At 38.9% G+C, this 144,179-nt stretch overlaps 1 protein-coding gene across 2 annotated transcripts; it reads left to right on the forward strand.

Moving 5' to 3' along the window:
- The first annotated feature begins 42,384 nt into the window (after window positions 1-42,384).
- Window positions 42,385-97,182, forward strand: SNCAIP (synuclein alpha interacting protein). 2 transcript variants are annotated; one of them, XM_008923289.1, is made up of 11 exons: window positions 42,385-42,491; window positions 51,283-51,355; window positions 62,340-63,202; window positions 64,813-64,992; window positions 69,440-69,553; window positions 74,841-74,966; window positions 80,218-80,387; window positions 86,466-86,558; window positions 89,001-90,063; window positions 91,759-91,829; window positions 96,617-97,182. In XM_008923289.1, the coding sequence occupies exons 1-11, from the start codon at window positions 42,435-42,437 to the stop codon at window positions 96,699-96,701; spliced, it is 2,895 nt and encodes a 964-aa protein (XP_008921537.1). In that variant the 5' UTR covers window positions 42,385-42,434; the 3' UTR covers window positions 96,702-97,182. The 2 variants fall into 2 exon arrangements, with proteins under 2 accessions (XP_008921537.1, XP_017941680.1); XM_018086191.1 differs by lacking the exon at window positions 91,759-91,829.
- The last annotated feature ends 46,997 nt before the right edge of the window (window positions 97,183-144,179 follow it).

The following is a 144,179-nucleotide window of genomic DNA, read 5'->3' on the forward strand; positions in this document are numbered from 1 at the left end:
CTTACCTTGCGGCAACTTGCTTATGTTGCCATAGTCATACACCACCTGTTCAAAGGTGGTATTTGTACATAAAGCAGAGGAACAACAGATATGAAAAAAAGCCCAAACCATCTATTACCCTCTGTGATTTGTTTTGAGGGTCACACTTAGAAGCTTTCCAATTTGCCAACATTAATTTTCAGAATGAAGATCTGTGATGTCAAATATTCACAAATTCGAAGTTGTGGGCATGTATTGTAGTCAAAATCCCAGGGAATTCAAAGAAATCTTTTATAATCTATCCAAAAAACTTTTGAAAGGAGGCTTGAAAATACACTGGAAATACATGGATGGTAAGAAAATCTATAAGCATGGACAGCGTCTTATTTACAGCAAGCAAAGCAAAACTAAAGCTAGGGTCAGAATTTCAAACTTCAAATAGCTGAATGAGAAGATGGACCAAGCACGGGTAATTTAATAGTGAAGCTAATTATCTACTACATCAGTGTTGTTTGGAGGGTAGTGATCGGGATTAGATCACTTTCTGAAAAACATTCCCTAGTTCAACCAGGAATTGTGGGTCTTTATGCCAGAAGTCAGAATAGCCGATTATGGTAATTGTCCCTGACCTTTTGACACAGTAATGCCATGTACTAGTTTTCCAACGGTACATACTATGTTCTGTCCTTCTGCACAGCTGTGCTGAACGTGTGAGCAGGACCTTGGATGTCACATTGTGAAATTCTCTATGTGATTTATCCAGCAGAGTAGGTCAAATAAATAAACATTTAATAAAACCCAGGCTTGAGTTTCCTCTCCCCCCATGATGTTGCCAAGTAAATGACCTCTTAAGATTGCAGAAAATACCATTCTGCCCAATCCCAGAAACAAAGCTATATGTACTGAAAGATGATTTTGAATAATTATTCAGATTTTTGTAACTGCCTCTCTTTTTGTGGATGAGGACCTGATCTGCATTCTTTTCAAGGGAACCTCTTGCTTTCTGAGTTATATTGATGGCAGATTGGCCTACTGTGGGCTAACATTACAAACACTGAAAAGAATGCAAAAACAGAGCAGAAAAACAATTGTTTTACTGCAGTCCCAGGTATGTACTCTAAAGACTCTTTCAGATGTAGTAGTTCCATGAATTTAAGATAGACTTACTCATCAGAATGTCTGTGGCACCGTTTGTTGTAACCAAGGCAAAACAGTAAGTCATTACTTCTAACAATCTCTGCAATGCTGTCATCATTCTCTTAGCCTAATAGAATTATACCCATGACAGTATTTGTTATATTTATACATGCTTTTAAGAGTTAAAATGTTTTTCCAACTTGAGCAAAATATTTGATATATTGAAGGGCAAACTGAAGGTGGGAAAAATTAGGAACAATGGTTTTTGAAAGTTAGATGCCAGACTGACTTGATCTGTGTCCTGTTTATCTCAGAATCTGAAGGTGAAGATAGGAACAGGTTTGTCTTGGTTTGGACTCCCTCTTTTGAAATGAGTACATAAATTATGTCATGCTCAAAAAATGGTAGTTGTTCTTACTGATCCTCAAAGCTAAATGTTTTCAATCTTTTTAATTTACTCTTTTTAAAAGAGAACATCTAAGTGCCCTGATGACTGCCTTGAATGACTATGAGTCATCATGGTTCATCATTTGACCGAGCTAAAGCTTGTTCTCTGTTATTTCAGGAGATGCACTTACACTGCAATTGCTAGGTTTTACTTAATATGATACTGTTGGTGATGTCCCTCGGTGGAGATATATGTCAGCAGTCCTAGGTCACCATCAGGAAGTTCACAGGCTTCTTTTATATATTAATTACTTCAAGTCCCTACAGTGTTGCCAACTGTTTGAGTTACCTGAACAATACTGATTCCCAACCTTGATGCTCTGAAAAAAACGGTGACACACTGTATATCGCTGGACTCATGTCTTCTAGGCTTCTGCTGCTTCCTTTCTGTTCCTGTCTACCTTTTCCATCACAAGACTGCTGCACATTTCCAGGAACAAGTGTAAGGGCACCAGAGTTGCTCCTCCATAGGAAGAGAAAATCTCCTGCTGGACATGTCTCCATGGGCTTTGAGCAGTAAGTAAAATGTGGTCATGTCTTCAAGAGCAGTACTAGCAAGCACCACACTTTTAAATCTGTCTCAAGTTCATTTCTCAGAGGAATTTCAAAAGTAATGGAGGGTTTTCTCTCGTGTCCATTAAAATCAATAGATGTGATCGCTGATGAATGCCATGATTGCCGCTGACTGCCATGGGTCCTTGATGTGGGCCATGGAATTCAGTTTTCCAAGGGCTGCTAGGCCACAGATCAGTCTTGTCTCATGTGCATCCAACCATACACTGTGCAGTTCTGACACGAATACCAGCCTCAGCTTCATCAAGTAGGAATACTGAGGTTCAACAAGCCACTAAATGATCCTGGAGAGATGTGCTAGGAAAAGCAGTGGGCAACACATTTTTGAATTACTTTATTCCATTGGGAATAGGATTATCAATGAGATGTTTTTTCATACTTCAGCAAACGTTCATATCTGCACACTCAGCAAGAAGAGAGCTAATTCTGTGATTTTGTTTTAGACAAAAAATAATGACGGGCCATATAGCTGGCAGTAAAAATCCATACTGGAATTCTTGCAAGAACTGAAGTTGTATATCATAATTTAGGAGTTTTTTACAGTCATGTAACATAATCAGCACTTCTTATTTAAACAATACTTCCAGCAATAAGTTCAGAAGTAGATACGTAAACAGGGTTATCAGTTCTAATTGAGATACTATCATATATAACACATACAAAGACACTTGGCAAGCTTTTATCTTACAAACTATATTTGCATATGAATGGTATTTATAGACTCTAAATTAAAATAAGATTTTTTTGGTTTTGGTTTTTCATCAACGCTATTTGTCAAGTAGGCCATACTCCTATATGACATTGTGTTCTGGAGCTGACCTGCATTCCTTTCAAACCATTTAATCACACACAGCTGACCAACATTCCTGTATAAAACCACCTAATCAAATGCATTACAAATACCCCAAATGGTTACTTAATCTCCGTATATGTAGAAGTGTGAAACATGCAGTGTCTAAATATGCTCTTTCATAAAACCAAATGACATAAAAGTAGAAGACCCGTCCGAAGTATACCTTCCCCCCCCCTTCAATACCCACAGACATTTTTAAGGTGGTTAAGGTAGTATTGCTTCACATAGTTGGTGTTGCACATATACGTTAGAATCCATTACTGTAATTCATATTCAAGCTTCTTTTTTACATGTCTTAAAAGTGTAATTTAATAAGAAAGGAATATAACAGCTTTCCACTTCTGGGCAAGAGTGTTAAATAAGCTGCAAATTATTTGAAAATGCATGACGCTGCAGCACTGAGATAGCTCAAGTAACATATTATGGAGGACTGTGTTTCCTTTCATCTCCAAGTCACAGGGTTCAGATGACAAGTGTCTCAAGGTTGGTAGTGTCTGATGACTCTGTGTCAGGATTAAGCAGAATAAGTTATTTCTTTTTATGCCCATTAGCCACACTTTGATTAGCACTTTAACTAGAAATCTCTGTAGGAAGAACAGAGACCCACTGAGTTGGAGCCTAAACTGTTTTCCCCATTTCCAGAGATCCTTATCCAGAGCAGTGCTACGTGCTGTCTAATGTGGTACTTGTGGTACTGCTGAGTATGCTCTATGTTTTCTGCAGGCAATAATTTTCCAAAATGCCAAACTAGCATAAATTCACTTATTTTTCCTATATGCATCTCTCGGGCTTTTTTCAGTGCTTTCTCATCAGAGAAAATGAAATATAAGATGTACTGTTTGAAAGGTAAAAGTGCATATAAGTGAGGGGAAGTGGAAAGGCGTGTAAAGGGATACACTTGAGAGACAGGATGGAAAATACGCCTATGAAAAGTAAGGGGGGAAAAAACCCTCAACAAAACAGACTAAATCATAAAGAGGAAAACCAGCCAAAGGTTCACTTTTATGCTCTTCTCCTGCTGCCATCAGGTGCCCATGTGGCAGGGTGTTACTCTGTTTGGAGGCCTTCTTTCTTCGTGCAGTCCCTGCAGCGCCTGAGGGACACCCGGTGCGTTCCTGCCCGGCTCAGCGGGCACCTGCAGCGGCTGGGTGCAGGAGCACCCTCGGCAGCTCCTCGTGCTCTCAGCACTGTGGGAGAAAACGCAGGTTCCTCGCCAAGGAAGGTGGGATTAGCTCGATGGAAAGGTGTTCGAGCGTGCCACCGCCTCCATCCTCACGAGCCAGAGGGAAGCAGAGAGACTTTCCAGGTTTTACAGCAGATCAAAATAAAACAAACAAACAACAAAACTGCCCCCCCCCCCCAAAACCCGTTAAATTTTATTTCAAACAGATGTGAGCGGAATGAACTCGGCATGTTCAGGTTCGAGCTCTGCATTTTCGTGTTTTTTTAGCGCAGCGCGGTGCCACGCGCGGACGATTTGTCACGACGGCGCAGCGATTTCGGATACCGCGGGCATCGCTTCACACGCGCGAAGGACCCGCGGGGCGGGCGGGGGGCGGCTCCGCGGGACGGGAACCCTGTTCCCACTTCCAGCACTCCGCCGGGTCCGCCCCCGGAGGCCGCGGGTCCCGCACAGCCCCGCCCCCCGGTCACGTGGCAGCGCCCCCGCATTGTGACGAGCGGGGCCGGGCGGGGCCGCCCCCCTTCCGCTCCTTCTTCTTCTTCTCCTTCCTTCCTCTCCTCCTTCTCCCGGCCGCTGGCCGGTGGCAGGACAGAGGCGGAGGGCGGGGCGGGGGAGCCGGGCCGCTGCGGGGCGCTGCCTGCACCGGCGTAGAGTGGCGGGGGGGCGGCAGCCGAGAGGCGTCACCTGGGTCCTTCCTGTCTCCATCACCCCGCGGCTGCCGTGGTAGCGCCGCGGCCGAGCGCGGGGCGCAGGGCTGAGGTGAGGCGAGGGCAGCGGAGCCGTTCGGACGAGGGGCTTTGTTGGCCGCGACAGCGCTGTCCCTCGGGGCGGGGGAGGGGGGCGCGGAGCCGAGCCCGGGGTGTCCCGCGGGGGTGCGGGTATTGCCGTCCCCGGGGACGCGGGAGCGGCGCTGCCCGGGCGGCGGGGGACGCGGCCGGGGGGCGGGAAGCGGCGAGCGGGGGCCGAGCCCCGGCCCCTGCCAGCCCGCCCCGGGGGAAGTGCTTTCCGCATGAAATCAGGGCTGAACGCGGGGGGTTTTGCTGGGGCTGAGCGCATACGTGATGTCAGCCCCGCGATGTGCCGCCGCGAAGCCCTTGTAGCGCTGTGTAAGGCGCTGACACTCGGAGCCGACCCAGATCCACTGCTGCTCTGCTCGGAGCCGGGCGCCCGGGCGGGGACGGGGCTGTCAGCACCCTCCTGTCCCGCCGGGCAAGCCGAAATCTGGAAGAAAATCAAGTAGGAGTTGCATGTTTGTAACTGGGGGGAAATAAATGCCAAGTTGTCGGGTAGAAAAGCTGTGCCAAGGCTTATACTTGGGTGAGCCCAAGATCGTGGTTTTGCAGCACCAGAGATCAAACCTTTTTCATGCTCGTATCAGTGAGCAGTTTTGCGTGAGCAAATGCAGTTTATATGAAGAAGAGCTCGAGGATCAGGTCTGATGGTACTGGATAAAAACCAGCTCCCAAACAGTGTGTCTTCATTGTCAGTGTCATCACCTGACGGCACTTTCAATGATTGGCTTAAAGCCACAACTCTTACAGAGATATTAATCAGTCACAACTGCTTTTAAAAAGTCCCCCCAACTGAAAACCCACCAAAGAACTGCTAGTGCCTGTGCTTCCATGGCAAATCTTGGAAGCATAGCCTCGTTTTACACCTCAGCAATCCAACAGCAAAAGGTAACTGAAAAGAAGTTTTAAAAAAATTATGCTTAAGCAAATCACTTGACTGTTGGACCCTTTTGTGTTATTTAAATGGCTGAAGAAAGTTATACAATCATAGCATTGGAAAATCAAAATCACTTTCTGTCTTGTGCAAATATCACTGGTCCCGCAGCAAGAAGTTATGTAGAATGATGTGCGTGTATTTTAGCCTTGTGCAGCATGCTGTAGCAGACTTTCATGGTGTCCTGCCCTTACTGAATTTAGGAGTTATATGTACTGCATGTACTTCCAATGAGCCATAAAAAGCATAACCTTTTGCCTAACTACCACCCATAAACATGAGCTTCTTCAGCCTAAAATCCTCTGCAACTAGCTCATGGGTGAGCTCATGCCTGTTGAACTTGGTAAGCCACTTCTCTCTTTGTACTGCTAAGCCTGCAAGTATGCCTGGTGTGATACTGGAGCCATAGTTCGAAGATTTTGCAGGTAAGCTGGAAACCTGTTTTCGAGAGCAGGCTTGGGGAGTTGCTCAAGACACAGTGAGATGTTAAACAGTAAGAAGCACTTTTCATGTATATAAAACAGTTAGAATTTGACCTGCGCAGTTGTCAAGAAGACATTTGCCTCATCACTATAGTTACAATCGGAAAATTGTAACTTTTCCTTTTGGTGTTCCATTAGTTAGCACAGAGACATACTGCCCATGCCTGGTGTGAAAAGGCTCTCTTTGTAAGGTGTGGTATGTCTAATTTCTGCACGTTTTCGTGTGTCGAGACCAGCTTACGCAAACTGACTGTTCCGCTTATCACAGGCACTGACACTGTCTTAAATTGGCAATTCAGTGATTTTTCAGGTCTTTGTGGTTTCTGGTCTGTGTCATTGATTCAGCATGCTGCAGAAAGCTTATGTGGCTTGTAGCTTGTTGAAAAAATGGGTAAAATAGAATTACATCGGAGGACTGGCCCAGTGAAGAGTTACTCCATATCCGAGGAACCTATTAAAAAAACCCTCCTTTTTCTGAAGTGAGCAGTCCAGTGTGGGCTACTCAAAATGCTTTAAGTGGCATTTTGACATAAGGAGATGGACTGTGTTTCAGGTTCTATAGAAGTTCTATAGAAGGTAGTAAAAGTTGTATAGAAGATAGTAAATCATATTAGATAGAAACTGCTCCTCTTCTTAATGTTTTTTTCTCTAATGACAGCAACATGGCAAGTAAATATTACATGAGTTCTTTGGGACCAGCTTCTGGGTTTACAACGTGCTGCATGTAAAAAAAAGTAGACTTCTTGGACAAAGGTGACTATGCAATACTTTGGGAGATTCTGTCCCTTGATGAAGTACTGTGAATAAGTGATAGGTAATTTTTTGTTCATGAATGAGAAACTGTGATCCCAAATATTATGTATTTTGTAACCACTTTTTGTCTAGACATCAGCAGAACTTAAAAAACTAGGAAGTGCCCTTCTGCTTCCCAATTGTGTGATCTTCCTGGGAGCCAATACTTGTTCCCATGCAGACTCCATAGGTGCAAGAAGTCTTCATCCCACACACGTATGAGAAGGGATACCACCCACACTGGTGCAGCTCTCTTCCTCACACAGTCTCCTTCCAGGATGTCCCAGACTCCTGTTGTATCTACACCCACAGCAGCTCTGTTCTTCTTGGACACTTGTCTGATTAGAAACAGGAAGGGGCAAGTGGGACGACCCTGCTGTGACCACTATAGTTTTGTGCTCTGAAGTGGAGATGTGCATGTAGCGTTGCCTCCACGTGTGACAAGATGCCAGCAAGAAAGGAGGAGCACACAGCCAGAGGCAGGCTGATGGGGGTTATTCAGCTGTCATGGCCAGCAGCACAAAATTTACATTGGCAGTAGTTGTGACATCGTTCGGTGTCATGTATGCATGGAGTGGTGATGCCGCATCTCATGAGCACAAAGACCAGTAGTTCCAGCAGCCTTTGTGGAATGCAGCAAGTTATTTCCCTCATCTGGCTTTTAAATGTTTCAGCGGACTAGATGAGATGTGCAGCACAGCTTTATTTCTGGCCTTGCCTGTCTCTGATTACCTGCATGAAGCTCCAGAAGCAACCCATGAATCATGAGCAAAGAGGGGAAGAGAAGGGAGCAATTACCCTTTTTGTTCCAGTTTTATTAGGATAAACCTACATCTCTTTCAGGCTACAGTTGAAAGTAAAATGTCAGGAGAAGAATATGCTTATCCTTCCTTATGCAGCCATGATAATTGTAGTTAATGCCAAGTAAAATAAACAAAAGTTTGTATTTTTCAGGTGAAAGTCTTTGTAAGGAATCCACTTGCCAAAGCTTTACTGTGCATTGCTTAGAAAATACAGTAATTTTGTAGAGTTGAAATATATATGTTCCTTGTCAAGATTAAAAATATGGTAGAAAAAGTTGAGAAGTGTTGGATTTTGGAGGGGCAAATAGTTCTTCTCGACTGTTGTCAGAATAGGACCATAACTAAACTAAACTAAATAGTGCTTAGATTATTGGCAAGAGGACTTGGAGTAGCATTGTGTCTGTGCTCCCTCTTTTTCTGGCAGATCTCTTTTTCTTGAAGGAGGTAGAGAAGATAGGCTTACATGGAGCAGGTGCAGAGAAAACACAAGAGAATTTCTCTTTAAATGCAAATATGGTTCTACAATAGATTTATATACACCATGGAACCATTGGAAACAAGAAAATAGAACATATGCATCAGATACTTTATTGATTTAAGATCCTAAGAGAGCTTTAAAGTGAGTGGGGAAAATCATTAATTATTTTGGTAGAAATGTCATCTGCCACTTCCCTGTCTAAGGTGGAACTAAGATAAAACTCTAAGTGATTCAGGGCTCTGAAGATCTTAGAGTTATCAAAGAGAAGTACAATTGAGCCACCATAGTTTGGCAGTCAGGGCAATCCTCCATTATGTATATTTTGTTGTCTGTTAAGGGGTGTTTGCAAAAGCGTACTTTGAACATGAATGGGGTTGATTTGCACTTTTTAAAGAATTATTGAGCGATGCTCGAGAATGCGTTTTTCCTCATTAAAGCATAGCATTAGGTTTGTAAGGTTTGCTGTAAGCATTTCCTTTTCAGTTCTGTTTCTTCCTCAGTTCTTGTTTGCAGTCAAACTGCTGGCATTATTTTTGTTTATACCAGAGAAAAAAGCATTGTTTTACTTATCTTTTAAACTCAATACAGTGTATTATATGACCTCTCCTTATATATAAATCCTCCCTCCCTTTCCCCTTCTGCTTTATTGTTACAGTATCAGTCTGGAACATTCCATTTAAAATGTAATTCTAATCAGGAACTTAGCACTTCCCTTCAACCCCCCCCATTTTAGCCAACTTGTTTACATCTTTGAGTAAAAAGCAAGCTGTGCTACATAGCTTTCTTGGAACAGGCTGCCCAAAGAGGTTGTGAAGTCTCCTTCCTGGGAATATTCAAAACCAACCTGGACATGATCCTGTGCAGTCTGCTCTTTATTAGGAGATTGGATTTGATGATCTCCAAAGGTCCCTTTCAACCCCAGCTATTCTGTGATTCTGTGATGCGCATAACAGGGGCATGCACATGATTGTGATTTGAAGCTACACTGCTCTGCTGGTTATCCATCCATTTAGTTCTTTTGCAGGATCTGGCCACACTGACTGGCTTTTTTTTTTTTTTTTTTAAAGAATTAGGAAATGCTTTTAACTGTCCAGACCAACAACATATAACTGTTGCCATGCTTATATGTGCATGTACCTACCTCATGTTCTCGTTTACTAAAATACAGCTCTAAATATCCTGCCTTTTATATGCTATACTGTCAGTTCCAGTTGAGTCCCAGCAGTAAATATATGAAGAGCCCAAGTGGCTCAAGATTCTAAATATTGAAGACACTTATTGAATATTTGTAAAAGCTATCTCCAAGATGTTTTTAAAAGCAAACAAAAAGCACCAAACAAAATGAAGCAGAATATATTTGGGAAATAGTGTACACAGAAGCAGAAGAGTGCTAGTAGGGTAAATGAGCTGTGTCACGTTCCCTGACCCACACTTCTGTTGTTCTAAGTCTACGTGTACTCGTTTTTTCTCTTTGTACATGCAAAGAGTCTTAGGGTATATGTTTGAATTATGTTAATTTCTGAGATATTATCATTTTGCAAACTCATATGTTGAATACTGGATAAAGCACAATATTTATGCTTGTTGCTAGGACATGGGCAAAAACTTACCTTGAGTTGCAGAATGGAATTACCAGGAAATGGAGTTATACTTACGTCATTAATTACTTGCTTTTCATTAACGTTGAAATTCTGACAGGCTTGGTGCTGTGACCACTTCCTGGGTGAAGAACCTTCACCCTCTGGTTGAAGAACCTTTTTCTGATATCCAGACTAAAGAAAGCTTCCCTTACACAGCTCTGTGCAGTTCTCTTGGGTCCTGTCACTGGTCACCACAGAGAAGAGATCAGTGCCTGTCCCTCCTCTTTCCCTTGTGAGAAAGTTGTAGACTGCAATGAGATCTCCACTCAGTCTCCTTTTCTGCAGGCTGAACAGACCAAGTGACCTCAGCTGCTCCTCCTACGGCTTCCCCTCTAGGCCCTTCACCAGCTTTCTAGCCCTTCTTTGGACACCCTTTAATAGCTTTAGATCCTTCTTATATTGTGGTGCCCAAAACTGCACAGTACTCAAGGTGAGGCTTCACCAGCACAGAGCAGAGCGGGAAAATCACCACCCTTGGCTGGCTGGCAATGCTGCAGCTGAGGTACCTCAGGACACTGGGTATTGTTCTTTCAATGGTAAGAACTGAGAGTAGTGCTCATGTAGGTATTAAATTGACATTTGTAAGGTAGAGGAATGCTTCCCTGTGCTTGTCGCACCCCAGGATATAATTGATCCTTTTTTGACTGCCAGGACACATTGCTGACTCATAGTGAAGTTGCCATCAAGCAGAACCCTCAGGTCCTGTTCCACAGTGCCTCTCATTCCTTCTCCAGCCACTTGTTCCCCAGTCTGTCCCTACATCTGGGGTTGCCCTGTCTCAGGTGCAGAATCGGACACTTGCCCATGTTAAATTTCATCTGGTTGGTGATTGCCCAGCCTTCTAATTTGTCAGGGTGTCCTTTCAAAGGAGTCAGCAGCTTCTCCCAGTTTGGTGGAAATTGCCAGGACAGCACTGCTTGGTGACGGGAAATTTCGCTATGATTAAGTGCTGAGGTGCCCAAGTCCAGACAGCTAACTTTGCATGTGCTTACAGTTTCCAGAGAGACAGGCAGCAACAAAGGATTTTTATCCCTGCACCTAGAACTTTCTGTATTTTGCTAACTTGCTTCTTCCCATGGTAAATTAACCCATGAGTAATCCCTGCTGCTGCGATCCGATTCCTACCAGAGCTTTAATTATCTGAGTCAACACTAGCTTATGTGTCTTTATACTCTCCTGGTAAGGCAGCTAAGTGTGCTGAATGACTGCATTCCTTCCTAGCTTGTCTTCTGGTTGTCATTTAGCAAAATGCACACAAAATCTCCCCAGAGTGAATAATTTATTACACAGTCAGTTTAAGAACATATGTAGATCCCTTTGGTCACTTGCTGGACAAATGGTAGTAAGCCATTCTTGAGAGAATGCAGTGTCTGTAGTAGTCTGTAGCTGGTAGAGGATGTAGTGGTGCAGCTGTGCAACAAACCAGTGTTTGGGGAAAGGAGGTCCTGAATTCATAGGACTTTATCAGCTCCTGGCTTTTTGCCTCACAGTAAGTTCTGCCCCTGGTAAAGGTGTTGTTGGTATCTTGATGTTCTTCTGAAATCACTGGCCTTGAACCAGTAGATAACTGAGGGGAGACCTCATTGCAGTGTACAACTTCCTTGTGAGAGGAAGAAGCATGCAGGCAGGGATCTCTTCTCTGTGGTGACCAGTGACAGAACCTGATGGAATGGCCTGAAGTTGTGTTAAGGGAGGTTTAGGATGGATTTTAGGAAAAGGTTCTTCACCCAGAGGGTAGTTGGATGCTGGAACAGGCTCCCCAGGGAAGTGGTCACAGTTTCAAGAAACATTTGGACAATACTCTCAGGCACATGTGACTCTTGGGAATGGTCCTGTGCAGGGCCGGAAGTTGGACTTGATGATCCTTGTGGGTCCCTTCCAACTAGGCATATTCTGTGATTGTGTAACTAATATGCCTGCTTCAGTTAGGACTTCAGAATCCAGCGTTAGTAATATATGAATAGGAATGAGTGCTGTTTACAGGTAACACGATTGTCTCCATCTGCCTGTAGAGTGTAACAGTGTCTCTTCCTCAGAGGTAAAGCTCAGTGAGTTGCTGAACGTGAAGGTTCAGGTTAACCTGGCCTGACTTTGCAAATCCCCACAGGAAAGGCCAACCAACATGTGTTACAGTGTACTCCAGGAGTACAAGGGAAGGAGGTTCTGCAGAGGACAGAATTAGCACAGCTAATAGAATTTAACAAAATGGACACTCTCTCTAGCATGTGTTCCTCATCAGGTCTCATACACTTTACAGTAGACTTCCAGACTTTTCGTTTTGCAAATGCAGTTTTTAGATGAACATATCTACAGTAGCTCTATTTTTGGATGTGTCTACACTGCAATCAAGTAGTGTGATTGCAGGACATGCAGACAGCTCTGTAGTAGCTTTGATCTATATGTGATATGAAGACATGCCAGCCTAGACTTAAGAGAGGGCTTTGCAAACCTTCTGGACAGATTGTTAAACCATGCTGAAGTCTACTTTCATCTGTCTCCACTGCTATTTTTAACTGTGCTCTCTCAATTTGCACTATCGTGGATACTCCTACACATGGTGACATAATTGACAACTGCATGCCCACAACCTTGTTGGTGGATGCTCTGCATCTGGAGTTGTGTTTCTTTTTCTTTGTACTGACACAGTCTTCATTTCTTTTCCGCTGAGTTTAATTGGCTATTTCACTATATAATTCCTCTCTGTAAGGAATTATAGAATGGGCAGTGGAGTGTAGGAGAGACTTCTGGCAATTTTGCACTCCAAAAATTAATTTTAGAGTCCCTATTCTAAATTTGATTGTTAAGCTCAACCTTAAAGAACCTTCAGATCCAGGCCACACATTTTTGCAAGAGTTAAAATCCAGATGAGAGACCAGGTTGAAGAAGTGGTGTTAGAAAGTGAGCATTTTAAAATGTCCTTTATCAAAGCACTGAATCTAGACCACAGGGAAAAAAAGAAGTGAAATTATATGAAAAATGTCAGCAATAACAGTAAGATCACTAAAATATATTTAAACCGCAATCCAACTCTGTTAAAAAGGCTTTGAATGTGCTTTTAAGAGAAGTAATGTGTATGAGTTTTGAACATTTCAAAGAAAATCCCAGCAATACCAAGAGTTTCTTGTTGTTTTGGTTTGTGGGGTTCTTTTATTGGTTTGTTTGTTTCATTGGTGGGGCATTTTCAGTTTTTGCTTTTTTAATTTATGTAGTAAACATTATTTTTGGTTTGACAGTCAGATTAGTTGTTAAATTACGCCACATGCTTGTCAATGAAGTGTGCTTCCAATTAAGGTAGCACGTTGTATGAGTAAAGTTTGACGACAAGTATACTTGCGTATCAGATTTTAGTATTTTTTAATTCAGAAATAGACTCTCCTTTCCTTCTTAAGAACCAACCAACCAAAAAAACCCTGCAGAGAACTGCAAAATCGATCTATATCTAAGGATATATTCTGAAAATACCCATTGAGTATCCAGTCCTTTTACTGGACAATTTTCATGCTATTTAGCAAAGACAAGGGAGAAAACATGGTTTGAAAAGTGAAGTTAGGATATAAAAGGATTAATTCATGCAAATTTTTTTCATGGCACAAAAATATTTCACATAAGAGTGAATACTGTCAAACAGAGTGGAATACAAAATAGACTCTAATAAAGCATGTGTTATGTGACATGAGGCATGCTTTAGAGGAGTAGCATGAAGCTGAGCTTTTTAGCCTGGTGGAATGCTGCAACTTACTTGTCTGCCAAGAAAATAGTTGTTTCTAGATAAATGCTTAAACTGAAATAAATAAAATCTTCTCTTATCTTTTATTAAACACTTCTTTAAAAGAAGTACTTCTTAGGCCTGTCCTTGACACCTTTCTGAGGAAAAAGAATGGTGTTAGTTCACTGGATGCTGTGCAAGAATGCAAGCTAAGCCTGGTTCTAGCACCACATGGTCTTGAATAAATGGCTCAAGTCTTTTCACCTATACATTTGGAAGAAAATATAATAGGGAACCACAAATTGTCAATAGCAACATCTTTTTGTACTATGGAGATCTAACAGTTTTTTGTTTTGAGAAAGATTCATTGTTCATGTTGAACAGCTCCAGCATCTTCAAACTATGAAGCTCAGTGTATTTCCCATGGTGTACTCAGTCTTTCTCAGACCCCTCCATAATCCTGCATAATGCTGGGGGCATTATGTAGTCCCACAGGACTGTTCTCTACACACATTGTGTGCTGGAAGCAAAGAACTGTGTCTTCTGGTTAAACCTCCTTGAAAAAAACCCCAAAACCAAACCATAATTGGAAATTACATGAATAGTTAGCAGATTTGCAATGGTTACAGAGTCAGGTGCTTCTAAGGTAAAAAATGTGAGAACTGCTTCATGATGTCCTTGCTCTTCCCCTTTTTGGCAAGTTGCATGGTGGTCAAGAATGTTTAATAGACATCCCTGGCTCATTTACTAACAGAGCTGGAATACACATAGACAACAGGGTAAAGAAACAATCATCACAAAGTGGTGGGTGTTGGAAGGAACCTTAAATACCATCTAGTTCCACTCCCTCTGCTATGGACAGGGACACCTTCCACTAGACCAGGTTGCTTAAAGCCCCATCCAACCTGGCCTTGAACGTTTCCAGGGATGGGACATCCACTAATGCACTAGGCAACCTGTTTCAGTGCCTCACCACCCTCACAGGGAAGAATTCTTCCTAGTATCCAATCTAAACCTGCTGTCCTTTAGTTTAAAACTCTTGTTCCTTGTTTTATCTCTATAAGCCCTTCTTTAAAATCCCTCTCCAGCTTTCTTGTAGGCCTTCAGTGAGGTCTCCCTGGAGCCTTCTCCTCTGCAAACTGAACAATCCCAATTCTTTTACAAGACATGCTCCATCCCTCCAGTCATCTTTGTAGCCTTCTTATGGATTTGATCCTACAGGTCCATGTCTTCTTTTCTGTTTTGAGGACCCCAGAGCTGGATGCAGCAGCTCAGGTGGGGTCTCACAAGGCTGGAATAGAGGGGCAGAATCACGTCCCTCAACCTTCTGCCCACTCTTCTTTTGATGCAGCCCAGGATGCAATTGGCTTTCTGGGCTGTCGGGTGCACACTGCAGGGTCACATCCAGTGTCTCATCCACCAGCAATCCCAAGTCCTTCTTCTTGGTGCTGCTCACAATCCCTCCATCCCTCAGCCTGTGTTGGTACCAGGGGTTGCCCCAGCTCAGGTGCAGCATCTTGCACTTGGCCTCTTTGAACCTCATGAAGGTCCCATGGACCCACTTGAGCTTGTCCAGGTCCCTCTGGATGGCATCCTGACTTTCAGGTATGTCAAAAGCACCGGTCAGCTTGGTGTCATCTGCAGCCTTGCTGAGGGTGTACTAGAACCCTTTATGTATGTCATTAATGAAGATATTAAATAACATTGGTCCCAATACAGACCACTGAGGGCACCACTTGTCACTGGCATCCATCTGGATGCTAAGCCATTGACCACCACTCTCTGGATTTGATTATCTGACCAATTCACCAGACAGTCCATCCCTATCTCTCCAGTTTAGAGAAAAGGATGTTGTGGGGGACCATGAGGTCCAGATAAATTACATCCTCAGTTCTTTCGTTGTCCACCGATGGAATCACTCCATTGTAAAAGCCACTGGGTTGGTCAGGCAGGACTTGCCCTTGGTGAAGCTGTGCTGGCCATCTAGAATCACCTCCCCATGTCTTCCACATGCCATAGTAAAGCTTCTAGGGGGATCTGTTCCATGATCTTCCCAGGCACAGAGGTGACGCTGACAGGTCAGTAGCTCCCAGGGTCCTCCTTTCTACCAATTTTAAAGATGGGTACAATGTTTCCCCTTTTCCACTCACCTGGGACTTCAACTGACTGCCATGACTTTCAAATATCATGGAGGGTGGCTTGGCAACTACAATACAGAGGACCTGGTTACACAGAACATGGATATGGTGGAAGTACTGAATGCATTTTTTGCCTCAGTCTTTACTAGCAAACCTGGCCTTCAGGGTGGAAAGGTTGGAGCAAGGAAGATATACCCTTGATAGAAGAGGATCACGACAAGGAATACTTCAGTAAACTGGTCATAAGTAAATCCACAGACCCTGATGGGTCTGTGAGTTCTGAGGGAGCTGTCAGATGTCATTGTGAGGCCACTTTCAATAGCCCTTGATAAATTATGGTAACTGGGAGAAGTACTTGAAGGCTGGAGGAAAGCAAATATATTCCTGTCTTCAAGAAACACAGGAAGGAGGACCCAGTGAACTACAGGCCAGGCAGCCTCACCTCAATCCCTGAGGAGAGGCTGGAGAAGCTAATCCTGGAAACCATTTCCAGGCACATGAAAAACAAGAAAATCATCAGCCATAGTCAGCATGGTGAGGAAGTTATGCTTGATCAACTCAATAAACTTTTATGATGAAATGTCTAGCATGGTAGATGAGGGAAGAGCGGTGAATGGTGTCTACCCAGACTTTAGTGAGGCTGTGACACTGTCTTCCAGAAGATCCTCACAGAGAAGCTGTCTGTATACAGACTGGAAAAGCAGGCAGTGAGGTGGCTTGAAAATGGGCTGTATGACCTAATCCAGAGGCTTGTTAGCAATGAAACAAAATCTAGTTGGAGACCAGTGACTAGCAGTGTATCCCAGGGGTCAAATCTTGTTTAACATCACCATTAATGATCTGGATGGTGGGGCACAGTGCACCCTCAGCACATCAGCAGTGGCACATAGGCCAGAGTGTTGTGCTGCCAGTCAGAGGGACCTGTAGGGGCTGGAGAAGCAGACAGACAGTAACCTCATGTTACTGCACTGAAGAGCAAAGCCCTGCATCAGCCCCATGCACCAATATATGTTGGAGGCCACCCAGCTGATAAGCAGCTTAGCAGAAAAGACCCTGGTGCTAATTTTCAGTAAAGTTAATGTTTGCAGTAAAATTGCTAAAAGTTTTTTTAACAATATTTGTTGAACAGGTTGAACATGAGTGACAGTGTGCCCTTTGGGCAAAGGCGGTGAATGGTATTCTGGTCAGCACTGGACAGGGTATGTCCAGCAGGTCAAGGAAGCTGAGCCATCCCCACTATTCAGTAGAGTGAAGAGAGGCAACAGGTGCAGTGCTGTGTCCAGTGCTGGACTTCCTGGTATGAGTGACATGGGACTGGAGAGAGTCCAATAAAGGGCCATAAAGATAAATAAGCGATTGAAGCATTTCATGTGAGGAAAAGGTGAGCGGTCTGGGACTGTTCAGCTTGGAGAAGGAAACCCAAGGCAGAAATCTTGTCAATATATAAAAATACCCCCTGGTAGGGTACAAGGAGGTCCCTTCTGAATATCAGGAAACATTTTTTCACTGTCAGAGTGACCGAGCACTGGCACAGGTTGCACAGAGCGGTTGTAGAGTCTCCGTCCTTGGGGATACTTGAAAGCCATCTAGATGCAGTCCTGGGCAACTGGCTCTAGCTGATGGTGTTTGAGCAGGGGTTTGGACCGGATGACCTCCAGAGCTCCTTTCCAATCTCAACTGTTTTGTGATTCTATGAAACACTGTGAAAAGAAGAGACAAGGCAACAGTGAATAGCCTGTGTCTCTGCCTCTGTGGTGGTAGCCTTGTGTGTTGCTAAGCGTGAAACCCAAATCATTATATGGCTGATAGCTGTGAAAGCCATATGCTTTCATATTTAGGTTGTCTACACTGAGCCTTGTGGTGTTGGACACATACATGAATTGAACTGCAGTGAGAGCTGTCTCCCACTCCTGACAGTGATCAGTACAGTCTGGAGATGTGGACAAATACACAGGAAATCCCATGTGCTCCCATGTTTCTCATCCTGGCCTCTTTGCTGTTATTCTGTGGCTTCCTGTAAGCACCTTTGTCTGTGTTTCAAATTTCTAGGTAGGGATAATAATACTTTCTCATCCTGTAATGGAGATTGTGAATGAATTAAGGAATGTTTGTGAAACACTTGGACAGTACTGATGAGCATCCTTGAAAAAGCTGATCTTCCACTCACTGTGGAGCTTACAGAGTCTAAAATTAGTAAGATGTATTCTAGTTAAATGCTAGATGAGAAATACAAGAAATGAAAATATCCACCTGATTTTTCTGAGTAGTTTGGCTGTGCTTTGCATAAAGTAGGTATCCTTTTGCAAAACATAAAAGTATAACCCTTCAGTTAATCTCTGTATCAAAATCAGTACATGTAAATGAATGTGCCAATGCATAAATTTTGTGACATGGTAGTTTTTGATGTAGCGAGGCTCATTTCCTTAACATAGTTTCAAAAATGTATTTTTTTTTCCCTTGGTAAAGTGTTTTAGGAATCTCTGAAAGAAGACACTACAAAATTACAGCTTAAAATAATATTACTACTTCTAAAGTTGGAACTTCTGCCACCTCATCTCACACTGCTGTTGAAGCACTAACAGCTGTGCAACTGAGCACTGGTGTTGGTCTTATCTTCATAATATTTTAATATTTAAATATTTTAAGCAACTAATGTTGGATAGCAATACTCTATGTATAATAGCATTGTATAGCTGCAGCAGTACAGTTGCAGTCTATTTCTCATTACTCAAATGAAAAAATAATGACAGTTTCTGAAGGACAGCATTCTGATCTCTGAAGAATAATTTAGCTGTTTTTCACTGAATTTTCCAGTTTCCACCAAACTTTAACTGAAAGAAAAGGTTCTTTTTTGACAGTGCTTAAATTTACAGTAGTTTACACTGCTAACTTTTAAGAATTTTTGCGAACTACTTCACAGGCTGTGTCTGGGAATAAAGTATGAAAAATAGTGAAACTTCTCTCCTGTGCTCATTTAATTTTATCAAACTGAAGATATTTTCATAGATGCTAGTGGTCATTGCTGATTTTGAGGGAAGTTCATGTTTGCAGTAAAAGTTAAAAGTTTGCTAAAAGTTTTTTTAACAATATTTCTTTACTTGAAAAATAAATACCTGTAATATATTCATACAGTATTTATCAAATTGATGTGATTCATCAAGTAATCTTGAAAGTGGGTTGGTCAGAGTGACAAGGAGAGTGAGTTCTTGTGAGTGAGTTTTTGAGTTCAACGTTTCTTTTTTTTTGGCCCATGGCCACCATATGCACAGATACATTCATCTGTGATGTACTGTATATAAGGCTGACTCACATATCAAACTGAAGTGTATTGCTGGTCACACACTGGTGCCTCAGATCCAGACTGTGAGTAGAATGTCCTTTGAATAAACGGGAAGTTTGAAATTTGAAGTATCACATTTTGTTAGAGTTTAGCCTTTGGATATACTCGTGAATTTCAGTGCACAAAGGATGGGACAGTGGAATTGATCGCCCATATATATTAAAAGAGAGAGAATAAAAAAGGATGCAGTTGGAAGACAGAATAGGAAGGTGGTTTGATCCTTGTTGCAGAGAAACAGGCCTTGGACCAGAGAGCAAGATGGTGCATAGACTTCACACAGATGGTGGATACACTTGATATAGTGTGACCCTTGCAGGAAGTGTTACTTATATAGAAGTTTTCCCTTGAATCTATAATTAAAGCTCACATGAAGCAAGAAATCATCGTGGGACTGAATGCAGGATATATATTTTGGCAGAGAAATGTAAATGAGGCAAGTTCTAAATTTCTGACTTCAAATACAGCATTTGGATGTTGCAAACTTGAGAGTACTGTTTGGCATTAGTTCTTTTCCAGGATATTTCTAGAAATACTTGAACTGTCCACAATGGGACTACAAGGTGTTGAAATTCTACTTGGCAATTATTGAATTTGGGTTAGGTAATCTAAATGAGAAAAGGAAAGATACAGGAAAGTGTTTGAAAAATGCCTTTTTCTCATTCTAAAAATAATAATTAAAAAGGCCCATCAAACCCCGACATGACCTAACAGATGCTTTCAGCATTAAAAATTTGTTAAGTAAAGATATTTTAGATTACTTGGTTTATTGAAACAACACATATAAATGAAATGTGTTCTTCAATTAATAAAAAAGTACTTTTGAAAGATTTATTGGGATGATATACTGATTAAATTAATTCCATATTGTTCTATGATCAGTACCACTGCGGAAGTAGGGTGAATAAGAGTGTTGCAAGGTGTTAAGGAGAAACCAAAGCCAGGTTTTGTGTCACAAAACTGCTGTATCAAATAATATGATTTTATTTAAGTGACTGTACTGAGAGCAGAAAGTTAGGAAGGATCACTGCCCCAGTGGTACTACCCCCAGTGCTGCTGCCGTTGATTCAGCAGGAAAAAGAGAAGCCTCAGTTAATGATTTTAAATGAGAGTGCAATGAGTCACATCTGCTTTATTAAAGACATTGACATAGAATTCCACCTCTCCCCCCAAACCAATGCATGGTTTGGAAAGGCTGAGCTTGCTATGCTTGATTTCATCCTAACATAAGCATTGGAGCCTACATTAGCAGTGGTAGTTGCCATAAGCCCTGTGCTGCTCTGTCTTACTTTGAGGCCAAGTATCTGATTCCTTGTGGATGCTGTTACTAGAGTGTATTATTTTTGGATTTTTACATAAGAACTAGGCTACCAAAAGAAGGCAGTTTTTTATTTCTGTAGTTCATGAACTCACAACAGCCCTGCAGATGTTCAATATTCATTACCCCTGCCAAAAGACGAGAAGTTGTGAATGCTTTTATGGCACAGTACTTTTCAAATTATACCTGGAGTAAACTGTTGTTAAATCAAACTATCATGAATATTTTTATGTATCACTTTCTTCTCAAGTTGATTATGAATTGTGTGCAATCCCTGGTTTCCTGCACATTCTACTTAATTCTCCTAAAAAAGCACATCTCCAAGTCTTGCTTAAGTAAGTACAAGAGCAGCGCGTACACTTACACGCTCTTTGTCCTGTAGTGTTTCTTTATGTTGGTAAAGTTTTATGTTACTTTGGAGTGTTGTTCAGACGACGCATGGGCTTAACACTTTTAGGCTCCATTTAGGATATAGCGGTTGAATTTTCTTTTTTCTGTGCATTTTCTGTACAGGATGGGTAGTGGTTGTTGTCTTGACAAATGGCTTATGGTATGTTACAAGAGGGATGTAGAAATCCAAAGCAAGGTATTCTTGGTATTCAAATAGTTAATTCTTTCCTCTAACAATGTTACCGAATAGCTACACAAAGCTCTATTTTCTTTCCTTTCATTAGCAATGTACTGGTTGTGAAAAATACCTCAGAAGTCTGGTCAGCTGATCTTGCAATCATCATTTAGTAATTGCCTCCTGAATTAGAGGGAATAAGCACTGGTTTTGTTGTAGAATGCACTGTATTTCAGTCGCTGATATTCTTAGAAATAATGAAGTGAGCTGCAAATAATCTTGACATGAAATAATACAGCATTTTATGTCTCTCAGTGTTCCAAGTGACCATGACTTGATCCATGTAAGTCTTTGGTTCAGTCTCAACTCTAGGTTTAATGGAGGATTTATAGGCATGTTGAATGGCACTTGTACTTCTATATGATTGATGCAGTGTTCTATATATATATTACAGTTCTGCATTGTAGATTATTTGATGTTTTAGTATTAAAAACAGATGAAAACTTGTAGCTTTAGTATTATATATGCAGAGAAGATGGATATATTCATACATACTCTCTGTATTTATGATTGTTGAATCTCTATACTATATTAAAATGTATTATTCATTTCTGCCAACAATCATGAGTCAGTGGAAAATAATGGGTGCAATCATTTGAAAAATGCACATTTGCAATCTACTTGTATTCATCTCAAAGTTCAGACTGCAGATGTGTAACCATTCATTTTACTGTTCTCAGTGATGTGTGTAAGCCTCCTGAGGATTCACATTTATGGACTTCCTGCATTGCCATTGGTATTAAAAGTAGAACAGATAGGTAACATGAAATAAAATCTATTTCTGCCATAGAATTTGCTGATATAAAAGGTAGTTATTAAAAAAATCAACACTCAACCTGATTTTGTTAGTTCAGCTGCTGTATTTTCACTAGTAAAGTAATAAATTCAATTTGCAGTGGACTTTTCCTAGTAATTGCAAACATTGTATGTACATATTCTCCAGGGAGTCACACTTGGGAGTAGCAGCAGCTTTTTTTCCTAAAATTTTGCAGGAACTAGAGAAAAAAGTTGAGTATCTTTTAAGCATAGTTAGGAAAGCTTTTCTGGTCAGATTTCACACTTCTAAAATGATTGAAAAACAGAATTGTTAATTCCTGATGTTTCTGCTCAACCATAACTTTCCATGGAAAATTATGTCATATGCAATCTCCTGATCTATATGTGAATGTATTATTTTAACCTGCGTTTGGTGTTAGCATTGAATTACCAGTACTCAAAACAAATGTATTTGAAGACATCTTTGGCTAGTTCTGCTTAAGAAAATATTTTTAAAGCTCAGAGGAAGTAGAGCGAGCTGGTTACTAGCTGCACAATTTAAAGTTGAGCCTTTGTACATTCAGTGTTACAGAGTGTATCAATGGCAGGTTTCCCACTGTTGTGCATGTTTTGTTTTGTTACAGATTGTTCCAGTTTGTGCTTCTGGTCTAATTAAATGTTATTCATATCTTGGTAGGATATGTATTGTTTTCCCCTTTGGTTCAGTTGGTTTTATTTTTGTTTAGTCCATTCATTGATATTATATCCTTTATGTTTTTTCACCATTCAGTAAGCAAGGGAAAAAGCCCTTCCGTAGACCTTCTTAACAGAACCACTTTTTACATGTTGCTGAAATGTTGCAGTTTCAGAGATTGTGTTGATTATAGGGATAGTGCAGCATGATTAATTATAAATTCAGTCTTACTAGAATCTCCATAAGAAAATATTACAGTATCAATCCAGTGCTGTAATTTTGGTTCTTGAAACAGTTTGGAATCCAAATTAAAAAAAAAAAAGACTTTTTTTTTCTTTCTTTATTAATTTTTTAAAACATGCTAAGACTGATGGCTGTGATGGGGGAGAAAGCGAAAACCATGTTTTAACTACAGATATAGTGTAGCAGTGTTCCATAAGTGTATTTTAGATTTCCAACTGCAACACGAAAAATACGAGTTTCACCAGGACCAACAGAAACGAATATTCTTTTCCCATAAATGGAGTGGTTTAAACCAATCAGGATGCTTGAAAAATTGTAGCACTTGGAAAATCTTTTTAAAATATTTGCAGATTACAATTTTTCTAGACTTGAGCCCTCAGGATGACAATGTAATAAATAACCTGCTTTGAAGGAAATTGCTTCCATAAAATTAAGAAAGTGAAAAAGTCACTAATGCTGGTATTTACATAATTCTGCAGAGTGAAAGAAGTCATTCGCTTTCTTGCTTTGGAAACTAAATTTAGTGTACATTAAAAAAGAGATAGTAATAATTTTTTGCATCCCTTAGTTAAACCCTGTGAAGTACTATTACATTCATGGGTGAAAGTGGGACGATAAACAATACTTGCTCTTTTCTAGACTTAAAGGGAGCTTTTCAGATATCTGAATTGAAAGGTACACGTATGTCACAACTTCTCGGGGTTAAATTAGCTTCACCTGAGTTCACTTTGGGAGACTAGCTGAAGTAGCAACCCTGGATTTCAGAAGGGTAGGTGAATCTCAGTTACATTAGCAATAAATCTTGTGTGGTTGTTCAGTGTAAATCTGAATTTAAGGTTTTGTTGTAGATTGGGTGGAGTGGGATGTTCTATAGAATTGCTTATTATGTTCAGTCCTTGTTTCTGTATACATACAAGCATGCAACAGTATTTTCTGTCCTATTGAGACTTCCAGCTGATTCTGACCTGACTTTCCTTAAGGAAAGATCCACTTTCCTTGGCATTAAAGGATTAAGCATTCCATACTTAAAAGGTCCTGCTAGATCTTTATAGAATTTGTAAAAGCATTAGCTAACTTGCAGGCAAATGGGAAGCTGAGTCACCTTGCAGGGAAGAATGTGGCTTCGTAAGTATTTTGGTGATGGGCTCTTTGAATCTGTGAGTTGAAGGAGAGATTAGTGTCTTTGCCACTTACAGTTCTACAGATATGCTTAATCTCTTGTCAGAACCTCTTCCATAAGCTGCTTAGCTTCTCTGTGTGACTCTCCAGCACTTTATGGCTCTGCATGTATTTCTACAAATCCTCAAAGAACAGTACTGCTACAAAATTCAGTAGCTCATCAGCACTTGTGCCGGTGCTGCATCTGTGAGTGTTTGAAAAGCCAAAGTGGGTGAAATTCTTCATTACTGGTCAGATCTTTGAAAACTTGGCTACGAGGGCTGGAGACTGTTGGATCCAGGATTTCAGACAAATTCAGGATTCACTTGCCCTAGTTATTCTGCCTTCTCTAAACTCAGTACCGGGTTTAAGTTGCAAAATTTGTGTGTCTGAATAAATGCCTATTCAGGACAGTATCTGTACTATAGTTTATGTAAGGTTTTAGTATGATATCCCAACTGTTCACAAAAAAGAACTGATGGTGATGACATAAGGGACATTCGTATTTTACATGAGCCTCAATCACCAGCTCACAGAGAACTCTGACAGCTGCAGACAGTACACTCTTTTCTTTGCCCAGACAGGGTTCTCCTTGGAATTGTAAGACATATGTCATCTCCTAAGAGCATTTTTGAGAGTTACAACTGATTTTTGAGTAGCTAGAACATACTTTTTGAAAGACAGATTTGCTGGATAACAAGCAACTTAAAGTTGTATGCAGCAGCAGCTGAGTGGTGAACTGACATAGCAGTCGAGAGTTTTTTTTCAGGCTATATGGCTGTGATAAATATCAGGGAATCATCTATAATTGAAATACCACATGAGCATCCTGAGCCACATAAGGTTCACAATTTTGACAGTATTCCAAAATTCAGTTTCTGGGATTGACAACGCTTTTTACTGTGTAGTGGGATATACAAACCAGGAAATCCTTGTTCCTCCTTGCTCAGCAGATGTATTGCCCATTTACCTTGTAACAAGTGAATGGAAAAGGTTGGATCTGGTTTAAAAGGAATAATCTCTTAAACAGTTGCAACTGGTGCTGATTTGTTCTGAGTAGGATTAAAGCTATCTTTTTTTCCTAAAACTGGGACAGACCCTAACTGGAGTGTTGTTGTGTGTTTCAGTGTATGTGAAAAAGAGGCAGTAAAAGAAATACTCCTTTGTTGGAAAAGTGGAATAACAGTCTTACTACACTGCCTAGCCAACTGCATTTATTCCCAGTGAAGTGACTACCCTTGTACCTTGGTCACATGCCAAGACTGATGATTTGCTTTATAGATACAGAAAATTATGTTAATAAAACTACAAATTATAGTGCTACTATCCATAAGCACAAGCTTTCCTATGACAATATTGTTTACTTAAAAACTAAACATTATAGCATTGATACTAAATTGCTTGTGTAGATTTTAAACCAAATCTAGCCAATCACTGTTTCTGCTTACTTGTCAGTTGTGGACAACTACATACTTGCTTGTGATGCTAAGCTGCTGTCTGCCAAATGTTCTCAGTTTCAGTTGTTGTTGATTTTTTTTCCCCTTCAGTAAATAGATCTATTCTGAGTTTCTAATTTTATTCTTTTATACCCTTCCAGAACTAGAAGTAGAAATGTTGGTTGGTATAATTTTTAGTGAAAAAATAAGGGACTGTGGTCATACATTTGGCCATACATTCTTTCAAATCCCTGTCAACATGTTGTACTAAATGTAACAGCTGTTCCTGATGGGCCCAAGAGTCATCACTAGAGAAGAGTTTGTGTGTGGAGTTCAGACTATCTCAACAGAGGTAGAGGAGTTAGGGAGTCTGGAAATGATGATGATAACTCAGTGGAGAGAGTTAGGTTCTTCTCTTTGTACGATAAGAGGCTCAGGCGTGCAGTTCATGTATCTTAAATTACAGTCCTTCTCAGTGGTCATCCTAAGTGATATGATTGTATCATTTCACTTGTGAAGGCTAGCTTCTAGAAATCAGAATTAGGTGTTAGTTAATAGTTACCAGAGATTGGAATTATCTGGTTTTGGCATGCTTTTCTGTCATCACAAACAGAAAAGTAGTTGGTGTAGCAAAAACGAAGCTACGACAGAGTAAAAAGCTTAATTTGAAATTAGTCAATAAGTAAATGTATCTCTGTTGTTACCTACTGATTTATCACCGGGGTTCTCTCTGTCATGCTAACTACATAATCTAGATAGAGTTATGAATGACTATGTTTAGTGAAGTTTGAGTAGAATATATAAAAAGAAAATAAAATATGTCTTAACTGTAGGGATAGGCTCATCCTTGTTATCATTTCTGTGTTTTTTTTAGTTACATTTGAAGTTTTGAGGTCATTGCCCCAGTTTTTCCTTCATTTGAGGCTGATTTTTTCTTCATTCAGCTTCTTCATATGCTTGAAAAAGAGGCACTAACTAAACTGTTTCTGTCAGCTGCAAACATTTCCTGTTATCCAGCTCTGATTTTTACTACTGTTGTCACCCATGTCCATGTATTCTGGTGTTTTTCCAGACAACAAGGCTGCTTTTTGGCTCCTTCATTTCCTTTCCATGTGTCCTTAATTAACAATGACACCCACAGAAGTAGCTTGAATCCTCTAGGCAGAACATTGAAAATATTGGGCTTTAAGAGACTCACATGTAACAGAGTAGGGAAGTCTGAATAGTTGTCTGGAGAGTAGACTCCTGGATAGAAAGTAACAGAAATTCAAATGAAAAGTTTTTCTGTTTGTTTTAGTAATTTATAGCATGGAGTCAAAACCAAGAGATAGATTTAAACTTTAGTGGTAGAACATTTGTGGTCTGGGTTCCAACTGTAGTAGCAAGTCATTGTGGCCAACTGACATCCAAAAAGTTAAAAATACTACTGCAATATTTTTGCATGTGGCAAAGAAGGAACACTCATTTAAAAATTAATCTTACCATCTGTGATATTTCAACATGGAGGGCATCAGTTATAAATTTCTGTATATTCACTAAAGGTCTGATTTTTTTCTTTTTCTCTCCTGTATTTTCTGCAGCTATTTCTACAAATGCAGCATATGTGTGAGCAAAATGCTGGTAAATCAGAATAGAGGAGTTCTAAATCCACTTTTTAAAAATTTAGTAAATTACACAGGGCAGAAGTGTTGTCTTTTCTAATCTATGCTGTCTTTTAAATACATAATTTCAAGTTGCACAAATCGTAAAGGTCAGGATTGTTCCAATGAGTAGAAGACAACGAGGCATTGCTGTTCATCTGTCTGGAAAACAATTCTGGAAAAAATAACAATTGAGAAAGAAGATGATGCATGAGACAACATGCACAGTAGTCCTGGCAGAGTTCTGATTGCTACTGATTTTGGTTTTGGTAAAAATAGATAATTACAGTAGGTGATATTGGATCACAGAGCTCTTCAGAAAGACTAATTGCTAGGTTTCTGATTTGGAATATCAATAAACTATATTTGGAATAAAAAATTCAAGATATTTCTTGCATTTTTTTCTGCATTCAGAATGTTTTCATGTCTAATATGGTCTGGTTTCCTTTAACTGAATTGCCTTGTTTGATGCAAGAAGGCAAAAACTCAGTTAAGAAGAAGTGAAGAAAACATAGCTGAGGAAACCATGCTGTCCATTTTAGAATCTAAAGAGTAATCTATGTTTTCCAAGTGGTGAAGTTTTTTAAAATTTTCATCAATGTTAGTGTTCCCCATCCAGAAATTTGTGACTTTTATATGTCCCTAATGGCTTATAGATATTCAGCTGAATGACAATGAGTAAGGGAGCTGTGTTGATCTATTTGTGTTCTTTCTGGCATATCAGTCGATAGTAATAAAAAAAAAAAAAAAGTGAGATCAGTTTCAAATCCTCTTAGCAACCACATAAAAAATAACAACTGTATTGATTTCTCTGATAATTGCCCTGGCAGAATGGTAGGAGCATAGTGGTACAAACATAATGAAATGCATTTATCAATAGATTGTGTTGGGTGTACTTTAGAAACCTGCAGTAAGATGCTGTCAGTAGGGGGTCTGGATGTAAACTTCCATAGTCTCTTTTGCAGATTCATGAAACTGCAGAAATCATGAAAATAGGAGGGAAAACAAATACTGCAGAATACCTGTAGCAAAAGGTAGACATTTGAAAGGAAAAGCAAGAGTAAAGTCCTCTTCATTAATCTAGCAAGTTCCTTAAAAGGATGTGAAGCATCGTCTGTCATACATATGTTCTAGATTTTATATAAGAGAGTTTGTGAGAAATATTTTCAAAGCCTACTGGGATATAGTCAGGATTATGGCAATTTCCCATAAGAACATATGTTTACCAGCTCCAGCTTCCTTTTGAAACACTGTTAAAGAATTGCTTTCATGAAGAGGGTTGTTTTTTTTTCTGTTTGAACAGGCAGAACAAACAGGATATCTTGGTCATAATGAGCAGCATAATAAAATGATAAGTACAGCCTAATTGCGGCTTGTTTATGTCATGATTATGCAAACAATTATTTTGATAGGTATTTCTGTTTCTACATACCCTAGGAAGCCTTTAAACAGGATTTTCTCTTTTTTGTTCTTATCTCTGTTAAATTCTTCAATATATAAAAAGGACACTAAAATGAAAAAATAATTGAAACCATGCCAACTTTTGAAAAAATTCATATAAAATGCAAAATTAGTCTTCATCTCTACCTTGGTTTTAGTTTTCAAAATTGGGTATCTTACATTATATGTTTGAAATTTTCTCTTATCACACACATTTACAAACTAGCAAAATAATAGATAATAAATGCTTAAAGGGAGAATTCATTGTTAATGTGATAGCCACCATAAATAATAGTCAATAAATCTTTTCAGAGATCTGCTTGAAAGACTCCCATGTGTTACAGCCCTGGAAAAAAGAGTCTGCAAACACTTATTGATCATAGGATCATATAATAGCTTGGGTTGGAAGGGACCTTAAGGATCATGGGTCCTGATGGAATCCACCCCACAGTAATGAGGGAACTGGCAAAAACACTTGCCAAACCACTCTCAATTATCTACCAGCAGTCCTGGTTTACTGGGAATTAATAAATGTAATGCCCATGTACAAGAAGAGTCGGAAGGATGATCCAAGGAACTACAGGCCTGTCAGTCTGGCCTTGGTTCTGGGCAAGGTTATGGAAGAGATCATCCTGAGTGACATTACATGGTACATGCAGGACAACCAGGGGATCAAGCCCAACCAACATGGATCAAGCCCAACCAACGTGGATTTACAAAAGGAAAGTCCTGCTTAACCAACCTGATCTCCTTCTATGACAAAGTAACACACTTAGTAGATGAGGGAAGAGTTGTGGATATAATCTTATCTAGACCTCAGTAAAGCATTTGACACCGTCTCCCACAGCATCCTAGAAAAACTGGCTGCTCATGGCTTGGATGGGTGGACTCTTTGATGGGTAAAAAACTGACTGAATGACTGGGCCCAGAGAGTTGTGGAGAATGGAGCTAAATCCAGTTGGTGGCTGGTCACTGGCAGCGTTCCCCAGGGCTCAGTTTTGGGGATGGTCCTTCTTAACATCTTTATTGATGATCTGGATGTGGGGATTGAGTGCACCCTCAGTAAATTTGCAGATGACACTAATTGGGTGGGAGTGTTGATCTGCTTGAAGGCAGGAAGGTTCTACAGAGAGAACCGGATCAATGGGCTAAGCACAACTGCATGAGGTTCAAGGAGGTGAAGTGCTGGGTCCTGCACTTGGGTCGCAGCAAGCCCATGCAGCACTACAGGCTTGGGGAGGAGTGGCTGGAGAGCTGCTCATCAGAAAGGGCCTTGGGGGTGCTGGTTGACAGCCAGCTGGATATGAGTCAGCAGTGTGCCCAGGTGGCCAAGAAGGGCACTGGCCTCTTGGCCTGTATCAAGAGTAGTGTAGCCAGCAGGACCAGGGCAGTGATCATCCACCCTGTACTCGGCACTGGTGAGGCCACACCTGGAGTTTGCATTCAGTTCTGGGCCCCTCACTTTAGAAAGAACATTGAGGAGCTGGAGTGTGTCCAGCAAAGGGCAACAAGGCTCACGAGAGGTGTAGAAAACTTGTCTTGTGAGGAGCAGCTGAGAGAGCTGGATTTGTTTAGCCTGGAGAAGAGGAGGCTCAGGGAAGACCTCACCGCTCTCTACAAGGACCTGAAAGGAGGTTGTGGTGAGGTGGGGGCCGGTGTCTTCTACTGTGCCTGCAGTGAGAGGACTAAGGGAAATGGCCCTAAGCTGAGGCAGAGGAGATTCAGGTCAGATATTAGAAAAATTTTTGTGCTGCTCGAGTGGTCAGGCTTTGGAATAGTTGCTGAGGGAGGTGGTGGAGTCACCATCCTTGGAGGTGTTTAAGAGGTGTCTGGATCTGGTGCTGGGTGATGTGGTTTAGTGTTTCAGGTGTGACAGTGGCAGTGCTGGGTTGATGGTTGGACTTGATGATCTTAAAGGTCTCTTCCAACCTTGATGATTCTATGATCTAGGTATAGCAGGGATACCTTTCACTAGACCAGATTCCTCAGAGTCCCATCCAAACTGACTTTGAACATTCAAGGGTTGGGTCATCTACCATTTCTTAGTGTAACCCGTTCCAGTGCTTCACCAACCTCACAGTAAAGAATTTCTTCCTAATATCTAATCTAAATGTACTTTTTTGCAGTTGGAACTCTTGCTTCTTGTCTGGTCTCTAAATTGTAAATAGTCCCTCTCCATCTTTCTTGTAGGCTCCCTTTGGGAACTGGAAGGCTGCAATAAGGTCATCCCTAAGCCCTTTCTTTTCCCACACCAACAGCCTTCTGGAGTGTTGCCAGCAAATCAAGAGGGGTGGTCCTGATGACTCCACACTTGGAGCACTGGGTCCAGTTCTGGGCTCCTCAGTACAAGACAGATATGGACCTACTGGAGCCAGTCCAGCACATATACACAAAGATGATTAAGGCAGAGGAGTCTCTTTAATATAAACAGAGGCTGAAAGAGCTAGGGCTGTTGAGCCAGGAGAATAGAAGGTTCAGGAGATTCTTATCAATGTGTATAAATACCTGGTGAGATAGAATGGAGAGGGACTGAGGCTCTTCTCTGTGGTGTCCACTGACAGAACAAGAGGCAATGCACACAAAGTGAAACACATGAAATTCTGTCTGAACACAAGAAAACACTTTTGCTGTGAGGCTGGTCAAACGCTGGCACAGTTGCCCAGAGACATTTTGGACATATGTAGAAACCAGCTGGAAGCAGTCCTGAATTTAACCTGCACTATCTGACCCTGTGTGAGCAGAGGGTTTGAACTAAATGATCTGAGGTGGACCCTTCCAGCCTATGACATTCTGGGCTTTAACCTCAGCAACTCTCTGCTGTTTTGGGGGATAATGTTGATCAATTGATGAGTTATTTCTAAGTATATAGAAAGCTGTTAAAAATATCTTTGCTCACTTTCTCACTTTTTCCATTGAGGAAATGGATTTTACTTTTCTGAAAATTTATTTTTATTGATGGAAAATAATTTTTTTAATTCAGTCTTTGCTGTTAAAATTTCTGCTTGTTTGCCTGAAGTATCCTTTTTGAAACCATTGGAACATTTCATTTGGGAAAATAAATTATATTTCATGGGGATGATGCTGATCTTTTTTGTGAGAAATGACCATTTCATACATGAATGATAAGAACTTCACACTTTAAGTAGCTTGCTTTATTTTGTGACTGTTTCTTATGCCTCTAGGTGGCTGGTTTTTAAATTCACAAAAGGTAATTTCAAATGGACATTACTATTTTTCTTCTAACAGAGATGTGAGAACTCTTATTCACTACATTGAGAAGAAACACTTTGTTATTTTAGAGTCATGGTGTCACAAATGTATTTAGTGGGAAGACTGAAAAAATTGATTTTGGGACAAATGGTAACCAAGCTTAATCATGATATTAGACACATACTCATAGAGCAGTTTAAAGGAAGAAGCAGAAGTTCATTACCATTTAAAGACCCTTTTTAAACAAGTGGAAGGAGCAGGCCTCATGCCCAAATAGGGTCAGTGGCTGGAAGGAAGTAGTACACCACAGTTTAGGTAAGTGGCATGAAAGCAGCAGTGGAAATAAGTAGAACTACAGAATATTTTCTATGCTTGACTAGTTTAATGGCCTTTAACAAAAAATAGCTAAGAATGAAGAGTGCATTGTTTCATTTAATCTCCCCTCACAGGTAGAATCTCTTTTTTTTTATACATAAAATTACTAAATAAGGAATGAGCTTATAGACATTAATGGTTATAGTTACTCTGTGGAGCCTGTGTGCGCATACAGCAGCATGTTCAAGTGAAGAGGAGAGGAGTGCTGCAGTGCACTCAGGAGAAGCTGCACCTCTGTGCGTGGTTAAAGCACTGCTTTTCCTACTAGCATGAGTTGACAACTGGGTAAGTGGCAAAGCCAGACAAGATTCCACTTCCGTGCAAAAGCTAAGATGTTAGTAAATCCCACCACCTGCTTTTCTTACAGCTTGTCTGTGGATTGCATCCAAGGCAGCAGCTCTATGTTTGCTCCAAATGCAGACTGAGTGTCCAGTAAGGCTGCTGTCCTAGTCTGGCCTCTGTTGACAACAGATCACTACAGACAGTGGCATTATAGAAATAAGTTATGACAATGGAGCAGTGTGTATTCTTACTCTGTGTTCTAGCGAAGTTTCTGCCTGGTTTTCCCCTCCTTTTATACGTATATGTACATATGTCATTTACAAAGGGAGGTTGTTTGATCTGGTTTTGATCTGCATGTTGAGGAGTCCTAAAGCATACAGAAAGATTTAGCTGTAATTAAAGAACTGGAACAGTTGCCATATAAGTTAGATTGCTCTGAAGTAAGCATATTAATTTTGCATGAGTGTGGATATTTCATATTAAGAACAAATAACCTTGTAGTAGTTCAAAGGGAATAAAATTATAGATTAATCAAAGCCAGAGAAATTTTTTCAGCACATCAGTTGACCTCTTATTTGTTTTGATCCTGTCATTAAAGTTAAGCAGGCAGTGTATAAGCTTTTGTACAGTGCTTGAATCATGTGTGCTGTTTCAGTTTTGAAATAACAGCTATTAATTTCCAACTCCAAAGGTTTCTCCTTCAAGGCTAATTGAAACAAACAACTTTATTTTTCTAGGCCTTATTCCAAAATGCTCAGGTCTGTATTTCTGGCTGAATGCTTGGAGTCCAGTTTTTTTAAATGTGTGAATGTTGAATGTTGAAGGAAATATAAAACTAGAGGGTGGAAATGATGGTTTTACTATAAGAAACCTGAGGTAGTTTGCAGTGAGGAGATGTCTTTCAGGTTGTGTTACAGTAAAAACAGTAAAAACAGTAAAAACGACTCTTCAGTTAGTCAGACTACTCAGTAGCCTGAATATTAGTTTTGTTTTGTTATGTTGCTGTGTTCTTTTGAAAATGAAGGAGTAGAATTACTGTCTTTTAATATTAAATGTAATGGTTATTCATGTGACAACTAAATGGACTAGTATTTAGAAAAGCAAGAAGGAGATGCTTCCTAATTGCCAGATAGACACTCCTTGCCTTAAGGTGGCTAACATCTTAGTCACACAGATATTAATGGCAAAGTTGCTTGTATGTTAGTTACAGATGTCATCCTCAGGGTAATACTTGCCATAAGATATGTGTGCTAAAAAAACCCAACAAACCTAACAACTGCAAGGAACTGCCTTAATAAGCACACTCTATCTTCACACTGTGCCTGCTGACATACATTTTACTTGCATAGTATCAGTCTTTGTTGTGATGAATTTTCCATTAAATTCGTGGAAGTAGAAGATAGAGTAGGTGAACCTACTTCCATATGACTTGTTGGAAATCATAGAATCATAGAGTGGTTTGTGTTTGAAGGCATCTTTAAAGGTCAGCTAGTTCAACTGCCATGCAATGAACAGGGACAACAACTAGATCAGATTGCTCAGAGTGCAGTCCAACCTGATCTTGAATGTTTCGAGGGATAGGGCATCTACCACCTCTTCATCAACTTGTTCCAGTGTTTTACCACCCACACTGTAAAAAATTTATTCTTGTATCTAGCCTAAACTATCCTCTTTTAAATTTATAACTATTAACCCTTGTTCTACCACTACAGGACCTACTAGAAAGTCTGTCCCATCTTTCTTGTAAGCCCCCTCTGACCTATTGAAAAGCTGCAATAAGGTCTCCTTGGACCCTTTTCTTCTGCAGTCTGAACATCTCTGACTCACTCAACCTTTCCTTACAAGAGAGGTGTTCCATCCGTCTGATTGTTTTTGTGACCCTCCCGCAGACCCACTCCAACAGGTCCTGTCCTTCCTCTGAGGACTCCAGAGCTGGACACAGTAGTACAGGTGGGGTCTCATCAGAGGGGAGCAGAGGGGCAGAATCGTTTCCCTCACCCTGCTGGCCACACTGCTTTTGATGCAGCCCAGGATATGACTGGCTTTCTGGGCTGTGAGCACACATTATCTGTGCATCTCCCCTAAGACTCTGTAGGAATCACAGAATCATAGAATATCCTGAGTTGGAAGGGAAACACAAGAATCACTGAAGTCCAGCTCGGGGCCTTGCACAGGACAGCCCCAAGAATCACACCACGTGTCTGAGAGTGTTGCCCAAGCGCTTCTTTAGCTCTGCCAGGCTTGGTGCCATGACCACTTCCCTGGGGAGCCTGTTCCAATTCCCAACCACCAAAAGAATCTTTTTCTAGTATCCAACCTAAACCTATCCTGGCACAGCTTTATGCAGTTCCCTTGGGACCTGTCACTGGTCACTACAGAGAAGAGATCAGTGCCTGCTCCTCCTCTTCCCCTCACAAGAAAATTGTAGACTGCAATGAGATCTCCCCTCAGTCTCCTCTTCTGCAGACTGAACAGACCAAGTGACCTCAGCTATTCTCATACGGCTTCCCCTCAAGGTCCTTCATCATCTTCGTTGCCCTTCTTTGGACACCCTTTAATAGCTTTAGATCCTTCTTATACTGTGACACCCAAAACTGTACAGAGGACTTGAGGCGAGTCAGTGCAGAGTAGAGTGGGACAATCACCTCCTTTATATGCAAGTGATATGGATGAATATGTGTTCTTGAAGTCCAGGTATAGGACTAGGAGAAGGTCGACTGTGCTTGGCCAGGAACAAATACATTTGTTCTTATCTTGTGCTTTGCTGAATTCTGTCTTTTTGTCCTGTCAAGTGTAGCTTGTGCATTGATGGTTCTTGAGTGGTGAATAAAAGCAGTGCTTTTATTTTTACTTGCTTTAGAGGTATCATACTATTATAAATTGCTGTTGTGAACTTTTAAACTTGGGAATATTGCTGAATAAGTGCGATAAGGGATTAGGTAATCTTGGTCACAGAATTCATTCCTTCACTGAAATAAATCACTTAATTTTTCAGCCTCACTGTAACTTTTTTTTAACAATAAATTATTATTTAAAATTCATCTTAACTCTTTAATATCTCCTACTGCTCCTATTGAGCCTTCCTTTTTTATTTTTATATTTGAAATTTGACTGGATAGGTAATTTTAAGGATAAGTAAAGAAAAAAATTATATCATGTAACCAGAAAAAAACACTTTGGGAGCCCTAGAAGTAACAAAAGGTGGTTGCACAATATACTTCAGAGTGCATTATCTTATCACAAACCCATATATGACTTAAAAATGTAAACATAGTCTAACTGTGTTATGTTGCCATTTTATTTGAACATGTGAAGTTAAAGTACTAGGCTTGAAAAGCAAATAAACCTCCATTTGAGCTTCAGTGTTTCTCTTTGTAGTCTCAAAGTCATGTGCTTGAAAATTTATGGATTATATCCCCTTTAGAAATAATAAAAATAATACAAATATTAACGAGAAGCTGGGATCTTCTAAGACTGTGTGTGTGTATAGTGTTAAATTTAATGTATTACTCATAACAGGATGACCACTGTAGGTGTCTTTCAACAGAACTGTTCTATTCTATTCTAATGGAACTGCATGCGTTCTATGTTTTTGATGCTTTCTCTTTGACTTCTGCATTTATCACCTGCAAAGGCACCATTTGTATTTAGCAAATAAAGATTTTCAGTTGTCCTGGGGATCTGCTACAAAGCTTCAAATGTGACCTCTTCCAGAGCCCACTGCAGCGTGTTTGTATCATGTTTGTTGTTTAATTGAATCACTCTTGCACCACAAAGCTCTGTTAATAAACAAGGTCACCAGCTATATGAAAAGCCAGACAAATGTAGAGTGACCACACAATACCTGTCTAAAAGAACACGTAGTCTTTAGGACGAGACAACGCACAGCTAGGCACCAGGAAGCATAAGAAGCAGTAAGAGATATGATAGCTACAGAGATGGTAGTGCTAGCCCGGACTAACTCTGTTAGGAACCTGCTTGCTTTCGTTCAACAGTCCCATTCTCACATCCCCAAATTATGGCAGACCTCCTGAACATACTGTAGTGCTTTCCTCAGACTGTGTATTAAATAAGGTTGAAAGACTAAATTAACTTTTGGTGGAACTTCACTGTTACAGCAGAATTTGAGGATGGAGGAACTGAATTCAGTTTTAGATATTTCCTAGTACTGACAAGATGATTTGCCTTCCTGAGCTGTAGATTTTAGTTGGGTGCTGGGCTTTCCATGGCATGCTAGATAGATTTAACATAATGTAACATTACACTCTTCTATTTGTTTGAAAGTGAAGAAATTTGGGCTTATGATCTTGGTATTTCCTAATGTTAGGGAATAAAATTCAAATGCTTACCAGATTTCAAGCATTAGTTGAAACACATACTGTGTGCTTAAATTAAGGATGTAGAGTCTTTCCTTTCTGCCCACAGTCTTGTTCATCTTGAGCTACTATAACTCCTGATGCTTAGGAAAGAGCCGTATGTTTATTTTGTTGTCTTGGACCTATAATTGAAAATTGTAACTTTATCCCCTCATTAAAAAGCAACTGTCTTGGCATGCTGGCATTTAAAGCCTAAATCTTTAATATTAACTGTTTGTAAGAAAACAGCCTTTTTCTGCAAATACTTAGAAGTATTTTACATCTGATTCACTTTATATTTGATTGAAACTTTAAGTAAATCCCCAAATATATTGTTATAGTAGTTCTGATATGTGGCAAATAAAATCCCATGTGACGTTTAGCAGGATTTCTTTGAGTTACAACTGAAATAAACATTTAATTGACAGCAGATCTTTTATTGTTGCTTGTTCTTGTTATTTATGTATCCGTAAATAATTAAAGTTATGCTTTCTCAATTACTTGTTTTGTTTTGGCTCAATAAAGGACATTTTCCCTGTGCTCCCTCTTTGATTTAGTCTTTCACATGCTGCACTGAGACTGCTTTTGTCTGAGGTCCTGGATCAATTTCCTTTTGAAACTACTGAATTCACTACAGCCTTTTTACGAAGGAGTCACTGAAGATCAGTTATGCTTTTTTGTTTCACAGTTTTGCATTTAGCAATCAGAACAAGAAACTGAACATGATATTTGCTTATATCCTGCCCGTCACATCAGTGTCTTCATTCACTCAGTTAATTGCCAGACAGCAAATGCTCACCTGTAATGGCCTTGTTCTTGCCTGATGTGCACTAGTATGGGTTAGCTCATGGCAGTTGAACTGACTTTTAAAACATTCCTGCTGTTCCCACATTCTTCATCCTCAAATCCCCCTAGGGATTGCTGATGGTGTGACTGTTTGTTTGAGACACAGTGGATAGAAAAATCCAAGGTTTGATCCACCTTAAAAATTAAATCTGTGAACAATTTTAAGTGTTTCATATGCAGGTAATCAATCCAGAGTGAAGTGTTAGTGTTTGCAGAGCTTGATGATTTGGTTCCCTGCATCTAATACTTCACTGCTACTATTAGTAATATTAGTAATATACTGGAAATGTATAATATTAGTATTATACTGGAAATGTTTTTTTGGTCCCTTTTTTCCTCATTCACCTGATTTTGTTGCATGTTTGTTAGCAACAGGATTTGAACTCAGATGTCTGGTTCTAGCTGAGAAGGACAGCAGCAGAGGAAATCTGCTTTGCTTGTGTTGGAAAAGGAGAAGGATGAATTTGGTTTTGGATTCTGTTTATTATCTGTTGCAATGCAACATATGCAATGTGTTACTCTACTGATACTATTATTACTATGTTTCTGTGTGGTAATTGTTAGCTTGATGATTTCTCCCAGTGAACTGCTTCACAAAACTATAAAAAGCCAATTTTTCTTGAGTACATATGAGTGATGTTTGTGTGACTTTCTTCTTATAGATGTGAATTCTGAAAGGAGACCAGATTTCTTTTACATGTAAAAAACATACATGTGTATGCATGTGTCTGTCTGCAAGTCAAATTGCCAGAAAAGGAAATGCCCTTTTTTGGGTTAAAATTTTGTGGAATATTAAATTACTAGCTTCCAAAACACAGTTAGGAAAATTTTTAGGTTAAATGTCAAACATTTCCGCTGACAGGCTAGAGACAGTCATCTGTGTTGCTTTGATGTTGGTACTGGAAAGACATTATTCATCTCATGTCCTCCATTACGGGCAGTTGCAATTTTGGTGGCAATTATTTTTACCTTGAATTTGACCAGTTGTGCTTAAGATCTTGTGAATGCTATTCAGATTGTTTATGCTTCTGGTAATGTGCTGGATTCAGCCATTGCAAAGCTTTCAAAATAGTCACAACTCTGTGACTATCCTTACCATATGGTTTGCATTATACATATTGTAGTTCTACTGCGTTAAATTGTATCAAAAAAGTACATCTTTTGACTAAAACTCCGAGTATAGTCATGGGAAATATTATTAGTTGTAGTATGTGACTTAGTTGCTGTCCTGTTGTACCTTATCACAAAAAAAATTTAAATCGTGTAGCAAACAGAATACATTAATCTCTTGCCCTTTCTTTTCGTATAACTGAACACTATCTTCAGAAGGTTTTCTGTAGAGAAAATGTGTTTGTTTTGGTAACCAACTTTCTCTTCGGCCTTTGTGTGTTTCATAGTCTTTATCTCTTTAAAAAGACAGAACATAACATTTTGGAGAAGTAATTATACAAGACTGTGGATTGACTTCATGGGTCGTGTACATCACTAGGTAAAATGCAGTCCTTTTGTCAGCTGTACAGGGATACAGCAATTTTTTTTGCCTCAATAGCTTCTTGAAGGGTTAAGAATTTTTTGTTGTAAAATCTTGAGATATGTGGTAATTGGGAACAGTAATCCTTTTACTAAAGCTATGAAGTTTTTTTTACTGGAGTTTTTATTAACTGAATAAATCAGTTTTAATTGAAAAACAAAAGTACTGTGTCACTTCTTGATTATTGCTTGCATGGCATGTTTAGAGCAGCTTTATTTATCTCTTCCATTGATTTTTATATATAGTGGATGGACGTTTTTGTAATCCATTTAATTCCAGTGAAAAACTGAAACTTATTGAAGGGTTAATTTGTTTTCAGACTATGTGTATGTTATGTGGTCCATAGATGTTTTTAACCTTTAAACTTTTATATTTTAATGTTCATTCTTACTTCATGCATTTATCACTTTATGTAATGATAGAATCTTTTAATTTGTGTAGGAGAGTACATATAGAGTCATAGAATCATGGAATATTCTAATTCGGAAAGGTCCTACAAGGATCATCGAATCCAAGTCCTGCCCCTGCACAGTGGCTAATAACGCTAAGGTTGTGAGTTTGATCCCTGTATGTGCCATTCACTTAAGAGTTGGACTTGATGATCCTTGTGGGCCCCTTCCGACTCAGAGTATTCTCTGAAATCTGTGAAATCACACCATGTGCCTGAGGGCATTGTCCAAATACTTTTTGAGCTCTGTTGGGCTCCCTGGGGAGTCTGTTCCAGTGCCCAGCCACACTCTGGTTGTTGGCATATATAGTCAGTGTTGTCAAATACATTTGACATATACAGTCAGCATTTGTCTTGCTGAAACTGACTTAATAATTTGGTTTGAGCTGGCATCAGTAGTCACAGTGATAAACTGACAGCTAGTCTCTACCTCTCTGGAGAGAGGGGTCACAAGCCCTGCCTGCAAACTGCTCCTACATAGGCTCCATTCTCCACAAGTTCACAGGTGCTGCCGGGAGCCTGCTCCAGCATGAACTTTCCACACAGCCATAGCCTCCTATGGGCATCCAACTGCTCTGACTTAGGGTCTTCCATGGGGTGCAGATGGATCTCTGCTCCACCATGGACCTCCATGGTCTGCCTCACCATGGTCTTCACCACAGGCTGCAAGGGAATCTCTGCTCCAGCAGCTGTAGCATCTCCTCCCACTCCTTCACTGACCTTGGTTTCTGCAGAGCTGTTGCTCTTCCTATATTCTCACTCCTCTCTCCAGGCTGCTATTGCAGTCACTTTTTCCCCTTCCTAAATCTGTTTTTTTTTCTTTTAATTCTTTTTCATAGTTGTGGTTTGACTCCAACCAGCAACTAAGCACCACACAGCCACTTGCTCACTCACCCTTGGAAGAGTAAAAGTGAGAAAACTCATGGATTGGATCAAGACAATTTAGTAGGGAAAGCAAAAGCTGTGCATGCAACCAAAGCAAAACAAGGAATTAATTCACAATTCCCATCAGCAGGCAGGTGTATGGCCATCTCCAGGAGAGCTGGGCCTCATCATGCTTAATGCTGACTTGGGAAGACAAACACCATCACTCCAAACATCTCCCCCTTCCTCCTTCTTTCCTCCAGCTTTATGTGGTGAGCATGATGCCATGTGGTCTGGAATATCCCACTGGGTCAGTTGGAGTCACCTGTCTCAGCTGTCCCAACTCCTTGTACACATCCAGCCTGCTCACAGGTGGGGTTGGGTGAGGAGCAGAAAAGGCCTTGTTTCTGCATAAGCCCTGCTCAGTAGTAATGAAAGCACCTCTGAATTATCAATAACGTTTTCAGCACAAATCCAGAACCCAGCCCCATACTAGCTACTGTGAAGAAGATTAACTCCATCCTGACCAGAACAGTAAATTCATTTAATGAGAAAATGATGCTGATAGTGCTTTATCTTCAGTAACTTAGTGAGAAACAAAAATTTGCTTTTCCATCTATTTCAGCTTAAAGCTGTAGATGCCTCTTGGTTCGCTTTCTGATAACTTCTCAAGAACAGGTGTCTTAAGGCCAGCTTTGTGCTTGGATAGTCTGTTATTAGGGAGATTAATGACTGAGGTTTGTTTGCCAATGACACCTGCAAAAAAGCATTTTTTTCAGACCCTTGATCCTAGGAGATTCTTAAATGCATATGAATGTTTCACACAGTGATTTTCTTTAGACCTACACAGCTGACTTCATTATTCATTGACATATTTCTTGGCAGTTGTCATATGAATAAACTGGGCTTGTGTTATATTTTTCCTTCAGGCGTTTCCTTTTGTTGTCTACAAGTATTAGAAGGGTTTTATTTTCTTTCCTAATAATACTTAATGCTCATAATATTTAAAAATGCATTACATTTTCCTTGTTCAGCTTCCTTTAAAATATCTTCCTTTTCTACTTTTACTTCTGTTGCAATTGTGTGTAGTGATAACACACACCTTCATTCTAGTTAGAATTAAGAATGAGGGGTTATTGTTTTTGATCTTCTGATTGTTTGAGCTACAATTTATTCAAATCTACATAATGACTTTTGCAGCCAAATTTCTTACTTTGCAAGAGAATTTTCTCTTCTTTTTCTCTTGCTGTGAGAAGCTGGTTAAGGCCCCTGATAATATGTGCACACTGATATAATTCTGGTTTTGCCTTCGTTACTGTTTTGTGATATATGCACTCGCAGGCTGAGTGGTGGTACACCATTCATCTGTAAAGCACTGGCTGGGCTAGGTGTTACTCTGCTTGTAAGCAGAGAAAAAGCATGATAGGATTTTGTTTTCTGTGCGCAACACAATTCTCTCTTCTTTTCTGCCATCTTGGGGAGAGGAAAATTGTAGTAACAGAAGTTGCATCTTTAAGAGAAGATACATCTTTAACACAGGTACAATTGCAAGGTTACGAGGGTGTTCAACAGCTTAAATCTTTACACCTGTATTGAGCTTCTGGAGGGACTGAATGATGCTGAATCAAACATTTTTGACTTCCATTTTAAGTACTGCTTAGCTATTCATACTAAAGATTGAAATATCTGCTTCATGATATGTGGAATAGATGTGGCAAATCATGTTTAGCTTTTAGGATTAAGTTATGATAGAGTTTAGTATTCAAGTTAAATGTTTTCAGTAATCTGCTGATAGCAAGTATAGCATACTGCTATGTATACCAACTGTGTGAACCATTTCTATGTGGTTTTGACTCTTTATTTAAAGACAATCCATTTCTTTTGTCTTAATTAGGTCTTTACTTATGTGCTGACTCACCCAAAATGTCCATAGAAGAATAATGGAAGCTCCTGAATACCTTGATTTGGATGAAATAGATTTTAGTGATGATATATCGGTAAGTACAAATTCTATTTTATTTGTTCATGTTGAGTCAGTCTTAGATGTCTTAGTCCTGGTATAACAAACAAGACTTGTTATAAACCACACTTTTTACTGCATATATAGGAATGTTTAAATAGGTTGAATCTAGAATAAAATAAGATGTTTTGTAAAGGAAATCTCTGATAAACTGGGAAGGAAAACTTGATTCTTCTCCTTCAGGCAGTAAAAACTACTTGCAAATCATATTCATAAATTAGTTTTATTTCTGGGTTGTTTGTCTCCGTTTTTGTCCTGAATGATTTGTGTGCTGTAGTGCTAGCCTTAGACATGAAAATTGTAAGTTTACCTTTTTTAGTTAAATGTATTTCAGTTGTCAGAAAACTTCTGCTTCTCTCACTTCTGCCCTTTCCACCAGTAGCTGTCTCCAAATACATCAGGATTTTATCAGTTGGTGTGTTGTAGTTACCTGGGAGTTGGTAGAGTACAGGAAGAGATAGAAAGACTTCCAGGGATTTGTAGGCAGCACTCATCCTTAGAGTCACAACTAAAACAACTGCAGGCGTAGTGGCAAGCAAAAGTATTGTTCATGTACATTGGTAGTGTTCTTACAGGAAGCACTGATACAGTATAGTTGTCTATTACTCATAACACTACTCCTACTGCCAGTGTTTCTGCTTTTTGTGCAATAGAATTGTTCTATGTTTAATGTCTGATAAAGAATGGACTTGAGTACATAAATCAAGTCTCCTATAAGAAAATTTATTAATACAATTTTCAGAGGAAAGTGTGCCACTGTCTCCTTCCACGTTTCATAGTTTTATTGTTTAATTTTTTTTTTTTTTTTTACAAAGGGCCTGGTTTTCCCTTTAGCATTTGGGACTCTTGATTCATTTTAAAACATTCCAGATGCTTTATTCACAGATAGATTCCTTTTGAAGAGGATTTTTTTTTGTACCTATTGTACTATTAAATTTTTATTAAAGCAGAATATGGCAAATGCCCAAAATATTACAAGACAATGAACCAATCTTGAGTGAATACCTTATTTTGGGCAACATTCTTTTTATTGCTGTTATGTGCTAGATTATGTCCTGGTATCTGTTTCTATACTCAGTTCTGTAAAACTGTAAAACATAATAGATGTAACCTCTCCATGCCTCTCCCATTGTGGCTGTTGCTGCATACTGGTGGGTTAGGTTACTCACTTTTCTGCTGAACAGCTCAGGCTGCCTGCTTTAATAGCCTGTTCTTTCATTGGATGCTGAACATTAAATAAAAAACCAGCACAAATTATTGAGGTAGCAGTTTTACTCCCTGCTTTAGCAATTAAGAGGACAAAGGATTTGTTTTCAGAATCCAGATTAAGAAGAGCATTCATAGTTATTGCAGTGCTCTACTCATGTCTTACCATATACTACTTAGAGATGCCTAACCCTCACATTTTGTCATTAGCCTGTTCTGGTGAGAGCAGCTGAACAGCATCAGTGTTAGCCAATTATATGGTTCCTGTTAGCCCTCTGGTTCTAATCCAGTGCAGAGGAGTGACTAAAAATAATGGCAGCAAAAAGACTGTTAAAATGGTGCTCTTACAAATGTACCTGAGTTAGAAAGCTACTGTGTATAGTCCAGACCTTTGTAGTCCATTTCATCAAAAATGATCAAAATTAAATAGACAAAAAAAAATAGATAGGAAGACAGGAATTTGTTTTAAAAGGCAAATAGATATATAAGCTGATTTGGAGTTTGGTTGGTTGGTTGATTGGTTTGGTTTGGTTTGGTTTACTTTGTTTTGGGTTTTTTATGTTGCTTTTGTACATGAAAAAAAAGGAAACTACTTTTTTTCCAAGATCACAGAATCATAAAATGGTTTTGGTTAGAAGGGACCTTCAAAGGTCATTCATTTCCACTCCCTCCGTAATAGGAAGGGGCACCTTCCTCTAAGTCAGGTTGCTCAAAGCCTCATTTTGATAGGTTGACCTTGACTGGTCACCAGGGGCCCACCAAGCCACTCTATCACCCCCCCCTTCATTAACAAGATGGGGACAAAAATATGACAAAAAACCTGTGCTTCAAGGAGAGGGACATCACTCACCAATTACTGTTGTGGGCAAAAAAGGCTCATCTTGGGGATATTAATTTAATTCGTTGCTAATCAAATAGCATAGGATAATGAGAAACAACTGTAAATCTAAAAACACCTTTTCCCCACCTCTCCCTTCTTCTCAGTCTCAGCTTCACTCCTGAGTGCTCTACGTTGCCACCTCAACAGGTGCAGGGGGATAAGGGGGGATGAGGTTTGCATTTGATTCATCACACAGTGTCTCTGCCGTTCCTTCCTTCTCATGCCCTTTGCCTGCAGCAGCATGGAGTCCTACCCACTGAAGACAGTCCTCTATGAACTTCTCCAGTGTGAGTCCTTCCCAGAGGCCACAGTTCTTTACGAACTGCACCAATGTGCATCCTTTCTATGAGGTACAGGCCTTCAGGAACAGATTGCTCCAGTATGGGTCTCACAGAGAGTCACAGTTCCTGCCAGAAAACCTGCTCCTCTATGGTCTCCTCTCTATGGGCCTTAGTTCCTACCAGGAGCCTGTTCCAGCACTGTCTCCCCACAGGATGCAGGTTTCTTCAGGGCACATCCACCTGCTTCAGTGTGAAGTCCTCTACGTACTGCAGACTAAGTATCTGCTCCACCATAATATTCTCTCTGGACTGTAGGAGAATCTCTGCTCCAGCACCCGGAGCACTTCTTCTCACTGACCTTGGTGTCTGCAGAGCTGTTTCTCAGATTTTCTTACTCCTCTCTCCCAGCTGCTATTTTGCAGTGTTTTTCACCCTTTCATAAGTCTGTTATCCCAGAACAGCTACCAACATCTGTGATGGGATCAGCCTTTGCCAGCAGCCAGTCCATAATGGAGCCAGTTACTTCTGACCTACATGGGGGCAGGTCCTCCTGTTAGTTTGCCACAGAAACCAAACACAATCATGAATAATGGGCATCTACAACTTCTCTGGGCAACCTGTTGCAGTGTCTCACTACCCTAATTGTAAAAAATGTCTTTTGATATATCCAATCTAAATTGATGTTCTTTCATTTGCCCCTTGTCCTCTCACTACAGGCCCTGGCAAACAGTCTTTTTCTATTTTTCTTATAAGGCTCCTTTATATATTGAAAGGCCATAAGAAGGTCTCCCTGCAGCCTTCCGTTCTCCAGGATGAAGAACCCCAACTCTCTCAGCTTTGCTTCACAACAGAGGTGTCCCAGGCCTCTGGCTCTTTTCATGGTCACCTTCTTGACCCACCAAAGAGGTCCATGTCTTTTTTGTCCCAGGGGCCCCTGAACCTGAGGCAGTACTCCAGGTGGACTCTGCCAAGAATGAAGTCAAGGGGAAAGATTACCTCCCTCACTGCACTGGCCGTACTTTTTGTGCAGCCCAGGATATGATTGGCTTTCTGGTCTGCAAGTGAACACTGCCAGTTTAAGTCAAATTTTTCATCCATCAGTATATCCAGGTCCTTCTCTTTAGGACTGCTGTCAATACCCAAGTCTGTATGGACACTGGGTGTTGCCTTGACACACATGCAGGATCTTGACCTTGTTGAACCTCATGAGGTCCACATGGACCCACACCTCAAGCCTTCCCAAGGTCCCTCTGTATGGTTTCCTTCCCTCCAGCAAATCAAACACACCACTCAGCTTGGTGTCCTGTGAAGAATTCCTAAGCGTGCACTCCATCCCTTCATCTATGTCATTGATAAAGATATTAACTGGTATTGGTTGCAGTGTGCATCCTTGGGGGACACCACTCATTATTGATTTTCACTTGGATATTGAGCCGTTGATTGTAACTTGTTGGATGTGGCCCATTTTTTGTCCAAAGTAGCAGCAAGGATGTTGTCTTTGGAGGTAGTGTGCCAAAGGCCTTACAGTTCAGGTTTGGGTAGATGACATCTGTAGCTCTTGTCACTCCATTTTAGAAGGCCGCTATATTAGTCAGACAGAGTTTGCCCTTTTTGAAACTATACTGGCTGTCTCTGATTGCCTCTGTCATCCACACATTTCAGCACAGCTTCCAGGAGGATCTGTTTCATGGTCTTACTGGGTGCTGAGGTATGACTGACCTGTTTGTAGTTCCCAGGGCCCTTCTTTTTATCCCTGTTAAAAATTAATGTGCTATTCACTTTTATCCAGTCACTGGAGACTGACTGCTATGACTTTTAAAATAGGATTGAGAGTGGCTTAACAGCTACATCTACCAAGTCTGTGAGAGCTCTGGAGTCCATATATGATGCTTATTTTACAAACTAAGATGGTTCCATTCCAGATCCAAATAGTATAGTATATTTTACTGTAGTTTAGACAGCAGAATAGGTTTCTGGGGCTCTTGTTTACAATAAACAAAAATAATATTCTGTCTGCAGTGACATTAAGCAACCTAGCCGAATATTTTCATTTGTTCCATCATTAATAACTATTCCCAGAAAGTAAGAAAAAAAAGGATCTCTAGGTTGCATTAAATCACAGATACATTATGAAATGTATGTTTTAAGCTTCTACTTTTTTCCCATTTCTCCTGATTTATTCCTGCTTGTAAGTTTTATGCTACTGGTATGTCTACCTGGAGGTTTCCTAATCCTTTGATTGAAATGCGGGATTTCTATTGCACTGGGAAATTGTGCAAATAGAAACTATTTTATTTCTTTGTTTACAGAAATGATACGGGATAACCTCATCATAACCAGAGCTCCTGATGCTGAGATATTTGTAAACACTTAAGGATTGACTGTCTAGATTATTGATCTGATCACTCAAATAGCTCTGAATTAATAAACCCATGGCTCAGTGGTGCCAGTGTGAGACTGGGCCTGATTTAAAGGTTTGTGAAATGCAATTGCAGTAATCGAATTCAAATATAATTAAACAGCTGTTGAATTGTCAGGGATTTTGAAACAACTTGAAAAACTTCATGTGAATCCTCACCTGGCAGTGAAGACATAGAATATGTACAGTCAGTAGTGTGCCCAATCTACTCGCCTCCCATTTATTCAACACAAGGCACCTCCTGAGCCTGCTGTCACCCTTCCTTTGCCATAGGAAGAGCTGGATCACCCAGCACTGTGCCAGACTAATCTCTTTCCTCCCCTTTTTTGTTGTTCTGAAGCTGCTTAAATTGACACTACTGTTGAGAAAAATCTTCCTGCAACATCAGGCCAAGTATTGTTGATTTACTTTTTCTCAGTGTAGCTTGCTACTCCCAAATAAATGACTAGGGAAAAGGGTGGTGTTGCACAGTTATAAATGATTAAGAAAATATATTATAAAGTTATTCATTTTAATGGAATTTTAATATTAATGAGACAGTTTTCCACTGTAGCAAATAAACTGAAAGTAGACTGTTAAATAGTTTACAGTAATAATAACACCTGAAAGAAATAGCTGTAATGAAGGAAGGTTCCTGTTTTCAGTATCTAAATGGAAACAAAGAGCTGTGCATTTAAGAGCAGGACAGAGTCACTGGTGTCTTGATTGAGTGGAGGTAAATTATTTGAGTTTTGTTACTGCAAACAGTTGGAGTTGGACATGGTCCTTCATGTTTTGAGGGTGTAATGGTTATGATAACATGGTCTGAAAGTCACACTGCATCCAACTTTGCACTTTAATTCCAGTTTAGGAAATACTGAAAGTATTCTCCACAACAGAATTTACAAAGTAACTTTTGCTTCTTAATTTGCATTTTCTTTACTATTTTTTATATATACATTTCTCTACTTTACACAAGATCAGTTATTTCTTTTTTCTAACACTTCTTGGATGCAAGTGAGTCTGCAAGTGGTAGACAAATGGCAAAACACAGAATAGCCATATTAAAGATTTTTTTTTTCATGTGTTGGGTTTAAAATTCATTGCATTAAAATGTGAGAACCATATGAAATTTAAAAGGTTAACATTTGCATTAATTTAGATTCTCTAGTGCAGAATGAATAAATGTTTTGCATTATAAGGGAGGTTCCATTTTCCCCTGAATTAGCAGTGTCTGTTGGAGAAAGTTGGGAATATGGAATACTTGCTGCTTCTTATCTCTTGTTTGCTCTTGATACTGTTCTTCCATCTTATAGAGTTCTTAAGGGTTTGACTAAATGCAGAAAAAGAACTCAGACTTCAAACAGTAATCAAAAATTCCATTATGTGCATTATATTGGGAATAAGCCCTTAGTTTTGTTACTGAATTTCACCCTCACAACAACAGACTTTAGTTAAATACCAAAGATCAGACTAAGCAGTGATTTACAAAGTGACATGATGTGCTTAGCTCTTATATTGTCAGTTATGCATTTGGGCATGACCCTCAAATCTGTCTCACTCTAATGGTGAAATGTGATAAGTGGTGTTTAATTTTGTATGCAAAAAAATTGAAATTATCGAAGAGTTGGAAATAATTAATTTCAAATGATGTTGAATAAGCATTAAGTCTAAAATTCTGTTCTAAGGAAGGGTTGCAATCTCAACGTCTTTTGCTGTCCCTCTGTGCAACCTGGAAATTTACAGTTGAAGAAAAGCTAAAAAACATTACTGATGATTAAAACTGTAGCCAGAGTATGAGGAAAAAGTAGTTCTAGTGGGAAGAGCTGGGAATGGATTGTTTTTATGACTGGGAAAAGTCCACTTTAGAGTGTAACTTTAGTTGCTTCCTGGATCAAAAGCTGGTTCTTCACATTTTACCCACAAAATACAGAAGGCAGAAATGTAAATGTGCAGAAATTTTTTTGAGGACAGAGGTGAGTGGGAGGAAATCTGTTAATGAAATCAAACCAATATGATTAAAATGTATAATGAAATTTATAACATTGAATAGATTTTTGGTGGTAGGATGAGGTTACTGAATACATTCCAGTGCAATGTAGAAACAGAAAAATATCTGTTCTTCCAGGAAACAACAGGAAAAAGACAAAAAAAAAGGTGGCTTTCTGTTTTTGAGGTTGCCTGAAAAAACACATAGCAATGGAATACCAAAGGCCTCTTTCTAATTCAATTACAAACTGTGTAATAGTTTAAACTGCACCAGCTGGTCTTGTGAAGCTACCATGTTCCTTGGAGACATGTTTCTTGGATTCTCTTAATAATCTTACTGGGCCGGTTCAGCATCGCATTTTGAGTCTTTGTGCTGAAATAGCAAGATGTATAAGGCTTTATTAAACAGCTCAGGCTTTATTAAACAGCAACTAAAGTGAAGCACAGCACAAAGTGTTTGTCCATGTCAGTGTTTAACTTGTTTTAATTTGTATTTAGTAGCATCTTTTTCCCTGTCTCTCTTCTGTTCTTTGTTGCTTTAGGCTGTCACATCCTGGAGCACTCACAGCCTTATAGAAAACCCCTTGTTTGATGGGGGTTGGAATCACTGGGTAGTTCTGTGGAGCACTGCTACACACTTTAGTTGATAATTTCAGTCTTGATCCTGGAAATACTTGTAAGAACTTCTTCTTGTGTTTGAGGTTTCTCAGTACGTCCGTGAATCAGGTCAGCAAGAGAAAAAGTAAAGCATGTGAGATTTTCAAGACTTAATAAAGTAACTACAGTTGTTTGAGTAACAATCTTAAACTTGCACCAGAAAAGCAAATTACTCTTGCATTTGGTCTCATGAGTTTGACTTTAGACTATTTTGAAGTAGATTGCCAGTTGTGCATTAGAAACATGTCAAACATTGAATGACAAACTGTCAGCAAAAACCAAGACAATGTATGACTGTTTCTTTTTTGTGTGGAAAGTTCATGTGGTTTTATGTGGAGTTGTTTTGCTTCATTGGTCAACAGCACACCAGCTAAAATATCTGTTTCTTTGAAAACATATGGTGTTTATGTATTCTTTAAAAAATTTCAGTTGTGCTAATCCTAAATGTTTTTTTCTGTTTTAGTTTCCAAAATACTGGTTTTTATAGTTTGGGTTTTTGTGTATAAGCAAAGTCATTGATCTTTCTCTCACAGACATAATGATTTTCATTTGTTTAAGTGAAGATTCCTGTGACATTTAGGCATTTGATTAAGGAAGACTTGCTATTAAGTATGTCAGAATGTATGGATTTATAATACTGGATCATCTGTCTTTCCAAGGGTATTCCACAAGTTTATAAGGAAAAAAATTGTATTTAGTAAAATAAGTACGTCATCCCTGTTATATTTCCTTTTCTAATGCTGAATTCAGAAAATAACTTATTGATTAATATCAGATGTATTTGTCACATCAAAATAATAACGCAAGTTTACTTTAATAAAGCCTAGGTTAGAGAAATGAGCCTGTCATCTCATATGTGTATGTTACACATGTCCATCTCTGAAATCAGATCTGTACAGTGCAAACATTCACTTTTACATACTGGTTTGTGAGAGTTTGAATTGTAATTTTTAAGCATGACATATGTTGCAGTGCAGTCACCATAACAGATGCACAGGTGGGCAAAGTGAGACCCTTGATGTTTACTGTGAAGCCCAGGTGTATTCTGTCCTTTGATGTATCTTGCATTTTGTTGCATTCTGGTTTTGACTTAAATAATGGTGATATGCAGGAAGGAGAAATCTGAGGTAGGGAGATGCTTTGCTGTTGCTTTGAATGTCTTTTTCATATGCCTCAAGGTGGGACACAAAAGCAAGCAGGTGCTATCTACTTTTCTCATGAGAAGACCATCAGACTGCCAGAAGTACCCTTGGCTGGTAGATTTAGTTAGTGTCCATGAAATTTGGACCTCTTGAAAGTCCTACTCTTTATCTTTTTAAATTATTACTTCCATACATTTTTTTTTCCTTTTTTACAGTATTCTGTAACTTCTCTCAAGACCATCCCAGAATTATGTAGAAGGTGTGATTCACAAAATGAAGACAGATCAGGTATGATGCCCACTTCTGTCCACCCATCATTTTCTAGGCTTTTTTTTTTTTTACTCATGTACAACTTGGCAATAATAGCTTCTTGGCAGTGTCCTGTTGTTTTATTTTCTCTCATTTCTGTACGGCTTTCTGGAAACATGACTTTCTTTGTTTTTTTTTCAACAGATGTTAGTTCATTAGAAGGGAAAAAAGTTCCAAAAAAGGATTGGCTGTATACAGATAAATGTAGGGCTTCATCTCAGCAGCTCCAAACCGCAGTATATGCAACAATTTACTTGAAAACCCGAGAAACCATTGGTGACAAGACGTAATAATGTAGGCGCCAATGAAAAAATGTTGGATATATTTATTACCCATATGGTCACGACCAGTTTGAGGGATGATGTTTTGCCAGATTCTGAAACTGTATCAAGGATGCTACATGATAGAATCTGCTCTAAGGCATACTGTAACAGTTAAGATTAAAGCTGAGTTTTTTAGTTTAATAGTGTAAACTAAATGAAGAATCATGGCATATAGATGAGAACCAGCTGGAGACCTTCTCCCTGCCTCCCTGACAAAAAGTGTATTCAGTGTTGTTTTTCACTCTGTAAATCAGATTAATCCGCTTTTATTTTTCTCTTCCTGATGGAGGATAAATGAATTGGTGAGAGGAGCATTTTTGTTGAGCTATGAAAAGTTTATTGTGCTTTCTGGCATTTTAATTGAACTTTGTGAATGTTGTTTCATCAAGTACTTTTATAAAAGAAATGGGACACCTGGAATTCATGGGATGATAGAAGGCTTTCAGAACTGTGCTATACTTGGACAACTTTTGTTTATATATTTCCTTACAGACTGTTTTAAATTTCTAATATATGTAACTAAGTCAAAACTTTCTGATAACTACTTCTTCTGCCAGAGTCATTAAAGGCCAGGTCATCACATGCCACTGTTCATGGCAATAAAGAAAAGCAAAAGTCTCCTTACTACACTTGTTTGCCGTGTTATTGCCCATACAGGGCACAGCAGTGATTGCAAACACATTACTTGTTGCAATTAAAAGCAGGGAAGAAATGTAAAGGGAGAAGATCTCTTATTCCCCACCCTCAATTTGCCCTATCTTACTCTACCCCAATCTACCTGCATCCTCCTCCATCCTCCCCTCCATATTCCACTCATTCTTCACATCCTCTGCCATTGCACCTTTTTCTCCTTCCCCTGCCTCACCCCTATCTCTTTTTTTCTCTCTTCTTCCTGCCTTCTTACTAGTTCTTCCCCCTTCTTCATCCCTTGCATCCTCCTGTCTTCCCCTTTTGTCCCTTCTCCTTCCATCTTCTTCACCTCTCCTTCCCTTCTTCTTGCCCGTTCTTACCTCCATTCTCCCCACTGTCTTCCCATTCTCCTATTCTTAAACAATTTCTCCACACTATTCTCTCCCCATTCTTCTCTCATTCCTCCTACTTTTTCTCCTCCTATCTTCTTTCTCACCCACTCTTCCCTCTTTGCTCCTCATTCTTCCCTGCCATTCTCCTTAGCATTCATTCCCTCATTCCTCCCTACATTGCTCCCACCATTCTCCCCTCATTCCTCCTCCCATTCTTCTTTCCCCATTCTCCCCACCATTCTCCCCACTGTTTTCCTGTCTGTTCTCCCTATCATTCCTCTCCACCATTCTTCACTCCCCTTTTTTCCAGTGTTCACCCTGCTATTTTCCCCCCTTTCCCCACATCTTAATTTTACTTCCCCCCCATTCTTCCCTCCCCAGTTTTTCCCACCATTCTTCCCTACTAGTCTTTCCTCTGTTTTTCCCTTCAGTCATCCCCCCAAGTATTTTCCAATATTCTTCCCACCATTCTCCTAGACCTTTCTTTACCCAATTCCTCTCACCGTTCTCCTCCCCATTATTTAATGCCCCTCATTGTTACCCCCTTCATTCCCCACCCAGTATCTCCCTCATCTCTTCCATGTCTCCCTCCTTTCTACTTTCTCACTACTGACATTCCCACTCCTCCTCTGCCTATCAGTATACGCAGCTGATCATGTGGCAGAGGAGCTTTATCTAATCTTGTCATACAAGAGAATTAAAGCTACTCATTCACTCAGCTGCTCCAAGAGAAAGGTGAACCAGAGAAGGAGAGCAAGAATAGCCCCTAAAACAAATTGCAGTGAGTGGTCTGTTCGTGGGGACTACTTAGCCACAGAAAGAAAAGTATATTCTTTCTAAAATTCAGATAGTAGTCACAAAGTAAAATGTGGACCAATAGCAAGGATGAAGTATGGGCTATAAGCCCTTCCTTTAGACTGGGGGATGCTGACACTTATTGTGTAGCTCTGTTGTTCTATGGTTGCTTCTGCAGTTGGACATTTTTTAATTACGATTTTAATTACATCTGCATTCATCTATTTCCTTGAAAAAGGGTTGACAGAAGCAAATAGAGTCATTGCTGGAAGACAGTATAGCTCTGGCTGCTACTACAGTAGTCTACCAGTGGAAGTTAGTTCACAGCTTGGTTAAAAGCCTTGAGTAAAAAAGGGGTCTTTAGCACTGATAATAGTATTGGCAAAGTGGAAACTACTAAATTCTGTTTTTTCTCTCCACTTATGAGTTATGAGCTTTGGTGAAAAGGAAATAGTACTAAAATCCTTTTGTTTTTACTTTACTTGGTTACTTGTAATATATTCCCTTTCCCCTCATTTAGAGCCTGGTGTGTTTTGTCTGGAAAGAATCATCTCTCACTGGGTTGAGATGTGGCAGGGGGCTTAGACTAGGGAATTAGATTTTTGGGGCTATCTCAAACCATGACACTGAGTAATCATGTAGTTCTGGACAGGAGGATATCACTTTACATTTCTATACAGACTTCAGTATCTGAAGCATCTTGAAATGTCAATATCAAGAGCTGCATCAGTCGACATTGTGTAAGGCCTCATTTGCTGACTTTTCATAGTTGCTTTTGATGCAGTTTCTTGCCTTCCTCATATGGTAGACCATTAAAATAATGTTGCCAAATTATTGTTGGTACCTGCTATTTTTGATGAAGATACACTGTATCATAAATCTTTAGTATGTATGGCATTCATGCTATTTTGTATCTGTACTCCATTGTCAATTCAAGTAGTTACACCTAGAAAAACACAAGGTTTTACAAAGAGCTGCTCCAGCTGTCTACCTCATACTGACTTTGCTTAGCTAGGGGTTACATTTCTTCTTTAAAACAAAGGACTTTGGAAGCAGAACTGTCCAAGAGTTATTTTTTTAGAAGAATTAAAAGTTAAGCATAAGTTGACCACAGATTAGATATGGCAGGACTATCATAGGTCTAAAAAACAATGTCAGCTTTGTCTCAGAAAAATTTTTAGTTCACTAAGATAGTTAAGACAAAATTATAGAGAAAATAAGATTCAACTTTATCTGTGGCAGCCATTTTCACCAGCAGGATGGTTAGAACAGATTTGAACTAGGTAGTTTCTCATTGTGAAATTACATTTTTTACTTTTATGGCTAATGATATGGAAGTCTTATTATTCATTTTTTGTTGATAAATGTGGTGAAAAGCCCCTAAATCTCTTTTTGTTTCCCTATTTCATGTAAACGTTGAATAAGTTAGTAACATATGAAAGTGTTTGATTACATTGTTTTTGAATTACTCTAAATACTTTTAATCCTAGACAAATATCAGTGTTTATGACTCAGTGTGCTTTTCACATAGATTTCTGATTTTATTCTAACTATTTCTGCCTGTCTCTAATGTTTTCTCAGAATTACTTGTTCTTTTGAAAAAGGAGGTATTAGAAAGTCTGAGAAAGGTTTTCTCATCGTGTAGTTTTCCCTCCTTGAACTCCCACCGTCACTTCCCCTTATTGGACATCACTGGCCAGTGACATGTACTGGTGGGAAAGTCCTGTGGTTCCTTCTTCACCCTTTTGCCAGATGTGCATGGAAACCATGCAATCAGAGCAGGCTCGGTCCTCACTCAGAATCACAGAATATTTTGAGTTGGAAGATACCCACAAGGGTCTTTAAAGTCCAACTTCTGGCCCTTCCCAGTATCACACCACGTCTGAGAATATTGTCCAAATGCTTCTTGGATTCTGGCAGAATTGGTGCTGTGACCACTTCCCTGGGGAGTGTGTTTCACTGCCCAGCAGTCCTCTGGGTGAAGAACCTTTTCCTAATATCCAGCCTAAACCTCTCCAAACAGAACTTCCTGCCATTGCCTTGTGTTCTGTCACTGGTCACCAGAGAAAATGATCAATGTCTCTCCCTCCTCTTCCGCTCACGAGGAGGTTGCAGACTGCAGTGAGGTCTCCCCTCAGTCTCCTCTTCTCCAGGCTGAACAGACCAAGTGACCTCAGCCACTCCTCGTATGGCTTCCCCTCAAAGCCCTTCACCATCCTCATTGCCCTCCTTTGGATGCTCTCTATTGCAGTGCCCAAAACTGCCACAATATTCAAGTTGAGGCTGCCTCACTGCAGAGCAGAGCGGGACAATCCCCTCCCTCACCTGGCTGGTGATGCTTTGCCTGATGCCCCCCAGGACACAGTTGGCCCTCCTGGCTGCCAGGGCACTGCTGACTCATATTAAACTTGCCATCGACCAGGACCCTCAGGTCCCTTTCCATGGCGCTGCTCTCCAGGCTCTTATTCCCTTGTCTATACACACAACCAGTGTTGCCCTGTTCCAGGTGAAGAATCTGGCACTTCCCCTAGTTGAACTTCTTATAGTTAGTGATTGCCCAGTCCTCTAATTTGTCAAGGTCTCTCTCCAGGGCCTGTCTGTCTTCAAGGGAGTCAACAACTCCTCCCAATTTTCTATCAGCTGCAAACTTACTTAGTATCCCTCCAAGTCCTGCATCCAAGTCATTTGTGATGCCTCAGTGTCCTTCTTGGATTTAGGGAATTCTGACTCAGAAAAATTCCAAGGGGTCCTTGGAGCCAAAATATGTGTGCCAGTATCCCCAGATTACATGGTGAAAGATATATGAAATTGGCAAAAAAATGCAGGGCAAATCACAGTTTATCTACAGTAAAGCACGATTAAGGGTAATTGTTTTCTCCACCATCATGCTTCAGGAGAATGATCTTTGTAGCTAGCATAATAACCACTAGGATGGACATTAGTTCCCTTGGTTAGAGCAAAGTGCTAATAACACCAAGACTGTGGCCTGTACAGGCCATTCCCTTAAAAGTTGGACTCAGTGGACCTTGGGGTCCCTTCTAATTCAGAATATTCTGTGATTGTTCATCTTCAAAGATAGAAAATTGAAAAATGTAGTTTAAAAATGGATCTAGTTAGCTCATTTTTTCTGAAATGAAGTGTTAGCCAGTGTACCCATTGATTTCCAGCATTGTTTAATATAGAATGATGAACTGAAACAGAAATCAGTCCTTTATGCTTTTCTTATTAACCATGGAATTGGTTACGTTCTTTCTGGACAAATTTTCTAAGGCCACTTGAGCAAATGGCTCAAGACATCTGTGTTCAACAAGCTTCACTGAGCCATGTCATTGTTGAAGTAAATTCTGTCATCTATGACGACTTTTGGTTGCCATTAAATGAATGTTTCAAATGAAGGCAATATACTACTCTAGATCTTTATTCACAGAATGTTAAAAACAAATTCACCTTTCATGTTCAGCAGGTATTGTTCTGCAATACTTCATTCCCAGAGTAACTGCCATTCACAAAATTATTCAAAAGATTAGTTTTCTATTTGAGAAAAAGAAATAAATCAATGAACATAAAAGTGCAGACAATTTCTGTCTCAAGCTCCTGATAGTTTTTGAATTGTATGAGAAAGTAAAGTGAAATTTAATTTGGAAGCAGTGTTACATGGCATCAATTTGACAGCCTGTTGTGCTCCAGATATCTCCCAGGTAAATATACCTGAAACAATACAATATTGTTTGGATCATTCCTTGGTAGAATACTGAAGAATTTTCTCTTACAATAAAGCAATACTTGTGCTAGCTGCATATAAAGTCTTTTTCTAACTCATTTTCACATCCTCCCTCTTCCTGTTTTACACATTTTGTGCCAAAATGACCTCTTCTGATTTTTCATTAGAACTTTGCTCGCTACCTTCCTTTTACATCCATAGATCAATCTGAACAAGGGTAAATCCAATTTATTAATTTCAAAATTTTCTTTGCATCTCCTATATTCTCTACTTTATAATGACAACTTTGGTACTGTTCTTCCTCAAGCCAAGATAAGAAAAATTATTCATTCCCTGAGGCTCATAACTGTGTTTGAATTACCTGGAAAAGATGCATTGTTATTTAAAAGCATTAATTATTATTTACCCTGTATACTCTTTCTTTCTTCTTTAGAGTGACTTCAAATTCCACTTAATGGAAACAAACCCTCTTTGTTCTTACCTGTGCAGAATTGTTCTTTATTTCAGGTTCTCATGATGTACAGCTTACAGTAAAGAACTGTAAAGAACTTCTTGTACAAGTTATTGATATATTAAAACTATAAAACAGTGCCACCTTCAGTTAAAATTGTTAAATATGAATTCAGTTATATTAATAAAACAGTAAATAGATATTCAGAACTGGTTTTGATTATCCATTGACTTGGGACATCTCTTCCTCTATCACTTGGAGCCCAAGTACTGCTGCCAGTGTGAGAGAAACATTTGTGTTGACAACGAGGAGTTTTCTGAAAGTTTCCCTAGTGTAGTCAACACCTCAGCATCTGTATTCAAAGTCAGAATCACAGTGCTTTAAATGGACCTGGAATTAATACAATTCTTAATTGATTCAAGAGTCTCTGCTGAAGTCATATCACAAGGAAGAAGCTCAGGCATTTCTTTCAGATGACAGTAAAACTCCAAACACAAAACTTTGTATAGACTTGTTGCAGGACCCCTCCCAATATTACATGAGCAAAATGTTAAAATACTGCATTTAAAAAAATGTGGGCAGTTGTCAATGCTATTCCCATATTTTCTTAATGAAAAACTTGCCAGTGTTATTTTCATTATACTCAGGACAATTTAAAGGTATTCTGATGTTTGGCACTAGATTGTAAGTATCACAGAAACTGCCTGTAACACAACAGGGTAAAGTTTCATCTGTGCATGAGGTAGTCGTGATAGTTGGAGAAAACCCAAAGAGTTACTCTGTAATGCTGCAGACGCTCATATACCAGATAAAACTCCCCCTCTCACCTCCCCATGTTCTAGACATGCCCCCTTTTCTGATTACTTGTCCCCAGCAGTTCTAGGACATCTATAAGTAAGTAAGTAAATAAAACTACAAATAAACCTCTTGATTCACGTTTTGCATTTTCTCTACTCAAGAAGAACACAGAGCACAATATATGATGAAGAAATACTGCAAATTTGACCTTTGCAGGTTTTCATCAGATAGAGCTTTCATTTGTGCCAAGGCAGTGCTTTGACACCTCAGGTCCATCAGGTAGCACGACACTTTTTCACTGATGCGAATGAAATCTGCAATTTTTGTGTTCCTCTCTCTTTCTGCTTCAGCAACACAACAATGGGATTATCCAAATCTCTTATATTAATGAATAAAAGTTAAGGAAATAATTTTGACAACATAGTTGGGAAAAAAAATTGTTGTTGTCACCTTTTAGGAGTATACCAGAAATATTTGTCAGATTCTGGAATCAAGCTAGCTGCTCCACATTCTCCTGCCTTAAGCTCAGACAATCTTCTACTGTTGTTTAAAAAAGAATCAAACAGTATTTATTTGACCCAGACTTTTAATGGCCCCTACCTGAGTTCATAAGTATGGAAAGATGAGCAAGAGGCTTTTCCTCTGGAGCAGCTGTTTAAGACTGTTCACAAAATTCCTGCTGTGCTGGTGCTTCTGAGGCCATAGACAACACTTGCTTTTGCTTCTTCAGGGAACAGTCATCTGAAAGCAGAATGAAAGAGATTCAAACCATGCCCTGGTCCACTCTGACCTCGTGGGGTGTAGAGGGAAGCTGTGCTGTAACTGCCTGAGGACTGGTGCAGCCTTTACAGCGCCCAAGTAGTAAATAGCACAGAGAAATACTGTGTCGACCAGTCTGGCTTTCTTTGTTCCCTACTACTCTATGTTTAAATGCTGTATACTAATCCTTTATTAAAAGCAGTGTAAATCCATCATCTTAGTTAAGTGAAGAGTAGGTTTTTAAGACAGTAAAAGTCTTGTTAACTGTTCTTGGTGTTCCAGTTTGTTTTCTCGAAAAACAGTGTTTGTAAAGAGATGTTGGAAAGAAAAACAATGAAAACTGGAAGAACCTTACTCTGCTCTAATGCTGATGAAAGAGAAATACATGACTTCACAATGAGCCGAGACAAATCTGTAACAAAGGTCATTGCTTCTTTGCAGTGTCTGATTTTACAATTTTGTCATCAGTGGTTTATGTAAATGCAAGTTATTAAAGTTAAAAAGTGGAGAAAGTGAAGCAACAAAATAAATGTAAGCTTACATAAAGTGACGACAAACAAAATGTTGATGCCTTTTCCTCTGTCTAGACCCCTGTGTTGAAAGCAGTGTTTTCATAAAACTCAGACAGAATTCATTTCCATACTGAGTGCTTAATAGTTCCTGTCAGAACAAAACAGCTGGGAAACATATGGTATCCATTTCCCTGTATCACTTGGAAAAAATTTCTCATGTAAATAAAACCAACATAAAAGTGTAGGCCTTTGAACCTAGAATCTTATACAATACATAAATAAGTCAGTACAGTGCATTCTTTGTATTGGCCCACTAAGTTACATGCCTTTTGATTATTATTATTTTTATTTCTTCTTCGGAAATGTTTTCTTAAGAACTTCCAAAAGTATTAATGTAATTTTCAGACATCCGTAACTACTAAGACATACTAATCTTTCACTTCAGATATTAATGTTGCACTGAAAGTGTATATATCTGTTTCCTTAGGAAGGTGTTCATGGCAAATTGTGTGTTTTGACCGCAGATTAGATCCCACTGATATGCAGTTAGCACATGTTATAAATCTGCTTTGTTTAAACATTATTCCTGACTTTCAGAATGCATTAACTCTTAGTGTACATTGAAAGGGTCATAATAACTGCCTAAAGGCTTTAGAGGTTTTACTGCTGTCCCTCAACTGAAAATAAAAAAAGAAAGAAAACTCTTTGCCAGAGTTCCACTGATTATGAAGATCATAAATATCACCAGCTGGGACTGTGTGAAAGAGTGTAAATTCAGTAGGATTCAGTTCAAGTTCAGTAGGATTAAAAGTTCAGTTGACTTGAGCTCCCTTCCTTCTCATAAGTCAGATTCACTGGTCAAACTCTATATCCTGCAGTGCACTGAAATAATTGTCTGGAAGGTCCAGAGCTATGGGGGGGTATGTGTGTGTATACAGGTTGTACATATAAGGGATGGAAAGTTTGACAGAGAAGCCCAACATAGAGAGGAGAAGTGGAAAAGGAAACATCATAAATAAGTAGGCTTAACTTTTAGATCAGAGAATCCCAAAATTGTTTAGGTTGGCAGTGTCCACTTGAGATCATCTAGTCCAGTGCTTAAGCAGGGCCAGCTAGAGCAAGTTAAACCCAGGAAACCCAGGATTGTGTCCAGTTGAATTTTCAGTATCTCCAAGGATGTAGACTTCACAAAGTCTCTGGGAAACTGTGCCAGCATTTGACTAGCCTCACAATAAAAAGTGTCTTCTTGTGTTCAGATAGAATTTCATGTGTTTTACTTTTCATGTGTTTTACATTGCCTCTTGTCCTGCCAGTAGGCACCATGGAGAAAGGCCTTGCTCATGCTTCTTAATGATGACATTCCTCCTGACCGTTTTCTTCCCCAAGCTGAACAGTCCCAACTCGGAGTTGTTGTTCATATGAATTTCCAGTTCTTATGTGAAAAATACATCTTCCCGGCCATAGAAATTGAATTGTTGTTACTGTTCTTAAAACAAATCCAATAAAAATTTTTTACTAACTCTGTTGTTGCCCTCCCAAAAAATCATCCTACTCTTATGAAGTATCTTCATGCAGGCTACAATGAGGACTAGCATAGTTGGACAGGACTGCTGTAAATGCCGCTAGGCTATTATTCACAGAATATGTTAAATTTGGAAGGGACCACAGTGAGTCATCTGGTCCAACCTCCTGGCTTAAGCAGGGCCATCCTAGAGCATTGCACACAGCATTGTGTCCAGATGATTTTTGAATAACTCCAGTGAGAGAGACTCCACAACCTCTCTGGGCAGTCTGTTCCAGTGCTCAGTCACCCTCACAGTAAAGCAGTTCTTCCTCATGTTCAGGTGGAACTTCTTGTGCATCAGTTTCTGCCCGTCGTCTCTTGCCCTATTGCTTGACACCACTGAGAAGAGTGGCTCCATCTTCCTGACACCCCCCCTTCAGATACTTATATACATTTATAAAGTTCCCTCTCAGTCATCTCTTCTTGAGGCTGAACAGTTCCAACTCTCTCAACCTTTCCTTCTAGGAGAGATGCTCCAGTACTTTAATAATCTTTGTCAGCCTCCACTGGACCTGCTTCAGGAGCTCTATGTCTCTCTTGTACAGAGTAGCCCAGAACTGGACACAGCACTCCAGATGTGGCCTCACTAGGGCTGAGTAGAGGGGCAGGATCACCTCTGTCGACCTGCTGGCAATGCTTTTCCTACTGCACCCCGGGATACCATTGTCCCTTTTGGCCACAAGCTCACATTGCTGGCTCATGGACAATTTGTGATTGTGGTCCTCCATTACTTGATAAGAACTACTTTATTTGTAATTATTACAATGTATGTAATTATTACAATGTATAAGAAAGTTTCTTTTCTGGAGTGTTAAATTCTTCAGCTATTTTGATAGAGATGCCATTAAATCTGCTTAGATATGAATGTGGCATGTTATCATATAATTCTTGTTTCCAGTGTTTGGCCAGGTATATCTTTAAAGCGTGCACAGCTTTATATATGCACAGCATGCATGTATCTTTATATCTTGCCACATGATAGCAGTCACTTCTAAATCAAATTCCTCTGTTTCTAAAGTTTCCAGCAGCAGCTGGAATTGTGGAGTGTCAACTCTTCTCGGAAATGCGCAGAAACCAACAGGAATTGCAGATGTGTGCAATAAATTCAGACCTGTGAAGAGAGTTTCCCCATTAAAGCACCAGCCAGAAAGCTCTGAGAACAATGAAAGTGATGACCAGAAGAACCAGAAGGGAGAATACCAGAAAAGCAGTGATTCTCAGTCTGCACCTCCAAATGATGACCAGAGTCCTGGAGAAGGAGAGTGCCTTAAAAGCAAAACCATTGAGCCTGCTGTTCTGCTTGGAGAGCTGGAGCACTATGACCTGGACATGGATGAAATTTTGGATGTGCCTTACATTAAATCAAGCCAGCAACATGTTCCTTTTACAAAAATAGCTCCTGAGAAAAAACTTTTGGGTGTGTGTTCAACAGTGAATGGTCTTAGTGGGAAGACTTGCTCTGCAGGGAACACAGAGAGCTCGCCTGCTGGCGGGACGCAGTTCTGTGTGCTGTCTCCTGTGAAAGGCTCTCAGCTGAGAAAAACACAGCCCACTGCCCTTGATCAGCACAAACATCCAGCAGAAGAATTAGAGCTTTCCCAGCCTTTAGTTAAGTGTAGCTCAGTCCATGACTCTGAAGGCCAAGGCAAGGGCTTCCTCAGCCGGACATGTGTTGATCCTCATGCTCACAAAACTGAGAAGACCATGCCAAACTGCCACCGGAGGACTTTCCACCTGCAGACGGCAATGGCAGAAAGCAAGCAGCTGGAGGAACTGAGTATGAGCTGGAACAATGCGGGGGGCCCAGAAGAGAGGAGCGAAGAAGTGAAAAAAATTAAGAGCATCTTAAACATTGTAAAGGAAGGCCAAATATCTTTACTGGTAAGTATCATCTTTTTCATAAAAATTGTAGAATAAAAGGGATCTGTGATGTGGTTTATTAAGCCAGCTAAGCTGATGAAGTGAATATTTTGAACCACTGCCCTTTTTATCTTGTACACTCCTTCGAAATAGAGCATATGGTCTTCCAAATGGAAAGTCTTAATATTTAAATAAAATATGTAGCAAAACCAAAATACTAATTTTATGTAAACATGCTCAAGATTGCTATTTTATGCAGTACACTGAAATCATATAGAAGGCCGACATTTTAACTAGTGAGATCACTAAAATATCAAATTTAAATCCTCCTTGAGTTTTGCTTTCACAACATTTGTGGGTCACTTTGCTCAATTATTGCTGATTTACCTTGGTTGTTATGTAGAGGTTGATGATGGGAACAGAGGGGCTTCTATTGTATTCTGATTATTATTCAGGAGTGTTTACGCTGTCTTGTTGCAGCAGCATTCTCACGCGGGAGCTTTCTCTAAAGCTTTGTTGGCCTCTGACCCATATGAATTTTTTTTAGTAAATTCTAGTGCTGTGATCAGGCACTGTCAATGGTGGTTTCCAAAGTAACTAGTTACAAGCTAGCACAATGGTGCAGAGCATGTGATCTCCACACAGAACAGCTGGTGGAGGAACAGTGTATGTGTGAGAATTGTTTTTGTTAGATTTTTGTTTAGCTTCTCTGTTTACCAGTCTAGCTCAAGCAGAAAGGCATGCTTTTAACAAAGAAGCAAGAACAAAAGAAGATATTCAAAACTAGATGGAGGCAGAAGAGACTATTAGATTGCTCATTAAGAAATAAAAGCAAGTTGAATTCACCCTGAAATAGAGTGGGGGGAAAAAAAAGAGGTTATCGTAAATAGGTAGATGGAAAGAAAATATATTTTTTTTCCGAACAGGTCAAAACCTCTGAATGAAGTAGACTCATTGAACAATACTCTGGCAAGTCTGCACAACTCTAGGAACTTAGTTATTGCTACTCCTTAACTATGTCTTCCATCCTTTGTTTTGCTTTTGGAGTTTCTCAATCCAAATGTTTTGTCTCTAAATTAAAATTAGTTGAAATAATGTCTTACATCATGGTTGTGTAGAGCTTCGAGTAAATATTCCAACTCTTTTTTTCATGGAAAGAAACTATCACATGAAAATCTTCTGTCACACGTTTTAACTACATTTTACATTGTCCTTAACACAAGCTACTGCTTTTTTCAGAAATCATGGATGTTTTCTGTTTAATTACTCATCAATATAGTGCTATAAAAAAAAAAAAACAGAAATGATGAAAATGTGGGTATTTTTTCAACTACCTCATTGACCAAACTAGTGCAAAGACTTAAAGCCATTTAAGATCTTACACCGTTGTATGACAATTGCATGAGAAAGAGAGAAACTACACAGTCAGTCCAACCAGTGAGAGTCCCACCTCTCTCCTGTTGCTAATAGTAGCCAAGTTCTGTATAGTGAAATGAAAACCTCTGGATTTTGACTTAAAAAAGAACTTGCCTGTAGGGAAACCTCTTTGTATTTTACTTCTGTCTAGGGCTGTGAGGCTAAATGTATCATTTTATCCTTAGTTGTAACTAACATACTACTTTTTTTAACAGCCTCATTTAGCAGCAGATAATCTGGATAAGATCCATGATGAATGTGACAACAATCTGTTGCATGTAGCAGCATCAAAGGGACATGCAGAATGCCTGCAGCATCTCACTTCTTTGATGGGTGAAGACTGTTTGAACGAGCGAAACATTGAACAGCTAACTCCAGCTGGATTAGCAATAAAGGTAACAGTGTCTTTCTCTACTGTAATGAGACATAAAGGTCATTTAGTTTCCTTCTGTGATGGCAGTAGGAAAGGCATCCAGCAGGATGTTATTTTTCAAGCATTTTAAGTGAGAACAAAAAAAGCCACTGACTGGTACTGCATAAGCAAATTAAAATGGATTACTATACAGAATGCAATATCCAATGTCTAACATTGAAAATTTATATGTTGTTGTCAACGCATATACATTAATATTTAAGTAAGTCAACTGACTTTAAAGAATATTTTTCACATTTTAAGCAGCTTTCATTTAAATCAGATTCAGTTGTTTCTTTAGGGAGCATAGCAGTTTCTTGATTTTTTAAAAATACTGGTACAATCCTATAAAACTAGTGTGAAAACATGTTTACAAAGCATAAAAACATCTGGAGATGACAATTTTTGGCTGTCTAGAACAATTGCATCAAAGTTAAAATGTACATGTTAGAGAATGATCTGTTAAAATCTAAAAAAGTAATGTCAAAGTTTGCAGGAAAACCTATTATATAGAAAAATATGAAAATTCATGCTGTTACTATACTAAAATAAAGCACAGTCGTGTACAAGACGACTGATGATTTAACCATAGTACTTCTGGTTCTTTAGTAAGTGAGACTGAGTGGTTGAATGTCATTCCGTTTAGCCTTGAGAATAAAGAAGGAAAGGGGTGAAATATAATACAAGAGTATCTGTTTCTTTGGGGGTTTTATTTGCTTCTTGGGAAAAATTTGGAAACTGAGGAAGGACTGGTGGATTCCTACCTGCAGTTTTGCATATTCGAGGTGGCATTTCAATGATCTGGTGCAGGTTTCAGGGTTGGGTTTTTTTATTTTTATGGATCAAACCATATGAATAGAAAATTAAACTGATGTGTAGTTGTGCTAATGAGATGCTGTTATATCTTGGCCCATGTCAAACTGAATAGTTACAGTCTGCCAATCTAAAATCCAAATTTTTAGTTGAAAATTGTTTTATTTCTTGGGTTTTTTTCAAGCTAGGCATATAGTAGGTATATAGTGTGTTTATAAGCCAATAAAACCTTTCTGTTTCTCCAGAAAGGTTGGCTTATTGAATAATTAGTTCCTTTACTTTCAATAATACTTGAGCATACTTTGACATTCACAGAAATTGTGTAAATGTGATGGAGTTCTTTACTTAAGTGAGGAACCAAGTATTTCTACTGCTCAGGCCCAAGTATTTCTAATGATGTCCTGCATGACTGGGCTTGTCCTGAGTCATCACAAAGTTTTGTAAGAGCCTTTAAGTAATCTGGCATAACTAAACTTTATAGCTCTTGATCCTTTCTTCCAGAGTGGTTTTCAACACTGATAAAATGGGATTTATTCTTCTTGCCCTTGTAACTCCCATAATGTTATACTATGTGGGGTGTGCGCCGGTTTTCCACGGGAGTGATGACTATCAGAATGGAAGAAAACATAAACTTCCATGGAAGAGAATTTCAACAATTTACTGATGATAACATATCCCAATAAGGAATGAATTAATGAAAACTAATTATTTTGCTTCAAGACCTCTTTCTGACCTCTAACTATGAGCTAGAGACAGAAAATGGAGTGGAGTGTTGTGGCCAATCACTCTGTTATATTACAGAATCACTGAATCAGAGAATGTTTAAGGTTACAAGGGACCACTGGAGGTCACCTAATCCAACTTCCTTGCTCCTGTGTTTTGAATATATCCACAGAGGAGACTCCATAACCTCTCTCTGGGCAGCCTTTTCCAGTGCTCAATCACCCTCACAGCAAAGATATTCCACATTGTTCAGGTGGAACTTTCTGTGTTCCAAGTTTTTGCCTGTTGCCTCTCATCCTATTGCTTGGCACCACTGAGAAGAGCCTGGCTCCATCCTGTCGGCACCCTCCCTGCAGATACTTAGAGACATTTATGAAGCCCCCTCTCATTTCTTTTTTCTTCTGGCTAAACAGGCCCTGCTCCCTCACCCTCTCCTCCTATGAGAGGGGCTCCAGTCCCCTAATCACCACCTAATAATCATCATAGCTCTCTGCTGGACCCACTCCAGGAGCTCCATTCTCTCTTGTACTGAGGAGCCCAGAACTGGACACAGTACTCCAGACGTGACCTCACTAGGATTGAGTAGAGGGGCAGGATCACCTCCCTCCACCTGCTGGCATTGCCCTTCCTATTGCATCCCAGGATAGTATTGGCCTTCTTGGCCATGAGGACACACTGCTGGCTCGTGGACAGCTTGTTGTCCACGAGGACCCCCAGGTACTTCTCCACAGAGTTGCTTTCCCAGAGATCGGCTCCCAGCCTATATGGTGGAGTTATTCTTCCCCAGGTGCAGGACCTGCATGTACCTTCACTGAATTTCAGAAGGTTCTGCACTGCCCACATCTCTAACCTATCCAGGTCCTCCTGAAGGGCTGCACAGCCTTCTGGGGTATTGGCCACTCCTTCTAGCTTTGTGTCATCAGCAAACTTGCTGAGGAGGCATCTGCCCCTTCAGGTCTTTGAGGGATATGTTAAACAATACTGGGCTCCATAGTAACACTGGTAGTTACATCATAACGCTCTGAGACCCACTGTGAGCCAGTTCTTAATCCACCTCACCATCCACTCATCCAGCCTGTGCTTTCTGAGTTTGCCTTGAGGATGTTGTGAGAGACAGCATCAAAAGCCTTGCTGAAGTTGAGGTAGACAACATCCACTGCCCTCCCTTCATCTGTCCATCCAGTTGTCCCATTGTAGAAGGCAATCAGGTTGGTCAAGAATTATTTCCCTTTAGTGAATCCATATGGTCTACTTCTGATCAAATTTTTGTCTTTCACATACCTAGAGATGGCCTCCAGTATGAGTCATTCCATCACCTTTCCAGGGACTGAGGTGAGGCCAACTGGACTGTAGTACCCTAGGTCTTCCTTCTTGCTGTTTTTGATGATTGGATGACATTTGGTTTCTTACAGTCCTCGGGCACCTCTCCTGATCTCCCCAGTTTTTGGATTATCACTATGGTGTCTGCCAGCTCTCTCAGCACTTGTGGGTACATCCCATCAGGGCCCGTGGACTTGTGGATGTCAAGTTTGATACTGATAGTTTATTTTAACTAACTCTGGAGAAATCCTTTCCACATTAGCAAAATTATCTTACTTTAGCAGGTACTTAATTTTATTAATTCTTTAATTTTAAAAATACAAAAATATTTTATTCAGTTGTGATACAAAGGAAAACAAAATAAAAAAATTATTAGTTATTTATACTTACTAATATTTGAACCCAGATATGAGGAGGAGGATTTTTCTAGTGTGATAAAAAGAATACAAGTAGCTTCATAGTTTTACTTCATTGCTGAAATTGAGACAAAGTAAGTAAAGTAAAATAGTGTGTATTTTTGTATTTGTGTGCATACATTACATATGGAAGGAATAAGAGATATAAAATTAATTTTTTTCAATATTTATTTTTCCCATAATTTTATATAGGTGAACATGTGCTACATTCTTTTCTGTGCTTTTATAAAATAAAATTGAAACTTGAAATGAATATTTATTTCTTTCTGTTTATTGCTTTATCTATCTTATGTGCACAAACCACTTTTTTCTGTTATGTTGACCTTTGTGAGGTTTTGACTGAGCAACTGAAATTCTTGTCTCAGCTATCCTTTAGAATATAAACCTTTATGAACATATGAGTTGAAAAACATCAGTAAGAGCAGACCACAACATAGGTCATGCCAAACTGCATTTACCAACATACTATTGCTGAAAAGGAGCTGACAAAATTCTTGCCTTTACACTGGGCTGCGAGCATGCTGTGAAGAAAATGTTAATGTGTCTACAGTATCTACATCCTACTTCATAGTAACTTCCAAACTACTAGGAGTGTGCATAGCAGCTTGAGAATCTCGAGGCTGTAAAAGGTGTTCGGGTGAAGAACCATCTTAATTTGTGTTTGTAGAGTGCCTGTTGGGCAGAGGTCCTAATCCATGAGGTTTAGGCATTCAGCTACTACATATGTAAGAATAATTTAAGAGGCATGCATTTAATTGGTGTTCAATGAAAACTTGGGTTTCTAGGTAGATTCTTCATTCTACTCCAGCAAATAATCTCATTTTGTCATTGAACCTTGCTGTACAAGTGATGGAAACAGAACTACGGTTTCTCTCTGAACAATCTGAGAGTAGTACCAGATTGTGGTACCTATTGTGGTACCACAATCCTATTAGACTGACACTTTCAAATTGCCCCTTTCACTATAATCAGTTGCCAAACTGTACTTGGTCCGGGACAGTCAGATCAAAACGCGTAATGTAAAAGCAGACAAAAGAACATGTTTTTAAGCGAACGGGAAATTCATAACTTTTTAATAATTTTGATAAGCTTTTCCCTGTCTAGTAGATGTGTTTAGGGTGGAAACAGCTGGAATTGAAATTTTTTTTACTTGTTTAGAATGGTCAACTGGAGTGTGTTCGATGGATGGTGAGTGAAACAGAAGCTATTGCAGAACTCAGTTGCTCAAAAGACCACCCAAGCCTTATTCATTATGCAGGTTGCTATGGCCAGGTATGACTTTCATTTACTTTTTCAAAGAGATTATTTAGATGCTCATATAATAATTTTAATTTAAAGCATGTGTATCATTCTGTGGCTTTTAATTGCAGGTGTTCTGAATTAGATCAAATATAGCAAAATCTTTCCTTACTTAATCTGTGTAATTTTTTTCAGCGTTTTCTCTCTTAAGTTTTTTGTTTGTTTGTTTTAGCTTTGACTGATGGCTAGGACAAGATTAACTGGCATATTAGGCCAACCAAGAACATCTAGGAAGATTAGCTAAGCAACAAATATATTGGGATAGTTCATATTATCTTTTCAGGAGAGACTGTTCTCAAAATAAATTTGCAAATTGTGGTAATTTAAGAATTCAGCATATTGGAAGTGAAGTGTGGTGAAACTTGAACATCATCTGTCTTGCTCTAGCCACTTTTATTGAGCACTACATACATAAATATGTTGTAAATCAATCCTGTTTCACACCTAACTTATCTATAAATATAATAAAAAGAAACCACTGAAGTACAGCATTCTAGTGCTTTGCTAACGTCTGGAGGAACATATATGCCACTTAATTATACTACATTCTCTTCCCACAAAGTCTGTTTTTTCCTAAGTAGACAGTGCAATAACCCCTCTTCAAAGGACCTTCTCCAGGATCCTCTGTGCAAGGAATAATGATTGATTATTCTTCTTTAATGTCTTTGACAGATGGACAACTTTGTCCCAGACTTTCTTCAACAGACATTAAAGATAAATCATAGAATCATGGAATAGTGGGGACCTTAAAAATCATCTGGTTCCAACACTCCTGCCATGGGCAGGGACACCAAATCCCACTGGTTTTGTGCTAATGCGTTTTAATTTTATTGAGAGAGAACAAGCAAAATATAACTGCTAAGAAAATCATTCTTTCCTGTGCAATGTGATTGTCTCATTCAATGCCATAGAATTATTGTGGCTATTTCTGCTGTTAACTGCTACTCTCCAAGCACGAACTTACTGTAGGGGAAAGAAAGAAGCAGGTTTGTAAGGCTATGGAGCTGAAAGTCTACCCTTTCTCCTGCTGTTTCCATAAGCATACAGACTCCCTTGTTTTCATGCTGTGCAAAGACTTCCTTTGCCTTTTCTCCACTCACCTACTATGCAGATGTTACTGGTGCAAGTTAGGACCCTGCCAGATATACAGATTGATGGTGTCCTGCTTTCCAAGTTTGGCCTGTAAACACAGCACTGAATATAGGGAAGCTGTGAGCCAGATCAGAACTGATTCAAGAAAAGCGTGCTTGCTACTGGGAAGAAAAAGTTTGAGAGAGAAAGTTGCATGTGAACTTTAATTCATATCTTCGCTTGATTAGCCTAATTTTATCTTCATCTCTAAAGATATTTATATAAACTAAATCCATTGAAGCTTTGGGTTTTTTCAGTGAGCTATGCTGTCTACTGCCAGAAACAGATCTGACACACTTTATCTAGATTCTTTTCAAAGCAGAACAGAAGCTCTGCTGGTTGAGAAACACCAGCTACAGTCAGCCACCAATGAAATTTGAAAAGGTGATACATAAATTGCTGCCAAATTTTTAGTTAGCTGAATGCCAAAAAAAGTTCACATGTAATGTCAGTTATCTTTTTTTCATATTCCATAAACAATCTGCAAACATGAGGGAATGTTGGGGCTGAAGGAATGCCAGACTATATTACCCAACTGTGTTAAGAAGAAAAAAACTTTGAGAAATTTAAATGCTTAGTTGGCACTATCCTTGAAGCTTTAATTTATTTTACCATTACTTACACAGGAGATAATCCGTATAAACACTGGTCTTGGCAGAGTTACAAGAATAATATTTTTACAAGGAAGACCTGCTATTGAATCATTTTGTAAAAGAGTCAGTCCATCCATTGTTTCCCCAGGCATTTTAGGCGCACCATATTTTCTTCAACAATTATGATTTAGAATGGGCAGCAAAGCAGAGTTCATAGCAAAGCTCCTATGTTAAAGGTCATCAAACCATATGGTTTTGGTGTCATGGCCTGACTCCAAAGACATGTCAGCAGTCTTATATTTTTCCAATGAGAGAGGGACTACATAAGTGAATCTGACGGAAGAGCACAAAAGCTTAAAGTCGACATGTAGCCTAGTCAGCACACCTCTTAGCAAGGGTTTCTTTAAGCATGAGATTATGCAAGAAGAAACCATGATTGTTGACAGGCCTCTTCATGTTGGGCATAAGTCATGGGTGCACAGCATACGACGTGCCTGGCACAATCACCATGTCACAGGAAGATGGTGGTGCCGTCCTAGGTACCTGTTGTCCTAGTTCTGATTAAGAGTTTCACAGGGCTCCAGTTTCTTTCCAGCAGGGGTGTTGTGGTAGTATGGACTGCAAAGGTAAGAGGTAGAGGGTGGGAAATGCCAGAGTTTTGTGGCTTCTGAGCTCCAGAGAATCTAGGGGGACACTGGGGAAACAACCTAAAGCATGACTGAGGACCTAGAAGGGATCCCATGCACAAGTTGATGCTAATACAGTGCTGGAGAGCACAGTGGAAAGCAGTATATGACATTCAGATACACAGATGCCTAAAAAAATACCTTATTTTGCACCTCGGGATGTTTGCCTGCCTGTCTAATGTCATTTTTCCAAGGGTAATGTGTTGTTTTCACTGACTCCCACTCTTCTGCTGTGAATGGATACTGGAAGGACAGCTTATTTAATTAATATCAAATGATGGGGCTAGGGTAGCTGTAGAGTCAGTTCTCTTCACCATGCTAATCCTTGTCTTTGTTGACCATGTAATGATTTAAATGGTCTTTGTTAGTTGTACTTTCTTCTCCAAAAGCCAGCTGATTAAACCAAAGTCTACAACCTGTCCCAAATTTTCCCAGAATCTTTTTATAGGCATGTTTGAATTATTGTAGGTCTAGAATATGCCAGAGGGATGTTAGTGACTGCTGCAACATAAGATCATAGTAGGAATTAAAAATACCAGGTATATTGAATAATTCATTAGTATTTGTCAATTGCTGTTGTAAAATAACAGAAAAGTTATTATTTTCCATTGTCTTCATCTCAACAATTTTCTCATTATCCTTCATTTTGTCTGAATAAATTGCATTGATGACTGTGAACCTTCTCCGGGGAACACTTTTCTTGCAACCTGAGTGTTAGTATAGTGATATGTGGTATATTTTGATGTATGATGTTTTCATTTTCCCTAGTTGTATGTGAAAAAAATATTTGTTTTCTTGGGGTTTTTTTGGTCAAGGATAAATTTGCTAAGAAATGTACTCATTTGAGAGAAACACAAAGAGTTTGAGTAGGACTATGACTTTGTGCCTGTGATCTCTTGATGCACAGATAGTCGTAAGTACAGATGATTGATTATAGCCATCCAGGCACTTGATATCCACATTGACAAGATAAATTAATAGAAAGCATCATTTGCTCCATGCTGATTGTGATTGTAAAATTACAGAACATGCTTGACGTTCTGGTCCCTGTTACATTCCAAAGAAATATATGATTTCAAAGCTGTAGTTGTCTTCCAGTTCTGCAGAGGAGTTTTGCTAAAATATTTTTCTTTTAATTATTAAAACATAAAGGCAATTCACAGGAGTAGTATAATCCTTCTTAATTTCTGGCCAGCACCACCGGCATAATGAGAAACTGCTCAAGAATATTTTTAAAGGGATGTGTGATCTGAAGTCATCTCTCCATGCTGTCTGTCAACTGTATTGGGCATTCAGTCAAGGAGAAGTAAAAACACCTATGCCTTCACCCTGTAATAAAAACAAAATTGCTGTTAAAATGAAGATATGAGGAAGATACTTGTCAGACAGACTAGCCCTCTGAAATAGTAAGCAGAAATCCAGGTGCTTGAATGGGCAGAATCATTTGGAATAGCCCCGGAAGAGTCTGGCAATTCCTCCCCTTTTCATTGAGATTAAAATATCTGTGGTAGTTTTATACAAAAAAAATTGTTTTATACCCAGCCTTTCTAGTTTCCTCATTTTTATTCTTTTTCTTTTTTACCTCTTTCCTACTCAGAGTCCTCTACATGCTTCCAGTACTGTTTTATTTAGATACACTTTCCTTTTAGAGACCTTTGCTTTTATCTAACTCTGGGTGGTTACGTACTTATGCGTCACTGAAGCTACTGAGGTGCTGCAGGTTAATTCTGCACTTGCCTCAGCAACACTAGAATCCACACAGCCCTTTTGATCTACAGCTTGTGTCAGTATTACACGATTGATATAAATGGAAGATACTAAAAAATACATGTTTACAGAAAAGAATTTTAAGCTAGGAGGTAATTTGTTCTTTCAGCTATTCAGGTGCAAAAACTGGGAATAAAGCTGTAGTCAGCTATCCTTTAATGGATCTCACTTTTCTATGTGATCTATAGATTTATTCTAGATTTTCAATATGATTCATATTTGGTAAGGCAAAATGAAATTTAATCTGGAGAGACATGGAAAGTTCCTAGAGAGAAGAAATTTTTTCCAAATAAACCTACTGGGGAAAATAAGATATGAACTAAGCTTCATGCACTTTTATAAGCTATCCATTGTTAGAAAAGGATATCCAGATAAATGTGTATTACAACTGTATACACACACAGAAAAAGTGACATTTGTACAAAATTAAGTTCGTACCTCAGTTTTGACTTCCAGACTTTCACTTGAAAATTTTTGGAGTTCAAGTCTCCCCATCCTTCCCAACATGCAGGACATACAAATGACCCATTAGTCAATACACTGAGATCTTAGGCTAGCAAGATTTCCTGTGTTTAGTTGTGTTGCTTCTCCTCTAGCACAAACACCCAGAGCTGGGAAGCGGCTAGAGATTTGAAGAATCCAACTGCTCAGCTCTGTGATCTAAGCATACTGCTGTTTTAATTTTCCAAAGAGGCTTGTAAACTTTGACCAAATTTCACAAGCTGATTTTCAAATTGATGTGTAGGTTGTTCTGCCCCATATTTTGTCACCAACACAGAGGCAGGCATGCTCTTTGTGTACAATTTCTCAGAATGTGTTACAGCACTCATATTTTTCCTATTATATCATTTTATAAAATAAAGTATTTCAACTTATTTCCTTTGGGGAAAAGAACCCACCAACAAAAAAACCCCAAACTAGAGACCCACGATGCGCTAAGTCCTACAAACTTAAGAGACACTGAAAACAAGGAATTAATGGATAGTAATAGTAACAGATGGCAATACCAGTATTTCTCTAGTATATAATATAACTTTCTGTTATTTCTTATCTTTTGTGACATTTCTTTCCCCCTTCCCTTAGGAGAAAATCCTTCTATGGCTTCTTCAGTTTATGCAAGAACAAGGCATTTCACTGGATGAAGTAGACCAGGATGGAAATACTGCTGTTCACATAGCTGCTCAACATGGCTATCTAGGATGCATACAGGTAGAGTGGTAGTTATATCACACACCTCTAAACATCAAACTAGAATGACAGCAACCAAAACTTATTATGGGAGATCTAAGTAGGAATAATTATTGGTATGTTAAAATATACTAGAAGGACAAATTTTAGACCAGTAGGAGTCAGCCTGGAATACTGAAATGCTCCAAGTTTTTTCTTCTATTCTCAATTATACTGTTGCAAGTCTAAAATAAATGTTGTATTGCAAGATAAAAGCATGATTATATTATTTATGCATAAGCACCTAGTGTGTATGTTTTTGTGTTACAAAAGGGCAGAGAGTGCAGGTATGTGTACTCTTCTTACTGTTCTGATATTTTCCTTCTGTTTCTTTTCTCATTGAGTAGTTGTAGCTCTCCAGCTTAGGAGAAGTGTAACAGATAAGTTTGTTGAAGGATTTACACCGTGAGTAAGCCATCCTTTTCAGATTTGTCATCTTTGAATGAATCTATGCTAAACAATGTAGAGTGATGCTAATTTCTAACTAATTCTCAGGGAATCATCTTGGCCACTGAAAGCAATATAGTTCTGTTTTATAGAGGTGCTTAAAATGGTAATTTATCTGGCTGAAAAGGCTTACACATCTACAATACTTCTGGGAGCCAGATCTGAATAAACCAGTTTGGATACCTCTGTCCAGTACCGATGTTCAATGCAGACATACCAAAAAAAGTCATAGGGTTAAACTGGATGGCTAGGTCATAGAATCATAGAACCAGAAAATCATTAAGGTTGGAAAAGACCTTTGAGATCCTCAAGTCCAGCCTTCAAACTGGCACCACCACCATGTTCACCATTAAACCATGTGTTCAAGTGCCATATCAACACAGTTCTGGAACACTTCTAGGGATGGTGGCTCCACCACTTCCCTGAGCAGTCTGTTCCAATGCTTAACAACCCTTTTTGTGACTTTTTTCCCCCTAGTATCTAATCTAAACCTCCCCTGGTGCAACCTGCGGCAATTTCCTCTTGTCCTGTTACTTGTTACCTGGGAGAAGAGGCCAACCCCCATCTCACAACAGCCGCCTTTCAGGTAGTTGTGAAGACTGATAGGTCTCTCCTCAGTCTCCTTTTCTCCAGGCTAAACAATCTCAGCTCCCTCAGATGCTCCTCATGAGACTTCCACAGCTCTGTTCCCCTTCTCTGGACTCACTCCAGCACCTCAATGTCTTTCTTGTAGTGAAGGGCCAAAAACTGAACACAGGATTTAAGGGGCAGCCTCACCAGTGCCCAGTACAAAGGGACCATCAGTTCCCAAGTCCTGCTGGCCACAGTATTGCTCATACAAGCCAGAATACCATTGGCCTTCTTGGCCACCTGGGCACACTGCTGGTTGATGTTCAGACAGCTGTCAACCAGCACCCTAGGCAGCTTTCCAGACACTCCACTCCAATCCTGTCACACTGCATGGGGTTGTTGGGGCCCAAGTGCAGGACCTGACATTTGGCCTTGTTGAATCTCATACAACTGGCCTCATCCCTTCAATCCAACCTGTCCAGATTCCTCTGCAGAGCCTTCCTGCCCTCAAGAAGATCAACACTCCCACCCAACCTGGTGTCATCTGTGAGCTTACTGAAGGTGCACTCAATCTCCTTGTCCATGTTGTCAGTTATATGAAACAGGATTGGCCCCAATACTGAGCCCTGAGGAGCCACACTAGTGACCAGCCACCAGCTGGTAACTGGTGGTAACTCCATTCACCACCGTGCTCAGGGCTCTGCCATCTAGCCAGTTTTTCACCCCATGAACAGTACACCCACTCATACCATGGGAAGCCAGTTTCTCCAGGAGAATGCTCTGGAAAGCAGTGTCAAATGTTTTACTAAAGTCTGGGTAGATGTCATGCACAACCTTTTACTCATCCCTTTGTCGCCGAAGATCAGGTCTGACAAGTAGGACCTGCTTTCATAAACTCATATTGACTGGGCAAGATCCCCTGGTTGTCCCGTACTTGTTGCATGGTAACAGTCAAGACAATCTGCTCCGTGAACTTCCTTGGCACTGAGGTTGCGCTGACGGGCCTATGGTTCCCTGGATCCTGTTTCCCACCCTTCTTATAGATGGGTGCCACATTTGGCAACTTCCAGTCATAGGGACCTCCCTTGCTGATCAGGACTGCTGGTAAATGGTTGAAACTGAAGCAACATAACTTTGTGTTGAATTGCAGACATACTCCCTGTCCATCAAATCTGCTAGAGCCACTAGTCACAGGAGTACATTTCCGTATTTGTGTTGTGGCCACTTTGAGTGAAAACTATTTGGAGAAGAAATAATAATAAAATTATTCCAGGAAATTGCAGAAAGGTATTTGATAAACAAATTACTCACTGGAGAAGAACAGATAAAAGAGTAAATAACCACTTGGCAGAAAGGCAAAAAATAAAAATTAAAGTTCTCTCCCACATTAGGGAGGAAGACATGTCCAAAAAGGAGCAGTAATTCTCAGAGTCAAAAGACTCAGATATATATCAGTAAACATACTAGTCCTGTTACCACATGTGAACTGATCCACATAACCTTTTAGGCCACTGCAAGTACAGAAGATTTGTATTAGTGCAACCCTAAAAGAAATACCACTAGTCTGTAATAAGCTTCAGAGCTGCTGATTATGATTATGATTATGATTATGATTATGATTAATATAGCAATCTATTTATAGATCTGGACACAGAGAAGACATAACTCCATAAAAGCCAATTTGAGAGTGTCACATAATAAAAAAGAAAAACAGGTCATAGCTGAGCTGAATGAATAGACTTGAAAAGAAGACAGTGAAATAGATTTGGGGGATATGACTATCTCTGCATTTTCTCATTAAGGGGGTGTGTCTTTTTTTTTTTTTAAGATGAGAAGAATAGACATTGTAGAAACCTGTATGAGAATAATGTAAACGAATTATCACATCCATTCTGCATCTAGTGGTTTTATTATTGTACTGTAGACAATGACTATGATCAGATGGGAAAAAAATGGATAGAAGAAATGTTTATGATTTACTGTCAGGGAGCACCATTGTGGTAGAGGGTGTACTTAGGGTTGCTATACAGTGTGTGTTTAGGGTTGCTATCTCAACAGTGCCTCACTGAGATGTACAGTGCATTTGAAAAAGAAGTGAGTGTAGATGATTTTGAACAGAGTGGTGACATCTACAGGCTGTTCTCATGAATAAAAATAAACCAAAAACAGACTAGCCCTTTTTTTCCTGTGAGGAATGAACCTTAATAAATGCCTTAGAATTCTTAGGATTATATATTTTAGATAAATATACAAATCAGCAAGTGCTTTGTGTTGAAGCCATGAGAAATAAGTCATGAAAATATTTAATGATGATAAAAGTATGCAATGTTAGTTATGTTGCTTCACTAACACCTCACAGTCTTAAGTGTAGTTGATATTTTGTTGTGCTGTGAAACAAAATAAACCCTCTGCTCAATAAGCTTATACTCTAATTTAAAACAATGTACAGTGAATAATCTGGTAAGAAGAAAAAAGTCAATGAGGAGACAAGGAAATTATAAGCAGCAGCATAAAAATGGAGAGTCACAGTCTTTCAGTGATTCCCTGGAGCTCTCATTCACCGTGTTTATGAGCAAATGACACTGCTATCATGTTCCTAACTTTCTGCAAGGTCATAACTCTCCCTCCCTTATTTTCTTTCTTGATAAATTAAACCCATGAGATACAGTGCAAGAGTGTTCATAACTTTCCTTTCTGTGTGGTTTTAGCAGACCAGGCAGACCAGCATTCTCCTTTCTCAGATTGCTGTGCCTGCTGTTTGTGGTCAGAAGGTCACTCTAATCATCAGTGGCTTACCAGCTCTGCTTGGATAACTCAAGCAAGAGCTCAGCTCTTCTGCATGTGTATGTATAATGTTAATAAGCTGTAGTTTTTGGGTGTATTATGGTGTTGCTCAGAAATTTTCCTGAGTTCTATGATCAATGTGTGTCAGAGCATTGCTGAGAACATTTAGGTCCTATTCTGTGTTCTTCAGTAATCCAAAAACTATGTAACACTGATTATCACAAACAGATTATAAAGAGTGAAGACTTGGCCTCAATTCTTGCTTCAGTTATTGTGTGTCTTGAGTCAGCCTGACAGAACTTCTTATGCTCTTAGAATGCTCTGTATTCAAGTCCCAAAGTAACTCAAATGTCATGCTCACAACCCGGATGGTTCTCCAGCAACAACCTAATCTTCTCTGATAGTACTGTGAGTAACATGAGGATATACATGAGAATATAAGGCATAATTTTTCTTACGGACTAAAAGCTGACCCATATTTCAGTATGTCTTCAAGAGAAAATAGGGATTAGCCAAGCAAGTGCAAAGCAGTGAGACTTCTTTTGTCATTAAGAAACCAAAATTCCCACCAGATTGATAAAATCATTGTGCAGATCTTTTTCTGCAATAAGAAATTTGTGCCTGTCTGACCTAAAGTATCTACCTTGTCTTTCATATCCAAACATCACTTAGCTAAGGAACCAGGACACTGAGACTGCTCTACTGAGTGTTTTAAATGTAGGGATTCTGCTGTGGTAAGAAAATGAGAGGTAAACCACAAAAGGAGTCAGCAAATACTGTAGCAGTGACATTCCCAAAAGATTCTAAGGGTGTGGAGATCCCAAGAGCAGCTACTAGACCTGGTAAGCCATTACACTCGTCACCACCCACTATAAACTGATGGGCACACTGCTCTGGACCCTGATGTTATCTAGAACTTATGTCCTTTGAATTGCACTTGCCTGTGTCTTCTTTTCTAGGTCTGCTATGTGTAAAGTTATCACCATTTTCTGTAATGCATTATTACTGTGGTGCAGGAGAGAATTAATAGGTGACCTAATGAAAGTCCTCTGTTTTCATTTGATGATCTCACTCACTTTATGAATGCTACAAGTGGTACTATGCTGTGTAAACAAATGAGCAGAAAAATTAATTGAGTAGAAGTGCAAGGGGAGAGGAAGAAATAATATAATATTTTTATAGCTCTTCTGAACCACAGCTCACTCTTCTATGTTATTGTTGCACTAAGGGGTAGATTTTAGTGGTATGTGGTTTGAGTTCAAGCTGCATACAGGCTTGTCAGTGACTGAATTTTTAAAATTACTGGCTCAGACTAACATTTTCAGGCATTTTATTCAGGAGTGTTTTGCATCCAGCCATTCTTGTGATGATTAGAAGTCACAGCAGAGACTTATACTTAGAGATGTCACTGTTCCCTTTTATGTTTTTACAGACATTGGTTGAATATGGAGCAAATGTCACCATGCAAAACCACGTGGGAGAGAAACCCTCACAAAGTGCTGAGCGACAGGGGCATACCATGTGTTCCCGCTACTTAGTGGTTGTGGAGACATGTATGTCATTGGCCTCTCAGGTTGTCAAGCTAACTAAGCAGCTGAAGGAGTAAGTGTTTCATTGTTAGCAGAGTGATTGATCTTAAAACAATACCCTACTTCATATTCAATTTATTTGCAGTGTCTGTTTTCTGCTTCATATATATGACATTTTCAAGTCATATTTCTACTTTATTTCTCTGCTCTTTCCTACTCTCAAGTATTTACCCTTTCACCTTTAGCAGCTCAATTTTTCAGCTGTTTTCTTTGTGGCAGTTTGCTATGAACATAGATGAAAGGAGCGGGAAATGAAAAAGGTATATATGAAGCAATCCAGTTCCTTTCCTTTGCGTACCTTGGGATCACATCATTACTGGTTATGGTTTCTGTTCACATAGCATGCTTTTGTATACAGTGAGTGGGTCTTCCCACTTACAGTGCTGGGTGTTGATGTTGGGAGGAATAGTAGAAATGGTAGTTGGAGGGGTTTTTTCGGACTTGGAAGGTCACCAAAGCCCACAATGGCTACTGAGGAAATATCTTCTGTTCTGTTTGTCCTTCATATGAACTGGTTTTAATATTTTAGTATGATTTTTATTAAACATTCTTTAAAGAACCTGTTATTTCGAAACACAAAATTTTGCAATTGCTTTCTTTAGTTGTAGGTGCAGTTACTGTGACTTACCATGTCAATAGGCTCATAAGACTCTTAGAAACCATCAACACTCACGTAACGTTGTTCCAATTTAAATATGTGATCAAGACCTTGTCAGCTATCACAGTCCATGAAACTGACTTCTGAAAATCCCATGTTTAGAGAAGACCATATCATTTTATGCAAGCAGCATGTAGCTAATTTTACTGGGTATAAATTGTAAGACTCTGCTAGTAGGGAAGCTGTAGAGTGGCCTCAGTGAGAACAGATGAGAGGCTACTCTTTGCTGGACACAACTTTCTGCAACAGGTCCACTTCAGGACACAGCTATGACTATAGATCAATCTATAGTGAAGCACCTCTGTGAAAATATATTTAAGAAAGGGCAGAAAATGCCAGAGAGAAGAGAAGAGAACAGGAGAATGACAAACAGAGGGGACAGCAAGGTCAGAGGAGCTGGAGGCACACTATGTTGGAGAAGGCACATCCCCAAAGGGACTGTGGCCCATAGAGTTCCACGGTAGAACAGGGACATCCCTCGAAAGGACTACAGCCCATGGGTAAGTCCACACTGGTGATTTCCTGAATGGACTGCAGCCTGTCAAGGACCCACACTAGAGCACAGGAGAAAGTGGAGAAAAAGGGAGCAGCAGTGAAAAACTGCTACACATGAACCCTGACCTGTGCTGCATGTTGGCTCACTGAAGAGACTGGGTGTAACCTGCAGCAGTGACAAGGGGGAAAGAGAGGTGTCTGGAGTAAAGCCTGAGAACTGGGGAGAGTTGGATCTAGCAGTGCAGATAAATTTGAGCTTGCAAAAGGGGAGGATAGATGTTTTAAACGTCTGTCCGTTTTTATTTCTGCAAACCTGAAGCAATAATTATTTATGCTAATTTTTATGCTAATTGACAATGAATTAAGTTAAATTTCCCAAGTCAAGTCTCTTTTGCCCATGACAGTAGCTGGTAAATGATCTCCATGTCTTTACATTGATGTTTTCTTTTTGTGATATCTTCATTCTTCTTTAACATTGATACTGTCAAAAATACAAACAGTAAACTGAGAATTATTATAATTTTCAGTTTTCATAATTTCACAGTCTGACACTGTTCCCTGGGTATTTTAAAGTACCTGTAAGTTGGTTCATTTGCTGAAAAATAAAATCAGCTGACATAAAGGAAAAAAAAAAATAGAATCTAGGGCATTTCCTAAGTAGGCTGCATTAGCATCTGACACAATATATAATGAAATTTATTTTCCCCATTGCTCAGTAGAAAAAAAAAAGGAAACACACACCAGGAGGTAGAAATGGCAACCAGAGTCTCCATGTTTCAGTTCTCTTCAGTCCTCACCCAGTACTTGATATAAGTGTTACTTCTCTTATATAAGGGAAAGACTTCTTATGTCAGTCAGCAGGCTGCTCACCCCCACAGAAATAGTCTGGTTGTGACTTTCATGACAAAAGTATTAACACTTTTCCAAGTCTCCCCACTGTCATCTCATAGATTGTATCCATAGGAAGTAATTTAAATGATTCTTGTCTGATCCCTGATGGGTTTCTTTGCTTGTTTCAGCTGGAATTAAATCTGCTTCCCTTCATCAGTCTATTTTTCAGGATTCAGATTAGTTCCAGTAAGTGCAGCAGCAGCCTTTTCTTCCTCTTCTACAGAGAGATGTAAGTCTCTTGTGCAACCCTGTTGCAGTTTACTGAGGCAGTGAAATATTCTGTTTTCTGCTTGAAAGAGCAGCTTCTGCATGGCTATTTGGGCTGCAGGCCCCAGGCTGTGAGTGGTTTTGATAGAAGCAATGGACCATGTTCAGAGGCTCATGCTCAGGAGGCAGAGAGGATGATGGAAAAAGGCTCTTGCCCTGTTTGCAATGCTCATCCTTCTTAAAAATCCAACAATGGTATGAAGTACCTGTCTGCAGCAGCTTCTGGAGAGAAGTTATTCCAATCCATCACACTATTTGAAGCCATTCCTGAAAGAAAGGCACAAAACAAAAACAATAAAATCACATTTTTCCAGAGTCTTCACATCTTTCAGCTCTTTGAACCAAAGCAGATCAACTGGCAAATACAGAGGAGTATAACAAAATGTTCTGAGCTGGGTCTAAGTATCCATTCAGAGAGAAAAGCCTTTTTTTTAAATTTTATTTTTTAATTAAAAAAAAAAAAAGAAAGAAGGAAATAAGCAGTTAGTACTGATGTTCCAAGATCTTCACAAGAGGATTAACTGAGAGTTTTCCCCAACAGAGCGAAAGAACCAAGAAAATCTTTCCATAGGTAGAAAGGAATGTGACCCACAAAATCTTGCTGTTACTGTCTTCAAACTGCAAGCTTTGCTTTACATCTCTTCATAATTGCAGAAGTTTGGTCAATCCAGTACAACTTTCTGAACTAAACAAAATACTTAGGACAGTCACAAGAGTTTCTCAAAGAGACTATACTAAATAGTCTGCTTTTGTTTTACTTCCTGAGCTCTCCATAGGTCTTACAATCTTACTTACTCCTTCACTGACTTTATCTACCTAAAAAATCCTTAGTTGCAAGTGTGGAAAATTCCTGCCTACAGTATGATTTTTATTGTTTGGGCTTTCCTGGTCTGAAGAGACCATGTCAAAATTAATGACGTAAAATGATTGCTTCCATAGACTTATTTTACAATGCTACTTGCTGATGGACCTGCATTCTGAAATGGTTTCACTGTCCCACATTTATGGACCTGGATGTGTATATCAGTTTAACAGAGACACTTACAGATTCTTTTGATACACTTTCAAGACAAAATCTCTGGCAAGGCAAAGATCAAAACAAACCAGGAGTCAAAAAATGAAGTTGAGAAAATAATTTAATATCTTCTGTTGCTATCACTTTTCTATGTTCTGTAAAAGAAATCCATGATTTTCCTGGAACCTCACAGGAATAGCTGTAAAAATAGCTAAATTTTTTATGGTAAAATGTGTGCAAGTTGCTGGGTTTTTGGTTGGTATGGGGAGTTTTTTGTGGTATTGTGTATTATATAGACACATGGTAAGAAACTCAATGTAAACTTTACAATGTTCATCTTTTTCTTACTTAGTTAAGCCATTCTGTTTTCTGCTTTGTATAGTGGCCATTCTTGTTTTATTTGAAAAAATGGAGAAATAAGAAAACATATTATGAAAGATGCTTCAGTAGCGCCCAGTGCCTCAGCCTATTCCCTGCTGAGTTACTGAGCTCCCTGATTTTATTAGGAGGTAGTTGGGGTCCACAGCTGTCTAAGTAGACACAGAAGAGTCCTTACATATTACTGAATGGGAACATTGTCTAAGGTAAGACCCAGAATTTGTCCATTAAGTATAATAAAGTAAGTAGACTCTCTTAGCCCAGAAGCTACCGTGATCTTATCTCCTAAATCAGTCTGGTTTTAATACTTTGCAGTGTTGCTATTCCAAGAAGCTGTGATGCCTTGTTTCCAATATTATCTTAGGTATATATGTGTATGTTATATATCTTTAGGCATAGTGCTGGCAAGATGTGTTAGTTTATGTGAGTTATACACTAACTAGAACTGTGAAAATGGAGGAGACTTCAATTCTTTTAAAATTGAAATGTTTAAGTGGAATGAGAATATTATCTCAGAAGAAGACATATCAGAAATTTCCACTAAAGCTAAAAACATTAAACACATTAAAAACTGTTAGCTGCGTTATTTAGGTATTTTAAAAAAGAAATTAAAAGAAGGATAAAACACAAAAAAAAAACCAGAGAAATTTCATCACAACCTAATTTCGAATGAAAATTTCCCTGGTTCTTAAAAGAGAGTATCTCGGGATCTGCAATATAAGCCAGTGTTGACAGATGGTAGGAGTAATGTTAAAATAGTCCAAGGAAGTGTGTAGGCTAGAAGAAGGAAGATGGAAAATTAAAGGAAGAAAGGATCTACATAAAACATGGCTGTATTGTAAAATGCGATGGCAAGGCAGTATGTCAAGGTCACACCTTTATTTCTGTAGCACTTTTCAAATCCACTTTGATATATTAAAAGTAAAACATTTGTTTTCTGCCAACCCTGCAAGTACAACCTTTAGTTTAAAAAGTCATCTGGATTCTTTCTGGCTTTGACATTGCCAGTTATAAAGGCTTCATTTGGAACTCCACTAAATCTTCTGCTCATGGCATGCAAGCTAGGAAAGTGTCCAGCTCACTGTTTGAGAACTGTCTTAGTTCTGCAGATCCAACAAGAATAAAAGTCCTAAAAACATATTACTTATACAGCAACAGAAGCAAAGCCTGGGAGAAGCAGATAAAAAGTCATTTTCCCATGGTCATTTCATCAGGACCAGGGAATAAAACAGAATATACCAATTCTGTTTGATAGCATATGTACAGTAATAAAAAGCTCTAAGTCTCTTGTTTTCCAGTAGTTCCCAATAATTCTGTCTGTGCAGTGTTTAGAAGGACTGGAAATTACAGGTCGCTAAACAAGATTGAATGTTGTCTGTGGTGGTCAACAAGCTGAAGGAGTGTTTTGATGTTAGAATGGAAAGTCTGAATTGTATGGGAGCAGGGAAAGGGAGAAGACCTTTTTGTGCCAAATTGTTCTATTCTATCATTCTTGTAAAGCTACTTGAGGGTTTGTAGGTTATATTGTTCAACTGAGTCCTTCCTATGGAAATAAGTATATTGCAGGACAAGAGATATAGTGATTGCACACGATAAATGTTAAATGTTGTTTCTAGAATGGATATCACTCTCATATTACTAACAATTTTTAGGTACTATTACCATTTTTTGAGTGTTGGTTTCTAAAGCTATTTACAAAATCACAACACCACACTGAAATTGATGAACGGCATTAGGTATAGCACTACTGGGTGCTATAAGATGGATGCAGAGCACAAGTAGGACCTTCAGTAAGGTTGGGCAGCAAGCAGATGTGGCACAGAGGTCATACCTAACTCCATCGTGCAGCTGAAGATTGGACCAGTCCTTTCCAGTGGGCAAAGGCTCCTCTCTGAGTTCATTTGCAGATAGAAGAGGAGAGAACAGTTGTCTCAGCTGTTGCTTAGCTGAATAAAAGTCAACCACCAAACATCGGAAGTGACTGTTAAATGTGTCCATTTTCTATTCCTTTCTACAAACAAGTAAGAGCTAAAGGGCCCTAAGTTTGCTCTGCCAGATCTTTGTATCTGTGAGTCACTCAGTTCCAATTCTCTGCTGCTTATGATCACACACTTTTTCTTATATGAAGTATAATAAATAATCTGACAAGTGAGATTCTCTCAACTGTTCTTGTGCAGTGATTATAAAATGCCAACAGAGATTCAGAAAAAACTACAAACTCTGTATTTTCTTATTTATGAGTTCTCTGTTTACTTACTACATAAAGTACAGATGAAGAGGATTTCTTCCTTTAATACAAAGTTGAAAGGATAGTATCTGTTACCCCGCAGATTACTAATGCAGACAGTTTTACAATTTGAGGTAAACAGTCTTAAATTTTCTTGCAGGCAGACGGTGGAACGTGTGACATTACAGAACCAACTCCAGCAACTTTTAGAAGCCCAGCGGTTGGAGGGCAAGTCACTGCCCACATCCCCAAGGTGAGGTGGGGGAATTGTGCTGCAGTCTGGATTTGCACATTTTCCTGGTGTATCAGTTATCAGGAGAAGTTGTGATGTGGCTAAGTAGTAAATGTGTTCTGTAAAGAAAATGTGGGTGTTTTACCTTGTGGGCTCAAAGGTGAGCTTCTGGAATTTGGCAGTGTGTAATGTTGATAAATACTGGAATTTTTGAGTATGAACTAAATAGTCCCTGTTTCCCAACAGAGTGAAAACCAGTTTTACAGTGAAATATACTATATTTTGAATTAGATGAACAGCAGAGGATCCTAGAAATCTGTAGGAAAGTTGTAAAGTTTGACCTCGTGTTGATCCACTGTACATTACTGCTAGCAGTAAGTTATAAAGCCAGTTACCAACAAATCCTGCTTTCAGATTAATAAGGCTCTTTACGCTCATTAAATCTTTTACCTGCAGTAGCTTGAATAAAAAGTGAAAACTCTAGAAATTTTATGTATTGCTTATGTATCATGTCAGAAGTTGGAGAAAGAAACTCAAATGACGTTTCAAACATTAAAGAAGAGGAAGGTGAAGACTGAGGACTGGATCTCTGACAGTGTGATGCATGGAAGTCAAGCAAGCCCAGTTTCTCACTCACAGCAATCTGAAGATTACTTTGAAAAGAAGTAACTCACATGCAAAGAGAACTCAGTTTATCATTATCTTCTAATACATTTTCCTCTCTGGAAGACATACACAGTGGTTCTCCTTGTTTCGGAGTTGTTAGGAAGCTACATCTGTGTTTAAGTAGCCAGCATAAAAGCTTCTGCAGGCATTGATGATCACGGCCTTGGGTTATCAAGTATGAACTCAGAGGATGAGTGACTGCTTTTTTTTGATTCTCACAGAATCTCAAGCATTTTTCTGTACAAATGCTCCATGTCCCTGGATTTCATGTGTCATTGTTTCAGGCAAGTGCAGATAGTTACAATAGTAGATAACAAAGACATTGGGATTGCAGATGCATTTGTGTAAAGGAACTTCAGCTAGGAAAGGACTGTAAACTCCGAACTCCTGCTGAAGTAGAAACCACACTGGAAAGAGGGGTTTTTTGTTTTTTTTTTTTTGAATTTTTGTCTTTCCTGTCTGCTAGCTTAGTAGGTACAATGGGACCAAATGTTGTCTTCCAGTTCATTTGGTTTCTGTGATTTTTGCTGGTTGGTCTTTCCAAGTGGTCTCACATCTGAGTACTGCTGAACACCAGGACTGTTTTACTTTCAATGTCAGGTAAGATAAGGTGAGAGCAGATCTCTCAGCATTCACTATTTCTGTAAAAGAGTGGGTTTCAGTATTATTTTAGTTAAGTGAGCAAGTCTGAAAATTGTACTCTGTTTATTTTATTTCATGGTTGGCTACTATTTTTCCTTCCGGTTAGAACTCACTTGTGGATATCATCATCCTCCAAGGAGTCAGTAGCAGATCTAAAAGAACCTATCCCTTTTGCTGAGAATGTCTACTATAGATAAATGCGTATTCTTTAGTGTCTGTTTTGGTTAGCATAGGAAAAAAAGCACTAAGGGAATTGAAAATGAAGTGGGTAGTACAGGCATGTGAATTTTTTACACTGTGAGAATATGGACTCAGCAGAGCAGAAGCTGCTTGCCTGCCTCACACTGACTTTAATTTTGTCATCTTGTTCTTGCATAGTGGAAAATTGGTTTAAAATAAGAATGTATATAAGTATTATGAGCTCTAGCATATGTCACAGGGAAAGAAAAGGTCTCTGTAATTTACATTCTTTGCAAACTGGGCTTATGTCAAATTGCTGTTTCCTTGCTATAAAACATTTGGAGTTCTAAATTTAATTTATTATTCTAATAGTGTTGAAATACATTCTTGTCACCTTTCTCTTGCTTTTCAGTATTTCATATCTGAAAAAGTTTTGAGTGCAAATGGCCCTGACTTTTTATGAGGTCTTATACGGCTATTAGTACCAGATGAAGTGTAGATATATGAAATCATTGCAATGTGGAGAGCTAGTCCTTTCACAGTACTTAGAATAAGCTACTTTTATATTATGATGTGACTTGGATAGGAGGCATTTGACCTTGTGCAGGTTTCTTTGCCTTTTAAAACACGACAAAATATGAAACAATTCCCATAAATAGGAAACAGTAGTTTCTCTAGAGTTTTCCTCATAAAGTCATATTTGGTGTTTAAATTTAAATTCTAAGTTTTGATTATAAGGAGTTTTCTTTGTAAGAGAAAGTGAAGGTCCTCAGATCCTGAATAGGAGTGGAAACAGGGTTACATCCTTCTTTATGTAATCTTTGCTGTAGCATCATAGTAATAAATTCCATGTGAGTAGCAATGAAGAGGATACGTAACAAGAAGCTGAGACAGACAAATACACGGGAAATGGCAATTTCACATTTTAAATATGCATTAATTTCACTGTGGTGTTTCTTCTTTTTTTTCTTTAAGCTTGCCATCATCTCCCGCTTCTGGCAAACCCCAGTGGAAACCGTCTGAAGCAGATGAATTGTCTCCACCAAAAAGTAAATTGAACACCCAAGATGGGATTCAGATTCTTGGCAGCTTGGGAACTTCTAGTCGCACTCGAGCCAAGATAAAAGATGAGGACTCAGATAAAATCTTGCGTCAGTTGTTGGGGAAGGAAATATCTGAAAATGTCTGTATGCAGGAAAAGCTGACTTTGGAATTTCAGGATGCTCATGCATCCTCCAAGAATGTGAAGAAGATTTTGCCAGAGAAAAGGGAGTTGAAGTTAGCCCGACTGAGGCAACTGATGCAGCGGTCTCTCAGCGAGTCTGATACAGATTCACCTAATTTTGAGGACCACAAGAACACTCCTGTGAAAAGAACTGACAAACCAAGACCTCAGCCTATAGTGGAGAGTGTTGAGAGCACAGAGAGTTTGAACCTGATGCTTAAGAAACACACTTCTGCGGCAGGACGCCGCTTCCCCTTTGGTATCAGGGTCTCTAAGTCTGTGGATGGTCACAGTCCTTCCCCTACTTCAGAGAGCAGTGATCCCGATAACGAAGCCCTGTATCAGTCTGGTACGGTACCTCAGAACCAGTTTTGTGGAGACAACTCTCCGTCCAGCTCGGATAGTGCCACTGCTCAAAAGGTTGCCACAAGCCCTAAGAGTGCTCTCAAGTCTCCATCTTCAAAGCGCAGAACGTCTCAAAATTTGAAACTTCGTGTAACTTTCGAGGAGCCTGTGGTGCAGGTGGAGCTAGCAGAGTCAGAACTAAATGAGGAAAAGGATAAAGACCAGAGCAAAGGACTCATGCGGGCTCCACCCAGCTCTGGGGAGCATATAGGGGATCAGCTGAAAAGGCCTTTTGGAACCTTTCGGTCCATAATGGAGACACTGAGTGGCAACCAAAATAACAATAACAACTGTCAAACAGCAAACCAGGTCAAAACCTCATCGACGCTGCCTTTTACCTCATCAGGAAGGAAGACAACAGACAGCAAGGGAAATCCAGCAGTTCTCTCAAAAGGAAGAAACAAGCCAGTGAGTGCACTGAAAGAAGGAAGGGCCTTTTTTTTTCTAGTCTCTTTAAGTAATGAATAAATTTGACAGCTTCTTCCTCTTGCCTTTCTATAGCAAAAGGATGCACACAAATACTTTATTGTATTTGACCTGTATAAATCCCTTTTAATTTTGGAAGGCTTTTCTGAGGAGTGGCAGGTGTTGCTTGTCTGTACAAGACTGTACAGTCTGTACTCTTAGAGCATGTGGTTCACATATTCTGTGTTTAAAGCTTTCTACTAAAATGTGATTCACATGGAAATGATGTTTGATATTGCACCGAGTGACAAAACTTACAATGAGAATGTCACTCTTGAAACCATGGGATATCTGAGGAGTAAATAACTGAAGGACTCGCCCTGGCCTGTCCTATAGCCAAGACTTGATGAGAAATACAACCAGGAAAAATTGCAGAAATGGTCCTTCTGGCTTCTGTGTGAGTTACAGTGTTATTTGCCCACCTTCTCCTCATAACAGAGTCTTCTTGTACCAGAGCATATGGTTGGTCTGTAGCAAAATGTACTGGATCCAGATCATCCCCTCTTTGCAGTCAACACAATGTCCTTTCTGGGATCCCAACAGACAGAGGAGTGTCCCTCTTGTTTAAAGGAAGGAGAAAATATATCTTTCAAGAGAAAGAGGTATTGAATGAAAGAGACAGAGGGAGGAAATACTGTGGGTGCAGTGTGTTTATAGAGTGGAGAGAAGTACGAGCATCTGGAGATAAAATACAATTGAGAGGGAATGGTAGATGATTTTATTCTCTGTGGAAGTCACACTGGGAGGGAAGGGGTGGATGGAAAGACATGAGGTGGAAAAATAAATTCAAGATGAAAAAAAAAAAAATTTAAAGCGGGCCAATAGCAGGAGAAGAATTGGTGAATTATATACTGTTAAAAGTATGACAAGGTAATGGGAGAAAAACACAGGAAAATCTTAGGCAAAGAGGAGGCAAAATGGGTATGGAAAAGAAACAGTGGAAAGAGAGAATTTGGAAACAGTGAGCAGTCCATGTTAGTGGGTGCTGCTAGAATGGTAGTGGATAGCATACTGTAAAATGAAATGAAATGAAATTAAATTAAATTAAATTAAATTAAAAATTCAAAGGAGAGGAAGCAGGCTAAATTGAAGTGGGACTGCATTTCTTAAAGTTTACTGAGAATCACAATATGAACTACTGGTCTGAGTCTTTGAAGACCTGAACCATCTACTTGAACAGCCAGTTTAATATGGAAGTATTTATATAACACAATGGCTTCTTTTTTCAAGTGAGTGATTCAGATTTCATAGTGACAAATGAAAAGACAGTCTGTCTTCAAAGATGTTCTGATAGATTGTAGGGTCATGAGCAGTTTTTGTAGTTCCCTAAGAAATTTGAAGAATTGTGTGAGGTAATTCTAACAGGATTGATGCTTGCACTGTAAAACACATTGTCTGTGAAAAGGCCATGTTTGCATGTCACTCTTGTCAACATCAAAACTGTGGAAAGAATAAATTTTCATACCAACCCAAAGGACCACAGCACACATCTCAAAGAGGTAACAGATTCAGGCATAAAAAGAAATCTGTTGAAACATTACTGTGGCTGTCTGACTGCATGTTTTGGTAGATTTCCATGTTATGCATGTGGTGAGCACAGTGCATGCTTTTAACTGATATGATGTTGTACTTCCTTAGGATCCTTTCTTCAGCTACACCAGTCTTTCCTCTAGCACGTTGAATGAAGAACTTCTGTGTAACTATGCTTGGTATGTGCTTATGCATGCTAATGTTTAGCATCTCTGTTGCTTTGTTTTCTCAAATTGTGTTTGCTAACGTTATTTGTAACTGAAACACTGGAATCTATTGATTCACAAAAAGGGAAGTAGATGAACATCTAAATTCCTAGAAAAGCAGAAATTTATGATGGATTTCTGCTGATGTCACCATTGAACTGGCTACAGAATTCAGTTCCAAGCAAGTACAGAAAGTATTCATACTCATAAATCCACCAGGGTGTATAGCAGACTTTGGCTGAGTATTCTGCCTCCGTTGAATGAAAGTCAAGAACCAGATGAGAATGGAAATTAAATTTCCTCTCATGAGGAGAGCAAAAAAGACCACAGTTCATCTCTAAATAGAGTACAGAGAACATGAGGCAGAGTGCTCTACTTTAAGTAGTAGTGCTTCAAGTAGTGGTCTTTTATTTTCTCATTTTTCTTACTCTCCCTTAGGTTTTGAACTTAAATCTGTTTTGTAAAAATCTGATTAGCCATGACTGTGTTCAAACTCCTTAATTTGGGGCAGATAAAGATCAGTCCCCCAATGTCCATAAAGACATGTTGGGAAAAGAACATTTAAGCCATTAGAGATTGTCTAAATGAGGGCAGCGAAAAGGATGAAGGGCCTTGAGAGGAAGCCGTACGAGGAGCTGCTGAGGTCACTTGGTCTGTTCAGCCTGGAGCAGATTGAAGGGAGATCTCACTGCAGTCTACAACTTCCTTGTGAGGGGAAGAGGAGAGGCAGGGACTGATCTCGTCTCTGTGGTGACCAGTGACAGGACCCAAGGGAATGGCCTGAAGTTGTGTCGGGGGAGGTTTAGGTTGGAGGGTGGTTGGGCACTGGAACAGGCTGACAGAGTTCAAAAAGTATTTGGACAGTGCTCTCGGGCACATGGTGTGACTCCTGAGGATGGTCCTGTGCAGGGCAGGAGTTGGACTCGATGACCAATGTTTATTTTGTAAGCAAATGCGTTCTAAAAATTGCCTGCCATTTTTACTCAACTCTTAACACTCACAAATTCCTTTTTCTTTTTCTGTTAAACTCAGATGTAAAGTTAGTCTGACGTTAGTCATTCTGCAGTTCAGGAGCCTAAATTACTTTCAGATTAGTATTTTTTATATCTAATACATTTGGTTTTTTGTTCACTTATTTGCTAGTGCCAGGACCTTCCCATACTTGAAAACTGAATTTCTGTAATGGAAATGGGAGTTTTGTTCTGAAGTCATTGGCACAGCATATGTGAAACCAGAAACAGAACTGTAAGATTTCCAAGAGGTTTCATTCTCTCCAGAAAACAAAGAGGGGAAACTTGTGCACAAAACTTCACAGCAGTAGTTTGAGGGAGCATCAGTGGTCAGCCTCCAGTCAAAACATCCAGCTGCCTGTCCAGGCCATAGAGGAGTACAAAGCCATTAAGCTCATCCTTATGTTGGAGCTGTCTCCCAAATGTAGCCATTTGTTGTAATTTGGCATTGCCTTGTGTAACTGCTCTTGTGTGAGAAATCCCTGACAACGTGGTATTTCCCAGAAACAGTGAGAGATAGGGAAGGTCTGGCTGCCACTGCAGAGATGTGAAGTCATCTGCTGGGAGGGTGATGGCTGAGCTCCTGATTACACCTCCAGGCACTAATGGTCCAGGCACCATGTCCTGAAGTTGCCCCCATGGCAGTGGACACATGTAGAACCAGAGAGCAGGAAACAAGGAGCAGAGTGCATGAGGAGCACAGTTTGAGGAGACTGTTATGGTACCCACAAATTAGGACAGAAATGGGCAAATTGTGTGCTAGAGTCTGTGGCATGAGATCTCCAAAAATCACATAAGAATGGAAGTTCTGTTATGCTTTTCAGAAATCAGAACACAGACCCAAAGGCTGTCAGAGCTTCTAAGCCAGCCTTGTGATGCCTTTTAGTATCTCCTGTGATTTTTGAATGGGAAAAATGCGTGCCTGTGTTAGTTCACTGCATGATGCCCAGTAGCTGTGAAATTTAAATAATAGAACATCACCATGGTGTGGACTACAAGCCCCTGGACATTATCTAAATTTCCCCTGGGTGGCCTGGGGAGACTGTAATACTGTTTCAGAACTATTTTGAAAAAAACAATTTTCTGGAAAAGAGTATAATCTTTGGTGTTTTAAACCTTTGAAGATTGTTATATTGGGGAATTACATTGCTGGACACAGTTGCAAACCCATTTTAACTCTAGTGCCTTATATAAGGGATTTTATTATCATCTTCTGAAATATGAAGTCATTATACAAAATCTGCCTTCAGACAGATTAAATTCCTGTCCACCAGTTTCCTGTTTTCTTTTTCTTCAGCTTCTCTTTATTTAATTTTTTTTGGTCTTTTTTGTTTGTTTGTTTGTTTGTTTGTTTAATTTTCATTTAAAATACCCAAATACATCAAGGCTCTGTGGTTTGTTTTTTTCAAATTGGTCACAGCTTAATAGCAGAGGACTGTGCTAGAATTTTTAGTGGCCTTTTTAAGTTTGATACACCCTATTTTTCTGAAAGCCTTGAAGGAAATTTCAGATGTACAGGATGGTTTGGGATAATTTTTCCCCTTTTGGAAGGATTAGCTAGTTTTTGGCAAATTACAACTCCAAGCAAATAGCTGTAGGTTTTTTCCATCTTACATGTATGCCAATGAACAGCTCTTTCCCACACTTTAAGTTATCTGAGAACTGCATTACATTAAAGTAAGCACTAACTCTCCATATCAATACAAAGACCTGTATTTGCTGCAACTGTCAACAGCAAAAATTGCTTCATACGTTGGGGCAATCAGCAGAATCCACTGTCAGATTTCTGTCAGATAGTAAACTGGGCATATTTCTAAAACGGTTAAGTGGATCTAACCTAATCCCACTGCCAGACCTAGTGCTAGATAAATTAAAACTTCAAATATATACTCCAGAAAAAGAATGCTTATCTGTATGTCTCATAAAATAGTAGCAATTCAAGCTAGTACAGTATAACATCAATATGAAAGTAATTTAAACCTTGTCTCAGAAAATTTACATTTGTTCTGTTGTGAACTGCTATGATCATGCATCACTGCTTGCTGCATGAGGGGATTTTTAGTATTTCTGGGGCTATACAGGCACCAGACGATGTGAGAAAATTAATTAGGAATTTCGTTACTAATTAGTAGAATCAGTTATACATTTTCTCCAGGTCACAGTGTTGTCACCTAGAGACGTCTGCATTAGCTAAAAATGATGCTCTCTGAGGTCACATTGCAACTGTAGAGCTACAAACTGGGTTCTTTAGAGTGCCTAGTGAGACTCTACATGGGGGATTCACCAACAGGGGCTTTCAGCACTGCAAGTCTAAGCTCATGCAGTAGTTAATTATCTTAGCCTTAGAAAGCAGCCTTTAATAAAGCTATGCGAGTAACGCTAAACATATTGTTGATAACAGCAATGCATGTTAAGTACCAAAAAGTAGATATGGCAAAAAGGTAAATGATCCTCTTTTACCTCAATCCCATTCCTACAAAGTCTGCCTCAATTTTGTACCTTTTGCTCTTGCTTTGGGTACATGACAATAGTAATTTAGATGAATAAAGGAGATTTTAAAATAAAATGATCCCTGATGCCCTCTTACCTCTTATTAAGACCCACAACTGTGATCCATGAGAAGGTCAACATCTGTTAAATCCTGAAGTAATCACAAGGTTATTGGGGATATTTGGTTCTTTGTGATGATTGCAGAATGAAATAAATTGATTCCAGTTTATAAGAATCAGGCTCACAAATACGTGAGTTTAAGACAAACTTTTTTGTACATATACTCTTGCCTTCACTGTAGTATCTGTCCTTTGCAGCAGCAAACCAGGTAGTCATTACTGTATTGTAGGAGTTTTGCTGCTTTGCTGTTCAGTAGTATAACTAAAAGTGAGATTTTTAACTGATTTGCAAGTTGCTGTGGACTTCAATTAGTTAGAAGGTTAATTGAAGAGATGGGGAACATGCTGGGAATTCAGAACAAGGACATATCAAAGGAAATGAAAACTAGTGTTGCAAATATGTAGTTATTAATTTTTTCACCCTAATTGGCAAGCTATCATTCAAATCTCATACACGATAGACAGATTTTTAAATTATTTTTTAATTTAAGTTTATCGAGTGGGGAAATGAAAACACGCTATGGAGAAATTATCCTCAACTGTGCTTCTAATAAAATCCTAATTACTAGAATTGAGTTTTTACATAAATTACAATGTTAAAACAGGTACAGGCCCATGTCAGAAAGATAATTACTGCTTTCCATTTTTGCTATGGTGTTTGCCTCCATCTTCTACCTAAAGCAGACAGATAGAATAAATACCGTGAATCATCTTCTGAAAGTGTTCGTTTCTCTCTGATGATTAGTAATGGGGACAAGATGATTCCATTACAGGCAGAGTCAGAAACCAATAGGATATTTATTGTAGTGGATCTGTTTGTCACTGTGATACTTTTCACTAAAGGGCAAGAAATTTTTTGGTGTTCTGTTCATTATTACCACGACATTACAACAGCACACTAATTAATGCCATGACTGAAAAAGCTCCTCATCATCCCAATGGTTTCCAGGTTTGATTTCAGAATGAAAGCTACAACTCAGTAGAAATATTTTGTGTAGTACATGTCTAGAAAAATAAGCTCAGAGAGAAAGATTAATTCAGACTTCAGTACATGCAAATGGAATAAAACAGGATAAATAAGCACAGTGCAAATACCTCTATATTGTTAGTGTTAGCATTAATAACTTTCTTTGTTTTCCAGGCATGATGACATCAACTGTAACAGCCAGAAATCTGTCAGTCAAAAGAGTACTGAAGAGCCAGAGCTGCAGGAATTCTTCCTCTAAACCACGTGATGATGTCTTACTTCATTTGAAATTCCTGAAATATAGCCTTTTAAAACACTAATATGAGACATACCCCTCACCAGCAAAACAGCAGCTGTTAGGATGCCTTAATCTGTAGCAGTTAGATCATAAACAAATCTTTTTTATGATATATGTGTATATGTAACTTGTTTGTAAGCTGTGCTATGTAAAGGCATGGGTGAGCAACAGTAATTTGAAAATTGTTATGACACAGGCAACCTCCAAAATGTTTGTTGGGCCACAGAACACATTTTGTACTTTGTGTCTTGCATGGATATATTGCATATACCTTTATTTCCCTTTGTCAGTGGCATATACTGTCAAAGTTTCAGCCAGGACTCTGCCTGCGCAGCTCCTCAGTGAGACCAAGGCAAAAGCATTGATTTTTTTTCCTGAGTATATTTGTCTGTTGTTATTTCTATTTTTTTGTAAAAAGGAAATAAAGATGGTGCTAACAGGACACAATGAGTGCAGATACCTCTCATACTTCATTTCCTCTTTTGAGCTTTAAGTTTTTTATTGTTCTTTTTGGTGTTCATTTGATAATTAGAGAATGTCCAGTACCTGTATTTCAGTTCAGTCAATCGAGTCAAGAATTGCTTTAGTGGTCATTTATCAGCTTTAAAATGTGTCGAAATAAAAAGAAAGTATAAATGCAATTTTAAGTTACCAAGTACTGTTACTTGCAAAACACCAGCAGTGTGCTCAGCTTTGTTCAAATGAGTGAATAATCTGATGAAACTCTAGTCCACATTCTCTCAAAGCTGTCATGATCCTTTTATTGACTGTTCTTTGAACTTTTCAGAGAAAATTAATGATTTCATTTTGTTTCTAGTAAACTATGAGTAGATTCTTCAAATGTGTCATACGACACAGCATCCAAAGCAGAGTACTATACTAGGCAATCTTTACTTGTCACATTTATTTATATCAAATATGTGTATATATGTTTGCTTTATTTTGATTATATTGATTTATTTCCATTTGAAGACTGCTACGGTTTGCTGAGAAAGATCCAAATACATGGGGATTTATTTTACTAACTGTTCTAATAGAACATAGGGAAGTCAAAAGAAGTTTGCCAAAGAAATTTTGTATTTATCAAAAAGACAGTCATAGAATCATGAAGTGGTGGTTTGGGTTGGAAGGGACCTTTAAAGACCATTGAGTTCCAACATCCCTGCAGTGGGCAGGGACATAAAAAGTTATGATATTATAAAGATTAAATTCCTACAGTTGCAGAACTAGTAACTAAAAAATGTGGACAGGTGAGGATTTTAATTAAATACAGTGGAATTGCTTTCTATGCAGTTTCTCATGCCTCTTCTTTTGCTGTGTCTATCTTGACCATTGGGCTTTGTTTCTGGTCAGTGAGGAGAGAGAAACTTCCTGAATGGGATTCATTCTACCTATTAGAGATATTTTGTTTACCAGGAGTACCAGCTAGTCCCTTCCTACTTACTACAGGGAAGTGAGATAGTAAAGCTCTTGGAAGAGTTATAGTATTTGAATGCCTTTAGCTAAGTGAGATAAATGTCTTTCTTTTTGTCAGTCTTCAGAGTGATGTCACATTTGGCCATACAGCTGCCATGGACTAAGATGACTGAATGCCCCAGGCACCCTGGTTATAGGCTTTGGATAAGTGCAGAGTACTACTGGATAAAATGGGGCCAGTTGAGACATCAGAAAAACAAAAAAGAGAATTAAAAAATGCCTACACGCACCAAAAAAAGCAACCAAAAAAAAACCAAACAAAAACTCAACAAAAAACCCACCCAAAACAAAAACAACCCACACAAATAGAAATAAAATTAATGTACTTACAGAAATGAAGTTCAGAAATTCTTTCCACAGTTCTTATCTATCACTTGGCAACAGTCGGATTTTTGAGCTAAAGTGATAAACCTAGCACTCCAGCTGACCTGCGCTGTGTTGTTTAAAGAAACAACCAAACCTCTAAAAATATCTGTGAGCCAGGAAAAGCAATACCTCTGACTGGGCCTCCTGTCGTCTTTGTACATATGAAAAACCTGAATGCAAAATGAGAAGAGACACGTGCTACAATTGCCAGAGTGCTGAAAGAGAGCTAAAAAGGAGAGATTCTGTGTCTGGTAGATGGGCCTAAAACAAACAGGCAGTTTGCATTTTTGAGAGTGTGAAGAGAGTTGGCTGTGGTCATGTGAATGGCAGAAGCAGTCCTGCTGAGTGATCCTGACAGACTGGAGATGTGTAAAGTCTGCCACAGCTATCTATAGTATCTATCTGAAGCAGGAGATAAAACTGAATTTCAGTGAAGGGGTTTGAAGCAGATCAGGATGTAAGTATTGTCAAGTCCTGGAAGAAAGAAATGGCCTATTCTGGAGACTGAGGATTTAAAAGTTACATGCTTTCTGCAATGTAGCAATTTCTAGAGTATATTCTTGTACAACACATAAAGAATCAAATTATGCAAGTATCCTAGGGCAATAGAGATTACTATAGAAGATAGGATTGGGATTACCAGAAAATGTTTGGAGTCTGTGGTTAGAGATATCTGTGGCTCCTGAGCACATTGTGACAGAAAGCTATTTCAGGGTAGCTAGTGCAGAAGAGAGGTCAATTAGATCTAAACATGAAAAGTAGTGTCTGGAAGGTTTAAGGTGAGCTCATGTTGTATAAACTGCTGATTTTATTGTTCCTAATTTGTAGTTTCTTTCCTACCCCAAAGCCTGCACATGGTACATTCTGATGTCATGCCTATTAGAGAAATGCTGATTCTGTGATCTTCAACTGGCAGATGTGTGTGTGCTCTGCATATTTTTGTCCTTAGTAGGTATAGAATCCAGGTGCCGTAACTCTTTCTGTTTAGTTTGTAATCCTCCAGGCATACCCCTACTGGCATGAGTCTAAGTCAGGCTTCTGTCAGCAAAGCATAAGCATTTCCCAGAGGCAGGAGAGATGATCAGGGAATTTCCAGCAAACGTCTTCAGAAATATCAGTTAACCAAAGTTTTTAACAGGAACACAAATCCCTTATTATTACAGCTCTTGCAGAAAAGGTCCTCCTCTGCCCACTTAAAAATTTTTGATCAAAGAAGGCAGTGATTTACTAGTGAACCAATGTGTGTCCTAATAAAGTTGTATCTGTGGACACCACAGGTAAAATGAATAACCATTCATGTTCTGTTACTGCACAAAAATGTCAGAATAAGACTTCTCTGTGTTTGTCCTGCAGTTCTGTAATAAACATGATGCCATAGAGCAGTAGTGAATTCCCAAGTTCAGGTAATCTCTGACTCTCCTTTTTGAAGAATGAAAATAATTTGCAAAGAGCCTTGGTTTTTTTCATGACTCACCAATTGATTTGTTTCTGGTACTTGAGATAAGCAGCAAGCATCAAAACTGCAAGAATGGTGCTTTATTTCATCATCAAAATGGTGGGCTATGCTTTGTCCTGCATTAGTAGAGCAGCATTTTAGTAATATTTCATTTATTTACCTTTCAGTCTCCATATTAGAGAGTGAATACATCGATTTAGTAAGTTACTAATTAATAAAATAACTACAGTCAGCATAGTTGATGTGTGAAGGAGATGAAAGAGACAAGTTAGACAAACAGATTTAATATTCATTTCATTGTAACTGTCATTCAGAAACCTTTTTGTAACATCAAGCTGACATAAGATCAATGGCATAACAAAATATGATTCACATCAAAACAGTAAAAAACCACTCTAACACCCACTTATTTATAACAAAATGGTAACTGTCTCAGAAACATGTTCTCTGAGAGCTGATTTATTGTATGTTTCATCACCTACCATCACAAGCAATGTCAGAATAGGGTCACGCAACAGTTAAAAGTAAAAATGTCAGCACATCACATCCTAGGTATGAAGTAAAGGATTAGTGAACAGATTTCTTGATAAGACAACTTTTGTCTGCACGTAGACTAAGATTCACCTCCTCACACCCTTGAAATATTTCTTAGCCTTTTAAAAACCTACTTGGTGAAAAATCAACAGAAATATTTGTGAAAAATACAGTCCCTGTATTTGTAGCATCAAACTGCAAAGCTTAATTATCTGTCATGAAATGATTTTCAATGACCTAATTGGAATGATTTCTCAAATTATATTGCATTTCCTATTCAGAAATGTCTTGCCAACTGTACATCAGCTGTACCTAAGTATAGCCTGTTACATAATATATTCTTGTATAACCTTGTTTCTCTGTTTATAAATGCATATTGAGGTTGCAAGTAAGTACATAATTGTGCAGGAGAAGTCCAGCACATGACCTGTAACCAAAATGTCTTTCAGACACTGAACTACGCCGAATTTAAGTTGCCCAAATGTAAAAGTCCAAGCACTGCATAACCTGCAGTTCATCCTCTGTCTTTGCACATTATCACTGCCCTATCACCTTCTTGCATACACCAGACATACTACGCACTATTTGTACCCATCTTTTCTTCATTACACTGACCACTCGATATGTAACCTGGACCCAAGTATCAGAGAATTCAGCCAGGACGAATCAGGTAGTTTATTAGTGTGCCACACAACCTCTTCCAAATAAAGGGGCTACATACACAGCATAATCCACCCATCCTCTTGCACACATTTAATAATGCATCACTGATTTTCCAGATACTCCAGATTTTGTAACATGGACTGCTTTTTTTAACATATATGGTCAGCTATAAATAATAGCTCAAACCATCTGTTTCCTGAAGAACATGTTACTTTTTGACATCTGCAGAGTCACTTCCTTTCCTACTCAAGCTGCTAGGTGTTTTGCCAGTGTGCTTACTGGCAAACAGTGTACAGGAGGAAGGAAAATAATTATTCAGGGTATATTTGGAAAACTGATAAGAAATCCTTTTAGAACAGAGAGCTAGCTTCTTATCTCTTTTGCCAGTTAGAAATACTGCTCAAAGAGAAAAAATAAAATCACATGGGTCTGGAAGTTTGCCCTCTTTCCTGTGTAGACATGAACATAAACTTGCATGTAGATGGTGTATAGATATGTGTAAAATCCAGGAAAACTACAGTATAGGGACCAATCGAGGGGGTTTGCAGTTTAGAAAGCTGTGTCTTGGCCATATACCTATGTGTCTGTGGATGCATGCAGATGTTGAAGGTAAGACAACTGTCTTCCAGTACACAGCTAAAAAGGAGGACAGGAATAAATGCCTCCCCTTTTTGCTCTGCACATTGCCTACTATGGATAGAATAAGAGGCAGTGAATATAGAGCTGTAGCAAAGGGGATGGAGGTTATGTGTTAGCAGAATTTTCCACAAGTAATGGTAGCACTGGAAACAATAGCTGGGGGAAGATGTGAGAGAGCCATAATTGGAGGATTTTAAGAACAGGTTGGCGAAACAGCTGTCAGAAATTACATGCCAGCAGCAACCATCAGAAATGCCATGGAGCAGGCAGTTGGTCTTGGATGACCTCCTGAGATCCCTCTCAGGCAATTCTCTTTTAATGGATCTGTGATTCAATTGTGACAGAATCAGCTTAAGAGGGAAAACTGTGAGGTCTTAAGACATTGTGACTTTTATAGCACTGTCAAGTCAACCAACAATTCTGCCAGAGGTTCATGATATGGCATTTATTAGCTGAGAACACTGATCAAATAATATCCATGTACAGGTTTGCTAAGGAATCAAACAGGTGGCTTAACTTCAGGCTTCCTTGAAAATGTCTACCCGAATTGTGACAGCTTCTAAAATATACTTCTGGTCTTCTAAGAAACCAGATAAAATCTTTTTGCTCAGTGCAATGTTGTTTTTCAGTAGCCACAGGGTATCAGAGCTGTAAGCAAAGGTTTGTTTACAGGATCCTCAGGCTTCACTATACACGCAGTACAGGAGAAGAGAGATAGTAGAGTGCCCTTGTAGCTGAGGAGGCCAGTGGCATCCTGGGCTGCGTCAGGAGAAGCCTTACTAGTAGGTTGAAGGAGTTGATCCTGCCACTGCTCTACTCTGGTGAGGCCTCACCTGGAGTGCTGTGTCCAGTTCTGGGTTCCTTTGTACAAGAGACATGGAGCTCCTGGGACAAGTCTAGTGGAGAGCTACAAAGGGGAACTGAAGCTCTTCTCTTATGAGGAAAGGCTGAGGGAGCTGGTGACATGACTGAGAGGGATTCTTATCAATGTCTATAAGTATCTGAAGGAAGGGTATCAGGAGGATGGAGTCAGGCTCTTCTCGGTGGTGCCAAGCAATAGGATAAGAGGCAACAGGTAGAAACTGGAACACAGGAAGTTCCATTGGAATGATGTGGAATATCTACTGTGATGGTGACTGAGCACTGAACAGACTGCCCAGAGAGGCTGTGGAGCCTCCTCCATGGATATATTCAAAACACACCTGGACACAATCCTCAGTAACGTGCTCTAAGGATCCCTATTTGAGCAGGGATGTTGGACTAGGTGACCTTCAGTGATTCCTTCCAGCCTTAAACAAACGTTGTCTGATTCTGTGATTCTGTGATTACTCACTAAAGACAGTTGAACAGTCCAGCTTTAATTAAAAGGAAGGATCTTGAGCAGCAATTAAAGGTGCCCATTTTGGTGAAGAGAAGCTGCCACTGCCCAGTGGCAATCCTAGGAGTGATCCTGTGCTGTACTTAGCATTCAGTTCCCTTTCTTGTTGCTCAAATGTGAATTCTACCTTTCCATTGCTGGAGACAGGCATAAAAAAGCATCTTAGAGATATCAACAAGGAAGAAGTTACCTTTGCCATTCCAGTGATAAAGGCTGAGTTCTTTGGCATGAAGATTTACATCCCAAAACCATGCATTTGTGTGAACTACTTTCTGAGACACTTGAAAACCCTTTGAGCACTCCTTACAGATGATGTTACAGATCAAAATTATACTTTGATCTCATAAAATCCTAACAGGAGAAAGAAATATCCTCAAAATCTATTGCCTATAATTTCTTGATCCCCTGGGAATGCATTTGCAAGAGATCATTTTAAATGCATTGCTTTAAAAAAAAAAAAAAAAGCACTGCTGTGTGCAAAGTGCTGACTGTTCTCACCTAAAAGTCACTTGGACGTCTCACTGCCTTAAATGTGTTTGCCTGATATGTTCCTGGGCTTACTCTCCTAAGTTGTTTTTCTGAAGCTGTTTTCCCTCTATAGTATGAAGTAGTTAAAAAACAGTCAACCATATCCACAACTACTCTAATTCTGTGGTGGAAAATTGCCATTCAGTGACATTCAGTGTCAGGACTGGAGATAATTTTTGACTGTTTTCAGTAGAGTTGTGCTGTGTCTTCATAAACCTGATGATCCTGAAGGTAAATGCTTTAAAGTATGCTTCAAAGCATTAAAAGAAATTATGAACTAAGATTATTCATAAAGAAATCCCATTCCACACTGAAAGCTTTTGCTGTCTTCATAGGAACAAGCTAAACAAATGCTGAAACAGAAAGCACAGCAAGAGAAACAAGGAGAAATCCTTTTTATGCTGTAGCAATTAAAAAAACCCAAAAACAGGCATTCTCCTAGTTTGCTTTTTATTACACTTTTACAACAAACATAACATAACCTTATTGCATCTGGGTGTTAAATGCATTTGGATGTTCCAATTTATTTCAAGGTTTTATTTACGAAAGTCCACTACTGGAAAAGTAGTGAACTCACTCTTTTGGAATTTCTGGTTTCTTTGAGTAAAGAAATTTGCCACATGACAAGTAGGCATCTATAGGGAGCTCTTATTCATCCCTTTCCAGACTTTCTCAACAGAAAGACAGGAGATATTTGTACTTCAACATAAAATTTTTAGACCAGAGTCTGTGTGTTCAACATGTCTATTATCTGTTCTGAGGAGCCTTTAAAAAAAGGACCAGATCATTTCCAGCAGAGAGTAAGGGGAAGAAAGTTTGGTGTTAAATAAAACCAAAGCAGCTAAGCCACTGGAGATTTCCATTGCTGTCTCTTAGAGAAGTGCTTGGCAGTCAAGAAGCCACTTAATGCTTCTGCAACTGCACCTTTTGAAGCTGTTGGAAGTCACCATCTTTAGGACCTAAGTATGGAACAGATTTAATTTATTCTGAAAGTAAAGAGAGTAGAGAGTTCCAGAAACAGAAGAAATCCATTTCTAATGGAGACTGATTTTTCACTTCTACCCTTGTCCTTGAGATATGTGTTTGGATGTGGATAGATAGACATTCTTTTATATGTATATGTAAATGTATAAATATATATCAATAGAATTTAAGATGTCAAACAGGTATGAGATATAACTCAGCAGTTACCATTATTCAAAGCACTGGAAGTACGATGTGCAAGGCAGTAGGGAGTTGTTTAAGAAATATTTCACATAAAAGCCTTTTCAGGAGCTAAAATTTTCCTAATGACATATTTAGAACTTAATGCAACATAATTTGGAAGGATTTTACAGACAAATATTTTAGAAGATAAGTTCAGACCGTGTGCATTGAAATGCTATTGGAATCTCACTAACTGCAAAATTATAAATCAGTAGTATGATCATCCAATTAGCATCTATACTGAGAGCATTACTGTCTGTATTCCAGATGGTTTTTTTGTGCCACTTTAAGTGCAGTGTACTCCAGGTTTTAAAGCACAGGTCTTTAATGTAGTCTCTAGCTTCTGTCACTAAAGTATTACAGGAACATTTTTCATCAAACTGTTCGCAATATTGCAGGGTGTAAGCTGTTAAAATATAAGATATGGGGGTGAGAATGCAAATATTGTTTGCATACAATCATTTGGATTTGAGTGGCAATTGAGGGGTACCCTGCGTGTAGAACACAAGTGATACAGAGAAGCAGTGACAGACAAGTCATGGCGTCATGGAGATGCTCACTGCCATGTGGCCTTGTTGATCACCAGAGGGAGACAGAGCGTGTAACATTTCAGGGTAGCGCTGAAAGTGGCAAGCAAGGCTCAGGGTAAAGGTAGCACAAGATTATGCAGTTTTCCAAAACAGTGACAGATATGCTTGATAATGAGACTTCACTGCTTTGCTCTGTTTTCGTTACGGTGGACATGCACATGACAGGAGAGAAATTAGTAACTTCATACTAGCAGAGTATTATTCCTAAATAAAGGCAGACTCACTAGAAATCTTTTTTTTTTAATGTCTTTTAAGTTAATGAAATACGTAAACACAAACGGTTTGACCAAATCAACACAGAAGCACATGCGTGTGTGCTTTTTGGGGTGCAGCCTTTTTGAGAGAGAACTAAAAGTGTATTTGAGACCCAATCCTCAAGCCTGACAGAACCTGTTGTTGCTTAAAAGGCTATGTCTACAAGGATATTTAATTGTTTCAAAACTTCTTAATAATGATGTAAATTTTGGTGATGAGAATACTGGGAGGAAAAGTACATTCTCTTTTATAACCACAGTGCTTTTAATTAACCTGTGTTACAACATGGCTGAAAAGACAGCAAAGACCGTCTCTGCCTGGACATCGGGGCCTGACACCTGCAGAGCAGTGAGATCAGCCCGTGGATGATGAACTCAAGCCTTTACTGTTTCATCAGCCAAAATAATGATTTAGAAGTCTACAGTGGCTGTAGCAATGACTGCTGGAAAAAAATCTAGGAGCCAAAAATCATGGTACTGCTCTAGGCAATAGACCTGCAGGTCTCAGAGGCCTCATAATTACCTGGATGAGATGGCTTCTCACAGGTCCCACAGCTAATCAACATCCTCTGCTCTCAAGAACTTGTATTTGCCTATCTGGCTAAACGACTTCATTCTGCTTTCTATCTTATTTTATTGATAGGAAAGGAAAAACTGGCAACTTAATGATTTGCAAGTAGTCAGGCTGTCAGACAGTTTTTCCCTGAAAGCCCATTCAGTGTCATTTCTCTGACATGTCTTGGAGCAGAACCATTCTGTAATGGTCAGGATAATGTGGAGTCTCAAGTACTCTGTATTCCAAAACATACACAGAAAATCTATCATTTCTTCTGTGTACCACCCATGCTTGCAGGAGGAATGGATCACTTGCACAGCACTCATTTTAATTTACCAGGTACATACAGCTTTCATGTGTTTAAACACTGTGACATGAACAATTATTTAAAGTATACTGGAGAAGAAAGACACAGCAGCTCCCAAAGCATGGCAAGGCAAATAAAAATTCTGTTAATCAGGTGGCTCATTTTGTTCTGTTCAAAATAGCGCCTTTGTGTATGGCTCTGGCCTTGGTTCATTTTGGCTATTGCAGCTGTTTTAAATTTAGTGTGGAAAAGGTGTCCCATATGCCAGTATGAACCATTTCTTTTGTAGCACTGAAGTAAAGTGATTATTGGATTGGTGAGGTCAACAGGATTACCTGGTTGTTAATTGCTTGGGTTTGATGTTATTGAAAGTTGTTTACATTTAAGAGTAAGTTTAAACAGATAAGCAGACACATACTTTTCTTCTCTTATTCTGTTTCCTCTCAGATTTGCTAAATTTGTGCTGGTTGGTTCTCATGTGAATTCTAGACAGTGGGCAAAGTAAATAAGCCGTATATATTTCTATAGGTAGGACATGCATTCACTTGAATATTACCTGAACTGGAACTTTCTCTGTTAGTGTAACATGATTTGTTTCAGGAAATCTCCCTGTTAGTGCAAACAGAAACTTAAAACAGGGCAAAAAATTTTTCAAGAAGGTAAAATCCTAACATTATGTAGATTTCTAGCATCCATTTTAAGATCGTTTGAGAAAATATAGAGTACTATTGTTTTTATTTCATGTCTTTTCTTCCTTTATTTAATCATTTACACTGTATCCATCATGATAAATTTAGCCATTTGTTCTATGTCACAAATATTCCTTCTAATGAAGTTTCTTGGGAATTTTGTCATTAATTTTCAGCTATACTGGGAATTTTTCCCAGTGTTTACAATTAAGTAATGTCTTTCATCTCCAGAGATCCTCAGAGTTTCTCACATGCTGTGGATCTGCCCCCAGTCAGTCTTAGTTCTTCAAAGAATTTGGCTCCAGTGATGGGATTTAGGTTTTAGTTCAGCACATGCAGTGTTGAGAGTGTATATTTAATGTTTTTATATCAAAAGCAAACACGTTTTTTTGTGAGTGCTTAAGTCTGAACATGCACAAAGGCAGGTTGTGTGTTTTAAAGAGCGATTGTTTCATTTACTGGCAGAGCGTAACACGGGAGAGGATGACTGGAGGCAACGGAAATATTAACTATTTTGGCACAAGAGTCAGGAAGATAGTTGAGATCCAAAGAAGCAATTTGATCCTTTCTCACCATCTGCAAAAAGATTTTTCTCATTTGGTTGGTACAGGAAGCTACAGACCGTGAGTGAGCTCATACTTGTGTCTGTCTCATAGAGCTTCCTGCTGCAGTCGCTGGAAAGCCCATTTTCTCCTTCTGCAGTTTCATGCAACTTTGCTAAGGAAGGACCACGAGAAAATGAAGGTGAAACACATAAGCCCTTCCTATGAAAGGCCAGCTTCTGAAAACTAGTTTTATTCCTTTCATTTGGTCCTTTGACTTAAAAAATAAGTTACAATGTAATAGTAATTGGAAAGTACTAATAACCTTTCTTCAATATCCACAGTTCTTGCTGGAATCTAAACCTCACTAGCCACTAATTCTACTTTACTTTCATCTGTGTTCTTTTTCCTTTCTTCTTCTGGAGAGAAGAAAGGGTTAAGTCCACATCCTCACAGAGGAGTAATAGTTCTCCCCAAAAGACAAGTCACAACCAAACTATTTAATTGTAAACGTCTCACTGAAGAATTGGTACACGAATGAGACATGACTTCATCCTTTAACCTACATGCTTCATTGGTCTAGGGAACCCTGGTGGGTTTGGCCCATTTTAGTCATAGTTGTCATGGGAGATCCTTAATGACTTAGTAAGGTAGCTTAAAAAATCTCCATACAGAATCCAGCATATGGTATATTTATTGGCAAACGCTAATCCCCTTAGGAACAAGTTCTGTAGTAACAAATGATGAATTATATGGCTTCATAAGCACTCATGTCATCAAATGCACCACTGACCTTTTTACATTTTCAGGGGGATTTTTCTGCTGTGTGCAGTTTCTCTAGTTTGGAAGTGAAGCAGTTTAACACCATGTCCTGAAGGAAACAGAAAATCAATAATTTCAGTTTGGGTTACTGTAAAAGGTAAATGAGACCTGTATATTTGTTGAGCAAGTAAGCAATCCAGGGATTAGTGAAGCCTGAACCAGGCCTAACAGAGAACACAAATACTCACAGTACAGGGACTAAAAGTAGAGGACAGCAGTGTGAACACAAAGTAGACTTTCTTGACAGGAAAAAAGAAGTAAGAGTAGGTCTAATAGGTCTTACAGTGCCAGAAAAAAAAAAAAAAAAAAGTTCATTTCAAGTGTGCTTTTCTTGGGCAAGAAGCAAAACTGGGGAAATACCTCAGTCCAATGTATAAGTCTGTTATGAATTTTAACAAGAGATCGTTATAAGGTAGCCTGCAGTTAGCAACAAGAGGTTGAACTTCCATTTAGGTTAATCTGAGAGATTGTCTGAATCTGTTGCCTAGATCCTGTGATTATAATTTTGATCTTGGGCTTGTTTGGACATGGAAACTCTAGGAAATATATTGACAACTGGAGAACAGCTGCCTGAAACTACTGGATTGAGAAAGGGAGCAGAGAAGATCAGGATGCAGTCATGTCTGGCTGTTCTGGTAACTTGAGACTAATCTGCCCACAAGAACAATGTCTGAACCATCAATTCATCAATTCAGCTCTGAAACCAGAGCACCATTTCCAGCAGACTGGTTTTCCAAAACTAACATTTTACGATCTGATAGAAAGAAGCAGCTATTACCACAGGTATATAATACACACAACTCTGTGTGTACAGTGTACAGTCAGTGCTGTACACAGGTACCCCCTGACTGTAGTACAGATGGAGCTGCGACAAGGAATGTTTTGTTTATCTTGTTGACTATAGACCATGTTAAATTCAAAACTAAACTCTGTGTTGAGCCAGCTGATGAATTTGTGTTCTTCTGTCATTTCCTTAATCACTACTACACTGCTGTACCCAGTTAGAGCTGGTATTAGGTCAGGCAGCCCACATGGGAGAAGTTGAACCTATGTTTCACAAGGTGCATATGCTGCCAAGTGAAACAACTGAATCCATAGCTGCAGTGGTAATGGAGTTATTTTTGGTCCTGGCTTCTCCCAGTGCTCTGCCCAACAGCTGAGATGAACTAACAGAACACAGTGTTGCAATGCATGTACCCAGCTGTGGACAGACAGGTAGCTGTTGGAAACACCTTTTATCCCTGTAGCTGAATATGTACATGCACGTAAGTAAACACAAGTTATCTTGGTTGTAATTCACTTGTGTTGTGGATGTCAGCACAATTCTGAGGAATAGCTAATATAATTTACCACGCCTTGCACTACATATCCCTAAAATCAGTGCTAAGAATTCTTCAGTGATTAGTCAGAGAGGAAGGGTGAGCTGTTGGGTGGACTGCCACCACCGTTTCTTTCTTTTACTGTATATCTCACTGATCTTTTCTCCATGGCTTGTCTGGGATGGGCCATACTTCACTCTAGAAGCTGAACAGGTTTGCAGGTGAAGCTGAGCTAGAAGTGCCATCTTCATCACATTTGTGAAGACTGACCACAACCACAGAAAGATGTCCAGAAAGCTGGGCACTTGTGCAGCTCCTCTCCTGTCATATGCTTCAGGCTGCCCATACACATCCACAGGGACTGTTCACCAAAGGCCTGTCAACCACCTCCCTTACCCCTGCTGCTCACCCTCAGGACCCAAGATAAGAAGATGGTTTGTCAGCATCACAGAAACAATTCCTGAAGTACCGCTTACCTTAGAAGTATGAAGCAAACCACACTAGAACAGCACAGGCACACTGGAAAACACAGTAATTTAAGCAGACTGAATTGCTTGGGGCTGGGTTCGCCAGGAGAATTTTTGGGCCATGAGAACATTTATACACCCTGGGCCTGGGCTGCCTTTTCCATCCCATCATGACTTATGGTCCTAATTGATTGGAACTGCCAAGCCTGGCTGCCAAACAGAATATTTTTACAATCCTGGTTCTATTTATGCACTGACAAATACAAAACTTGGTGTCAGAAAAGAAAGTGTGAAGCAGAACTGCAGGAAAAGAAAGAAATTGGCAGAGAGGACTGTGAAATGATGAACAAGTCACCGAGGGGTGATACCACATGTGAATACCTGTGCCTGGTGCAAGTGAGTGCTGAGAAACTTGCACTTCTAGAAAGATGCCTATACACATCTCTGAAACAGCATTTGGCAGGATGTTTTATTTTGAAATATGCACTGTCCTCTGCTGGAGATGCTCTTGCTTTTCTGTTTTTAGTCTTTTTTAGAGACTAATGACACCCAAGTGTCAGACCTTTATCAGAGCACGTTAAAACATAGAACCAAACCTGTTACAAAATGACAGCTACAGAGGATCTCAGTAGGAGCAGACTGGTTTTTTTTCTATGACAGAAGAAAAACCCCACATTTTGGAAAAGACCTTTTCTCTCTCAGACAGCACGGCAGCCTTTTTAATCATGTAGAGGAAAAGGCAGTGTCCTGGTTTGATTTCTTCTGCCAGCCAGAAGAATCGGTTCATGTCCACTTGTTACAGAGGAATCAGCTTGGAGTTCCATGGTATTCATAAGGCTGTTTTTTACACTAGCACATGACAACCCAAGCATTTACTACAGCTGATCCAGTCTAAAACACCTTTTCTCTTTCACTGCTACCTAAAAAAGACACAGGAGTAGTAACAATTTCTCTCACAACAGGGCCTCAGCTCTGCTACTGCTTGTGCACTGACCACAAGCGTTCACAAGCTTGTTTGTCATAACCTTCAGTCAGGTGAGGCTGTTACTCCAGTTACACTTGCTGTAGTTTTATGAATGCATCAAGCTTAAATTAAACACTTGGTTAAACCCAGAGAACACCTCAAGTAGACCCTAGGAGACAGAAAGGTGAAGGTATTCTGTAATGTGATGGTTTTTACTTTGTCCAAGTTTGGATTCACTCTGCTTTTGCTCTTTTGTTGTTTGGAATAATGAACTTATGATTCCCATCAGTCTCTGAGATCAACCCTTTCCTATAGCAGAGGCTGTCTGCAGCTGCCAATCAGGCTGACAGACGAAAAAGTGAGAAATGGATGCATTTCCAATACTTGGTAAGACCTTGTCTAAACTCTTACACGGTTTTCTCTGGGTTTCTTGACTGTAGCCATGAGCAATGAGACTCCCAGGCAGAGACTGGAAGAAGTTAATCTTGTCAAAGGGCAGTAACAAAGTAACGAGCTTCAATAAGAAGCTGTGTTACTCGCTGAGTAAATACAGCTGCAATCACAGCAGTTGAGGCAGACTGCCCCAGAATTGCCTTACTGTAGTAAGATCAGTGCCCCTTCTCACTCATGAAGTAGGTGACCTGATCTTTTACGTGATCCACCAGGAGTGTTTCATAAGCAGAACTACCACACAGTCATTTGTCACTGTAGGGCTGGGAAGATGACTGCTGAGTTCTGCCCTTCTGTCTGACTCCAGTTACGAAAATTGATTGTGCATTGATTGCATGGTATATTGGCTTACGGATAACATCATAAATAAGGACAGTAAATCTGTTCACTTTTTCATAGCTAAGATAAGGGATTGCCTACCCAGGAAGAGTGCCCTACCATGTTTTCCCATCCAGGCATTTGTAGCAGTAGCAAGGGGGAGAAAAGTGCCCTCTTATCTCATATGAAAGAGCACCAGACTGGGGCACGACCAGGTAGCCGAGGGCACAGGTGGAGAAAATACTCTGTGATCTAATCACCTCTTTCTTCTCACTCACCACGCGGGAAAGAAGAGATGCCAAACCCTCCGTCATCCCTCTAGCAGGTGAGACGCGAGGCTTTAGCGTTCACCCTAAAAGAACGCCGCCGGTCGCGTGCAGGAGCGCTGTTTTCCCTGGAAGGTCATTTCCTCGAGGAAGGCAGCAGAGGGGGCCCTCGTCCCGCGGTGAGAGGTGGCGAGACTCCGTCGCCGTCCTCTCCCCCTACTCAGGGGCCGGAGTTAGAGAGGGACAGGCGGCTGGCAGGGATGTCTCCATCTCATGGGAAGCGTCCTGCGCCCTCTAAGAGGCAGGAGGGGTCAGGAAACCCAGCCGCCCGCCCGCCCGCCGGAATGCGCTGCCTCCGCACCCTTCTCCCTCTCCGGCTGCTTTTGCTGTCCGCCAGTGGGGAGGGAGCGAAGCGGAGGAACGAAATAAGATTCTCCAAGTGCTGTCCCTGAGTTAAAGGCTGTACTGGACCTTTCCTGTGGCGTGGGAGATCGCGTGCGCGCCCTCTGCAAAACTAAAATTAAAGTTAGCAACCCAGGGGACGCCTTACTGGGGCAGCTGTGTCATTTTCCCGCTCCCCGCCTCAATCCTCCTTCCCCGCAGCAGGCAATTTGAGAAAATGTTTTGCCCCATCACGCCCTGGTGACTAGTACAAGCATATCTGATGCTTTTGCTCCGTTTATCAAGGAACAGTCTGATCTTGCATGTTTTCAGTACGGGCAGGTCTCAAAGAGAAATCCAGTGAGATTTAATTGCTTTCTCTGTATTCAGAAAAACCAACCTCAAAGGGTGTCATTCCCTCAATCCTGTCTGTTTTTCCAGGTAAGTAATTTAGAACAGCACTCTTTTGCAATCATCATGAACCAAGAGTCTGGAATGACGACACTCCAGAATATTTGCCCTTTGCTCATCAAGTGTATTGGATGAAAATGCTAAAAAAGGTACAGAATGAGTTTTCACCAACAAGGCGCCATTTTTTAATCACACATAGAATCAAAGGAAAAGTAATGAAAAATTGATTTAGCGCTCATCACCAGAATTAATTTTATCTGTGGGTCTGATTCAACAGCGCAGCATTAATGCCAACAGGACAGTGCACAGAAGTATTAGAGAGAACTTCATTTCAATACCCTGTCATAAAGTACAACCATGATTACAGCTATCACGGCAGAACAGTTTGCTTTAGTAATTACTATTTCCTAAGGTTTCATGTTTCTATGGAAATAAAAGAGTGAAGAGTTTTTATGTATCATTCATACTTGTTCCATTTGTATTTAATAAGCAAGAACTATTTACCTTAGCATAAAGCACAATCAATTCCTGATGCAACAGCCCTATGATTCAAGACAGAAATAGAAAGGAAAGGAACAATGAACGCCAACAAAACCCATTTACTTGCGCTGTTTAACCTTTCTCTGGGTTTCTACCTAGTGCAGTTGCCTCACTTTTAGGAGCTGTCTTCAGGTGCAATGTATTATATTTGATTCCTCAAATGTTTCAGAGTTTTTATGATGACCTGGAAAATAATTTCTATGGAAATTGTAAAGTACTTCCCTATTACTTTTTTCTAAATTGTCTGTATAACAAATAGACTGCAAGGGGAAAAAAGAGACAAAAGCACCAGGGTATACATAAGCCTGTTTTAGTATCAGTTTTATATAAATGAGCTTATATGGTTTTTCATACTTTTGAAGTAGTCATCTGATCATTTAAAAGCTATGTATAGCATGCATTTCTGAAGTATTCTTTTTCTACACGAAAATTTACAAGAAATGTCAAAGTTACTGCACAGTTGGCCTTCATGGAATAAACCTTCCCAAGTAGAAGGGAAATACCTGTATATTTTTAAAATACTTTTTTATGTGATTAATTTTGTCATCTTCTCTTTGGGGGATCAGAAAGGTTTCTTTTCTTTGCCAAAACACAGGGAGGACAGAGAGAATAATGACTTCACACTAATGATTCAAATGGAGTTCTCAAACCATCAAAACTGTCCTTTTCTCAGCACAACCTCCTTTGGATCAGCAGTGAGAAGCCACAGGAAGATACTAGCTTTTGATGACTGGTAGACAGGTAAAAATGAAGAAAAATACAAATTAAGAATTTGAAATCAAAGTTACCTATCTTCTCCAGAGCTATGCACCAAGTCCCTCTCTGGGAGGGCATTACAAGGTAGCATCAAGGTGAACTAGCTTAGGATCAGCTGGGACATGAGTAGGCTGCACCGCACAGCAGAGCATGAATATACATGTGTGGCCCTACAACATGAACTCCACAGATGCTGGGATCTGAAAGAGGGAGCAACTAATGGGAAGTGAATGGAGTCCTTTTGGAAGAGGCATGTAAGCAGGCTGTGAACCTGGGTATAGCAAGGTTCTCCCTCTGGCTGGAGAGAGAGAACAAGTGAAAGTAAGGAAAAGACAGAAACATAGATTGTTTGCTTGCACTGGTATGTCTCTCTGACCTTTGGGCCACTGCATGTCACCTATCTGTCAGCCTAGAGCCTTGGAGGCATTTGATACCCAGGTACCAGTGGATAGCCAAAAAAGCACAAAGGAGGCTGGGACTCTGACTGGCAACTGTCACTGAATGATGCTGAACATTGAACATGTTTCTGATGACTTTCATTCTCAAACTTTCACTGAAACCAGTCAATCCTTCTAATGCTTCTTTAAGTTGTGTAAGGAAGCAAAGCACTGCTGCTCTGAGTATTCTGATGAAAGAAGAGTGGCAGAGCAGTTATGTGAATCTGACAGCCTGAAAAAATCCCATCAGCCGTGTTCCTTCTCCCAACTCTGTGCTCAGTGTTGTACCAGGGTGTCCCTTTTGCCACTTTCCTATGGGACTGAACATTAGAGATGTTGTGGCTCTGTTACTCTGTCTACCAAGAAACAGCTAACTCCTCTTTGATAGTTAATGTGTCATCCATATAATTGTGCTTTAGAGTTTTTACTTTTCAATGGATCCTGGTTTTACAGTAAGTCCTGTGTGCAGAGGGGGGTGAATTTGGAACGATAAATAAGCATAAATAACTGTGCGTGAATAATTATCTGAAATATGATCTTTCACAGTATTCAGGAAAACCATCCTTTTCTAGCTTGCATTATGCTGCTGAGATGCTGCTGCTTGATACTACTTCTTGTCCATCTTGACTAAAAAGGTAGTATTTGATTTCGAAATAGTACATTTTTTATTTTAAATGGAATATAAAAAAATTGATTTTAAGCCCTAATTGCATATATGTCAAATAACATGTCACATTTAAAGGCTGTCGTGGGAGCCAACCAGTGTAATTGTATATGGACGGTGTTATCTAATTTACCCTGCTTTATATGATTTACTGGTGTGTTTTGCTGTGGGTTGCATTATTTAGTTGTTTGATAATCTCTTTTCTTTCTGTTGTGATTTATGACATGACATTTCTGCTTGTTTTATACCAGTGTGTTATTTTGTCAATCAAAATCTCTTTGTGCAACAGCAATATACAAAAAAGATAGTGGAGAACAACCCATATAGTGTATCTAATGCTTGCTCTAAACAGATTATTTATGGCAAAATATATCAGAGGAACCAATTTGCAAAGCAATGGTTGGCTATATGTAAAGAACAAATGCTGCAATCAGCACTCTCTGGGTTTGCTTGTGTATGTTTTGTAGACGTGTAGTTGTCTCAATGATTAATGGGGACAAAATGAAAACTCTTTTTTTACTCTTGAGCCTTTGTACTTTTCCCTTTTCTTTCCTGATGGTAGAGTCATATTCTCTGTCTTTGATGCATCACATCTGCTCCCCCCCTTCCTAGCCTTTTCTGGGACCAGGCACAGAAATGGTACAGGGCCTGGCTGTTGCCTTTCCCAGCTACGCAGGCTACTGCTGAAGGTTGGGGAGGTACAGAGCTTGTTGTCTGATTTGGTGGCTGCGTGCCCTTGAGTCACAACTGATGAACAAAAAGGGGGTGGAATATATCCTAAGCATGCAAGGCTGTGTGTTCATGGGGCTATGTATGCATGCCAAAGACAAAATGTAGAAAAATACATTAACTGTGGTCCTTAATATCTCCTAGTGAGATGAGATTGTCAGTGGTTCATTCAATTGCTTTCTACATGATTATCAAACTTTTCAGTTCATAATACATAGTTTTACAAGCTCTTTCATGGACAGTTTATTGAATTCTTTATTTACGAGAAGCAAAATGCAAGAATTTGCTGAAATGAAATAAAATATGGTCTCTCCTCAAAATATGGCAATGGAGTAACAGCAATGCCAATACTATCACACCAAATAGAAAGAACAATCTACAAGTGCACCCCCAGTGCTTAAAAGAAAATTTTATCTAAAGTGTTTTCCATTTTATTAGAACCAATTCTGCTAAGACAGGTACCCTTTCAGATAATCAACTTGAGTACCAAGCAGTTGAATGATGATGTATAGTACATGCAAGCAGCTATTTAGATCACTACAGAGGTAATAAACAGTGTTAAATTGGTGCAGTTCAGTTTTGGATCTGTATGAATTCATGATAGCAAAAATCAAACTGTCTTCTCTAGAGACTCAAATTCACCCATGACATTAATTTACCAGTTAAAGCATTAAATCTCTGACTATGACCTCAGTTATTTAGTATACACATGATTCAGATGTCAGCATAGTATAATCAGGACTTTAGATGTTTATAAAGAAAAAAAATAAATTATCTGTATTGACAAGGAGCAAACACGTGTCTGAAGTAACTTAGGAATCTGGAGACTTTTCGTTGATTTTAAAGAGATTTGGAGGGAACGTAAAGGATTGCAATATTGCATGAGGTGTACTTGTACCTTTAATACATCTCACATATTTGTCATGGAGAAAAAGTGAAACTATTTTTAGAAAGCAACCTTGCCAGAGAAAAGGGAGCATGAGAAAGTGCAGTTCCCACCCCAGCTGCGAACTGGTATTTCCGGGTTAAGTGACCAGAAGGCTTTATGGCCCTTCTCAGAATTACAGGTTTACATGCTTTCTTTCTCTGTCTTTATCTCTGCATTCACAGGCTCAATGGATGCTAGGTATTTGACCAAAAGATGGTAATTTATTCACTTGAAACAAGAAAACATACCAGGTCTGGTTGACTTTAAAATTTATAACATAAACAAAAGCAAGACAGAAAAGGAGTTAATATAATTCTTTAGCATCAAAACTGCTGCTGAGAGAAATTCAAGAGTATCTTTATTTTTATAAAATATCTAGAAAGACAAAAAGCATTTTAAGGAAACCAGGAGATAAGTATTCTGGTTTAGATGGAGGAAATAAACAGGTACAGTATTTTGTTATCTTTCCAACAAAATGCAAAAATTCAAAAAATTAACTGTGAAGGCAGTGTTCAAAGTGTATATAAACCAAAGGCTTTCCTTTAAGCCCTTACTAATCCCTTACTTATCTCTCTTACTGTACATGCATTGTTAGCAAAGATACAAATAGAGCAAAAACACACAGGCACTCTAAAGAAGTTAAATTCCAATATTTCAAGTACAAAATGCACCCACCACTGAAAAAGTCTTTGCACTGACCATGGCACAGTTAAATTGTAAGATTTGTAAAACATTCTCACAGTAGTTAGCAGCTCACATATTTCTGAATTATTGAACCACTTCTTATTTTTTTATTATGATAGATAGAAGAGATTTGTAAGGATAATGGAATGATCACGTTTGAATTATATTATACCAGTGTACTAAATTCTCGTTATAACTTAGGAATAAATAACAGGAATGTAATTCAACTGTTATATTTTATGTGTATTTTATGAGACAAATTAATTTTAAATATTTATCTTTTGTTAGAAAAATACTTCTAATAGAAGAAGTTGGTTCCTAAGTGATATTCCAGTCTTTTTATGAAACTTAGTTCAAGATGGAGGTTGCTTGAAATAGTATAAATTATTGACAGTGAATGCAGTGCTTATATCTGAAGAACAGACTATTCTTGGTAATAATGAATTTGGCATTTGAGTGTTCCAGAGACCTGCAAAATTTTCTTAAAGGATACAATGCAACTGGAATTTTCAGTCTGCTATGTTTCAGACAATTTGAAAGAGATATGATTACAAAACTGAAGGACAAATTTGTTTAGATGAAACCTGTGTTTCGTTTTGTTTTATAAATTACTTCAGTCATCTTGATTTTAAAATTAAAGTGAAAAATCTTTGCAGCTATGACTTATATAATCAAGTGTAGTTGATTTCACATCCTTTACTGCATATTTTAATGGCTAAATGTGAAGGATTATCAAGTCATCAAGTACAGAGGTGTCTGTGACTATATTATTTAATGTTAGATATTTTTCTGAAAACTCTACACCACTGTTCATTGTGTGTATCGTAGTGTTGCTGGAGGAGGTATGAAGCAAAGTTGCAGACAAAACAAACAAACAAACAAACAAAGTAAAAAAAAAAAAACAAAAAAACCCCAACCAAAACAACCACAACTCTTTAGAGACTGGATAAATAGTAAGAAGCATGTTTAATACAACTAATTTATAGATGAATGTGGTGCCAAGCTAGAATACATTAACAAGGTAAGGCTGCAGGGTCTCTAGGTAAGATAATATATTGCTTTCATTAAAAAGCAATCTGCATGGACCATATCCACTAACACTGGAAACTCTGCAGCTGTCACCTTTATCAGGGGAACAAGAGCAAGCCACTACATTTTAATCACTGGAGTTTGTCAGGAACGAAAAACAGCCAGCTTCCCACAAATCAACAGACATGTATCCTGATAAGGAGAGTGAATTGGAAAAGGACAGCTACACCCCACACTACACCACCTATTCTGGAGTGATCAAAGCACAGTAATTGTAGCAGATAAATCTACTGAATTAGGCTCTGGGATGAAACACCCGTCTTTTTACAAAACAAACTGCATGTTTACTTGAGTCATCTGTGACATATTTCACTTTTTAGTTTGAGTATTTCCAGTAGTTGTCACAAAGACAACAGGAAAGAAAAACACGGTACTGTTTCCAAAATCTGGTGGCATTTTTTCCAAAATCTCTTTCCTGATCTTTACATAATAATTAATATCTGCACTGCTGTTACTGAGGTATTCTTTTGCATAGTTCTGCCAATAAAAGTAAACGATTGTTTGTTAATACTTGTAGCCTTTGAATTTGTCATACCTTATATACATGAAAGCAAACACTAATTTTCTATGGTAGATAGTTATTCTTCAAAGAGAAAGTACTAATCAATTCAAAAGAATTGAGAGGGGCAATGCTTGGGACAAGAAGAACTTGAAGGTTCTTGCAGAATATATATGATAAGAGTCAAATTTTAACCTCTAGTGCACTCATAATTATAGGACAGCTATATTATAGGCAATGATAGCACATCTGACCCCTATAATGGATAATATAACAAGTATTTCCTGTAATGAAAGAAGCATTAACTAAAAAATTGTAATGGAAAATTATTTTGTCCAAAGGAAATAAGGAAGTCTTTGCTTGTTTGTGGATGGACTGTAGCTTTTAAGGGAGGGAGGGACTGAAAGACCAGAATTTATTTTTTTTTTTCATATGAACCAGGACAGTAAAAGAAAATTAGATATTTTAGGGAGAGGTATTTTCATTTTCAAGAGCTTGGGAGTAGCAAATAAAATTAGTTTAATGTGACAGAGGGGTCTTTCAAAAAGGAGTAATTCTAATAGTGTGCATACAAATCTTGTCAGGAATGAGGTCTATTTGTTTCATAGAATTTACAGTTCTGAACTCCCCACTAATGTGCTAAATTGAGTAAGATTAGCCCGTTTCCATGAGTTGGTACAATCTTTCCTGGTAGTCCAGGTGAGAGGGCTTGGTTAGACTGTTTATTACCATTTGTACCTGCAGTTTGAGTTCTTAATTGGCAGTAAGAGGGGAATAAAGTAACTATTAGCTCAGTAGAGATGTACCAGTACCAGTACTTACCGTGAGAAGTACAACGCGCCACTGAGATCTGTTATTTGTTGCCCATGCTACATGTCTTCTCATTCATAGTATTTCAAAACTTTCTAGTATTCAGAAAATATTTTAAATAAATCAATTAAATATGAGTTATTAGAACCCTTCAAGGCCGTTTAATGAATGAGATCCTTGCTCCCACTGCATATTTACATACAGTTAACAATCTTCAAATGTCAAAGCCCCAGATCTCAGAAATTAATTTGTGTTCATAACTAGGAAAGTTCTTGTTAGACTATCCTGAGAGCTAAGCCTTGGAGAAATCATCCTGTGGTGTATACTCCATGAGGACACATATCCCATTTACAGCAATTAGGAAGGAATGTGGAGGCAGGCACCAACAGATACAGACAGGTCACCACAGAGAATCAGGAAAGTGCCTGAGCAGTTGTGCAGGACACACATCCAAGCCTCCACCAGAAGTCTTGGACATTGGCAGTCTGATTTCCACAGACACTCTCACAAGCCTAAGAGTTTTGTAGCTACGTGGCTTGCTTCTCCCCATGCCCCTTTGCCAGCTTACACGATTACGTCAGTGCAATAAACCAGAGTTCACAGGACTGTCTACCATATCTTTTTGCTGCTTGTAGGCCTGGCTGGCTATCCATGAGACCAGCATGAGGTGATTACAGCACCCGTATGCTAAGCAGGTAGCTGAGAAAACCAGCCCCTGTCACTTTCTCTGCTGCTGTTTTTGTTCTTGCTAAAAGCTGTGGTGTCCAGGGATCACCCTTGAGCACTCACACACATAGAGAGAGTTACATGTATGAACACTTTTCCTGCATGCTCAGCTGCCGTGTAGAATGAATCCACAAACACATGATTTTCCATGTTTACACTGAGAGCTTTTATTTATCTATTTGAATATCACAATGGTTACATTTGTCTTACTGTTACAAAGATGGAGACATCACGATCTATTGCAATGGGTGTGAGAAGCTCACTAGAGAGCAAAGATGTACCTACCTCTGTTTTCAGGCAGTTTAATTCTGCAATTGATCTCAAACTATAAAAGAAATGTTGGTAAAGACTTCTGGAAAATAATAGGGAATTGTGTTTGCATTTTCTAAATTCTCCATGTATTTATTATGAGAGAACCCCAGGTTGGATTTTTTTTTATATCCTTGAACCTTTTGGTTAGCTGAAGACAGAAAACCAAATATGAAATCAGTTTATTTGGATGTTTCACCTCTCAAAATCAATTATTTTTATCTCCTCTGCATTTCAACAGCCCTTCTAAAGGTAAAATAATATCCAGAATGGCATGAGAATCAGACATTTCTTTTTGGTTATCATTTGCTTCTGGAATAAAAATTTGGGTAATCCATCATTTGGAGAGCTACTGAAATAAAATCACCAATATTCTGTCAACACCATGAAGAAAGTCCCATTGTCTTTCTGTTTTCTTGTACTTTACAAGCAAAGATCTGAGTATTTCATGTTGATTGCTTGATTGGCTGCACTGGGACTCTTTAAAAATGCTAAAAAATCAACAGTCTGGTACAAATCAAACACAGGCTTCTATCAATCATGAGCCTGGGGTATTATCTGAGGTTTTTACCCAGAAACATGTCATTAAAAGTTGCAGAAATTAATTGGTGCCATTGGCTGTAATGGCCTTTCCTGACACAGTTTCTCAAATGTAAAAAAAATTATGGATAAGGCAAATTCCTCATGGGATTTTTATAGATGTCTGCTTTGTTCTGTTATTGTTTATTGCAAATGTTATTACTGTGATCTATTGCCCCATCATGCTTTGTCTATATTGCTTATACCATTTTGCAGCTCGCAATACAACTGAGGGTTTCTGTCACTGACCAAGATAGCATTTATTTTTAAACTCTGTGTTTTATATATTCCTATAGTGATCTCTAGGTGTTAATTTCGTGTGTTTAAAATTTCATACTCAAACAGATCTTGCTCTGATTGATTAAATGTTGTCAATGATCTGCTAGAGGTATTGTGAATGTTCTTGCAGTATGTGCATCTTCTACTAGTTTAATTGTTGTACAAAGCTGCAGAAGTTATTAGTTTATTTAAATTGTTCCTTTTTGCTTTTCTGTGAAGCAGGTCTGTTAGACAACAGTTTTCAATCCCTTCCTTTTTAAATTTATTACTTATGAGACCACCTCCTTAATTGCAAGTTAGCTTATCCTGAGAGCTAACCTTCCAGAAAGGTAAACATTTTAGGAGTAGAAAACTGAGAAATGCAGCTTATGTCTTATATCAGTGCAAAAATAGCAGTAAATGACTTCTCCAAAATTAGGTTTGAGATTCACAAAAGACTTCATATTTAATACCAGTAGGTCATCTTAATATCATCACTGAAGTCAGATTATGCAATTATACTGCATGGCATTTTCCATACTGGGGTTTGAACAATCTGTTTATAGGCACTTGAGACTGTAAGTCTCTCTCTCAAAAAAAAAACAACCAAAAAAAAAACCAAAAAAAAAACCAGCAACAATCTGCTGTGAATTAAACTTTAAAGTATATTTTTCTTCATTAAACTTCCTCAGAATATTCTGTGTATAATTTATTAGGCCTTTAGGTTAACCTGTTCAGTGTTTCCTGTAAAATGCAATAGATCGTGTGTAATATGCTCTGGCAATATAACCAAAACCTAGCAAACATGGGCAAAGAGGAAAACTTATTGTTATATTACAATCTCAGCAAAGTAGGAGTGTTTTCTTTTTTCTCCTTAGGCTTCAGGCTTATTATATACATGTGGGAAATAGTGCAAAAGGATCAGCATTGTTAACCATCTGCTCAGCCTTTATTCTGTTAAACAGTGGTGTTTAGCCTGTCATCTTTCAGTTTTAATCGGTTTCTGCTGTGCACATTAGTAGTCTGTCTTCTGCCCATACATTCCAATTCTGCCTGGTGCTGCAATGTCACTGTTCTGTCTAGTTCTCGTAATGTGGTGTGCAGCTTCCAAACACATGCTTTATCTCTTTTTCACTGTCAGTTTGGTTTTGATTGGATAGTTTCAGAGCTGTGCTTCAGTATTTGAATTGATTATCCTGTGCTAAAGTTGTAAATCCTTGCAGATCCCCACCAAGAATTCACTGAAAACAGGAACAATGGGCTGTGCAATCTCTCAAGGGATCAGTAACAGAAACACAGTTTTTGTGGTGTGCTTTCTCTTGCCACTGACAGCCTTTTGCTAGAGTAGGTCTTTGGTGGCCTGTTTTATGTGGCATTATAATTGCACCCTGATTGCAACAGTAAAACATCCCTATAGCAAAAGTATGACCACTGTTATTTAGACTTTTGGTGTCACTCTCAGGAAAATAAAGTCTGCATTTTAATAACTACAGATTGTTAATACAGCCTTTCTCATAAAGGCAGTTCCTGCAGGGCAGCACTGTTAAACTGGAGAGGTTGACGAGTCACATTCTGTGAATCTCAGATCAATGGGAAAGGATTTCTCTACCCTTCTTTGGTGATTTCCAAGACCATCACTTTACCATCTTTCTTGCTTCATGTTTATTGTTTCAATCTCATCTCTCCGTTGTGGGTCAGGCATCCCATATAATTTTATGACCTTCACTGGGGAACTGCTGAGAACAGCTGCATGTTTGGTGTCACATCTTCAAGAGACCGCATCAAAGGGGTCTGAGCTGGAGCTCCCAGTGACATTATTCCCATCTGGAATTATGACTTTTAGGACCACGAACACCACTGTCCATTTAGCTAGGTGGCACAACGTGTAGCACAACATCCTTTACCATTAAGCTGCCAGAGTACATGTATTTCTATGCTACCTGGAAGTTAAAGCAGTGCTTAAGAAAAGAAATCTTACCAGCTTTTGTCTAATCATCCTTCAACTCCTTATGATTTTTCAGGTACTCACTATGAGTATGATGCTGAAACCATTCATCAAGGGTGTGACACAGCATGTCAAGTAATATGACATTTACAGCAAGAGCTGTAAGCAGGGAGACACATTTTTTTTAAAATCAACTAAAATAACAATTCATCATACAATTGAAATTATTTATTATTTTGTAAAGTTGTGATCTATTCTTAAGTATCTCACAAAAAGGCTACATTTGCCAGATTGTTTTCAACACTCAGTTCAATCCTCTGTAATTCACACCTAGAAAGCTAAAATGATGTCTGAGGTCTCATAATCACTGTTTGACTTTGTTCTGAAAATAGAAATGAGCTGCATGTCAAGTGTCTTTCTCATATTTGTTAAATTTCATTGAAAGAGGAATGCTTGAACTGTATTTTGTTTCTTCTTTCTCATTCAGATAAACTTGTACAAAGGTACACAGAAGCAGTCAGAAAGTTTCTCGGTGCCCACCTGAACTACCCATACCTAGCATATTCCTTTGTCAGACAACTACCAAGATGAGATCCTGAGGAGATGTGAGGAGTAATCCAGAGAGGATGGACAGTTGTCTGCTACAGTAATTTCTTCCATGCTGTGTTACTTTCCCGTGCCTTACGAGGTAAGGAGACAGAATGCCCTTACCTCTCTTTCCCCCAGGAGCTGATCAAAGGATGTATGAGATGGATGCAAGGACACCAGCTTGCTGGAGCTGAGCCATTTTCTCCACTTTCCACCAGCTTTCAGTAACAGCAACCAACAGGTCTCAGACTGGTATTTCCTAATTATACTCTATATATTGCTCTTCTGACAGCCATCCTTACAAAGAAGAGCTATAAAAATCAGCTTGTCAATGTGCTCTGGGAGTGGAGTTAGGTTTTCTTAGAGAATATTGTTCTGATTGATTGAACCTGCTGATCACTTGACAAAGTTAACAGAGAGAAACATTTCTTTTATCTGGCCATCCATGTAGCCAGGCTATGAGCCTCTGTGTAAAGACTCTGCGAGACACACAAAAAAGGGCTGTTGTGCTTCTACAAGTATTGAGGCGACGCGGAGAGGACCTGCTTCTAATTTCTCTCTGTTGTAGTTGTACTGTTCCCAGAGTGTAGTTAGGTCCTTTTCAAGCCCTGGAACAACAGAATCCAGACCAGACCAACTATTTCTCAGAAATGAGCGTGGGTTTGATCCTCAGTTTGTGTAAACTGGCACAGCTGCAACTTGCTTTAGTAAGGAACTATGGCAATTTAAAACATTTCAGAGGCTGGCTCACCAAACAGAGCAATGAAAAAAGAGACATGGAGCATTAAAAATATGTTAATAATACAGTCTGATATATATATATATATATATTCACACACGCACATATATATTCTGCAGGCTTGTGTTTAATCTTTAAAATTTACATAATTTGCTGACTGTGAGACAGAACATTAAGTGGTTTTGATATATTTTCAAAGGTCAGGCACAAAGTCATGCTCCTTTAGAGGTCTTTTGGCTGTTTGTGCTTTTTTGATGTTTGTAGCATCATGCAGACCTGATAAGTAGATGAATGACCATGATAAATGTGCATAATGAGAAAGTGATAAGAATTGTAGCATCTGACATGAGTTATGTCTCTGTTGTCCAGAAATGGAGATGCTCTACTTTTATCTTTACTTTCTAATTTCTTAATTAGGAAGAAAGCATATTTTCCACCCAGTGCATAAATATTTGGCAAGGATGCTGTCCAATAACAAAGTATCTCAGCCAGTAACCTTATTATAGATGCTGCTATACTTTTTTTGCTTAAAAGTGTCTCTCCTCCCTGTAGAACATGAGCAACAGGATTCAGGTTTATACAGTGATATATAACAAAAATTTCTAGATATAAAATCTGATGGGACCCTGATGATTAGGAGGAAAAAATAAAAGAATGATTAGGGCCCCAGCAACCATTTGAAAATACATGCTCATTTTCTCACATATATGGTCTCAGTTGCTGGGATTAGTTTTATGAGTAATGACACACACATGTATTTTTAAAAAACCTAGCTATTGAGATCAGATTCTAATCTGAGATGCCCAGAAAGTCTCAGTCCTGGAAGCCTTATAAGGGCAAAATTCCCTTTAATGAGATTTCTCCCATTGATAGGACTTTTGTTTCAGAAAAACAACCAAAATGTAGCCATTGAAATAGTCCTCTAAAATTGAGCCACTGCATATTGTTGGGGAATTAGAGCTGTGGATTTTTTAAGCAAGTTTAGTCTGCATTAAGGGATCTTAACTTTGCAGAAATGAAATGAGTGGTCTGAATTAATTTATACCAGGGACACTTTTGATTCAGTGATTGTTTATTGTGTTATGTCTCTACTCTACAAAGATTCACACATTTACATGCTTTTCCATGCCAAGCACTTCCACTGAAAAAGGATATGCATTTGTGGAAGCAGAGTTTAATGGACGGAACCTACTTCTCCCAAAGTGAGTGGCAAAACTGTTCACTTGAGTGAGAGGAAAATAAGATTAACAGCAATAAAGCTATACCAAGTTAACAAATACTGCATGCTGTGAGTAGAAAAATTATATTGGCCTCAAAACCATAAAAAGAGAAATTAAAATTAATCTCTTTTGATCATATTGTTATAATATTTTCTTCTGCATTTAATTATTTGCATTACTTTTCTGTAATAATATGAAATTACTTATGCTTAAGAGCTAACTAGGAAACAGCAAAAACATATAATGCATATGGGTTTTCTTGCTTGCATCAAAAGAAAAAGTTTTAAAAAAAATCAGCAATGCTATGTGTAACAAAGAGTAAAGAAACATTTTGTGGAGGGTGTTTATTTAGATTTTCTTGGTTTCCTTTCAAGCCAACATTTGTTTACTAGAGGCATTACAATTTAGTGAGACAAATTAGGCTAAACTTTTTATCTCTGGTGGTTTGCACATGCACTGATTAAACTAGTATTTCTTCTAAAGATTGCCTGGGAAGATAAATGAACAAGAGGAGCAATTAGAGTAAGGAAAAACTAAAGATTGGCTGACATGATTTAAGTTTACCTCTAAGGCAGTTTGTCATTTTGTCTCTATAATCTCTATCAGAATTGACTAAAACCGTAAACATAAATCATTATACTAATTTATTTCACCAAACTGTGGTCTGGGAGAAGAAGATTTCATTTTTTTTAACAGACTTTGGGGGATTCAAGCATTTTCAGAACTTTTTTAATATAGTACAAAAACAAACCAGACTAAAGAACCATTGATTAGTATTTCAGCTTCTTTAAAATCTGATTTTTTTGGTGTTAAGCCAAGAAATGTTCCTGTTACTATTGCTAAAATATCTATTAAGAATTCAGAATACATGGGCATGGACTTGATTTTTTAAGTGACTGTATAAAGCTTAATGCATGACAAAACATAGTGCAAGGCCATCAGTTAATATTTCACACTAGACGAGTTAATAAGCAGCCTTCTCTCCTGAGATGCATCAGAATGAAGTCTGTAGGACCATGGAATACCTTTGTGTGAGGGAAGCCAGCAGATATCTGAAGACATCCTGCAGTATAAATCTCCGTGGGCTGTCACAAGACCTGTTATAAACTCTCCAAAAATAGAGCCCTGTATATCTTCATTAGGAACTATGCTAACAACACTGTCCAACTGCAATTTTATTCAGAAGCCATAGTAAAGCAAGGATTATATTATGTTGCTCCTCTCGAGTGAAGTATTCCTTATCAGTGATTTTAAGGAATGGATATTCCAATGCCATTTAGATATTTATGTCCTGCTGACTTGCCTGTTTGTGAGTGGTCTCATTTGACTCAGTGAAGCTGCTTGTATGTGGTGATGGCAGCAGGGGCGCTGCCTCAATTGTTGCTCCAAAGGAAATCCCATCAGAGATTTTGTCTGCTTTATGCCCACACTCCCACACACCCCTGATGGCAGAGGCTGTGCATTGCCTAATTTCACCACCAGACAACCCTACCAAAACCAAAGCAAATGAAAGGCTCTTTCTGAAGGCTAGATAAAATGAAATTGAGGAGAGGGAACATGTCTCCAGGTCTTAGAGGGCAGTCTGCAGCTCAGTCTGGTTAAGCATATTCTAAATATTCTGAAAGCATTTCTAAACCTGGGCTAGGGGTGGCACTTTCCTACCAAATCCTAATTTAAAAATAGCTAATTTCAGGATGACCAGAACTTCAGGAGTCTGATTTCCTATGGGTATGTACCTCCTGGTTGATTTAATTAGTAGTTCAAGAAGGAAAGTGTCTGGCATATCCATCACCTTTGTCAGATTATTTATAGTCTTTATGCCCTATCTTGACACCTGTATTCATGAAACACTAAGGTGCTTAACTGTCTTTCAGACCACTTGCCCTGCATCTCCCATAACTGTGTAATCAAGGGTTCAAATGCTGTTATGAGGGACTACACAGATGAACCTGACATATTTATGGAGCATGATTCCATAAGATGTAGGAAAAGCCAAGTGACTAAACCTCCATTCTTTCTTGAATCTGTATTTCTAAACCAGAGTTTTTGCTAATTAAGTTGTGTGACCAATTCTGAGCACAAACAAAAACGTTTGGCTCCGTACAGTCAAATTTCCACAGAATAAAATAGCACCACAGGAGTTCTTACTTTTTTTTTTCAATTTGATTTTCATATACCATTTCTTAAAAACATACTTCAAGAGGATGGGTGAGTTTCTTATCTTCACACACACACACACTTGTTGTGATAGCTGAGATTGGCTATTAGGGCTGGAACAGTAATTTCCATAATAATTACCAATGGGTGGGAACAAGAAACCACTCATGCCCAAAAACGTCAAAGACTTCTAAACTTTGAAATTTTTCTAAAGTTAAGATAAGCATTAATGATGTAATGAACCAAGATTAGTACAATTGCTGGCTTGGCCCTAAAGAAAAATATGTAATTGCAAGCAGCAAATATTTCAGATCTCTCTATGCATGTAGACCAGGTTGAGCTAAAGCCAGAAAAATTCCTTCTTAGCTGTAAACTCATTCAATGAAAGGAAAAGGGGCAAACAGTGTAAAGTCTTCTGTCTGAAAGACACGTTGAGAAAACGCTCATCCTAGGTCTGAACTCCAGAGGGCAATAGTCCACAGCACGACGGGTATGTAGGTATTCATTTAAAAAAAAAAAAAAAAAAAAAAAAAAGGCATTTTCAATAGCTGTCTTGATACTTCCAGCAGGGATGTACGGCCAGGGCTGCCAGAAGAGCAGCTGGTAACAGAATATGGGTCTATTCTGAAAAAAGTGAAGCGCTGAAAAGAGTCTGAAAAGAGTCAAATGGGAGTACAGTGTCAGGCTACAGGACAAGTGGGATAGAATATAAGTGAGGAGAAGGTAGGTTATGAAAGCAGGTCAGAAGGGTCGTGTAATTTGAATAAGTCTTCATGGGTGTTTATTAACAGCTTTAAGATAAGTGTGGCAAGTGTATAAAAACTTATGACTATTCATTCTGATTTTAGTTTAAAAAAAAATGACACTTTTCACATTTTAGGAACACAGGAATTCTTGCAAACATAATCCAAGCTGCAAACACCCTTGAACAGCTTTGTTAATGCAGCATAGTGTTTGACTCTGAACTAGGAACAAAAATGTCTTAATACCATTCAATTCTTTAATGTTATCATTGTTTTTTGAAAGATGCACTTGATAGGGCCTATGTTTTTCAAGTAAATTTCTCCCACTCTGACTGTCACTGGTAATACCAAAAAGCACTCCCAAGCTTCTCTCAGAAGGTCACTGCTGCAGTGGATCTTACTCCTACCAGGAGCCCATGAGTTGTTTTACTCCCCCACAAAGATGTTTGCTGCCCACCTGGTCACTGCTGGCACTGTACCTCTTCTCCCATCATGCAGAGCAGGTTTCCTAGTCCTGCTCCAGCCCTGAGCAGAGGTAACTTCATCTGACACTATTATAATTTTAATCACAGGATCAGCAAACAAAATGGGCTGCAAACAAAACTTGAATAGACAGAAGGCAGATTTGGGGGGGGGGGGAGGAGAAAGAAACTGAAATTGTCTATTTGCCTGTCATTGTTTTGTGCTTCCATGAGGTTGTTTTTTTTTTATAAAGACTATGCACTGTTTGATGTTGCATGCTGGCACCACTTCTCTCTCTGAGGTGAAGGAAATGCTACACCTGCCTGCCAAGGTTTTGCTGGGGAAGAAAAGTTTGTAGGAAGAAGTAGGAAATTAGTCAGCCACCTACCTGGTATTCAGAGAAGTGAGAGATGAAAAATTACTTCACTACACACAGATAGTTCTAAATACAATTTTTTTCCCAAATTGATATTATGACCAAATGCTCCTGCTCCTGTAGCTATTTGTTTATGTTGTAAAAATAATTGGCTACCTGGTTTTATTTTTTAGGGCTTTCTGGGGTTTCCCTTCCCACACTGTTTTTCAGAGTGGATACTGTATGGCTGCATTTTGTTATAGTTTTACAGGGGCAACAAGGGTATAAGACCTATTACCTGCCTGTAATGTAAATAGCACTGTCAAAGCTGCTCAATGAACACTTTGAGGCTGTCTGGTTCAGATTGACTACAGGTAAATTTGAGACAAATCTAGGTTTGGACTTTGTCTTCCTCTAGTTGGGTTTATTCTTTTAAGAACACCTCAACTTCAGTGTTTCCTTTCCTGAACCATTAACTGGAGCAACAGCACAAGTTCTTTCTTATTGATAAGAAGAAAATTTAAGATACAATTAGTGACACAATACAAAGGGACATTGACTAAAGGGATCATGTCCAAGATGGAATAAAACTCAAATTTACATTTAACTCTTTGAGCCCAATGGGAGTTTTAATTACAGGGAGCAAACAATCTGTGTCTGACTATTCTGTAGGTTCTGGTTTATAAATTCACAAGTCAGGCAAGGTTTATAAGAAAACTTTACAGGCTCATAATTAGCAGTTTATAGCTAAGATCCAAGCAACTTACTCTTCCAAAGTTCAATACCATTATTCAGTAATTGATTTTGTGAAGAAGATGAAACAAAGCTGGCTGGACTTTATTAAAGAATCTGATATCCTCTAACATGAAAAATTATCAGTTAAGGTAGAGATGAACATAACAACTGTAAAGCTGGTGGTAATCAGCTACAAATGAGGCGGTAGCAGTTTGGTTTTGAACAGGAGATTAAACACCTGCTCTAAGGTTACAGGGAAAGTTTCTGAGAAGTCACTATGGATATTAGTAGCCTTTGCAGTTGTCCAAGGTGTAGAGTGGAGAGGAACTGTCAGCAGAAGGGGATCTGAGTGTCCTACAGGAACAATCAAATAACAGTGAGGATTACAGTAACAGGAAAAAAAGGAAAATTCATCATAAAAATAGCCAGGTTAATAACAATGGTATTGGTAAAAAACTCTGCTTCAGAGTGAGAGGCTTTGTACTTGGAAATGAGAGAGGGAGAGAAACAGTAACAATCATGGTTTGCAATGTGGTCCTCAGTCATGGACAAGAAGAAAAAGCAATGATGATATAAGAGAAGAGAAATACTGTACAGCAGTGTTGCACAAAAACTTGCTGAGACCTCATGAGGACGTATGTAGTACAGAAAATTTTAGTGTCTTTTAAAGATAAATGAAGTCTGCAGATGTTGAGAAAGATGTTCAGATAAAATGAGTAGATTACAAAGTTATTCTGCTCTGCTCGTGCCTCTTCAATGTCTTTAAGGTGAAGGGAAATCCTTTACCCTTTTGACTCATTCTAATGTTATAGCAGATGACTCTTTTTTTGTGAATTTGTGATTGTCATTAAGTCTTTCAAAGCCCAGTTCCACTAGTATCTTCTTTCTGAATGTGGATATGAAATGCCTTCTTGCTTTTGCCAGACTGGTTCTTATTGTCATGTTTTTAAGCTTAGAGTCTAAAATGTTCCTCATGTGTCACACTAATATCAATCGTATAATGAGCCTCAATGTTAAATTAAGGTTCTTATGTTATATGAGAGGATGGCTTCAGGTTAGGAGTAGGTGTATTGCAGATACCTTCGAATCAAAACAGAAGCTGGCAAGTTAAGAAGGTTGCACAGAAACCATATTACAATCATCCCATGGTGTGACTAGCATGCAGCGTAGGTGTGGGTTTTTATTTCAGGTACAAGACATCTTTTCCATAGATTTCAAATCCTGTGTAAGGTCAGATAGATTTAAAAAATTGCATTGAAGCAGTAACTCACATGATAATATGTTTGCCTTGCTGAGCAACTTTGGCATTTAAATAAAGAAAAACCCAAAACACATAAAAGTTGCACTTCAGTATTACTCAAATATGTAATTAAAGCTGCCTTGTGTTATCAGAATTTCCATTACTACAGATGTATATTATTGCTGACACATGTGAAAGCAATAGTTTTGTTCCTAGAACAAGCTTTCACAGAATCACAGAATCACAGAATCACAGAATCACAGAATCACAGGACATGCCAAGTTGGACCATCACTGAGTCCAACTCCTGGCCCTGTACAGGACCATCCCCAAGAGTCGCACCATGTGCCCGAGAGTATTGTCCACACGTCTCTTGAACTCTGTCAGGCTTGGTGCTGTGATCCTTTGTAGCAAAAAGACATTTTACTCTTCAATACCAGAAAAACATTACTTTTCTGTAACGCTTGACACTTTTAGAGTGCTGGTGGTAGGCCACAATCGTACCCTGCCCCATATGCCTTGAAAAATGTATCCTCTGAAAGAGCATCTCCTATGCTGGCCACAGAATTCCTGCATCTCTAACGCAGCTTCCATTGTTTCCATGCAGGGTCAGTGTAAAAGAACTGCAGTAAAAGTAAGAAGAGGCTGTTATTTAAGGTGCAATCAAACTCCTCCTATACCAAAACCAGAAATGAGCTGTGTCTATTCCTTTTATTTGTTTTTCTAGGCATAGTTTATTGGGGTACCATACTGCACAAGTCCAGTCAAGTATATTTTATTTAAGTACATCTTTCAAACTGGGAGAAAAGGTATGAGAGACAAAACACGTGATTGCTAACACGAGCTCATACAATTTTCAAAATGCGACGTGGCAGGCATCTCTTCACACCCTGGGCAAATGGCACATGGTACCAGGAGACATTAGGTTTTTAAAAGTGAAGTTAAACTGATAAATTAGACCTCATTTATTGAACAGCAGTTACAGCCAATTGCCCAGGGAGTCATTTGACACCTTTGAAGACCCTGCTAACTTAATTGGTGATAGTTTGGGGGCTGAAGGAAACATTTAAGCCTGTAGCAGCAGGACACCGTGCAGCATGAAAATGGAGAAGACAGGCATTCTCACTGACAAGGGGAGTCATATATAGATTTTTGTGTCCATTGTTTTTGCTTATTTGTGTGTGTGCTTTACTCAGTCAATCAAATATAATTGACACCACTGGGTTCTGTTGTTTTGTGGATGACAGGAGCTAATGCAAGGGAAAAAAAGCTGGGAGTAAACTTCCCCCTGAAAGGCTGTGTAAAGGTTTTTCCACTGGGCTTGTGACATTTTTTGCTCAATTGTATTAATTGATGTAGTGACAAGGCAGTTGGAAAGATGATGGATACTGATCACTACACTTTTTTTTTTTTTAAGTATCAGGACATTAACATAAACTCTGCCTTTGTGTAAGCGCTAGGAATGTAGCCAGTAAGAATGTAAGATGAAGGTTTAAGCACCTGCAGACCAAGTTAATAGAACTCAAAAATCACAGCTGGATATTACTACAGACTGAGAAAAGGATGATGCTTTGGGACAGGTTTTTACGCTGGACACCCATGTTCCTGCCTTGATTTTTCTGTTCCATGTTTTTCCCTTGCATTGGAACCTTCAAGATTTACCTTTTCCTTACATCAGTTCAAGGGATATATTTAATTAAAATTAATATGACTCTTCCTTAAATATCTCGAAACTCAGGTTGGAAACCTTAGTGCCTGCCTGAGGTGGTAGAGGAGGTCAGGTTTCCACAGATAGTCACCACAGCTAGATTCTGGCTTCCAGCTCTGCACAGAATACAAGCATAGATGGTCCCTGAATTCAAAGTACCATGTAGTAACTATCCTGTGCCTTGCTGGGGGGTTCTGACAAAATCACACACACATTTATTATTCTGCCTCACAGCTTTCCACAGAGGACACTGTAGTTCCAGTATGAAGGAGATGCCCCAATGTGCATGTCACTGAGTGCAGAGACAACAAAATTGTGGTAACACAAGCATAACCTTGCCTTTGAAGACAGATGCTTGATCTGATTTAACACAGACATCAAAGTCAGTTTCCTGAAGGACATCAGCTCTGGAGTTGTTTCAGTATGTAAACTGCATAATCATAATCACATTTGAGAAGATGAGAAGATTCCTGCTCATACAAGGAACTTGTAAAATTATGAGTGAGCAAAAACTCAGTATCTTGAAAGAAGGAATGAAATTAAAATATTCTTCTGATTAAACAGAAGAGGATACGTTCAATTTTGATGTCGAGTTCATATAAAATATTCAAATTCCATTAATTTCAATAAATTTTCAATCACATCCCTGTAATGCTTAGGAATGTAAAACATATCCTCCACACTCATGTGCAGTATGACACAAAGAGGTGATTTCCCAGGGACAACATATACAACAAACTGCTGAATCACATCTGGGATGCAGTTCTTCTGAAACAAGTGTAAAACCTTGTTCTTTGAAAGGTACTGTTATTTCAAGTTACTTATCCCACCAGGGAAATAGTCCTTGCATTTTAGTTATTATTATGCTTGTAATTTATCAGGTATCTTCTAGAATGTGTAAACGGAACCAGCCATTTTCTGGCACCAGAGAAAGCACCACATAGCTGAAACTGGGGAACTGTGGATTTCTTGCAAGATGCCATGAAACTGGTGATCTGTGCTGTGAAGTCCCCTGCAGGTCTATCAATGCAGGTCCATCAATACAGGTCTGTCAAAGATGAGGACCTACACAGAAAGGATGATTTGATCACACACAGGTGAAATAGGGTTTAGAAAAATTTTTATTATCACTAATTTTTCCCCTTTACATCACTTTCAGATACTTCAGAAAGGACAGGTGTCACATTGGAGATGATCTTAAAATTAATCCTTCAGAAGTTTGATCATATATGTATCGATTTATGTTTCAGTCATATGTTGTGCATCATTATATGAAGTAGAAGCATGGCTTGGAATCACTGCAAAAATTTGTCTGTGAATGTTTTATTCCATTTCAGGAAGAGATTTTTAGCCTATACAGCCCTCATAGGAACAGAGATTTAGTTATTTTCAGACATTCCCAAAACTGAAATAACTCCACAGACTTCATATAAACAGTGTGAAACAAATGTGTAGAGGCTTCTCCCTGCAGATGTGCAGAGGTTCTTTTCTCATTTATTCTCCCAATGTAATTATAGCAGCATGCAAACATTGGCAACAATGTGTGAGCCTGTAGCCAACATATTTTCTGTGTTTCCTTATGACATTGGAATACTCCTCTGTACTAGGAAGATAGAATTCAGTAGAGCTTGGGAACCGTGGCTCTAGAATTTGCTATGTCTTCATAATGGAATGGATTCTACCTTCAGTCAAAATGCAAGAAAACAGAAAAGGTAATTAGTTGTATTTCTTCTTGATATAGTGAACTTCTTAACTTCATTATGACAATTTTTTCAGTTATTCTTTGCTTGTCTGCAGAGTAATTAGTTAAGTCCATAAGAAAACTGACAAGTAGAAATCATTATACTAAAAATTGTAAGGAAGATGGAATTAATTCAAAGCAAAATGTTTCCTAAAGTATTCCATAAGCTGTCATTTGTGGAAACTGTGATGCCATTAGGAAAGCTCACTAATACATAGAACAACCCATCATCATTCAATTCACTACACATTGAAAAAATCTATGCCTTGTTATTATATTTATTATTCTTCTTGATGTATACTGATTACTTCACAGAAGACATGGAAAAATATGCTATTTATTCATGGACTTTTCAGTATGTTCTTCAGTAGTATCACAATAATAGTGAGAAAAACAGAGGCTGCAGTGGATGTATTCCAGTATTAAAAAACCCATATATTAAAAAACCCATTCATGGAAGTACTGAGGAATGAGGTCTCATGCTGCTGTGAGTCTCTTCATGCTTAATCACATATGTTATAGTTTCTGATCAACAACATTTTTTTTATCTCCAAATCATCATTTGCATATTCCTTGATAGTATCTTTTGGATGCATATAATAAGTATGTCAAACCAATGTGCAGGTGGGTAATACTGCATGCCAGATAATTATAAATCTCTCTACAACTGTATTTAAGTGTCACTTTACCTGTGAGTAAGTGCAAATCTGTGTTTGGTGGTTGTGCCAAGCCAATTTTGTCCATTTACTCTCTAGTCACATTTGCAGGAGTGGTAAAGCTGTAGTTTTCTTTTAGACAAATTTGGTGTTGTACTGTCTGTGGCGTATGCAGAGCGGCTCCTCAATGGGCAGAGGTGAACCTAATTTATATGCACATGTGAAATGAAAATTTTGTACTTCTTCTTTTAAGTCTTCAATGGGCAAATTTTGTCTTCAGATACCATGTGATCCTGACAAATGTCCACTGAAATCGTGGATGCAAACCAACGCTTTATGTCAAGATAGAGAAGACTGGAGCAGCAGAACCTTGTGCCCATCAGACCATTAACACCTTGTTGCTTACCCAGGTGTTTGTATGAAGCCACCATTGCATCACTTCTTCAGTTTCCCATCGGCAGCTGAATGTGGTCCTAGACTCAACAATCCTGCAGTAAATGTTATGGGAGCTGGCTTTTTAAATATACCCACTACTGAAACGCCTGTGTAATTAGGCTTTTTTAATAGAGTTTATCAGTAAGCAGTGCCCTTCCCTACTTCATAATTAGCATTTGTGTTATGTCTATTAGCTCAACATTTTGATAAGGCTTCAAAGAATCTAGGTCTGGAGAGTGCATCAAGGAAGTATATCATTATTTTAAAGAGAAGCATGTATAAAACACTATGTGCACATGGAGAATATAACGGAAATGCATTACTTTTCATAAAGTCTTGGATGAAATATTGTGAAATAACCACATCTGCAGTATAAAATCCAGTGTTTTGTAGATTTTAAAGACTGAGATCCATCAAAACATTTAATTTCTGCTTTTTCACTCCTACATGAGGCGGGTCCTTGGACGTATATGCAAATATGTTAATGTGGCTTATATGAATGCTGGCAGTTGCAAAAATCCACTGTAAAACCAGAACCTTCTTTAGTAAGTAAATGAAAGAACAGCTTTTGTATAGATATCTTGACACTTTCTTGCTAAACTTATTCTAAAAAACAAAGTCATTTGTGCAGAAAAATGAAATTTAGCAACATCACAAAACCAGACAAAGGTCAGGCATATACAATGAATTTGAGGCTTTCAGTGTCTTGTCTTACCTTTCAGTTTTTGCTGAAGCTACGCCAATATAATGTAAGTCTAAACTTTGTTTAATCACCATGTTCATGTGTATACTTGCATTTGCCAAGAAGGATGACTTTTTCATCTGATTTAAACCAGCATATTGGATCAATGCTATTAGTGTTTTACATCAGTGGAGAATGCTGTCTGTACTATGCAGCTGGCATGCTAAAAGGAAAGAGCTAGGGTTTTCTTCAGCTCTGTACCTTTCTTGCCACAGTGGCAAATAGAAATATAGGGTACATCTGCCTGAACACATTCATAGCTGAATGAAAGTGCAGTTTCCAAAAAATACTTGACACAAGATGCATTTGGATTCATGCAATACACACAATATTTGTAAGGGTTCACTCTAGCTTTCAACACCCACTCTTCACATATCAAGTATGATCATGCTTCCACATTGGGATGAATTTGACAGTATTCTTGAAGGCCCTGCAGGGGCTTGTGTTTTTACTTTACGCAGTAATAGATGAAAAACTAACAAAGCAAATTATTGGTATGGTAATCCAAAGCTAATTTTGTATTTCTGTTTATTGTCTTGCAATAAATTCTTCAGCTCTTTCTATTGATCCAGGGAGGGGAAGCTTAGAACTGTGCCACAGTCACCTGTTCCTTGGGGAAAGAATAAACAATACCAGAAAAAGAAGGGGAAGGAAAAAAAAAAAAAGGCCCTAAAGATTGACTGGGGGCCCTAGTGGATTCCTTCTTACAGCAGAGCATCATTTAAGTCTATGTTTTTCCATCTACCTTGTTTGCAGTAAATAGCTGCCCATTATGTCAGGTCAGGCGAGCGCTGTGGCGTCACAGCTCAGCAGCCGTGATCAGCTTGCCAAGCATGCAGGGCACAGCCTCCAGGGAGCAGCCGTATGTGTCAAGTTCTTGAGCTGTCAAGGCTCAAAGCGACAGTTTATCTGCAGGCTTTAAAACATCCTTTCAAAGTTTCCCCTTCTTCCCTTGCCCCCTCCTCTTGTTGACAATCTGCTTGAAAGAAGACAGATGCTGGAGTAGTTTTCTTTAGACTTGTGTAATTCCAAAAGGCGCACTGCACCAAATACAATTGCACCCATCTTTTAAGAGGCCAAGTTGAGGAGGCAGACATGTTGCTGGGGGGAGGACAAGGGATCCTTTATGCTAACACAAGTATTTCCAGATGAATTTGATGCTGTCAGTATACCTTCCCAATGTTCTTTGCCCACAAAAAACAAACTACTTTACAAGTTCCTAGAGAAACCAAAGAATTGCATCTGGAGTGACATTTTTCAAGCCACTTTCCAGCTGCATTTAGTTGAATATTTTATGGTCTTTAAAGACAGCACAGAGTCACCAATATGACATATATTTTTCCCTTGCATCATTTTAGCCTTAGAACAAATAGGGTTCTCTGCAGATTTGTTTGCATGAAAATAAGATTTATCTTGTAAACAGAATTGAATCACTTATGAGAACATATCTTAAAATGCCAGTTTTATATCACTGCCACCTTTGCAGGCTGATTCTGTTCATGGTGCAAGTCCAAAGCCATTTGTCTTAGATATTATGTCCAATAAAATATGTTTGAAAAATATAACCTCTAAAAAAATTATGCTGTACTCTCTGTCTACTTTGTCATTCTGTGATCACAAGGAAATACATTTTTCACTCAGGGCCAGCATTTTTCGGATCCTGAGTGCCTTTTGCTGCACACGAAAGATAATTTCTGTGTTTGCTTCCGAATTCTATGTGCCTCAGGAGCAGGGAAGCATACCTTTTCAAGACATCTTCTCTCTTTTTACTGTTTTGTCTTCTACAAACATAACCCAAGCAGTCAGCAACAGAAAATCTTCCCTCGAGATGATTCTGTCATTGCCCATCTCCATTGAAAAAGAAAAGTGATAAAAGTAGTGAAGAAAAGCTGAAATCTTCCTTTCTCACCACCACTTTTGGTATGCTGGACCTCCTTGAATAATTGCCCTTCTTCATCAGAAGTTACAGAGTTTAGAAGAGGTCCCAGCAGGGAGAAGCATATTTTAAACCAAGGAGTTGAGAGAAAGGTGCATCAAGTTTATTCTCATGTTTCTTTGTTCTTCAGACAACTCAGGGAGGTCCCTTGAGCTGTCTGCATATGCAAGTAATCCAATGCTTTGAACTTCCACATGTATATCCTCAAACTCAGGGCCAGCAAACTGGCCTGCACAGCACTGTTCCTTCTCTATATGCTTTCCAGCATGCACGCAGCACTGAACAAAAAGGCACTTGCTCATTCTCGCTTTAAGAGGTAACCAGTCAGGTTTGGAGTTAGCATCACAATCCTGTGGCTGCTCTGGTTTTTTTGATTCCAAAATCATATCTGGAAAACAACTTCTCACAGAAGCCATCTGGCTAACCAGAGAGGTTCATTATGGCATCCGTCCATGCCTTGGTATCTGTTTCTTCAAACATTGAATGCTCACAATAGGTATATTTGCAAAAGACTTTAGCTAATGTCTGAACCTATTCTTACATGCTCCTTCTAAATGTCTTTAGGTGGCCATTGTATTTTCAACTGTTTTTTATTATTTTCTTCCAATTTCCACATAAATTTAGATAAAAGAAATCTATACTGACCCTGATAGCACTAGCAATGGCATCGAGTCTATTTCTCTGGTCTAGGCAGTTTCCCGTGCCTCTCCCAAATTTCTTAAACATCTTATGTTTATATTGTTTATATTGTATCCAAAACTGAACTTACAGGTCAGTTACTGCCAGTAGGACACTCAATCTTATTCAGATATAGCACAGAATGATTTACAGTAGTACTAAAGTTTATACACATGGCCTGCACCGTGCTGAACTTCTAGCATGCACAGCTATAACTGAAGAAAAGGATGCTCAGTCATTAAGATACAAGTAATTTTTCTTTTTCCATACTATCAGCAGACTGTTAAGATAATTTTTGACAAAAAAAAAATTGTCATGGGTTATTTATTTATTTACTGCTCTGCAAGTAAAATCCTTTTGAGTCACCCTCTCCACTTTTGCCTGCCCCCCCCCACTGGATGAGCATTATGGAGTCTTTCAGATCTGTAAAATAAGTCTGGATGTCATGGTACAGAGATGCCACAATACAACGTCTCTGAACTAGTTGCCTTAAGAAAAAAAAAAAAGCAGGAAAATGAGCTTCTCCACCACTAAAATTTTACTAGCAGGAGAAGTACGTACAGTAACTTTTAGACTCCTCAAGCCTATTCTTAGTACAGCACAGGTTCAGTGGAGTGCCAAGTCATGAAGTGAAGATTTGAAGTTATATCTGGATGTGTGATCTCCAGTTGGTGCTCTGTGCTGCTTGGACAACTTCATTCCCCTGTGCAACTGCTTCACAAGGACAGCACAAGTTGTCTTTCCAGAACTAAACATACACTATTTTCAGCCCCAGCCATCCTGTCTCTTATCTGTTCTGCTGCACAACCAAGTGCCAATGACTCGTGTTCTTCCTATTAGTTGTATCCAGTATCCTCAATCTTTTCTTCCACTGACTGCACACAGTGTGAGAAAAACTGAAGAGATTAGAGCAAATATAACACTTCATTTTGGAGTTTATTTACATTCTTTGAATAAGCTGGTAAATGGCATAGAAATCCTCATGAGGCAATTAACCTTTTTTAATGCAATAAAGGATGTGAGAAATGTATTCTAAGTGTAGGGCTGTGCTTTGAATAATAAAAAGAAAATAAAATATTGAACATACTCTTGTTTCTCTGTACTGAATAATGAAATGAACATATGATAAATATGTGATCCCAGTGTATATGAATGGTTGCACAACTTTGCAGTTGGCGTAATTAGACTTTTGAAGGCATGATGCACTACGCAAACACAATGTAATTTCAACAAAGTTGAAAGTCTGTAAAGTCTTCATTACAGAAACTGAGCAGATGTTTGTAAAGATGATATTTGTTTCTTAAATGGCTTTCACATATGTCTCCATGGAAAGCAATGTTTGTTCATACCATATTGGAAAGCACAGCGTAGATCATAGAAATTGCCAAGTACTACAGTGGTTGATGAATGCATATTTCAAAATTATTTTTTTCTTATTACTCTGAAATCAATAGCCTCAATACACGTCTTCATGACTAACATGATTCCAAAATCACAGTTTTTCTATCTCTTCTGTATCTTTCAGTAAATTGAAAAAGAGATAAGCTTAACTATTTTATGCAGCTTTTAGATTTGGCAGCAACCTATACCACACATTTTGAAAGAAGTCTTCTACGCTGTTTTGTGACCGATTTGAAAGATATGTCACCATGGTCAGAAAGCCTTCTTGAACTTTCAAGACTGTTTTTTTTTTAAAATATATATTTGTTCTTAAGTAGCAGAACAGTATGGATTCGGCTTTCTCCACTAAAATTCAAGATTTCAGAGATGGCAAGGTTATCCAGAATACCACTGTCAGGATTGTTCTACTGGTTATACAGTACAGTAGAAACTTAATCAGTTATCCTTTAGGAAACCAAGGCTTTATCCATTTCAGAAATGCTCAGAATTATAACAAGGAAGCATGTCAATTCATAAAAACCTGACTGCAATTGTGAAAAGAGGATTTCTCAGAATGAAGTCTTCCTATGCTTTTTTTCCTGCTAAAATAGATCAAACTGGCTAGAGTAACTGAGCTGTATTATTGCTATTTCAGGAAAATTTACCTAGTGATTAGAAAATGTCATTAAAAGCAAAATGATTGTCTGTAAAAGTCTTTCCCTGTGTTGACCTAACTGATATTCCTCAAAGGTAAGTCAGAGTGTTATGTGATGTTCTCTTATCGATTGTTGATTCTATCTGTACCTCTGGGAACAGAAACCACAAAGAAATGTTTTGAAAGGAAAAAGAGTGACCTTTTCTATGTAGGCATTTTAATACTATGTGATGCTGAAATAAATAAATATAGTAAAGGGGGAAAATAATCTTTGTGAAAAATTAGGCATTTTTATATATTCAAGATGAAATCAGAGTTATAATACAGCACTTGCCATCTACACTGAAAGCTATCATTTCAAGCCAGCCCTTTATATTCATGCAGTCAGTGTTGGAGAGGGAATGTAAAGTAGCAATATTTTGCATAGAAAGCATGAAATCTCCATCTGGAATGATAAATAAAGTGTTGCATTGTTTTTATAATTGAGAACAAGAATTTGTACAGTAATATTTTTTGTAATCCTCTCTCTCTCTCTCTCTCTCTCTCTATATATATATATATATACACACACATAAATAAAAGAAAAAACCTCTGAGATTTTTTTTGTTTGATATTTCAGTCAAAAATAGTGTTATTTTTTATTAGCCAAACAAACTTTCATATCCTTAAAAGAAGAGGCTTGCTAGACACTGTTACAGTAGAAGGAAATTTAATTACTTTTATGTAACTGAAATAACTTGAAGATCATGATTACTCTTAGTACAATATTTGAGTCATTACTGAAAAGCTTATTTCCAGCTATCTGTCAGACTGACATATATGCTAAGTTATATACAAGCCTTACGGGAAGCACCATGTGACTTATTCTTCATCAGTTTCTTTATGGTCTAAAGAGACCTAAACAATCCATCCTAAGCCTAATGTATTCCAAATCCCAAGAGGAGGAAGGAGGGTAAGTGTGGATCTATAGAGGGTTATGACCTTTAAGAGAACTCCAATTACAGGTACGGTAGGTAATTTCTCTTGGATCTTTACACTTCTCAAGACTAAGTAGTTACTATTCTTGTGTTCAAGATATGGCTATATAAGCTAACATACATCATGAAAGTATACCTAAATATTTCAGCTGGAATATATTTTGGACATAGTATTAATGAATCATAGAAAGAGTTTAACACTGAAAATCAAACAGAGTAGAATGGAAATAACAAGACATTTATATTAGAAGGACTTTTGTAAAGTAGTACAAATATCAATATGTTTTGTTTAGACAGAATATTCTGTCAGTGTTTTGTATCTTGTTATTGCTAAATTATAGTAGACATAAAACTGAATAAACTGAGCTGAGTAACTACTGCTACAAAGAACTAAATTTAAAGATAGGATAAAAGTCTTGGCAGGGGGATGGAGTAGTGGCTTAAATCTTCACATTTCCTTCCAACAAAAAACAACATTCCTTTTTAATTTCTTTCTTTCTTTCTTTCTTTTTTCCCTAGAAAGAAAACTGCTCATTTTCGAGTATTTGAGTTTCATCCCAAAACTGTGTGGATTGGTGCTGGCTGGAAAAAGCAAACCAAAGCTCAAAATTCTAGCTGAAATTAGAAATAAAGTACAGAAAAAATACACTACACAATATTGCCAATCTGTTCTTGGACAGGAAAGAAAGAAAGGAAAGAAGAGCAAGAAAGTACAGGCTTCCAAGTATTTAGCTGGAGCTTTGTAGCTTCCTTACTGT

This window comes from Manacus vitellinus, unplaced genomic scaffold, assembly GCF_001715985.3.
Source record: "Manacus vitellinus isolate BGI_N305 unplaced genomic scaffold, ASM171598v3 scaffold_9_pilon, whole genome shotgun sequence".
Classification (NCBI taxonomy): Eukaryota; Metazoa; Chordata; class Aves; order Passeriformes; family Pipridae; genus Manacus; species Manacus vitellinus.

What these genes read in the sequence shown, in the direction of transcription:
- SNCAIP (XM_008923289.1), top strand. Translation starts at nt 42,435, where the DNA reads ATGGAAGCTCCTGAATACCTTGATTTGGATGAAATAGATTTTAGTGAT. An exon ending in CAGCTGGATTAGCAATAAAG is followed by an intron (nt 64,993 to 69,439) that starts GTAACAGTGTCT and finishes TTACTTGTTTAG; the next exon opens with AATGGTCAACTGGAGTGTGT. An exon ending in CAAAAGGAAGAAACAAGCCA is followed by an intron (nt 90,064 to 91,758) that starts GTGAGTGCACTG and finishes GTACTTCCTTAG; the next exon opens with GATCCTTTCTTCAGCTACAC.